The following is a 144179-nucleotide window of genomic DNA, read 5'->3' as shown; positions in this document are numbered from 1 at the left end:
CATGTGACCTGCGCCACGGCTCGAGCTGTATCTGCGAATAGCGCAGAAGCTTCAGCCATCGCGCTAGCTGTTAAAACTAAGGACGCTCTGGGACAGTTGCCGATAACTTTTGCAGATTCCCAAGTAGCATATAGGCTCTTCCTTAGCTGGAGGCTACCACACAGCACCACTCGCCTATTATGATTGAACCTAACGCAGAACCACATGATCATCTGGTGCCCGGGTCACGCAGGACTCGAGGGCAATGAGAGAGCGGGCAGTGCAGCTCGTGCTTTTGTCAACCGAACGGCCGACCACTATGACGAAAACCCCTTCTTACCAGGAGACATCCTTGAGCACCAAAGGCGCGAGCGGCAAAAGTACAGTCCACCACACCCTAAGCTATCCAGGCTCGACTCCTATGACTAGCGCCCAATACAGGCGCACACATATGAAAACCTATATTTGAAACAAGCCATTCACCCCTCGCTGTGCAGCGTTCGCTGTCCGAAGTGCGGAGGCCGGCCAACTCTCGCCCACATTACGTGGGATTCCCAGAACAGGCCACCCAAAATTAATGCACCGCAAATAGCCGGCAGATTTTCTGGAAGGGGCCCCTCGGAAATTCGTTTATCAGCGAGGATCGGAAAATGTAACTAGCGCTCCTCGACGAGGCACGGTGGACCGCTGAAGCCAGTGGAGCCCGGGACTAGGGTCTCCACTCACTCGCTTTCTACATCTGTTTTGTAATAAATGTTTAGTCATATAGGGCTGCCAAGTCCACGTAGAACTCCAGATGACGTATGTGGAAGACTGTGCGCTTGCCCTGACAGCGATGGTGGGACTGTTGCTTCAACGTGGACATGTCTTCGGTTGTACGGAGTCACACTAAATATCGAGCCCACGAGAAGCTGCTGCCGCCGAAGTTATGGTTTCTTGAAGGTGGCCAGCCATGGCATCAAACTGCCACTCCCGGGGTGCTTGCCGCAAAGGTTGACTGGTCTCGGCAAAACGTGACCATAGGAGACCCTTCCGCAACCACTTCTGCGTCTTCTGCGTAGGTCGCAGACATAAATGATGAGACACGCTCTTGGTGCGCAAACTAGCTTATGTATATTTCAATCCATTTTTATTTGGTATCTAGGATATCTGTTAAGTGCTGGTAGCGCCATCGCTAACTGAACCTCATCAAATCAACATTGCCGAAAGGCACATTATGTGGGGTGCGCTCCAGACGGGAAAATTTATCATAATTAGAACATCACACACAGAGAGAATACAGACTGCGTCCACTGAGAAACTGAAAGACTGGCAGCCACGATAGCGGCCACGCTATCGTGGCTGTGATAGCGGCCACGCCTGACTGTGATAGCGGCCACGCCTGACTCATGCAAACAAGTAGCCATGCGGAATATGGTGCATAGGTGCACTCATTGCAGCTGCAGTGAAATATACTGTTCGCCACCTGCGTAAGGTACGCAAGCTGCTTTAGCATGTATTGGTAGCTCGGCCGACAAAAGCGCAAATATGAGCAACATTCCGGTGCACAGAACGTTTGCTGCAATTTGGCTTGCCTGAACAGAGCCTATATGTCGTGATCTTATGTCAATGTGCTTGTGCACTGTAATCGCGCCCTGCGCGAAGCATCTCGCATATTCGTGCGTGATGCCATTACGTTGGACAACGACATAGTGTGCATAATCTCTCATGTTTACCGTACTCTTACAAGGAACATTGGTGTATAGATATAAGGATACTTTGGTATAGTCTCCCATCACCTGAGGACAGCGAGTTCATAGTAGGGCTGTGAAAACTGCACAGTATGTATACCGCACACTCTACGAATGACACCACCTCCTGTAGCACATCGTCGTCACCTCACTTTCCGTTCTTCCTGTGGTTGTGGAGTAAAGGCATGATCCCACGGTCGTCTACGCTACCCTTTGCTGTCATTTAACTTCTCTCTCTCTATCTTTCTCTGGAAGATACACCCAAGGATGTTCGTGGCACTGGGAATAGAAAAATGCAGTGTAGAGGAACCATGCAGTGCCACTAGAACGGCCTCAGCAAGTCCTGAATAGCGTTCGCGAATTCAGGCGAAAAGGCGTGCAGTGGGTTCAAGCCTTTTAGTCAACGCTGCTTTACACCCCGAGCGTTCACGTCACGCTATCGCATGCACCCGAAATTCTTCACAAATTGCACCGTTTGTGTCCGTTGTATTGAAACGTATGTTCTGGACATAATAATTATAGGCTTAAGAAATAACTAGGTGTTATGTTTAACATGCTCCATACATAAGCATTACTTTCAGTATTTATTGACAGCAGAAGTATGGCTAGGCGGATGCAAGTATCCTCGAAATTTTCACTAAAACCTAGAAGGCTTATCTTAGCGCTAGAACGGCGCTAACTTTCAACAGCGCCATAATATACAGGATTAAAGCAAAAAAACATTCATTTTTCCAAGCTCGTCAATGAACACGTGAACCAACACAACAGACAACAAAAACAAAAATAACAACAGAAGGACCTTTAGTTTGCGCTTGCGATTTAGAATCATGTCAGACGCAAAAATTCTCTGTCCTTTGTTAATAACGCATTGAATAAGCTGATGCACGCATCGTGATAGAAGGCTACAAGCCAACATGCTACAAAGTTATTCTGTGCCTCGGCGATATGTTTTTTTTTTTTTGCAATATAGCTCAATGCCTTACCTCTGATTTCAATGTGCGCTAATTTATTATTGTATGCCGATGACACTGCTTTGATAAATACAGGTAGGCATATAAAAAAAAAAAACAACAAAGAAAAATAGAGCGATCTAATATTTTTAAATGGTTTACTGCGGATAAATGGACAATAAATATTGAAGAAAACCAAATAAACTTTTTTTAATTCACGTAGCAGAACCGTCAGTAGTGATACTACTGACGGAGATCGCAGGGAGAGACTTTGGTCCTGCAGTGGACACAAAGTAGGCTGATGATGGGGATGGTGCATTGTGATACTACCTCATTTTTCATAAATCAATGTCCACTCCAACGCACTGACTCATATACCTATCTCGGTCGGCGTTATTTCAGACAACCACTTAAATTCGTAATGCCCCATAGAATCTCTTTGCTCGAAGCTAGCATGTGGCTGTTATGCTCTTCTCCAGGCGCGAGAATATTTTCAGACAAGCCGTCTCCGCATTTTGTATTTTTCATTCATTCAATCTCATTTAATGTACTGCATTGAGTCATGGACATGGACTTTCACAAGGTGCCTAGAACCTATTCGACGACTGGAAAAACTAGCCATCTGAATCATTAATTTCTTTCAGCAAAATGAAACAAGTAAGCCTATTTTTGCCAAATTACAAAAAAAAAGCCGTTTGATTCTTTACGCTAAATAAATATGGTCAAACGCGTTAATAGCATAATAGCGGGCAATCACCCATTTATTGTATTCATATTACGTATGCTAGCTTTTTCAACACGCAGTGAGGCTATCGGTGGCTTTAATATACCACCGACAAGAAATAAATATGGCCAAAGGTTAGTGGAATTCATCGGCACAAAGATATGGAACAACACACCATTTGAGGTAAATGAAAACTAAAATGTATCCCATTGGGTAAAAAAAGCTATATCCAGCAAACGTCAGCGGAACGTATCTGTAGATTTCCATCCATGTAAGCGACCAATGATATGTTCTTGTATATAAATATCTTCCTGATGTTAATTTGAAACGAGATTTGGTTCCGCAGTAACTTTACTAACCAAGTCTACCTTTCAGTTTATACTGTTTCTTTTAAATTCTGTTTTCGTGGTATTTGTCTGGTCCATTAATGTGTCATTAACAAGCTTACTGCAAATTACATATGTGTAAAGAACCCCACTACTAGCCTTTGGCCATGGAGACATACAGTGTTTGCACATACTTTGTATTAACTTTTTCAAATTGAAAACTAAATTTAATCTTTTCAACTCATTCATACTTTGGCCTAGGAGAGCCACATTGTGAATAGCGATGCGCATTTCCTATGGCAAACTGCTACAGAATGCTGTGTGGCTGCCCTTCATTAGATAGCGGCTTTGTATATGTTAGCGTAGTCTTTCTTTTAAGCATCTCCCCGTTTGATCAGCTCTACAGCCAATTTCGATTTGGTAAATGGCTCGTGTATGCAACTGACATGCCTTGCTCTGTTCGCTCTCACAGTCTATCATTTCTAGTGATCACGGTGTTATCATCCTGAAAAGCCTGGGTAAAATTTCCGGCTCTAAATATAGTACTTTGAGATTACCGCGATGTGCTACTTTCGTGATACTGTACGACCGACAGTGAATATCGGCAACGGCATATCATTTTTTTCGGGTGCCTTAGTGCAAGCTGTGAATGAAGACTGATTGTATTTTGATAGAATTGGCCTGGGCAGTCCTCCCGTCACCAATACTATGGTGACAATAGGGCAGCCAGATTTACTTAGGGGTTTTATTATTGGTCGTACCCAATGAGGGTAATGCTACTAGGTAGCCGTACTAAGTAGCCATATTCAAATAGCATCGATGACTTGAGTATCAGCAAGCCTAGCCTTAACACTCGCGTCAACTGATGTATATGTATATGTCCAACAACACTGGTATTACGGATGAACCTGTACATATGTCGGCTTCTTGAACATAATGCTGCATATAAACTTGACGACAGTCGACCCAAGGTAAAAAATATAATAGCTCTAAGAAGTGTCCGCTGCTTATACGAGTAAATTTCTTGAAGCTCTGCTCACCCCTTTCATATCTGTACTCACGTACGGCGCAGAGTGAGTTTTCAGGTGGGTTCGACTAGTGGAGGTCTTCAGCATCAAGGGTGAACGCCGAGAAGTCGGCTTTTAAATTCCACTACTACCGAGGAGCAAGGACAATCCTGTTCACCTTGGCTGCAAAAAGTGATCATCAGATGCCACTGACTCCAAAAGACCTGGCAGGTCGATGGAAATCAGGTGTCGCCAGGTTCCCATTTCGGATATGTTGGTCCTCAGAGGGCAATCAACCTTGTACGCTATGGCTGAAGATAAAGCCGCTAAGCACAACTCATTCACCTCTTCGTCAGCTATTGTCTGAAATATTTCCTGAAACTAAGTTCGATGTAATTTAGGTCCACTTTCTTGAGGGCATTACTCCGGTGAAGCTTTGCTATGCCTGCCTCTCTGAGTATAAAATACGGGGGACCAAAACCTGCAACGATGGTTCATAGAAAATTCTTCTCCAGCTGGACCAAAGATCACCAAAACAGGCATGTTGTGAAATGCTGGCTGTCATTCGAAAATGCTTCAAGCACTACGCTGTTTCTCAAGGCACCGTGGTTACCCACAGTGGCGCTGCTAGCTACGATGTCGCGGGTTTGACTGCCGGCCACATGTGGGGGCCTGTGCACCTTGCATGGCGCCTAAAGAACCCCAGGCGGTCAAAAATAATCAAGCACCCATTGCCGCATGCCTCCTAGTCTTGTCGTGGTTTTGTTAAGTCGAATCCAAAATTTTGCCTCTGTATTTACTTTCACGTTTCGCGGTGTACTTGGAGTTAGAAGTGCCACATTGCACGAATAACAAGATGGGGAACCCAAGTGCCATGTCATGCGCCAACAATGAACATAACTGCACACCGCGCTTACAGCAGAAGTGTCTTACGATTTTCACAGTAGAGATAATCAACTCAGCTCTCTCTTGGGTAATTTCCGGTTATTAGCATTTTGACGAAACTGATGCGTAACGTTCAGCCCCTGATGCGGCCTGCGGCCTCGTATCGCCAGGCTCCTTTTATCCGCGATTCAATTACGCGTAGGACCCAGTGACTATCTTCGCCGACAATGCCAATATATTGCCGCTGAGCAGTTTTTACAAGATTAGGGCGGTCTGTCGCTACCTAACGTCCCGTCACAGCTGCGAAAAATCTTATTAGTGTTCGCCACCCATGGCAGTGGTTGAAGCCGTACAGCACACTCTATCACGGTTAATTCAATTCCAACATTTTTCGACAGCTCCTAAATTGTGCCTGGCAACAACGACATTAATCACTCCAGGTGCGCAATATAATGGGCGGATCACCGCCTATAATTGGCAAGTACGCAGCTTGCCCGTTCACTTTTGCAAGAATTTGTATAAAACTAAAACTGTGGAAAGCTTATTAACTGCCCAAGAAATTTATCGGCTAGTCACAAGTAGGCTACGACAACAAACCTTGAAGAAAGTAGAATTCATGGGACAAACACAACTGCTTCGTTTCCGGCGTATGTTAAACCATGTAACTGCACGAGAAATTACTCACAGTAAAAAGACAAAAAAAAAAGAAGCACTTTACTCCGGCATAGTGTTTTGACATCGTGGCTAACAATACCATCTCGATCTCTAGCCCACGGGGCAAGTTTCGATCCAGAACATAAAAGCCAGCATAAACTACAATACAAGCCAGAAAGAGAACATGTGGGTATAAATATGATATTTTATTCCAGATTTTTGCACCGGCAAGTGATAGAGAACGCTGACGGTATAGATTATCAGTTTTCGGTACGTTCATTTGATTCTGTTTTGTCTTTGTGCGGTATCTGTTATACCGAAATACTGATGATTGATTTAGCGTCTTCGTGGTCAGTATTTTGTGGATGAGGATAAGTATTCGCTAGTTTGGAGGAGTGTATTTCACTCTTGAAAAAAAGCTGTGCTGCTGCCGAACCCCTCAGCGGCAGATTCTCTGTGCACGTGCCTGAACTTTCGTCAAGGGGTCCAACGCGCAGGGCCTATGAGAACGTCTGATGAGCGTAAAAAATTGTAGATATAAATGAAACGTAGCGTGTGAGGATGTAAATGTTTGTGCGCCTTGAGTAAGATGTACTCTTAATGAATAATCTTTTAGTTATTTCTTCAGTGTGTCGTGCCCAGTGCAGGGAAAGGGTCGACCAATTTTTCTACTGGTATATGACTGCTTAGTTGCACGGGTTAGGGGCGCTTATATAGTTAGAGGGAAATACTACGCACTCGGTTTTCTTGGAGTTTAAAATAAGTTTATTAGATTCAATCGGCACCTCATTTTCGAAAATGTTTTTTGCTCCTTGTACAGAACGTCTTCGACTTATTGCAGCTGTACGGTCTACGTATAAAGTAAGATGACGAAATATAAGAGAGAAGCGCATTGGGCCCGGTACCAACAATTGTGGAACTCCCGCTTCACCATTCTCTAGAGAAAATGTTTTGTTTCTTGTTACCACATTTTCTTTACGGTTTATTAAATACCTGAATAAACATTCAAGTGTTTTACCTCTAAATACGTAATGTTGTAGTCTACACAATAGTATGGTGCGGTCTATCGAGGCAAACACTCTCCTTGTATCTAAGAATACGCCAAATGCTGGGTTTATAACTTTTATTGAGAAGATTGCGGTAGTTGTGAACGAGTAATCACTTCTGAAAGCGTGTTGTGCGTTTCGAATTATGTAATATTTCTCAGGATAGTTTATCGCGGGCTTTCTTATAAGTTTTTCGAACACTGTAATAATTATACATAAGGAAATCAGCATTGTACCTCAGCTTTCCAGTTTATTTTGGTTACCGGGCTTGTGTGTGCTACCGCTCTTCCGATATCGGGCCAGTACTCGATACAAAGGAAAGCTAGTATCCAATAGAGATGATTAATTGATTAATTTTGCAAGCACTGCACACAAGATGTCAATGATCTTTTTAGGAAGCTTACAGGCACACCATCGTGACCAATACGCTTATTCGACTACATATGCTTTAAATTATGTGCCCTTCTTGTTTCTAAGAAAACAAGAGGGCTAATTGGAGGACGAGCTACAACTCAAAGAAATTCTGCATGACGAGCACGTTGGTAGCAAAGTTTAGTGTTGCCTATATTACCAAGGAGTCATTAAAGGACTAAGTAAAATATGTGCCAGTAACGCGTGATACGTTATTACCTAGTAGATTTTTAAGCAAGTAGAGCAGTATAGTGCTTCACGTGAATATACGCACTTTCAAACAACAACCATTAATGGCTTGACTTATCCGAAGCAGGAGGGTATATTCAAGCTTTTCGTATGTATCGAAAGGGAGTTATGGGCGTGAATACTGGCTAGAAATGTGATATTACCGACGTGTCCATTCCAACAGTGTTTAAAATCTCAGTCACCTCATGTATCATCTCACGTTGGCGTCGATGAGTCATTAGTGTTGGTATAAGTTACCACCGGTACATTAAACAAGTTGCAGCTTGCAATTATTTTGCCTCATACGCAAGCACTCTAGAAAATCTTCCACCCTTATTACGATCACTATGCGCAAGAAACCAGCAACATGCATTCTTAGTCAATACAAATTAAAGCTACGCATAGAACACCGAAAGTAAATCGAAATTGCAGCTAATATAAATGGTACACTGCAAATGGTCTTTTCCATATGCAGCTGGCATTTAAACGGCCCCATGCGTTGCAGAGTAGGGCCGCTTCAAGAATGGCCCCCATAATGCCAAATTCTTATGCGGTAATTTGCATCAAGCCTTTTCTGTTTACTAAGGAGCTGAATATAACGCAGCCCAACGAAACATTCTTCATGAAGCTTATTATTATCAATTATTATTAGACTTATTATGAACAGGTGCCGTCCAGGTCATTATGAGCGCGGTTTCGTACAAGCAGCGTAGAGCCGCGTTATAGGAAACTCACATCAAACAAACATGACTCCAGCGAAAATTGAACCCCTGCACATCACTTGACAACCAAGCACTCTAACCGCTGCACCACGTCAACGCGTTTCCACACAGGAATCGCATAGCTATTTGCAGAAATATTTGTGCTTCCGACACTGTTGTTTTATCTCGATTGTTCACCGTCTCCGATGGTATGTGGTGTTCGTACAATTGTTGTGGTACTTACCTTACTGAAAATATTAAAGACGCATACCTATATGAGCAGCAGTATACGAGTGCCGCTTTGGCGAGCTGTCATGTGAGTCGGAAAGGCTAAAAAAGAAGCATGGATTACCGAGCACGAGAGCTGCGCAAAAATAAAAACTACTTTGCCAGGTGAATGTTATCCTTCAGTGTCTTGCTCTTCGTGCGCTATGCTGCGGATTCTTCGCTGCAGTCACTCTTTAACTTGGCTTTGTCTGAGAAACTTTGAACCGCGTTTTCAATGCTTAGGTCATGATTCGCCGCCAACATGTACACCTGCATTTATCGATAACTGCCCAGGCTGCCAAATTTTCCTTCGGCACATTGCCTTGACGTTAATGGAATAGGGCTGCGCTATCCTGAAATATCGAATAAGGCGGGCGCGAGATTAGCGTCATGTCTACGTTCGTTGAACCGACGAATAATGCTGTTAGCTTCCGCTGGCCTGTCTGTAAGACACACCTATAGAACTTTTCTGAGTATGACTACGTGAGAAGGAAAATTCTCTCGAAACGCATGCTTTATGCCGTTCTGTAGCAGTGAGTGGCTCGGTGGTTAATTTGAAGCAACAAGTAAACGGTGTTGGTGAGCCTACCGGCACTGCGTTTCAAATATCGGTCTGCTTTGAAAGGGTTGGACCCTCCCCTCCGACTGCCAAGCGCATGTGACGTGGCGCCTCGCTAGCGTGCCTGCTGTGACGTCGAGGTTAAAAGAAGGCAGAGAGAAAAGAAATTGATGCCAGGTTAAAAATTCGTATTGAGAGACTTAGATTCCAGAAACTGCGCTAGATTATGAGGGATGTAATGAAAAGATCCGCAGTAATTTTGACCTCCTGGGGTTATTTTACGCGCTTCCAAAAAGTGACAGAAGCGTCTTCGCATTCTGTTTCCGTCGGCACGCGACAAGCGCGGCCGAAACGCCAAAGCCACTGAGCTACCGCGGCGAATGTGGATCGAAATAAACAATGAATGAGCTGTTTGGAAGTGTCGTGCTGAAGCTGAGAACGGCTACGTTCCTAGCATTGCAAATCGATGGTTCCGACGTAAAATGAAGCTAGAATTAATGCGAATTTGCCCGTTGTGTCTTGTGCTACATTTATATCACCGCCACCGACACCGCCACAATGAACACTTTCTGCTGTCTGAAATGCAAGTATTTTTCCGTGCGCAAGACGAGTAGTATTCATCTTCAAATTTCTTTTATTTACGTCAATATAAAAAAATATCTCTGTGTCCAGTATATTAAAGGGCACGCTCTATCGTGCTGTTCGTCAGAGAAAGTAAGGTGCGCCGGGAAGTGGTTGCACGCAGGTGAAATGGTTTGCACGCGCCATACCTCATTATTTCGACGCAGAGATTGAATTGAGACTTAGGTATGGTGTACATTAGTTGAGTGCCTCCGCCTTCGACATATCTTCTGCCATACTGTATATATATATATATATATACCCCCTGAAGTGTGCTTTATCTGAATGTCCAATTTATCAGCCCACGCAATCTGAAAGCATGCTGTACATTTATACAGACATGTCTGCACACATGTCCACAGAATAGATGGTTCAATGGAGGATAATTATCCGCTTGCTCTACAAATACAATACAATTTACCATAGTTTCGTTGTGCGCTTTTAAGCCATAGTAAAATATTATGTACTAAGCTCTGAAAGTAAAATAAAAGAACTGCAACAGGAAATACAAAAGCAGATGGGCAGTGTTTCTCCCTGCAGCTTTTTAAAATTTGAAACAAGACTAACGCAGCAACTTCATGCGGTTGTGACAAAAAAATGGACCTCACAGTTCTCCTTCTTTTCGTTCATTGGAATAGTTTTTTTAAACTAAAATTACATAAAGTAGCACGTATATATCAAGAAGAGAACACTCACACGTCCTAACGCTTACTATAAAATATTTCCCCTGATGCTTCAATCAAGTGCACTATAAGTAGGTTATCTGTGGAAAAATATACACATCTATGTAATCGCATCTTTAAAAAAAATTGTTACGCATGGCTAGTATGACAAAATGTAAAGAAAGTCCTGCGTGAAGCTATATTTATTTCACTTAGGGAACTCTGCTGGGAGCCAAGCAAGTTAAAAATTATTTGCCCTGCGAACCATGTTTTGCACCAACGTAGCAGTGTTTGGGTGAACGCAGCGAGACCTAAGTGATGTTTTTGACGTATGCATCGCCCATGGGAGAAAAAAATGTTTTTAAATAGTGTATTTAAATTTGACATAACTGGCTTCACCATCACCATCACTTAAGATATTCTTCATATATGTTCATAATTCTTCATCTTGTTGACAACTGGATCTCTAGGCGATCACAGTACCTGGAAGTTAAATGAAATTCCACTTTATATTAGATAACGCCAGAAACTGTTTCACATCGGCCCTGTTAGGACTAGGATTTGTTTAATAGTTGTTTCGGCCAATATGACAATGATCTTGCACCGAAATAGGTCTCAAGTTTTACCATAAACTTCTGAGCATGCGAGATACCGATCGAAGATCTCTTATGTGACTGCCCTCATTGCGGTGTTACTAGAAAAATAATCTTGACTGCGCTTACTTGTACCTTACTTGAAACATTGTCCAGAGTGTGCTCAACACTCTTGCGTTGCCCTCCTATTTGACATACGTGCTGTTTCTATAGTGCGATGCGTCGTATTGATGTACACGCATCCTGTTACGTTTTTGTTTTAAAGCTCGACTGTCCTGTTTTCGGTCATTCCCTTTATACCCTTTCTCCAGCACAGAGTAAGTCGCTTGTATTTGCACGAGGCATAACCCTGCCAGTCTTCCTGTTTTTCTTCCTCCTTCCTCTTAGAGCACCTCTCGACGTTATAAACTAGGTGTAGATTATTTATTACAGAAACCAGATCTTACCACATCACGCACTTCACGTGCGCATACCATATAGGAAATTATGAACAACATGCGAGCATGACCAAACTTTGAAGTTACAGCATTGTAGTTTAAATTTCACTGGCGTTCAAATGTACTGAGTTTAAATGTACTGAGCGCACGCGTACTGTTATCAAAGGTCACGGCAATAGAGACCAACAGGCGTAATGGTCTGAGCAAGCAACTGACGCCGGAAAAATGCGTTCATTTTCCTTTTCCACGTTATGCACGAACACACTCCACATAAATTGGCCTCTTCGAAATCAACTTAATGTGTTTGTGCTTATGATTTCACAGTCGTATTTCTTCACACTTGCAGGTGATAACTGATGGTGTCACATTGTCAGCTGGCATTCGGGCGCTCTTGCGTCCATTCACACTCAGCTAAACTCAGTGATTGCTCACTCTCGAGAAATCAGCACAAATGAGTGAGAGGGCTCTTGATTGTGTGTGGTGGTATTACAGCCCCTGTAACGACTTCAATGTCATCCGCATGCGGTATAATTTGCAAACACTTGCCTCTTCCGAGCCCCGCCACACTTATGTAATGGTAAAAGGTCACCTTTTTCTTCGTGCACTTCATCATAAGCATATCATCTTTGCGAACAGCAATGGACAGCCATTCATGGCATTGTTTTTGCTTACCGGTGTTGGGGTCCACTTAATAGTTGCACTGGAGAGCCAGCAGTTCTATTTTCTTAAGTGGTCTTGTTTTTAGCGTCGCCATCTATCGCCTTAATCCTATTCAGAAAAAGCTTCAGTTAGGCAGTGAGGCGAAAATTAAAGGAAAACTGCAGAAATTTGATACGCACGCGCTCTTGAGAAATTTTTTATTAAAGACTACTGTAGGTCTAGTTGGTACCGCATAGCCGAGAATGAACACTACATGGTTTCACAAAAGGCTTCTTGACTTATTTTCTTTGGGGTTTTCACAGTATTTAGCTATGCAGCGGTGCTCTTCTACAATAACTAGACGACGCAAGTACTGAAAACCACAGATTTTTCAGACTGCAAAAAAACTTCAATGTGCTACGCTCTACTTGAAATGGTGCCGTCGAAATTTTGCCAGTGGCACCCAACTTTGTCCTTTCTACTAGCAACAAGCCTCATCTCTAAGACATGCTGTGGCCAATGTCGCTCCTAGCACAAACATACACTTCGGAGCTGCTGCTTCGTCAGAGTTAAATTACTATTTATGTGCCGTGCTAGCAGCGCTCTAAATCAGGAGTTTGAATTCTGAAGAACTCAACGCATTGAACAGGCAAGCGAGAAATCTAAGCGAATTCACACACAACAGCGATGAAAGTGCATAAGGTACTAGAAAATTGTTCAACACAAAACCGTCGCTCGAAAAACTTCAACTACAAAATGCAATGAATTCATTTCTCAAAGTGCACAAAAGCGATTAAAAATGCAAGATATAGTTCGAACGCCGCTGGGGATGAGTAGTGGCGCTATAAAATTCAAGCACTAATCAGGTCAGGTCACCTGGCTACGCAAGAAAAAGGTATCGCAAGCAATAATGGAATTGGAGAAAACCGAAACGGAACAAGCTTACAGTTACAGCTAGTTCAGACGCCTAAACGTGAATGTGCGTGTCGCATTCAGACGTTGAGATGTTTACATCACCGAGATTCGTTATCTTCTGGCTGATAATAATACACTGTCAGAAATTAAGCGTTTACTAAGCTTAGCGTACGGTAAGCAAAAACCAAACACGGAAGACAGTTTGGCTAGTTGGTGCTTACTGCAGACTCGTAGTAAAAAAATTCATTTGAAGTCTTGTGTTCTGTCGTCCGTGCTTCTCGCCGTCGTCCGATGTCTTTTTTTTTGTGCTAGTTAATGATGCTTCAAGTGGGCCAACCGAATTCTGCGCCGTACTACAGCACGCGCTCCTGCTCATGCAGCTCAAATAGTGGCCTGTCGCCACTGGTCACCCTTGTGTGACGTTGTCCCACTCACACGAGTTGTCCAAGTTGAACTGGCTTGCGGCAGTTTCTTGTAGTGAAATCAAACACCGCGAGATCACTGATAGCGTTCATCGACACGCACAGATGAATGTACAACACGAATGCAGTCGCGTAACGTCGTCCGTAAAAAGAAATGACGACCATTGGTAGCGAAGTCAATCGACTCTACCACCGGCTCACGCCATCTTTTTGCTACTTCCCGGTCATCGCAGTCTTTCCTCCTCTCCACCAACCCAAGATCAGCCGAAATAACGCCCCCCGTCTAATTTCCTAGAATAATTAATAGAGGGAGCTCTGTGCTGCAATAGTTCACAGTGGAGGAATAGAAGTAGGAAGCTTACCAGCAAGTATGCGTCATGTAGGGTGAGCAAGGCAGCAACAAAGAACGTCGAGCGAAATTTCAGAGAGGCTGAAATAATCTCATGGGTGGCGGTGATGGAAAATAAACCAGCCATGAGTAACTAAAGAGGAAAAAACGAAATCAGGAAAGAAACAATTTCGTGCAAAATCAATAACTTCACCTGTTTGTGTGTTAGCGTTAAGTTTTGTTTAGTTTAGAGCGCATCTCAAGAGGAAACGTGGCTGACTTTGTTTCGCAAGAACGTCACATCCGGAAGCTGGGCTGTAATGCGTCGAAACGACTGCCAATGAGAGATCAATATATACATGGTTATAACATGTTCCCTGGTTTTGCGAAGCGCAGATACTTTGAAAATGGGGCGGTAGTTTAACGGCCCGTTTATAACATGATTTGGTAACTGGAACTATCCTTCTGACTTTAGATTCCTTTTCTAAGTTTCCAAGATTCCTTTAATGCAAGAACAACCATATTCAGTATACCGCAAAAATGTGTTAATTATTTCGAAATTTGATGTCATTTTATCAAACCCTCTCGATGATGACAATGGTGGCAAAAAGGCAGAACCAAGGCGACAAGGGCGGCATGGTAACCTTGAGACGGGGATGATGGCGACGATGGCGCATATCGATGACACTGAAGAGGACTCTACGGCATGAAGACGGCGGTGGCCTATTAAGAAGGTTGAGGATTGCGGCAAGACAACAGGGATTCGACGAAGACCAGAATGACATCGCAGTAAAACTCCGTCAATCTGAAGGTGGTGAACTAGATCCAGCGCAAGAGAGGTCCCTACCAAAAAGTCAATGGAAGAGAAAAAGAATGATCCACGTTAAACGACACTGACATTGATCTTAGAGTACACCTTGCTGCTATTCGTAAATAAGCTTGAATGGGAAATCTAACCTGTTCATTTCGCTCCTGTCCTTTCCCTCAATGAGCCTGGCTTTTTCAACTTACCAATGCCCTATTCCCTCGGTGCAAGCGAAGGGGAGCACCTTCTTTGTGAATAATAATAAACATACTCGTCCCACGTAACTTGAGCCAAACGTTAAAAATATGCAAATGCCATGTAGCTGGACAGTACCAATGTAATTTTTTTTGCCGTTGCTTGGAGGCATTGGTGGTACTTTTTCTTTACGTCTAATTAGACAATTAGTTTCGGAGGAAATATCCCATTTTTCCCATTTTTAATGTGAAGAAATCCAAGAAGACCTCTGTACGCTGCCCCATGTGCACATCATAGAAGAGCACGCGTTCAAAATTGCCTTTCACTCCGACAACGGACTCTTCCTTTTCTTATCGTATGAATTCACGCCCTCTTTCACCACATTTCACTTTTGTGACAGCAATGTTACGTACCGTGGGCAATTTCTCGTTCATCGCCCTGATCCTTCTAATGCTTCTCATAATGCCTCTTGGAAGGTGTCATCAGGAACCAGAGCTATGTCCTAACGATTTTACCAACAATTTTTCACACTCAGAAATACACACACATGCGCACAAGCACAGACGCACGCACACAAACAGGGACATAAGAAAACTGGCAAATGAATGCTGACGTGGAAACGCTCACCCATACTTTGGCATCCTAAAAGGTGGCAATTATTGCAGTTCATGACCGTAATAGACGTAAAAGTAAATTTTTGTTCTACCTTTGAAATGTTTCCCTTCTTTTATTGTGTTGCTGCTTATTTGGATTATTTCGTACATCGCCATCTGATCCTACACTATTTTCGTCATTCACTGATTGCGCCGTGGGAGGGATGCTACACGCAAGCACACTGGCATCTTGGCGCATGCCCGCGCGTCTGCCTTATAGACGAATCCACTTTAGCCGAATTTCCTCTGCTCCGCCTAATGTACAATCACGTATTTCGCGATTTTCCTCTGCCGCCGCATAAACTGCGCCACTCTTGTATGTGCGAGTGCCTTTGCTCCTCCCACGCCTCGACATCGTCAACGCTCGCACACCCTCTCCAAGTGCGCGAATCCGAAAAGAAAAAAAAAATGTGCGTATACCCTTCCTCCACTCGCTGCTGCAGCCTTCTTACCCCAAGTTCGTACCGCCTGGAGATCACGTGCACATGGTGATTTTTTCCTCCAGCCCTCCCTCTCTTTATGGCGAGCACCAAATAAACAACCCGAACGAACGCCGGCATCGTTTTGAAGCTGCCATCCCTTCCTCCCTCTGTGGGTGGTGCAGTTTGTTCGGCATGCGGACTCCTGCCACCCTGGAGTCTTTTCGATTCCTTCTCCTCTCGCAATCGCTTGCGCCTCTCGACTCCGAGCAGCGAGCCGTTACAGCCGGCGGCAGGACTCATCGCTATGCCGGTTCCGTGAAACCGGCCCTAGACTCGGCTCCGTGGGCTCTGTTCGTAGTGTGCGCCGGCGACGTCGACGAGAGAGGGAGGCCTTTGCGAACACAACAGGTGACGCCTTTTTGCACCCTTCAATCACAGGGCAGGAGTTTCCGCGAGACACGGAACGAAGGGGCGCGACTCCTCAAATAGGATCTTCAGGGCGATAACATTGAAAATTCACAAATGTCAATAGCTCAGGTTAAAAAAAAAAGCATCTGGCATACAAAACATTGCAGTAGTTATAGACGCTAATGTTTTGTTTGTATATTTGACGGCAATATTACAAAGTTTAAAAAGCGCGTCTCTGGTTAATTTTAACGTGCTTCTTAATTCATTTCAGGAAAGACTAGAGGGCTACTACTTTTTTTAGGCGTCTGAAATATTACGAATTCCTGTTTTCTTGTTCGTGTGCCGTACTATCGCTCCGAAAATGGTTGTCCTCCAATGTTACTAAACGATCATGTGACTTAACGGTCATGTTGATGAATAAGAAGTCTGAGACCTTACGTTTTTAGGAAAATAAATGTTGTTTCTTTTCTTTTTTTGTATTACACGTACTGATTGCTTCTCACAACCATGGGTGAGGAAGGTTAGTAAAGAAAACGAAAATTTCAGGTATGATACATAGTTCCAACAGCCAAGTAAGTAAAAAACCTAAAGTCGTCAATACACTAATCACCTTCAACTTCAAAACAAAATATAACCTTTAACGCCATCCGCGATCAGTGCTCCTTAAAAAGTACCTTAGAATGGACGTTAGAGTATATTTAACAGAAGGATAGCCTGAATTGAGTTTTGTTTCTTTGTAGCGAAACACGGAGGTATGGAGTGGGATTCACTCGAATATGGAATAGTACCATTGCCCCTATTCTTGAACACAAAACCTGTAGCGAAAACAAAGAAGCTTTTCTATTCAAGTTTTGTTCGTATCAGGGGATCCATGGTCCGAAGCGACTGCTTTTCACTACCCGATCGTAATTCCAGATTCGGTAAATACATACAGTTTTTGATGCACATGAAAAACTCGATCGTGTGCTTTCATTGTCAGTTTTCCTTCAAAACGAAGAAGCGTTTCTGTCTTCAAGTATAGTTTGCTGAAAATGTCGCCTATATTTCAGTTGTCCTTAACAATATGTTGCTCATAATGCGCGAATGCGCGCCGACTCCTGGGTCTCGAGCTGACGGCTCCGGCGCTGCAGCTGTTTACGCGCCTTGTAAGCAGTCTTCAGTGTTTCGTCCCTCGTAACAATATATCCTCCAGAATACCTTGCCTAAATATGAGCTACAAGCGAAAAAGATGCAGTAGGTTCGCAAACTGAGTAGGTTGATCCATATTTATTTTGTGGCGTCTCCAGCGCCAACGGAGACGGGTACAATAGAAATAAGCCTTCAGATGTTCAATTTTAGTATTTATAAATATATATTTTTGCCAACGGAACTCCGCAGGCATAGTTGACAACCACCCGCGATCGCTGAAGCCTTTTGACAACTACGCGTTGGATAATTGAAACATTGTCGAGTGGAGTGCCTTTTAAAGCACTCATGCAACGCTCCAAAAGTCTTATGAGCATGATCTGAATAACATGATAACATGATACAATAACAATAACATGATATTAGCAGTCCAGCTATAACAAGGGTGCATCTTTGAAGGCTAAAAAAGATTGGTTGTGCGATCGCGCCAGCAAGCAAAAGGCATGCTTTCTTTCTCTGCGCACACAGCGCCCAGAGAATTTGGGAAGCGTTGCGTTGTTGTACTTGAGTTCCACCTTTGTAGGGGCACATAATAAATTGTGTCGACCCAACACCACCCTGTCTCTAGTGTGAGACCATTCCTTTCTGTCTGATGTTAAATAATTGGTCAGCTCTGAAGGAAGCGATGTGAACAGACGAGCAGAAGACAAAGAACGAAAAATCACTGGCCGAAAGATGCCAAGTAACAAACAAGGGAGAAGGCAGACGTTATGCTTCCGAGTAGTTGAAGTATTGCCCCTCTGTACCTTCACCCTCGTATTTTTCTAATGTAAATATATTCTTTTTTTTTGTGTGTGATGAGCCAGCTTTCCCGATAAAGGGTTTTGTTGAGCAGTAGACGTCGTCAAGCGGTAAAGCTAAGTGCTATTGTGTTAATTTTGCTGGTCAGGTGCCCACTCAATGACAACATCAATTTATAGACCTCTCGCTAAAGGTTAACAATGGACTTGCATGCTGGAGCTATTAATCTCTATAGCAAGGATCTTACCCAATTTTAAAGTCATTAATTATAATACTAAGGTTTCTGTCATACCGACGGCGGTGCCAGAATCATGTCAGAATCAACACAGGGCACACCAGTGCATTTTTTTCAGCTTTACAGATGTAGAAAAGGCAGGGTATTCAAAATTTATTCTGACGCGGCATGTGGCTAGAGGAATTAAGGTGAGGAGGACGAATGATCTGTAGCGAAGCGATTCCCAAGGACACGCACAGTGTAGAGGATGTTGCGGTCCGCTATACCGCAATCGATGTTCTTTTTCTAGCCACAGAAAGCAATATAAATCGTTTAGCAGAGTGTAACACACCAGAGTCGAGGTGATTCTAGAAAGTAAGTACATTGCATTAAAAACAGACGATCCTCATTGGCTAACTTCGCTACAAGTATAAAATAGCTGTATTTGTCTCGCGCAAATGTCAAGTGACAGATTCCGCTACACAGTGCACAATACTTCTTTGTGATCTCGTCATTACAAAAACTGGTGCCGCATGGCTAGACGAGCTGCTCACAAAGGATGTTACAAAGGACAGAGGCTAGCGAGAAAAAGACAGCAGACAAGGTAGGATTTTTGAATGCATAATGTAACCACGCAAACGACAACGGGTGAAGAACGAAACACACTGGACAAGCGGGGAACTTCTACTCAGACTTACTATAGGAAAGCCGCACGTTTATACATGTATCATAATCACACTTGATAACCATCGGACCATCATCACTCGACATTGGCATGCACGCGTGAGTGGCACAAATTTCGACATAAATAATTTAACTCTTTTTCACTCAGTGGTACTGAAGAGCTGCTTACGCAGCTGTCAAATTGCATTTTTACGCAGTATGCTTCATAATTTTCTCGGCTCAGTTGTAGCGAAAACATCTTCAAGACTTTTGTATCGCGGAACCTAGGCATGCAATTACGACAGTGGCGACCATTGCTGGCTGATCCATTGCTAGATGCCTAGGTTCAGCGATACAAAAGTGCGGTGGAGCGTGTGGAGCTTCTCCGGGGTGCTCCGGAGGCAGCCAGCGATACGGTACGGTAAAACTACCGGATGGCAGGTCTTCAACCAACCGTTGATGCGCTCTTATTCTTTATTCCTGGGAATGACTGAAGATACTTTGCAGTAACCGAACCGATCACTTTGTCAGGGAAGCTGCTCTATAAGCTGGCTGTCTGTCCGGATGGGTTCTTCTCCGCATTAGGTATCCCCGATTTTTTTTTTTTTTCGGAATTAGTGCATGCAGGCAGTTGCGACTGCCCATTGTCAAGTCTCTACTGCCCTGGTTCTAATCCAATTAGCTCTTTTTTCCCTCGGGCTTTTACTTCAGCACGTACGTTGCTCTATCATCTTACAATAAGTCATTTTTTTGCCGGTGCCAGTCATTTTCTAGTCGCAGTTGCATGTGGTGGGAAAGTAACATTTATCATGAATTGTTACCAACTAATCCAAACCAGTATGGTTCATTTTTGATGCTTACTACGGCAACATCAGCACGGTTTAGTGCATTAGCCGATCATGTGTCAGTCTAAGTGAAAGAGACAGCTCTTTTTGAAAGACAGACACAAGCGTTAATAACCCTTTCACTGAGCAGATACTAAAAAACTTGGCCTATAATATTTCTCTTGCTTTATTTGTTCTTCATGATGCATAAATACATGCTAAATGAAATATCGAAACGCTATCCCAAAGACTAAGCGGGATGATGTAGGCCAGCACTGTTACTGAGTGGCCAGTTCAAGGTAATGTATCGTCCAACACAGGTATTTCGTACTTATTTCTGAAATCTTCATACCGTACGGATGAAGGAGCGTACACAACAGGACAAGGAGGTGAGAACACACGGAAGTGTTACACTCGCTGCACTCGCAACTACTTTATTCCAGAATGAACGCTTCGTACTTATATACCCGCGCACCCTCGGGCGTAAAAGCTAGGCAACATAACTAACACAGCGTGCTCTGTTCATTCCAACCCTATCATATCTATTTTTATTATTAACAAAGTTATTCTACTGCTCTTCCAAAACGACGGTCTCACGATGGCTTAGTAGAACAGATCGTTTTCAGACAAAAAATTTTTTTCATTGGTTAATGTGGAAAGCTTCCATTTTCCCCTGGTCAGCTGATGCCTATTGCTAGAAATAACGGCAACGTCACTGAAAATCGGCAAGCATCCACATTTTGATAAATGGCCTTAAATGTGGGAATGAATTCTTTCACCTAATGATGTCTTGCGTTCGAAAAGTCTCGCGTTCACTTACCAACCCGTTTGGAAAATGTATTCATTTTCACACGTTAGGGGCCAACAATAAAACAAGGGACGATCTACACTCAACAAACGGCAATCTATGCTTAACCGTGCGCTCAAATCAATTCAGTGTTTTTCATAATGAAGCTCTACGATCCAGCCCGTAACATATTCTACCGAGCTCGCAGGGTGCCGAGTAAAAAAGCTACTTCTAGATCGCACCTGCTACCCGAGTATTTTTTTTTTTTATGTAGAATCTTGTAGAATTATGTAGAAATTGACACATTTCCTTTCCTGCTGTCATTTTAATGTGCTCCCTCTCATATCCATTGCGTACATCACGAACCAACCTACAGGTTTATCTGAACAGCACACGTTTTTTTCGTATCCTACATTATTTAGCCTTATCACTTGTTTGATGAAAGTTTACTTTATTTTCACCGCGCAAAACTTATTCAAGGCCCCACCGCAGACATTAAAAATCTAAGGTATCTTTCACGTAATTTAGGTGTCCTTAGTTGTAGCTGATTTTTTTTTAATGAAAGCCAGCAGGGAACTATATTATAGAGTTGTGCTAATGACGAAGAGGAGCACGAAACTTCCTTGTACTCTTCAAGCAGACAAGCGCACTGCACACTGCTGGTCATTTATTTTGTGTACCAATGACCCGCATTTTCTTCTTTCTTTTTTCAATGTGTCGCGGCGCTTGACCCCAAGAACATGAAACTTGTAGTTTTTCATGCTATGTGCCTTTCGTGATCTCCGATTCTTATCGCTCACTTAACTGTTGGCTCTTTGCGTGAAGGGGGCAGTCGTGAGGCCTAGAGCTGCTCGGGCGTGCTTCTCTGTCCGGAGGCAACCAACGCCCTGTAGTCCGCAGCCGACATGCCCGGATCTTCTTACGCGCACCAGCTTCTTACGGCGCATGTAGTGCGCGATAATCAGAGGCGAGAGTCGGAAGGTGGATCTCGAATGACGATGATGCCGCGTCCACGCCGGCAACGCGAACACGAGCATATGACGAGCAGCTCAAGCTGGTAGTCTCCGCAAACCCCGCGGCGTAGGAGGCTAGATAGGTACACTCAAAGGCCTAAATACTGCAAAGAATGCTTCGCATTGGAAGCGTGCAGGGTTTTCCAATACTCACTGGGCGTAGCAACCAGCTTTATTGTCGGAAAACAGATAAATAGCGATAAATATCTACATATCTATATTATTATGCTTGAAAGCAAACCTAGATGGCTTCTCAGTGCATCGACGCAGGCAATCCAATTGTGGATACGGTGGTGAAACGGCGTCAGAAGCTGGGTAATTGGGCGTTACACTCGGTTCGCACGGGAAAGTGTCTTAGAAAGGCACGTTGATGGGCGGCTGCTCGTGGTAGCTCGGTAAGATATCATTTGACAAAAAGATTCCGTGTATATTTCTTTCTAGTTAGCTAGCTCAATAATGAACAGAACTTCTAATCCACCTGCACCTCGACAATACTGTCGTTCACATATGTAACAAAGAAAACATTCTTTTACTTTTTGTATCTGCTCCTCCTTCGCTATCTACATTTACTTGGCAGCTCTGACTGAAGTGTGTAGCAAAGCTCAGTGTCTTCGAAATAGTGGCAACAACTTGATTTGGGCGCGTTGGTTCATTTTATGTAAAACTTGAAGCAGCGCGAAGAAGACAAACACAACAAACGAAAACACACACAACAGGACGAGTGCTCGTCCTGTTGTGTGTGTTTTCGTTTGTTGTCTTCGTTTTCTTCGCGCTGCTTCACGTTTTACTGTAAATAGTGGTTGCGAGCACGCAAACACAGTGCAGTGCGCAAGTCCTATTCATAGTTTTGTTGTCATAGCCTCTCGAATTTATTATTCTCTGGAACTTTATGAGCGCGGCTAATTTTTTCTTCAGCCAGACACCCCATATCGAGGAACGGAACAGCAGCTGCTGACCACGGAAGGAGCGCAATATGCGTGTATATCCTATCGGCTAAATATTGTTACGGTGAAGGGAACGAAGAAGTTGGATTGGACTAGACGAAGACGAAGTCTGGCAGTTGCCTGAACGCCATATACGCCAGTTGTAAATATACGTTATTTTACACCCGTGGGCCTGCTTTCTTCCTGCAACATTTTGGTGGAAGGTGCGGGGTACAATCACGGAATTTCGCAGCGGACGTCATCTACCTGCCGCCACAATGGCAAATCAACCGACACAAGTGACAACGCCTCAGCAGCCCGTGCCAATGGTCATCCTCACTCATCCGCGGGACCCAGGGACATTTTGTGGCACGGAAAACGCCGACGTCGAAGACTGGCTTACGATGTACGAACGAGTGTGCGACAACAACAGGTGGGATTCGACAATGATGCTAGCAAACATGATATTTTACCTAAGAGGAACTGCGAGGCAATGGTACGATACACACGAAGCTTACCTAACGAGCTGGGATGTCTGCAAAGAAAAAATGCGAGACTTGTGTGGCAGACCTGTCGCTCGTCAGCTGGCGGCAAAAAAATAACTTGCGTGTCGCGCTCAAACGTCCACAGTATCCTATGTCGTCTACATACAGGATGAGCTGGCCCTCTGTCGCAAGGCTGATAACAACATGCCAGAGGAAGACAAGATTGGTCACATATTGAAAGGTATTGCAGACGATGCCTTCAAGCTCCTGATGTGCAAGGATTGTGCCACTGTGGATGCAATTATAAAAGAGTGCCGGCGCTTCGAACAAGCGAAGGGCCGCCGCGTCGCTCAAACTTTCGAACGATTGCCCAATACCGCCGCGACATCTTCTTGCGAAGACCTGCCGCGCTTCGTTCAGCCCACAGGACCGGAAGAAATCACGCGCATCGTTCGCCGTGAGCCTGCGGCTCCAGTTCGTTCTGACTGCCGGAAAGCGTGCCCGCTATCTCCCTTATACAAGCGGTCGTTCGGGAGGAAATAGCAAGTTTGGGCATTCCATCTCTTTGCTCGGTCCGCCATGCAAACATCCACCAGATTTCTCCGGCCGCTCGCTCCCAGACGCAAAGCTTTCCGCCCCCTCGTCGCAATTCAGCTGACTGGCGCACAGCGGATGATAAACCTATCTGTTTTAATTGTTCCGGTATTGGACACATCACCCGTCATTGCCGCAACCATTGGTCGTTGCCTCCTCGGTGGTCGTCTCCGAATCACTACCGCCAAGTACCAGATAATCGTACTTTCTCGCCCTATACGCCGACTAGGAACATCAACGCCGACAGTGCTCCACCAAGATCCAGCCACTCCCCGTCCAAGGTCATAGGTCCCGTTCGCCTCTCGTTCACCGCTCTTCGTCCCCTTCTGCAACCGGTCGCTTCGCTTCGGGAAACTAGGCGGTGCAGATCCCGGAGGTGAAGCTGCAACTCCGACCCGGCCCACAAATCCTCTGTTGACCCTGCCTACATGTGGAAACCCACTGGACACTGAAGTTCATGGCGTTCCTGTTAGATCTCTCGTTGACACAGGAGCGCAGCTTTCAGCTAGGAGCGCTGCTCTGTGCCGAAGGCTCAAAAAGGTTCTGACACCCGCCGTACCGTGCATTGTGCGAGTCGCCGATGGGAGTACTTCACCTGTCCTTGGAATGTGCACAGCACGTGTGACCATTGGGGGCCATTATGCCTTTGTTCTATTTATCGTCCTTGAACACTGCCCACACGACCTAATTCTCGGCCTCGACTTCCTTTCGAAACACTCTAACCAAATTGACTGCTCCGCAGGTGTTGTACAGTTGGATCTGCCGCTTCCTGCCGACGCAACAACTTGTGTTTCACACCGCTTATGTTCTGCTGAGTTTGCAAGGCTGTCTCCACAGGCGGCTACAAATGTCCTCCTGACGCCCTGTCCTCCCGTACCTGATGGCGAGTACGTGGTGCCGCCGCTTACTGACGTGGTTTTGTCGCGCAATATTGCCCTACCGAGCACCTTAATCCGAATCCGCGAAAACTGCGCTCGCGTGCCCATCCTCAATTTTGGATTTTCGTCGCATGTGCTGCCACACGGTATCGCCATAGCGCATATCACTCCTTTGAAAGAATTTCAGATTTCTTTTTTGACCTATGAATCCTTCCTCAGTACGAACGGACCTTTGTCACCCACTCCTTCGTACTCGACGCCTGCGGACGATGTTTCTAAGATGATCGTCGCTGACCTTCCATCCGAGCAAACAACCGCTCTTCGTCACCTTCTGTCATCTTTTCGGGACATCTTTGATTTGGACTACCGTCCACTTGGCCACACATCTGTTGTCACGCATCGTATCAACACCGGTGACGCCAGCCCCATTCATAGGTGGCCATATCGTGTCTCCGCAACACAAAGGGCCATCATACAGAAAGAAGTAGACAGGATGATGGACAAGGACATGATTGGACCTTCCAGCAGCCCGTGGGCATCACCGGTTGTCTCAGTAAAGAAAAAAGACAACTCGTGGCGCTTCTGCGTTGACTACCGTCACCTCAAAAGGATAACAAAGAAGGATGTTTATCCCCTGCGACGCATTGATGATGCTCTTGACTGCCTTCACGGATCCCAATACTTTTCATCAATTGACCTCCGCTCCCGCTATTGGCAGATTAGCGTCGATGAGATGGACCGCGAGAAAACCGCCTTCGTCACACCGGACGGTCTATACCAATTTAAAGTCATGCCGCTTGGATCATGCAATGCGCCAGCTACATTCGAGTGCATGATGGACTCTCTGTTGCGCGGCTTGAAATGGTCTACATGCCTCGGTTACCTCGACGATGTGATTGTGTTTTCGCCGAACTTTGAGAGCCACCTGCGGCGCCTCACAACCATACTCTCCGTGTTTCGCAGGGCTGGCCTTCTGCTAAACTCCTCCAAGTGGCATTTCGGTCGCTGTGAAATTAACATGCTAGGCCATCTCGTAAACGCCGCCGGAATCCAACCTGATCCAAAGAAAGTTCGCGCCGTGAGAAATTTTCCTGTCCCTTGTTCAACAAACAATGTCCGTAGTTTTCTGGGCTTATGCTTTTATTTCCGGCGATTCGTGAAAAATTTTGCCGACATAGCTCACCCTCTCACTGACCTTCTTAAGAAAGACGTATCTTTCTCTTGGGGACCTCTGCAGGAGAAAGCCTTTTCTACCCTGATTGAGCGGCTAACAACTTCCCCAATTCTGTCACACTTTGACCTTTCTGCGCCCACTGAAGTACGAACTGACGCGAGTGGTCATGGCATCGGAGCTGTCCTCGCTCAGCGTCAACAGGGCCAAGACCGTGTCATCGCTTACGCTAGCCGCCTTCTTTCCACGCCCGAGAGAAATTACTCCATTACTGAGAGAGATTGTCCCGCGCTCGTATGGGTGGTCGCGAAATTCCGGCCGTACCTTTTCGGTCGGAGCTTCTGCGTCGTAACCGATCATCACGCCCTCTGCTCGCTCTCCTCTTCGAAGGACCCAACTGGACGACTTGCACGTTGGGTATTGCGTCTACAGGAATATACATTTTCTATTATGTATAGGTCAGGGCGCCTGCATAAAGACGCTGACTGCCTGTCCCGCAATCCCGTGAATCAACCGGACGATGCCGATGCAGACTCGGACATCAGTGTTCTAACCATCTCCGGCTTTCTCCATATTGGCGACGAGCAGCGCAAAGATCCTGTATTCGAACACTTATGGTACGCCTAAGCTCCTCGCCCAATGACCCGTCCCTCCGCATGTTCACCTTGCGCGATGGAACTTTATACCGTCGTAGCGGTCGTCCTGACGGCCCGGAGCTTCTCCTAGTCGTTCCCAAGCACCTTCGACTAGCCGTGCTCCAGCAACTTCACGACGCTCCTACTGCTGGACATGTGGGAATCACTCGTATATACGACCACCTGCGGCGCCGCTTCTTCTGGCAGAGCATTTATCGCTCTGTGCGCCGTTATGTCGCTTCTTGCGACCTGTGTCAGCGCCGGAAGACGCCTGCTACGCCTCCCGCTGGTTTGCTTCAACCAATTGATATCCCCACAGAGCCTTTCTTTCGTGCAGCCTAGACTAGACTTCCTTGGCCCCTTTCCAATTTCTATCAAAGCAATAAATGGATTGCTGTAGCAACCGATTATGCCACGAGATATGCCATCGCGCGAGCGCTACCAACCAGCTGCGCTACAGATGTCGCAGACTTCTTGCTATACGACGTCATCCTGCACAACGGCGCCCCTCGCCAGTTGCTGACGGATCGCGGCCGCTACTTTTTATCGAAGGTCGTCGATGACCTGCTCCGCTCCTGCTCTACAGAACACCAGATTGCTACCGCGTACCACCCTTAAACGAACGGCCTCACCGAGCGACTCAACCGCACGCTAACTGAAATGCTGGCAATGTACGTTTCCGACGATCACCGTGACTGGGACGTCGCTTTACCATACATCACTTTCGCATACAACTCGTCCCGTCACGACACTGCCGGATTTTCACCATTTTACCTTTTGTATGGCCGCGACCCCACCTTGCCCTTTGACACGTTGCTACCTTCCGCAGTACAATCACCCAGCTCTGGTTACGCTCGCGATGCTATTGACTTAGCCGCCCAGGCCCGAGATGTCGCCCGTCATCGCCTCACAGTCTCGCAAGCTTCTCAAAAGCGACGCTACCACCTTCGGCACCGAGACTACCATCTTTCACCTGCTTCCCTTGTCCTTCTCTGGACGCCTTCACGTAGCGTCGGCTTGTCGGAAAAACTACTTTCCCGGTATTCTGGTCCGTACCAGATCTTACGCCAACTGTCCGACGTGACATACGAGATCACCCCAGTCGGTCAGCCTTCAGTGCATCGCAACGTCACCAGCGATGTTGTTCACGTCGCCAGGCTTAAACCCTATGTCCCCCCATTAACTGAGGCTCTATAACTTGCACCTGGACGGAGCTACTCCACCGGGAGGGTGATGTTACGGTGAAGGGAACGAAGAAGTTGGATTGGACTAGACGAAGAAGTCTGGCAGTTGCCTGAACGCCATAAACGCCAGTTGTAAATATACGTTATTTTACACTGCTTTCTTCCTGCAACAATATAAAGCTTTCCGTGAAGTACAGCCACAGTATATGAACGGTGTAGCTGATAATGTGCTTCCAGCGTGCGGTCCTGCCAGTCATACGCGAAGGTTATATCAAGAACGGCGCGTAGCAGGGGACAAATGAGGCAACATGTGATTGGACAAAACCACGCTCGCAGCAGCAGCCGCACCCGTATTGCTAGAAACAAAAAGAAAGCTACAGTTCGAGAATGTTGAGTGAGTCCTTCCTACGACTAAGTGCGCACATGATGAAAATTAGTCGTTATTTCTGAATTTGCCGCGCTCTTTGCCGTATAGGAGGATGACAACAGAGGTGGCAGGAGCGATGCCGTAGGTGCCCCAGGAGTTCATTGAAGCATGATACATGCACTTATATAACAATGTAACTATTTTCTGCGGAGACCCCGATTGCAGTTTAGTAGAATAAACAGCGCCTTTTGGCAAGCCGCATCACATTGAAGTATCCTGTCTTGCCGAAAAACGGCGCGTTTTCTTGCGCTACGTCATGGCTACGGATGACGTATAAAGCAAGGGCCCTATAATGTCGAACTATTCCAATGTGTTTTTATTCCAATCTCCTGACGTCAAATTTACGTAACCGCCAACGCGAGCATCGGGCGGTCACCCGCCGGGTTCTCTGAACAGACCAATCAAACGATCTCCTCATTCATAGGAGGTCAGTTTTGTTTGCTTGAAAAACGAATAACATTGCCTACACTGAGCGGCTTGTCTTATCTAATTGGCTCACAAGAGGAGAGGAGCACGCTCAAGTGGAGAGGGATTCGATAGGGCCGAGCCACTGCATTGAAAATCGATAACTGGATGAAGAGGGTGGTGACGGCGTCTGCGATTGGTCCGCTTTCCCTTACTTAGCTTGCGGTGGCTCGTCGACAATCGCGGTGACATGCAAAGGAAGCATAAGAATGACGCTAAAACGGATCCTCAGAAAAGGAGAGTTGGCAGAACGAGGTCGTAAACGGGCCGAAAGTGCTCGAAAATGTTACACGGCCAGGTAGAAAGTTTTATTACACGCAAATAAACCCATGCTCTTCGACAGGTGCGAGTAGCCAGTGCCTGAGCGATCGGCGGCAGCCATCTTTTATTCCTTTCGGAACAGGGCAGCCTGCGGCCATTCAGAAAAAAATTCAGTTTTGTTCGGCATATTAATGCATCTTTATCGCATACACGTCACTTTGACGCGGTGAGATTTTGCGGTTTTTTGACGTCGCGTGAGAGGCAGGTGAAGTGGGCGCAGCCCGAAAACTTTTGACCAATGGCCGAGTGCTAATGGCGAAGAGGCGTCGAATCAGAAATAACTATTTTTCTTTTGTTCGGTCAAATCATGCATAATCCATGTGTACACGTTATTCAGATGGGGAGCTATTGCGGTTTTCGTGACGTCGCGTGACAGACAGGTGAAAGGGGGGTGGTCCAAAAAGTTTTTGACCAATCGCAGAAGGCTTGATTGCAAAATTGGAATAGAAAAGTTTGGAATAGTTTTATGTTATAGCGCCCCAACTTTGTTTTCGTGAACACAATAAAATTGGTGGGCGCCTGTGGCATGGCGCGCCCACCTACAAGAGTTACAGCAAAACGTGACAAAAACATAAATTCTGCCACAGCTTGAGGGACATCTAGTAAAGGTGAAAGAAAAGAAGGAAAGGCTGGCATATATATCGTCAACAGGATGCAAGATTTCGATTCTCTGTGTAGTCCGCATTGAATGGGCGAAGGATAGATATATTTTTTTTTATTATTTACAATGCCTACAACGCCTAAACGGGCGTTATTGTAGGGGGAGTACAGAAAAACGGGAATGAGATTATTCCGTACATACTTACTTAAGAAAACGTTTCCAGACCCCACGGACACTGAAAGGTCAAGAACACTTTTCGTTACACGTCTGCAGAAAAATACAAGAATATGATACTATTATACATAATAATATGCTAACTGTGCAAGATATAAGAACAGACATCAAAAACCAAAGCGAAGAAAAAGACCAATTAGGTATATTTTGATGAAGGCTAGTTGTTTCATATTTAGAACTAAGGTTGAAAAGCACAAAAAAGACAAGGACACAAGGAAACAAATACCGCATGCAAGCGTTGTCTGTGGTATTTTTTTTCTCTGGTCCTTGTGTTATTCGCGCTGTTCAATCTCAGTTGCAAAAAGAACAAGCTGCCCCAAACGGATTGGTGACAAAACAGTGCATCAGAAGTTGAACACCAAACGCTGCAGGTGAGAAAGATGAGGGAGGATCAGTAAGATAGTGGTCTGGTAATTCCAGTCATGGTTTGTTTTCGGAAGGAAAGTATACTTAAAAATATTCACCCTGCACTTGTATTCCCAGATTTTCATTGAGTGATCGGTTCGACGAGTCACATAAGTTGGTGGCTTAATGTACATGTCCTTGTCAATACCGATTCTGCCCTGGAATATGTTATAAAAAAGACACAATCTGAGATATTTCCTCCTATTTTCAAGTGTTGGCCAACGCAGATGTTTCCGAATTACGGTAGTGCTTTTCCTGAAACCATAGTTGCCACACACGAAGCGGGCATCAAGTTTCTGCACGCGGTCAAACTTATTTATGTTTTGCTTTGTGTAAGGATCTCACACAGAACAGCCATATTCTAAAATTGGACAGCCATTAGTTAGGTATAATAGTTCTTGGAGTTCAAGAGGGGCTCGCCAGAAATCCCTTCTGATAAACTTGCGTGCACGGCTAGCTTTAGGTGATTAGTAGTGAACTTGTGTGTACCATGAAAGGTCATTGGCAAACCTAACTCCCAGATATTTATCATCTGAAAGCGCAGTCACGCGTTCACCGCGTAGAAAATTGCTATTCATTTGAGGATTTCTTTTTTTTCATGATCATGATTATTCTGCACTTGAGGGCACCAGGAAAAAAATGTAATCAAGATCCTTTTCCAGCAGCTTCTAATCTGCTTCAGAAAGGATACTGCGGTAAACACAGCATTCGTCTGCATACAACCTCATTGACCTGGACACATGTACTAGAAGATCATTGATATAGATTGAAAAGAGAAGTGGCCCTAATACAGACACTTGCGGGACATCTGATAACACTGGTGATTCTGATGTATTCGTCCCATCCATCACTACGCACTGCTGTCGTTCACTCAGACATGCCGTTAGCCATGTCAGCAACCTTGTCAGTATGTTAAGGGCACCTAACTTCTGTAATAAGAGATTATGTGATACAGAATCAAAGACTTTTCTAAAGTCTAAAAATATGCAATCAACTTGATTAGCACTCTTTAGCGATTCGACAACTTCGTGAGTAAATTCTATTACATATGTGTCGCATGAAAAACCACTTCTGAATCCATGTTGAGTCCTGCAAAAAAAATTATTGCTTTGAAGTCGATCAAAAAAGTTGGCGTATAATATATGCTCAAGAGTTTTGCAGATTACGCTTGTTAGAGAAATGGACCTGTAGTTACTGGTGTTAGCTTTATCTCCAGTTTTGCATACACGAACTACGTTTGCCCGCTTCCAGTCAGGGGTAGTTCACCTTGTTCAAGTGACTCTGTGAACAACTTTGTCGAGTAAGGCGAAACCGAAGAAGGACTGTTTTTGAAGACATGTTTGGAAACTTTGTCTGTGTCAGGGGCAGAAGTTCCTTTGACATTCTGTAGCAGTAAAGTAACGCCATGTTCTTTAAAGTTTATGTCATTCAATTGCGTAAAGTTGAAAGAATCTGCTACCTCTATAATCGTATCGATTTGTTTTGAGAACACTGACTGGAAGTTGGAATTAAAATGTTCTGCCTTTTTCGGGATTTCTAGCAAAATTCATTCCATCGATTATATCCGAAATTGTGTATTTTGTGCATTTTTTAGCTTGTATATATTTCCATCATTTTCGGGTTTCTTTTTACTTTTTCATAAAGGCTCTGCATGTACAGGTTTGTGCCCTCCTTGTTTCTTTAATAACAATCTTGTTTTGTTCTTTCAACTTGGAATGAAGTATTTGGCTCGGCGACGGACAGTACCTACAGAATAGACGACGTCTTTTTTTTTTATCAAACCCTGAAGTTTCTTGTTCATCCACCGCTTATGGCTTCGGCGCTTTGCCGAAATGATGTGGCTTGGGATGAAGGTCTGGGTTACCGACAACACTTTTGCTTTGAAAAAATTATATGCGGTGCTGGTATAAAAAGATGTCCAAAGCGACTGGAATTCCGGGTAAAATGCATGCAGCGCATGCGAAATGGAGCAATAGTCACCATGTTCTTACAAGAAAACTTTACGCGGTTGAAAAGTACAATGACGCGCTGCAGCAGGGGATAATTTTGCCAGAACCACTTCGTGGTCACATATGCCGGGAACTATGGTAGCTGAATACATATTATCACAATCGTTCGAGAACTGTAGATCTAGTACATTTGCACTGTTCGATCCTATTTTTGTTGGCGTGTGTACAAACTGAAACAGCGAATGAGCATCAATGATTTCACGGAAGGCGGTGTACAGGAAAGAGGTGGTGGTAAACTTCGGCAGCAAATCCCTTGATTGAACATTTGGAAGGTTTAAATGCTCTCCGAGGAGGAGATATGTTGCATCTAAGATTGGCAAGATATTATTAATTTCAAATATAGGCCCTTCGTTGCTCAGTCAAGGTGGTCTGTAAAACGCCACAGCAGCCAAAGACGAACCATCTTGTAGTGACACTTTGCACCAAACTGTTTCTCATGAGTCGCTGCTCACACTGATGTTAGTACCTTTGAGGCTGTCGTGAACTAGAACAAAGACGCCTCCTCCATGCATGTTGCGGTCTCTGCGATACACGTAGTACTAAGGGGGAAATATTTCGTAATCGCTCATTGAACTGTCTAAATAAGATTCCATTCCTATCACAAAGTGCGGTGAGGTCATTTCTAGCAATGAATGAAATTCGTTTATCTTATTTTAAGACTGCGGCAATTTACAATTATGCATACCAGATCATTCGTACTACTTGCTTTCTTCCTGAGCAATATTTTGGTGGCTCTTCAGATAATCCGGTCACTGAATTTGTTGCATAATCATACACGAACGTTTGTTTGTCCATTGTAAACTTGTTATACAGTAGATTAAATTGTCGTTCACGTCAATGCGCGAAGGACGCCAGCTGTTTCCTTTCAAATTGAATGCGTCGGAAAAAATTTTCACCTATACTGAGATCTTCATCTTTTAGTTTTGTGCAGGCGGCGAGTATGCGTTGCTTATATGTGAAAGATAACAACTTCACTATCATTGGTCGGAGGAGCGCAAGTACCCAGCCGATGACTGCTTTCTACAGAGACAGGATCAATCCGTAGGCCCAGTTTCTCAGAGCAAAAAGAAATAATATTTTGTTCCGAATCTGACCTAGTCTTCTGTTGCGCATCTTCGAGGCCATAGAAGATCAACTTATCTCGTCGAGACCTATTGTCAAGGTCGTCATGCAATGCCTGGTGTGTCATACATGTGGACGTTAGTTCATCGCTGCCAGCGACGAGGCTTTTAACATAATCTTTTAGTGGGAGTACAGACGTCACGCTCTCTTCAACGCACTTGATTTTCGCTGTTAGTTCAATTATCTTTTGTTCAAGGGTGTCTCGAATAGAATGAATTTCATTGAAAAGTTGAGACTGCTTTTGATGGGTTGTGGAGATAGTCAAAATTATGTCCAACATTTGTTTTTCTTGGTATGGTGTAAGAATCCCTGCTTCACCAGCTAGCAAAAACATTTTCTTGGCAAGGTACATTTCTTTTAGACGCTTCACTGTCATGCAAAACATTCGGTACACACGCAAAACATCTATAGTTGGATCCGGTGCCGACTTTTGATTGATTTTTTGTTAACCAATCGATATGAAAAACTAACCTGAAGAAAACTACGGCACAAGCGTCTAGCTGCCATGTCGGCGCTGGATTCCGAAGAGGTTTGCCAGAAGAGAGTGTCATGTAGCCTACAAACCTCCCGGGTTGGCCAGGTTTGCCAGTCGATGCATTTGGTGAGGAGCGTTGGCAGCGCTGTCGTGTCCGACTGTGGCCGGTCACAGGTAAGCCGGGCAGATTTCGTCGATGAGAAAAAAACGCTCTCCGGAAGGAAGCACGTTTCCTTGAAGAACAGAATGGAAGGAAGCCTTGAAGAACAGTAGTTATCTGCAGCAATTGAAGAAAAAGGTGGCGCAACGTCCAGATGCCATGTCGGCGCTAGATACCGAAGTGGTTTGCCAGAAGAGAGCATTATGTAGCCTACTAATCTCCAGAGTTGTCCAGGTTTGCCAGTCGATGCATTTGGTGAGGAGCGTTGGTAGCGCTGTCGTGTCCAACGATGGCCGGTCACATAGGTAAGCCGGGCAGATTTCTTCGATGGAAAAAAACGCTCTCCGGAAGGAAGCACGTTTACGAGACAGTGCCGTGAAGAACGGTAGTTATCTGCAACTGAATTAAAAGGCGGCGTAAGCGTACAGATGCCATCTCGGCGCTAGATACCGAAGTGGTTTGCAAGAAGAGAGCATCATGTAGCCTACTAACCTCCAAGGTTGCCCAAGTTTGCCAATCGATGCATTTGGTTAGGAGCGTTGGCAGCGCTGTCGTGTCCAACGGTGGCTGGTCTCACAGGTAAGCCGGGCAGATTTCGTCGATGGAAAAAACGCTCTTCAGAAGGAAGCACGTTTCCGAGACGATGTCTTGAAGAACGGTAGTTATCTGCAGCAACAGAATAAAAAGACGGCGTAAGCGTCCAGACGCCACGTCGGCGCCGGATGTTCAATACTCATTGATGCAGGAAGAGGGAAAAAAAGTCACCCAGTTGTCTAAGTACGCATAAGCATTGTGCCACTTACTCATCTCCACGCAACCCGGTGTCATTATCAATGTTATAGAACTTGACCCAACCAACCCTTATCAACCCTTATCAGTCGTTCCCTTATCATGTTCTATAGCGAACATAAGGAACTTTTAAGATAGAGTTCATTACGGCATTCGAACTCACGACCATTGTTGTTAATTAAGGTGACATTAATTAGCATACTTAATTAAGGCACTCGAACTCTCATCCTTTAGTGGGTGTCGAACCCGCGACCTTTGGTGCTATTTAAGCGAATCAGGGTTAATGTAGTGAAGCTGCTGCAAAACCACCACCATATTGGCTGAGGTGTGTGTGCAATGCTTTATTGATGGTTCGCATGCTTCTTTTGAGCTTGTTCTTTATTGAAACGTATGCTGTTTTGTGTATTCTATGGGGGGATTTGAATGATTGTAGGCACTGTTCGCCTAACTTTGCTGAGCTCTTGCAGCCTCTGCCTTAGCTGGGTGTGAGCCATTGCATTTTTCGCTTGCTCATGGGGGTATCATAATGTCCTAATATAAACAGGGAAGACAACGAAAAAGCAGACCAAATAATAAAAATGGCCTACAAGACAGCACTTAGATTACGTTGGAATGCTTCAAATGACCAGCTACTGGCACTTTGCCCACGCAACACGTTTGAAGAATTAGGTGAACAACAGCTAAACACAAGAAAATCACCTGCTCCACACTTCAACAGGTAGAGAAGTCTTAACCAAATTACGGTGTGGTGCAAATAATACAAAAACATTAAGAAACTAAAGAGGTACCCAACGCAAATGGAGATTGGTACACGGTATCCTTGATATAAAGAAACATGAATCCTACCCTGCGTCCTGAGAGAAGAAAGGCAAGGGCAGAATACATAGGTAAAATGACAAAATATATTAATACGGCGAGATTCACTGACTCTGCACCTTATCAGATGGATGCAAGGAGGGCGGTGACAGTGGTCACGGACCGTGAGAGAAAATTACAGCCTGCGCTTCAATGCATCGTGCCTCTGCAACAGAAGCAGAAGAGGTTGCAACTACCTTCGCCTAAAAAGGGAACTGTACGCGAAAAGCTCCGTTACAATAATCGCAGACTCACTGAAAACTTGCAGAAACTATCTAAGGGTTAAAATTGGAGCACAGGCACTCCGAGTATTTATCAAGACTGAATGGGACCACACTGTTGAATAGATCCAAACTGTGACCTGGGCACCGGGATACAAGGGCGTCACCGGAAACCTGCATGCGGACGAGACGCCTCGAGGTATTACAAACCACCGAGCCACTACGGACTCTGCAACAGAGGGCCCTACACCCTTAGATCCTGGCTGCGCCACAATTATGACATACTACAGCGACAAAAAAAAATTTATTCACCCCCGTGCGGCAAACTCAGCGCTTCGAAGGCAACCATGTTGCGAAGAATACAGATGAATGCCTAAATTAATCTGCACACTCTCCACATGATCTACCCAATGGCATATAGAAACATGTGCTCGTAGTGTGGAGCAGCACCAACGCTCTTTCACATGGTGTGGGAGTGTGCGGAACACGGAGAACAACACGAAACAAGCAACACATGCAACCAATGGGCGGCGCTGCTGTCTAGCCCGTCTCTGGAACATCAGCTGCGACTGATCCAACCAACTGAGCGGATGTCCCGTGCCGGTGAGGACTTGGAATAGGGGCACCACCCAACCGGACAAACTTCGTCTTTCACCCACGTAGCGACTCCGGAGAAGTGGGGCAGGAGCCTGTCTAGTTTCTGTCTATAATAAAGTTTTTCTACTACTACTAAGGTGGTATGAGCAATTGCTTAACGTGGTATGAGCCATTCATTTTCTTACGTGACGGACACACTTCTCGTTGGGTAGCAATAAAAATGTTTAGTAATTTAAAGATACAAAAAGAGCTCAGTAAGTATAGGATATAGACACAGATGGAAATAAACAGACAAACACAAGCGGTGTTTGTAAAGATATTGTCTATTAAGTTACAAATATACGCAACTATAAAAACCACCGAGACTTATAGGTACTGGCGGGCCAGTTGGTCATCCATAATTTTGGAGGAGCGGCGCATTCCAAATAAACAGCTTTAACACAAGCATGGATTGAGCAATATTTTTAACATGAGTGCAACACTGAGAACATGGTATTAAACACCGTCCAAAAAAGCGCATTCATCCTGTTTTACGGAGATGGAGGGCTAACTTACGCCATCTTACGCATGCGTGTTGATGTGAAACGCTTCCCCTATCTCCTGCGTACGCTATCTTCGCTTATCGTCCACTCCAGCAAGCGCAATAGCCGCTCAGTGTCGGGTAGATTGCATAGAGTACAATATTGCTTTCACGGTCTTCTGGTTCGACGATGAGTGATGTCGGTCATGTAAATATTTCTTCAATCAGAGGCTGGTTGCCAGGCTGTTTCAACGCAGCGCTGAGTGCGCGTCTCCGTAAACAGTACTGCGGACACTGGCCAAGAATAGGCAGTTTTAATACTGCGCCACGACTATACCTACACAGTACTCAAGCGCTTTGTGGAACGTAGGAGCGCGCGTCACGTGAGGGCTTTTAGTACTGGGAAACGCCTGCGTACGTAAGCGGGGCGAATGTTGTTAGACGGCGGGGGCGTCGGAGCACGTTGGCCGCGTCCGCCAGTACATCTAACCATCGGTCGGACTATAGGGGCTGTTCATCTCGCCAACGTGATGTAACCTGTGTGGGCGTTCACGCCATGTCGAACTCTATTTAGGCCTTTAAAGGTCTCTACATTTATTACAGATGCAATACACGAATCATACCTAGAAAATAAAAAACCGGATTGGCACGGTCATTTGCGACGAACTGCGCCAACAGGAAGTCGACCCTTTCGCGCCAACAGCGCACACTGAACACTTTCTCAAAAACAAAGTTCCTATGTTTCGCTAGGTGTTCCCGCCGTGCAGGATCCGGGAAGGGCTTCTGGGCGTTGACTTCACGTAGCAAAAGTACAGGCTTTCAAAAGTACAGGCTTTGGCTGCTTGCCTTGATAGTGCCATTTTGTGCAACTTTTGTCTCGCGCTCTTCCGAACAAACGACAACCACGAGAGCAGCACGCACGGCTCCCCACGTACACACGCGAGAATCGGATGTGTGCGCACGCAGCCGCCGCGTAAGCACCACGTACCGTACGTGTTGCGTTCTGCACATGCGCACTTTGCAGAACGTAGGGATCTTACGTACGCAACGCCGTTGCGTACGCAACCTGCGGAGCAACTTGTTCACCGCAGTGGTCAAATGCTTGGGCGTTGGACAATCCTATGCAGAAAACGTAAACGCATTGAGGAAAGACACGCTCAGCCGTGGCGTACAGAAAAGGGTTCCGTTTCTTCTAGACCAGGCTGATGGTATCATACACTTAAAATAGGGTCCAGCTAAGGAATTCGGGCGTGTGGGAAGGGTGTCCCGTTCCAATATTATAGTGTGCCCTGGGGTGCACACATACGTAGTTTCCTTGCAGTGCTCCCATTGAAAGCAAGCTGGCCTTCTTCATGCGCTAATCGCGCTGCTTCATACGCCTCCTCATTGCCGTTAATGGGAAAATGATTGTAGTCACTGTAATCCCCCTGGCGTCCCCTCTCAGCCAAATGGTGGATCGTTTCCTGCATTATTCAATATCCATTTTTCAGCTGAATAGAACACTATAAACAGAGGGCCAGAACAAACCTTGTCGTGTATCAGGAAGTACGAGGGGGAATCAGAAAGTCTCTGCGCCTATTTTTTATTAGCCAAATTAAGTAGCGGGCAGGTAATTACGAATATATGTACTATTCTACGAACCTTACATTAATTTTCCAAATCATCCCCACACCTGTGCAGACCATTTGTCCCATCGCAGCACTAAATCTGAGATGCCCCTGTGTTGTCAGCGACGCGTGCGGCCTACCCGTACGCTTGTTGTCATGCGAGTTTTCACGGCCTTTACATTTCACGACACAACATTTCACAACACCAGCACTTCACATTTCTCAAACCGAGACAACTTTCCCATGCGTGGGCTGCATTTCCCTGTGAATTTCGATAGGCGTTCATCCATTGGCCCATAGAGAATGAATCACAATTCGTTGCTCGAACGCCGGGGACGTGTGAAGCACAACCGCCAACTTCAACACAGACAGCGGCGCCGTGCCGCGGGGCTACCCGCAGATAAGGCTGGGCTAGTCCAAGGAACGTCCACCGCTGGGAATGGATATGTTGACATCGCATTTAGAGCCGTAATTTGTCTAAAAAATAGGGGCATAACATTCCGATTCACTTTCTTACAAAGGCCAGACTAGTCGATGTTTGAATGTCAGACTTTAACGTCACAGCTCGCGAACAATGTGAATAATCTTGCAGCCAGCAATCTAAATTTTAACTGCAGAAATTGCAGTGTTTAGCTATTTGAACAGGGAATGGCATAGGCGGAAGCAACTGGCAAACAAATTGAAAAAGTGTAGAATCAGCAGAAATCACCAACCTGATTGAGGTCTGTTGCGCAGTTTCGATTGACTTATTTGACGAGCTCATCTTTTTTAGTCATGCTCACAAGCGGCTTTATCAAATGGGAAATCTTTAAAAAGCTTGAGAACGATGCTTCCGTTATGGGCTCTCATTTAGTTTATTTTTTATTTTATTTTTCGTTTTGCACTGTGGGTGGGGAGAAGCTGGCTACCAGCCGTGCGCGTAGATATATTCTCAGCGCGTGTGAATAAAGGCTCGTTAGAAGTAAATTGCAACACCGTATCGGCTTGGGCTAGTCGGTACATATTCGACAGGGCGAAAAGACGAAAAAGGTGTGTGAGCACTGGCGTGTGTTCCCCTTCTTTGTCTTCTCACTCAGCTCCCCTGTCCACTCGTTAGAAGTTTGCGCTTCGTCGTTTCTCGTGCCATGTTTGCCTGCTTGAGTTGTTCTATTCAGTATGATCGCCCGGCATGCCCCTTGGTATATTCTATAAATATTTCATTCTGATCGCAATGGAAGGCTGACGTAAGGGCTGCGGTGCTGCCTTTCAGTTACATAATTTATATAATTTCTGAGCTTGTTCGCCATCAATGAAACACTGAGCGCTACAAAGGGCTACAATTTCTGAAGCCGCAGAAGTTTCCAAGTCGTCCGACCACGACTTCTGCTGGGACGATTACGGTTGCTGTAGAAATGTGGCTGAAATTACAGAGCTTTTTCTCGTATGTGATTATTGCTGCTAGTCCAGCGCTTTCAGTAATATTATATCCAGTATCATGACTGGCTTAAATTTTGTCTTACGAACAATTCTAGCATAAGATGTTTTTAGAAGCTGTGCCACAGCTTATGACCTACAGAATCACACTTGATAAGCATTCAAGCGATCAAAGCAGCTTGACCTTTGTATAAAACCCAGCAGGGTTATATTTCATTAATAGATGTCTTCATTAGTTGACGTAGCAGCCAATGCAGTAGAATTGTTCACTAATTAAATGTTTGCCCTAAAAGTGCACGGTGGTTTACACGTGCGTCTCATCAGCTCCGGTAAGAAACGGCTGCTGGAGATGACAAATCCCTACTTTTGTTTCTTGTCCTTTTTTATTCTTTTTTTCTAGTTTTTATTTTTGGGACGCTATGTACGGGGAGGAGTATATTCGGTTCCATGAGGCACCAACGAGCCGTTAAAGGCCTGTATGAAGCCAGGTGGTAAGGACTCGCGCTGAGCTGATGCCTCTCGGCAGAACGATATACATGCATGGCACGCCTATAAGGTAGAGAGTTGAACCAGAAGGAGAAAAAATAAAAGGAACAATCACGGCAGCTTCGCCCGAACATTGACACTGCAACTTTTAGCGTTGCACGTGAACCCCTCAGACATACTTTAAGTACGTGTGACATGGTGCAACGCGGCACGAAGTCAACTTCTTCACCGGGAATCTGACATTGATGTTGTCTTTGTGTGTGTGTGTGTGTGTGTGTGTGTGTGTCTGTGCGTGTGTGTGCGTGTGTGTGTGTGTGTGTGTGCGTGTGTGTGCGTGTGCGTGTGTGTGTGTGTGTGTGTGTGTGTGTGTGTGCGTGCGTGCGTGTGCGTGTGTGTGTGTGTGCGTGCGTGCGTGTGCGTGTGTGTGCGTGTGTGCGTGTGTGTGTCTATGTGTGTGTGTCGATTGTGAGGTTCACGTCGGCGGAAGCTGGACAAAGCACAGGTTCTAGTCTAATTGCTCGTTTTGTGCTTCGTTGCTACCCTGAGCCCCACTGCTGCAACGTTATCACCAACATCGCCTGGACGTGAGCGCTCGAGTGTTTAGAAATGAATAGATCGAAAGGACTCGCTGCGTTCTTGGTAGAATCACGAAAGTTGTAAAACAATGGACACGTCCGGACGAGGCCTAGCTGAAGTACTACGTTCATGAAGCGCCTTCCGTGATTTTCATGAAAGGCAAAACTGCAATGAGATTATATTTTTGTTGGCAACGGAGAATGCGTGCGGTGATAACACTGTGCCCCAATCCCTATTCTTATTACAACGCAAAAAAAAAAAAGCGCGAGGCAAGATGTTTCTGTTTATTGTCAGAAAATGCCCACAAGCGTGCACTGAGACTCGCTCAAAGCCTGTAACGCACGTGCAAACATAACGTGTGCACAGACAACTATCCACACTGAGCCTGTTGCTGCCAAGATTTTTCTATTAGCGAATTTCATAAATGTGGCGGCAAATAGAGCAAAAAAATGGTGCACCAGCCATTTTTTTAACAGACGTAGCCCGAGCGGCATTGTGTGTTTGTCAGTGTGTCAGATATATGGATATTTTGCTTTCAGGACATGTTCTTTTTAGGATTCTCATTGCGCTCTCCTTTCCTTCTCAGACTGGCCAATTATTATATGAACAGGCCAGCGACACTTCTTCCTTTTATCGTGAGCTAGAATATTCGCAACGCTCATTTTAACAAGCATTGCTTTCTTTCTTTTTCTTAACTACTGTATCATGGTCTTTTCTATCGCTCCGTTGGTGGTCTTTCGCATCATGTGGAATTTCATGCTTACCTTCAGAATCCCGTGCCATAGATTAGTACAGGAACAATGCCCTGCTTATACGTGCTTCAAAAAGATCGGTAATGGAAATAAAATTTCACACAAGGCACTGCCAGCATTGCCAATGGTTGAATGCGTCCCCTGACGCGGTTAGAATGATCTCTAAGAAAGTAGACTTGAAAATCAGCGCGCGGGAATGATGGCGGTGTCATTTCTCTGGTCTCACGTCGTAGCACCTAATACGCATGATGATTGGTGGATTCGTGGCATGCGATCAACTCCTCGGCCCATATTTTCACAAGCTCCAGAAGTATTGCACTTTAGTGACTACACCACGTCATGCGATCTAGTCTGTAAGAACAAGCGCTGAGGTACGCCTGAGGTACGCTTGCGATGAGTCCCAGAAAAAAATGCCATGGCAAAGGGACGACGAGTACATCTGGACGTGGGTCAGCGGGGTTGGCCGAGGTGTGTCCGCCCCTTCTCTCCTCCGTCAAGCCATGTTTTCAACGTGGCCGTACCCGTGACGCGCGCACATCGCTCAAGACAAACGTGGCCGCCCGAATCTCCCCTTCCCCCATTGCCCCCCCTCCGCAGTGGCGCTTGAGGGGCAGGGCTCTCATTGGTTCACCCTCTTGACCAATGGACACCCCGTGTTCCCGCCCTCGTAGAGGGGTGCGCTTTGTTTGAGGATGAAGGGCTCACAGAGCCTCCACGAGTCGCTAATGTAAAACTGGTACCCAGTTTGTCCGATATGTGCAGACTAATGACTCCGTCGCAGCGTGCACTGAAAGGACAGTTCGATCTTTGTTGATGGATTCAGGATTAAAGCATGATGCTAGTCTAGCCTGAAAAAAACACCTTGGTGAGGGCATTTCGAGACGACTTTGCTGCGCCTGACAGCCCTTGAGCGAGCACGCTCTACGTCCTCACGACTCTTCTTCGAAACCCAACCCGCATTTCAGTTCCTTATCAGCACGGCAGATTTTCGCGCCGAGGGCAGTAAGACGCTGTGCTGCGCCGATAAACCTGTCTCGTAGACGCCCACGCTAACGAGAACGCCTCTTAGGGAACCGACGTGATTCGCCGCGAGTTATTAGCGTACACTTGGCTCCTACGTCCCATTTGTGTGTGCACTTGTGGCTGAGGGGACGAGCCCGAGTCAAGCTGACTAGCCAATCACAGCCGTGCTTCCGAAACACCAGACAGATCGGCGGTAACAGGGCCACCTACGAATTTATGGGCGATGCACGTGATTTCTGTTGACTCACAAGCGTTGTGAAAAAGCTACTTAGTGTAGGACATTTTATTAAGTTCATCGATTTTCATGGCACATCACGCATTCTCAAGCTATATTTGCCCTACGAACCTCGCCGCTTGAGGAAATGGAAGCTAGCGCAACCAAGGCGTGGTCATTATTGCTGTGATTGTCACCACGAAAATGTGAACCTTCAGCGCTCCGCCCACAAGGGTATGTGCATGCTTGCAATCTTCTTTTTTTTTTTTTTCAAGTGAGTGATGTTGATAGGCATTGGTCGTTTTTATGCGGTAACAGCGGTTGTTGCCGAAACATTAAATCTTTACTTCCTTCCGTTTTTGTATCACCCTGCCTTTGCTGTATATCCAATAGTCTTTTTGCAGTAGCACTTACCACCACAAGGAGCAAGCTATACTGAACTGAATTGAATTGATAGGCGCTGGAAAAAGAATAGGCCTACACAATACTGCTATCAAATGGCTGTGAATAGTACTTGAATACTGTGACTCGCTTTGTACACACTCAGTTGTACATAATAATACTGACCGAGCAATGAATGCCATCAGATACCAAGTGAATATGTCAGCTGCTATTTGTTTAGAACATTGCGTTGGAATTTGTGTCTTTGCACTATCTATGGCTGTTTCGTGAGGAGAACATGCAAGATGCAGTTGGGTGTCCTGATCTTTTAATATTTCATTCACGTTGTTGTACTAACAACACTGTGGTCTTAACCTGGATTCCTCCGGTTAGCTTAAAATAGGAGCGCAGTTGATGTACCTGGCCATGGCAACAACTCCGCAATCAGAACAAAACATGCTTTTCAGTTAAGCAGAACATAAAAGTACATCATGGAATATAACGTAAACCTACTAGATTTGACAGGAAGCAAGTTAGGTTCCGGTGTGCCACAGAAAACTGAAATACCGATTCCTGACTAACTCAGTTTCAATGATTACCCGACGTTCTAGTATAGATACCAGATTTGTAATATTTGTTATCATATTTCTGTGTTTCAGTGTAATCCTGAAGCTTTATAATGAACGCGGTGCACTGGAACGCGTCAAAGCGCGCATATATAGGTTGCATAATTCTGAAGTTATACATAGTTATTACTCGTAAGACTTAATGTTTATAATCGTAAAAAGTAGTTCAGCACTCAATACTTCGTTACGACAATACGAGTTTTATAATACGCGACACACTCGCTTATGCAAGATAACAATCATACGAAACTTTACCCTTGTTTCCGTAGCACATGTTGATATTCCAAAGAAAATTTTTTAACGTATTATAATGTGGCCAGACTACCCATAAGCAAAACAATGTTGCAATTTCGCACAAATAATCCTACAGAACCCATGTGATTGGCTAAACCGGCGTTCATTTATTGTGTCAATTCATTTTATTAATGACAGTACTACTGACACCACTTGTGTATGTACTTGTTCAGCACACTGTTAGTTAAAAATATTGGTATGATATTAACATATCTATTAGCGGCATAGAGCCACTATAAATTGAGTTTTATTTTCCTGCTGCGTTGTGCTTTACGTACTGTTGCATCCTAAGGTCTGTGTCGTGCTTTTGTGCATGTGTTAATCCACAGGATGTTTCAAATAGGTAAAAATATTCTGCAGTTTTTATATCACCGATACTTAATCTGTAAACCACAAGCTTGCGTCCTAAGCGAACAATGCGATTTCAGGAGTAAGCGTGGCTTTATGCAAAGGTATAATACTGGAAAAGGTGCTATTCCTTTCTTGATGTGCAAACTTCCGTGTTTGACTGCATAGGCACTTATCTTTGGGATCATGCTTAAATAATGGTTATAAATGGCTGGCAATCGAAGCGCATTTTCGTATCATCGGGTCTTCTCTGAAGCTCTGTTCTAGGGCCTTTGTTTTCCTTTGTATTCATGAAGGTTACTAAAGAATTAATAAGTAAAATTCTGCTTTGTGGTGCCGATTGTGTAATCTAGCACGAATCAAAAATCTTTATGATACAAGCCTTCTGCGTCGCAACTTCAATGACATTTATCAGTGGATTAAAACCTGGATCATGCATTTAATCCTCCTAATGTTAACATGTATCACTTGTACCCAAATATCCTCCTGTTATAGCTACATACAGTTTAAATGAAACGCAACTTATGAGAGCATTTCAGTTTTAAATATCTATGTTTGCTTCGGATGTTACCCGGTACAAGTAGATTGAATATGTCTTCGCGAAGGGAATTAGGATATTGCACTTTATTAAACTCAAATTCATAAAACCGCCACGTAGTGGGAGAGGGATGCTTTATTATACTAACTTCATACCTTTATTGGAGCACAGGTGTGTGGTCCAGGACCCTCGGACGAGAAAGTTGCATGCTGTGTTTGAACGAGTATCTTTGAATAGCTGCCAAGTTTCTTTCAAACGACCTTTTCTCTCATGTTGTTACATCAATAAAAATTACTGAGCGATAAAATGCTTGTTGTGTACTAAACATACCTATAAAGATATGAATGCATTAAAAGTATACCACCTTCTGCATCCTAATATTGTGTTTTGCCTTCACCACCATGCCTCGAACGTCCGTCAAATGCAGTGCCGCACCAATGTGATTAAACAATCTTTTTTCCCGCATGTAATTTCTAAACGAAGCCATCTGCCTAAAGCAGTTACTGGCTGGGATTCTGAGAGCGTGCTGCGTGCATTCCTCCTTAAGTGCGCCTTGAATGTACAAGTGTATGTTATGTATGCGTGCTTTCCTTTGCTTTATCCTTGTTCTTTCTTATTTCCGATATGTATCATATTCTCACCTTCTAATAATGATTTCTTGGCGCTACAGGGAACTGTGAATGAACAAAATAAAATCATGAACATGAGCAGTGCAGCGCCTCTTCCTAAATAACTAGTCATATGTGAGCAGATATCTTTTACCTGTTTTTGACAGCACATAAGATCAAATGGTTCACTAGTTGCACACGTGAAAATTGGCACCAGGCTTGAAGACTGGAAATACGTTTGCGCTAAGTGTTCCGGTCATGAAAGGTAACGTACATCTGAAGCTAATCATGAGCTGTGAGCTTTCCTCTTCTGCTCAAGTTACGAACAAACCTGCCCAAATGCGTGCGCTTCTGCAGTCGCGTTTATCGCATCGCAGCTTTTCACATTAGAGATTGTCAATTCCTTCATTCTCTTGGTGAAAACTTCTCGGTGATTAGACTTCATGCATCTTTGTGCAACGCCCGGAAGTGTCCCCAGAAAGGCAGGACCAGTCTTTGTCACTCAGGGCTAATGGTGTGACCTTTCTTTGGTTTCTTTTATTTTGATGTTCTAACATTGAATTGCTTCCTAATAATCACTTCGCTCCCTTCTAAATTTTCACTGCATAGATATAAATGTATGCCTCGAAACAAGAGTTGTTGATGTAGTATCCCAAGTTTATTTTCCAGTGATAGCAGAACTGGGCATCCTGCGTCTAAATAATGTGGCGAATCGGGCTTGTTGGTGCATATTTGAAAAGGCGGCAACGCAAAAAGTCGTGGACGGTAGCAAAAGGACAAGGTCGAGCGCTGAACTTCCAACAGCTTTTTTACGAATGATTCACGAGTATATACGTGCTCTTCGAGCCAGGGGTTATCATCTGCGCATGCGTAAGTAGGATAGCTGTTTTCTGAGAGCGTGATGGAGGATATATCTATATACATACGCTGACACATCCCTCCCGAATTGCAGAAAGCCGTACAGATTTTGCGATTTCACGTGTCAGACGCACTTTACCCTGCTTGATAGGGGAAGTGTTTTCAAGGCTGCAAGGACTATACAGCCACCGAAGTTGCCCAAATCGGGCTCTATTTTCTTGAAATATTCCTCATCTATTGAGAATGACCGCCCGCCAAGAAATGGCATGAAATATAACATTGTCATCGCATAGCTCTTAACTTAGATCTCGTCAGACTAAAATATCAATTTTGAATGATCGAAGCAAGCTGCTGTAATGTAAGAAGCTCGGACACAAGGAAAGAATGGACAAAGAAAGCACGTAGATGAGAAGCGCGAGTGTTGGACGCTTTTTCAGTGTCGCGTTCATCCTTTCCTTGTGTCCTAGCGTCTTACAGCCCAGTAGCACGCTGCGATCATTCAACATGAACAACTAACTAGCACCAACCTTAGCTCTTCATAGAATGCGAAACAATATCATGGCTCAAACCGGAAAGTTATTTAAATTTAAAAGCGCGTAGAGTGCTCGTGTGATGCCACTACAGGGCTTATACGGCCCGTCAGACCTTTTCAAGGTGCCAGAAATTTTGGCGCAACCACTTGTGTAGCATTCGCCTTTGTCAGCCACCCACGTCCGAACAGTTTGAGGGCAACGCTATAAGCCTGCAATCACTACCAGTGCGCCATCCTTCAGGTGAACCTACTAATCTTTAAAAGAAATTGAATGACGCCCCGCTTAACTGGACTCAAATAGGCTGATGCGGACGGTAAAGTGGGTTTATTTTCTCGACGCTCATGACACCAGCACACATGACTGCTTGTGAAGTGGAGTGCGAGATTTGAAAACCTAACGAGTCTCTTAACAGGCTCTTTATATATCAAGAGATTTGAGACTCTTGCGGAAATCCGAGCAAGTCGCAGACCTAGCAGAAGCCCAGCATTCATTTTCACGTACTAAGAACACCAAATAATTACCTACATAACTAAATACGATTGCGACCACTGAATGTTCTAAACGTGGGCACAAAATCCGAACATAATGAGCAATAAAGACGTCACATAAAAAGGTGCGAGACAGGAGCCTATACAAGCGCCTTTTCTCTGCCAAAATGTTCAGTAATCTCAAGTACCGAACGTCGAAGAGAAATAAAGCTTGAAATGGTCGAGAAAGCTTGTTAGCGGTAGGACCTACTTCATTCTGGAAGCCAACTCTGCCAAGGTTGTCACTGGCGTCATTGCGACATTGAAGTAGCCTCTTATGTGGTAAAGAGTAAAACAAATTCCTAATGTCTAGAGAGAAGGCATAGAAGCATACATGTGCCTTGTCCTTTCAAGATTCTATCACTTCGTTAAAGCTGCTGATTATAAAAGTATCATGACAGCCTGAGCTTTGGTGGTAAAAACCGATTGAGCGACCGATTCCTGCCAGCCGCCATTGTCTGATATAATCATGACGCATTAGTTTTGCAGAAACTCGCAAGCTGGAGAGAAGTAATAATTAAAGGGAAAACGAGACATCCACCCGAACGTAGCTAAGTGCTACAAAGGAAACCCATACGGGTTCCTCGGAAGAAAAGCTTCGTAGTTGAAGAAACATTCGTCCTGGACCGGGACTCGAACCCGGGACCACCGCCTTTCCGGGGCAGCCACTCCACCATCTGAGCTAACCCGGCGGCTAGCAGATGTTCGAATCCCGGTATAGGGTGAATTTTCTTCAACTTCAAACCTTTTCTTTCAATGAATTCGTATGGGTTTCCTTTGTAGCACTTAGCTACGTTTGGGTGAATGCCTCATTTTCCCTTTACTGATATAATCATATGGAACAAACATTCTTCGTGTGCTTTCACAGAAAAAGAAACACTTGTATACAGAGCGTGCTATTCTTATCTAAGTCCCCACACGAGACTTCTAGATTAAAGCTCTTGCACAGTCTGCGTGCTTTTTTTTCTTTAACTTCAGAACTGCACTAAAGCAGCGCGACTGATTCAATGACACACAGAGAAGCGAATTCCAGAGAACAAGCGCAGTTCTTAACTCCCTCAAAGCATACGTTCTGCCACTTAACAAACGCAAAGCTTATGGATTCCAATGCATTTGTTTTGTACACTCCTTTTTTTCAGGCAGAGTGAAGATGCATCATGTTTTACAAGACAGAACTCAGAACGTATAGTAAGCGTAACAGTTCAGATTTTATCTATACTGTTGGGTGCAGCATTTCTTTCAAGCACGTTCACTTAAAAGATACATCGGTCAGCGTAGGTGTCAGGGGTGCTACTACCTGTACTGTTTCCCGTGGATGCAAGTTCTGACGCTCACTTCTTTGGTTAAATGGCGACCTTCTGTCCTTGGTTAAGAACCCTGCATACGCCATCAGGAATGTAGACGTTCCCGAATTCGTGCAGGAGGCTTCGAGTAACTGGAGGCTTCATCGGAAGCCAGGCCCAAAGCTGCGGCAGTTTGCTGCTAGAGCCACTCTGTCGTGCTGTCCAGAATTCGGGAGAATTCAGATACGGGCTCCCTTCTCTAAGTATGGACAGCTGGGCTAGTTGGTTATGATTAGCATTATGAAACATAGTTCCAGCGCACATTTGGACAAGGACGAGGAGAGAAAGACAACACGAACGCCGGACTTCAGCTGAATTTTATTCATGGAAAACAGGGCTTTATGTACACAGGGGGAGGGGGTCGGGGACTGCTAGTGCGCAGGACCACTCGAAAATATTTCCTTGACCTCTACCCCAGTGTGATGTACTTGAATATAGAAGGCCTCGTTGTAAGCTCGGGCTGGCCTCAGCAACTTTGACTTGAAAACTTTGGACATTCTTTTTCTGTGATCTTCTCCTGTGAAGGCATGAACTTGTCAAACAGCATTAGCACTTCACGTGGAGACAGTCCGTTTCGGGTATAGAGAAGGAGCGAACAACAGTAGCAGATACGACGGCCTCAAGAGAGATGACAATGTTTAGTTTGGCACTCAGACTATTAATAGTGCCCGAAGGAGTAGATACACAGTTCAAAAGAATAGACTTTTGGGCTGATTACTACTGCATAACTATCGTAAACGGCTTGCGGAGGATGACAAAGGGACAAAGGCGATGAAGAAACCGCGCTACGAACAACTGATTGTTTGTTGCATGCCGTCACTACATATATACCATCGTAAAAAATAAATCACTTTCCTATATCGCAGTAGCAGCCTACAACCAATGCTTAAGCTGAAAAGTCATTTAAGTGGCGACCTCATGTACACTTCAGCGCAAACAACACGCAAACGTAAGAAAAAGGGACGGGACACAGCGCTAACAACTGAGGGTTAATTTCACGTGATTTAAATCAAACATATCACTCCACAACAGAGGAGAAAACATAAAGAAAATGTTCACAAAACCAGGGGTGCCTATAACGTAAAGCTATTCCAAGCTGTTCTATTCTGATTTTGCAACCAGCCCTCCACGATTGCTCAAAAACTTTTCGGGCCATCCCCACTTCGCATGTATGTCACACGACGTCACCAAAACCGCGAAAACGCCCCATCTGATGTGATATGTGGGCACTAATTATGCATGAATAGATCGAGCAAAAGAAAAATAATTATTCCAGATTCGATGCCTTTTTTGCCATTGGCCGACTGCTATTGGCCAAAAGCTTTCGGGCTGCGCCCACTTCGCCTGTCAGTCATGTGACCTCACAAAATAGCCAAAAGTTACTGCGTCAAAGTGACGTGTACTTGTTAAAGACGCATGAATACGCCGAAGAAAACTGAATTTTTTTTTTTCTGAATAGCCGGAGTATAGATTTATTTGCGCATAATAAAGCTTTTTGCGTGGCAGTGTAACATTATGGAGCACTTTCGGAAATTATAGGACATCGCTTTGCCAACTATTCTCTGCTGAGGATCTGTTTTAGCGGCGGTTTTAACCTTCCGTTGCACGCCGTCGTGATCTTCAATCAGCCACCGCTAGCTAAGTAAGCTCCTCATCCGGTTACCTACTTTGAGTGCGCTAGCTCGGCCCCATCGCAACCCTCTGCACTTGAGCGTGCTCTTCCTCTTGTCAGCCAATCCAGATAAGAAAAACCGTTCAAAGTAGGCAATGCTGTTAGCTTCGAACGCAAAAAAAAGTGGCCTCCTATAAATAATCAGAGCGTTTCATTGGGCTGTTGAGAAAACGCTGTTGGTCACCGCTGGATGCTTGCGTCGGCGGTTACGAAAATTTGACGTCAGAAATTTGGAATACAACTCGATTAACATAGTTTTACGTTATAGGGCCCCAGGTCAACCGGGCCATTTCAAGTGAGACAGTCGGCTAACGTGAAAAGAAGTGTCCTTCTTCTTCCAATAAAGCAACCGACGCTGCTAATGTTAATCTCCATCGCTTCTATAGTGTTTCCCTGGTAAGATAGTCAGAGTTTCTGGCCAGCGAACGAATATCGCCAAGCAGAGGCTTGCATACGCAGCGCGCACAATGCGCAGCAAGGCGACCCGACAAAGTAAGTTTGCTTTACTCATGCACTTTCTTGTTGAGGCACCTGTCCGTCGGACCGACGAACTATTTCCCACAGGACAGAGGCACGTAGTACACTATGCTCTCTTCACAAGATACGAACTGATTTCTGTGCTTCTTGTCACACCCACGTGACATGCGCAGAGACCAGACAAATTCAATTGGGCAGAGAACGCGACGTCAACCAGTTCACGTTTCCCGATATATGTAGAGCAAGGCAATAATTTTCTTCCTTTCTTTGGTTACTTGGACAGTTGCATTGCGGTTGTCGTTCCTGAACTTTAACAGCATACTGCCAGCCGCAGCAGACAATACATGTATCGGGTAACCAGCATCCGTTAAGCGGGAAACATGGCTTTGAAAGTGCCTGTGAATAGGTTGCGTGTAAAACTTCACTAAGGCTTTCTTGAGGCACAAACTGGTGATGCCCTGTTTTGCTAACATTGCATGAGCTCATCAGTAAGCAAGGATGCGTTTCTTGCCTCTCAGCTCGTAGCCCGAAGACACTTGTTTCTTAGCAAAATGAAGGGCTAGATCTAGTAACCTAATAGTCCCATTAAGGGATGCTTGAAACATTACAGTAAGAAACATGAGTCATTATTTAAAATCAGAACAAACAGAAGACATGGCAGAAGCAGGCAAAGCAATTCCACAGTTCAATAAAAACATGTAGTTATCGGCATATCCAAATATTCTTACTACCCCTAGCACTTCCAACGGAGAGCGCACATCCTTGACTTGGTGAGAAAGAAATAAATCGCTGAAACAAGGTGCAATGCAAGAGCCAGTGCAAATGGCTGTCTACGGTATAAAGGTTGAGTCGCTTCAAGAAGCGAATGGCGATTTACGATAAAATTTAAGTTCTATGAACCGACACGAAAGGAGGCGTATTTAGCTTTGGACTCTCACAATTCTATCAGCGTTAATAGCGTTTTCCACACACTCGAGGAGTTGAGTTCGCGAGATGGAAAAAGAATTCTTGATGTCCAAACAAAAGGCAGGAAAGCTGCTACCAGTGTTGTGCACTGTGTTGCACTGTGTGTGCACTGCGTTGTGCACTGAGCCCGCTGTGCACTGTGTTTTAGCGACCCAGTTCGCGTTGATGCGAGGGGCAGTACAAAGGTCAATTCCCTCGCTGCCGCGGCCACGCTGCCTCACTGCAGTGTTTCGACAGCGAGTTTCCGTGGACATCGAGTGAGATGTGTTCATGTCTGCTTGTGCGCGCGTGGCACCATGCCCGTTAATTTAGTTAGTATGCCTAGGGCTTTAAGTGTATACGGCCGATCAAACTACTATCCTTACTTCGTATAGCAGCGGAAGTACATCTCTCTTGGTTGGGTGCGAAGTAAAACAAGAACACGCAAGGACAGGTCTAGACTTCGGTACGTCGAGTGGGAGAACACTAACGAGACTCTAGGAAGCGACCACTTCATACTCAGCATCGCAGTACACGCAGGAAACTTCCCAAGAAGAAAGACACGCTTCACCAAAATCCCGGACTCGGCTTAGTTCCGGAGTGAAAGAGAAATGCAGGAAGCCAAAGGTCATAAGCGATCTGGAGGGCTTGCTTAAAGAGCTGCAGGAATCGGTGGCCAAACACTGCAACGAGATTGCACTTACCACGGGCAATCGGGCAGTGGCGCCGCGCCTCTTACACATATGGCAAGCGCGCCACAGTCTGTTGAAAAGATGGCGAAGGCAGCGGCACAACCGTAAGGAAAAATTCACACCGCGAAGCTCATGGATGAGGCACAGCGTTGCGCAGAGCAACTTGCACGACAGAACTGGGATCAGTTCTGTAACCTTCCAAGGAACGCTGGACACTGCGAAGATGTGGGCCATAATCAGACATCTACTAGATCCAATCCATAGCAATAGAGAAAGCGAGCACACGATGAGCCGAGTAATACACAACTTCGGAGGCGCAGAGGATGAGCTATTCTGTGCCCTGCAAAGTAGATACATTGGCAAGCCGATACTCGGTGCACAGCGTGCGGCTGACTACTCCGGATTGGCAAACAGCGAGCTCGACCGGGACATAACGCGTTCCGAGCTGACGCGAGCGATCGCACGACTCACTCGAAGCACCACTCCGTGCAAGAACGGAATCACCAACAAGTTGCTACGTAACGCGGACGATGCAGCCGTCCAGGCAATACTTGAGCTATTCGATATACACTGGAGTAGAGGTACCCTGCCCAGGTATTTAAGCATGCTTAGATTGCGCTCATACCAAATCCGGGAAAAACGCCCTGCCTGGAGGACCTAAGAGCCATTTCGCTCGCTTGTTGCCTCGGCAAACTGATGGAACACGTGATATTAGACAGGCTACATATCGCATATCGCATATAGACAGGCATATCGAAGAACATCAACTGATTCCAAACACGATGTCCTGAATACAGCAACGTGCTGCCCGAAAACAATTCTTGGACTAGACCTAAAGGGGACTTTGACAACAGGGGACACAAAGCCATACTAGCGAATCTCAGTGACTCGAATTGCGGCCGAAGAACTTACAACTACTTGAGGGCTTTCCTCACAGATCGTACAACCACAATAGGACTAGGAAATATAAGATCATAGCGATTAGACACACCTCATAGAGGGACGTCACAAGGAGCAGTGCTGTCGCCGATACTTTTCAACGTGGCCATGATGAAACTCCCAGTTCAACTTGAGAAAATACCGGGGATCAGACATGCCTTGTATGCAGAAGTGATCACGATATGGATGGCCGGATGTTCCATAGAAGAACAAGAGGCATTGCAGGAGGCAGTGCACGGCGTAACATGATACGCTCAGACACGCATGCTGCAATGCGCGCTGGAGAAGTCAGAGCTCCTCATAATCGAGAAGCGCCCCAGAGGACGATCAACAACCCAGGCATCAACCACCCACCTGCGACTAGGTCCTAGAGAAAGCCCCGAGATGGACAGATTTCGTGTACTCGGCTTACACTTACAAAAGGACGGGGGTAGAGGATACGCCATACAGAAGTTACAATACATGACCACGCAGGTCTTGCGCATGATGCAACGAATTACCAGCAGGAAGATGGGTCTCAAGGAACAGGACCTAATCCAACTAGTGCAGGATCCGGTTGTCAGCCGCATTGCGTACTCGGCGTCACATTTAAATTTCAGCAATGTGGGAGTGGAGGTACTCAACCGGCTGATACTCAAGGTGTATAAGTAAGCCCTCGGACTGCGCCCCGGAACGGCTACTTTTCGCCTCGAGGAGACAGGGGTGCACAACGATGCACGGAAAATTATAGAGGCCCACCTGGTAAACCAGAAGGAAAGGGTACAACGCAAGACAGCGGGACACTGCGTCTTTAAAAGTATTGGATGTTCCGTTCGGAAGACCAGCTCACTGATAAAGCTCCGAACACGAATACAAGAAACCATGCACGTCTCACCAATGCCCAGAAACATGCACCCGAACTTCGACATTGCATGGCGACATGCCCGAGCACAAGCGCTCGCGAGGAAGTATGAGAACCACCTCAATGTCCTATAGGCAGACGCAGCCAGCTCATCAAGAAGCACTACATTTGTCACTCTCGTGTAGTCGACAATCACGGGGCCGAAATAAAAGCGCCGTTGGTTTCCAGACCGAGCGCTGCGGAGGCAAGGGAACTAACTATAGCGTTAGCCATCACGATGAGACCGCACTGGGAGTGCGTCATAGTTCTGGAGGACTCTTAGACCGCATGCAGAAATTTTTCCAGTGCCGCATATCGCATTCTGATTGGGGCGCACCAGCTCCCGCCATACATACAAGTCGTGTGGATGCCGGGCATAAGTCCTTACGCGGCAATGAGCAGGCACACGCCGACGCCCGAGCGCATGCACACCCGAAGCCGCAAGAGGGTCACGCCCAGCAGTTCCACCCTCGCCCATACTGTTAACCTACACGCACATCCTACAACACCATCGCCTTTCACAAAGATCACTACCGCCGCCTCATAATGCTCTGATGCAAGAGGAAGCCGTAATATGGCGAAAACTCCAAACAAACACTTATCCTCACTTGAGCCTCTACCATGCCATGCTCCTAACGCTGTATTCCTATAAATGCCCACACTGCAATCAATGCGCCACGCTTTACTACATGGTATGGGCTTGCGCAAGCACACCACAGCTCACATCCATAACACACCCCGCCACAAGGCAGGAGGCAGCGCTGTCCAGCTAAGACTCGGCGGACCAGCTCAACCTTGTCAACCGAGCGAGAAGGGCAGCCAAGGCCGCTGGACTCCTGGACTGAGGGGACCACCCACTGCAGAACTATCTACGCTCATATGGTCTTTTCTATAAAGTTTACCATCTCTCTGTCTCTCTCTCCACGAAATGGGGGAAAGGGTTAGTTACCGCCTTACCACGGGCACGTAGCTCGATATTTATTTATTTATTTAGTACATACTGCAGACCTTTCGGTCCAAGCAGATGGGCAATAGAACGTATACAAACAAAATAGAACAAATTAAGAACAAACAAGTACAAATTTATACAAATTTTAGTGACACTGTGTCTGTAAACTGTCGTTCCAGTCTGATACTGTTCTGGAAAAAAAAGAAAATTTAAACGAGTCAGTTCGAGCATAATAGGGTGTTAGTGAATCCGGATGATGCTGTCTTGTTTGCCGTGTTAGTGCAGGCGTTATATAAGTAGATGGTTTAATTTCAAGCCTGTTGTTGAGAAGAAGGGAAAGGAATTCAAGTCTTAGCAGCTTTCGGCGCGATTCAAGAGTAGGTATGGAGTTTTCTGTCATAATTTTGGAGGGAGAGTCCAGTCTTGCGAATTTATTAAATATAAACCTGACTGCCTTTCTTTGTATTTTTTCAAGACGCTCGATATTTGATTTAGTGTAAGGATCATGATATACATGCATACTCTAACTTTGGTCGAATAAATGTAAAATAACACAGTAATTTCACATTAGGAGGGGCATTTTTCAGTTTGTGTCTTAGGAAACAGAGTTTGCGGAAAGCAGAAGAACAAATATCATTAATGTGCATGTTCCATGACAATGTGGAAGTCAAAGTAACACCTAAGTATTTGTAAGTTTCACGCAGAGCTGAAGAACCTAGCGTATAAGAAAAAGTTAGTGGACTTTTTTTACGAGTAACACGAAGAAATACGGATTTATCAGCGTTAATAAACATACCCCATTCATTACACCAATTTAATATGTTATTTAAATTCTTTTCAAGGACAGTCTGATCATTCTGACAAGTTATGTCACTATACAAAATACAATCATCGGCAAACAGTCTAATTTGCACACCAGGAGTTATGGTTTTAACAATGTCATTTATATAAATTAAAAACAGTAAAGGCCCCAAGACACTACCTTGGGGCACCCCTGATGTGACTGGAAGAGTGGCCGAGCTATGTTCACCTATTGTAACGTACTGAGTGCGTTTGCTCAGGTAAGCAATAATCCAGTTTATGAAAATGTCAGGTATGCCAATAATTCTAAGTTTGAAGATTAATTTGTCGGGCGGAACCTTATCGAAGGCTTTTCTGAAATCTAAAAATATTACATCTATTTGGCCATTATTGTCTAGAGATAAAGCAAATGAATGAATCACTGATACCAATTGCGTTACAGTCGAATAACCCTTTCTGAAGCCATGCTGAAACTCTGTGAGCACATCGTTTTCAGCTAAGAATTCTTTTATGTAGTTTGCCACGATGTGCTCCAAGAGCTTGCAGCATTGTGATGTCAGAGAAATGGGACGATAATTTTGTAATCTTAGTCGATCTCCTTTTTTAAATATTGGAACAACTCGGGCCACTCTCCATTCATCGGGCAGTTGTGCCGACAGCACAGACGCAGAAAAAATTCGTACAAGAAAGCTGGCAATAAGTTCAGGATAACGTTTTAGAAAGATGTTTGGTATTTCGTCAGGGCCACAAGAAGCTTTGGTTTTTAGGTTTACCAACATGTTGACAATTCCAGCATAAGAAATAGAATCCACATCGAATACCTGTTTCACTGGAAGCATAGTAATGCAATCATCTGACACTGCAAAGACACTTTGAAAATACTCATTAAAATGTTGTGCTATGTCTTCGTCACTAGTTATTGATGTGCCCTCAACTATTATTTGTGAAATCGGTTTCTTTCTTTCCTTCATATGGTTCCAAAATTTTGTAGGATCATTTTTAATAAAGTTGGGCAGAGAGTTGTTATAATAGTAACTCTTTGCAGCAGTCACCTTCTGTTGAAGAAAGTTCTGCGCCTCTTTTATTTTAATAGGATTACCATGCTTTCTTTTTAACCTTTTTACCTTGCGTTTAATATGAATAACATCGCGTGTCACCCAAGGTGTGTGTTTGCGAACTTTCTTTTTTTTACTAGGGATGAATTGGTTCATGCAAAAGGGGCACATAATTTTGAATCTATTCCACAGAGAACAGGCATCAGTGCTGATAAAATCAACAAGACAGTTTTCCATGTGCTCAATGATGGACACATCATCGGCATGAGAATAATCTTTGTAGCTAAGCACTGAGGAATAGTTTTGCGTCATCTGTAGAACTGGTAAGGCAATGCTCACTAGCCGGTGATCGGAAAGTCCTTCTTCAATACAAACAAAATATTCCACAAAATCCTGGCTAAGAACTACCAAATCGAGAATGGAACTACAAATGCCCTGTATGCGTGTCGGCTCGCGAACCACCTGTTTCAAGTTATAACGCAGCATAATATTGAAGATAATGTTGGCGTGCTTGCTGAACGCGTTTCCAGTATTAAGGCGCTCCCAGTCGATGTTCGGTAAATTAAAGTCACCTGCCAATATAATCTTATTCTTTCTGTGCCTGTTCATTTCATCATCTAATTTTGTAAGTATTCGGGAGTAGTATCCGGTGGTCTGTATATGGCGTAAACGATAAAGCTGTGACCCCAAGAACTTATCTTGACGCGCAAACATTCAATCTCAGAGAGATCTTCCAAGAGATGGGCAGAAATGCCATTTTTGATCAGGACGGCAACACCACCACCCCTGGTGCGCCTGTCTTTTCGGTACACTGTATAGGAAGGAGGAAATATATCGTCACTTATTTCATCATGTAGCCAAGTCTCAGTTAAGACAGTAATATGAGGATCATGTTTCAGTAATAAAATTTCCAATGCATCAGCTTTATTTTTATTACTGCGGACATTGACATTAATCAATCTGAGCTGCTTATGTGGTCCTTGGGGAGCGCGTCAATCCTGCGAGATTGTGGAATGGTTTGGCTCGTTTGCTGTGGGAGTCCGAAGGGAGCTTTGAGGAATTTGTACGCGTCTGTTTAGGCATTCATCCCAATAAAAAGTATCCCTGCCAATCTTAAGCTTATCATGGATCAATGAAACATTTTTAAGCAGCCGGTCTTCTTTACAACTGTCCCAGAGGAGTTTTCTTTTTTTCAGTGTGGAAGGGGAATAATCGTTCTGTATGTAGATGTCAGACCCTTTAAGTTTCTTGCAGTTTGCAAAAATTGCTTTCTTTTCACTGTAATCCTGAAGGTAAATTATTACCGGTCGGTTTCCTTTGTTTTTTCCTAGCCTATGTATTCGACCAATCGACTCACATTTCACACCCAGCTTGTCTTGGAATACTTCCTTGACGATCTTTTCCTTCATCATAGATTCGGTTTCGTCGGCTAACTCCTTTATCCCGTAAATAATCACATTGGAACGCCTGCTGTGGTCCTCCAAACTAGTCAATTTTTTTGTCTGAAAAGTCATCACTTTCTCTAAGGATTTCAGCGTGGTTTCTACCTGACCGGTCTGAACTAGGGTTGCAGAAGAGTCAGGGAGTTTAGTTCGCACGTCCTCCAGAGTACGTTGTAAGCTGGCAAGTACACTATTTATGTTGCATAACTGCACTTTCATTTCAGTTACATCTGTGAGGATAGCTTTTTGGCCTTCAAGCAGTTGGTCATACAGTTCCTTTTGTGTCGGTCCAGGATTTGTTTCTATATCGCCACAAAGAAGTAACTTGCACACCTGTAAACACTCGTAAGCAAAGCTAATACACTGTTTGGGGCACGGTAGGACCACAATGCAACGATGGTCACTGCTAATTCTGCTAAATGTCACAGAGGGACCAACCTGCACAACGAAGAGCAGGTGCCTGGTCAGCATCGGTGCAGTGCCGGGTCCGCCGTGCCCACTGAAGTTCAAGCACCAGAGCGGTTCTTTTATACAGGCGGCTGTCGATGACGTCACGCTGCGCTGACCAAAAGGTGTCGCTAGAAGCTCAGGACCATCAGAAGTTGACGGTGCGAAATGTTCGTTGGTTTGCACGTACTCGCTCCTATCGATGCTGATACGGTGATCCACGTAGTGCGCGTGGCTAGTCGTTGATACGGCGGTGTTTCCCAGCAAAACCTGCACAACGAAGAGCAGGTGCCTGGTCAGCATCGTTGCAGTGCCGGGTCCGCCGTGCCCACTGAAGTTCAAGCAGCAGAGCGGTTCTTTTATACAGGCGGCTGTCGATGACGTTACGCTGCGCTGACCAAAAGGTGTCGCTAGAAGCTCAGGACCATCAGAAGTTGACGGTGCGAAATGTTCATTGCTTTGCACGTACTCGCTCCTATCGATGCTGATACGGTGATCCACGTAGTGCGCGTGGCTAGTCGTTGATACGGCGGTGGTTCCCAGCAAAACCTGCACAACGAAGAGCAGGTGCCTGGTCAGCATCGTTGCAGTGCCGGGTCCGCCGTGCCCACTGAAGTTCAAGCAGCAGAGCGGTTCTTTTATACAGGCGGCTGTCGATGACGTCACGCTGCGCTGACCAAAAGGTGTCGCTAGAAGCTCAGGACCATCAGAAGTTGACGGTGCGAAATGTTCGTTGGTTTGCACGTACTCGCTCCTATCGATGCTGATAGGGTGATCCACGTAGTACGCGTGGCTAGTCGTTGATACGGCGGTGGTTCCCAGCAAAACCTGCACAACGAAGAGCAGGTGCCTGGTCAGCATCGTTGCAGTGCCGGGTCCGCCGTGCCCACTGAAGTTCAAGCAGCAGAGCGGTTCTTTTATACAGGCGGCTGTCGATGACGTCACGCTGCGCTGACCAAAAGGTGTCGCTAGAAGCTCAGGACCATCAGAAGTTGACGGTGCGAAATGTTCGTTGGTTTGCACGTACTCGCTCCTATCGATGCTGATACGGTGATCCACGTAGTGCGCGTGGCTAGTCGTTGATACGGCGGCGGTTCCCAGCAAAACCTGCACAACGAAGAGCAGGTACCTGGTCAGCATCGTTGCAGTGCCGGGTCCGCCGTGCCCATATTGTCGAAGGTAGAGTGCGTACAGTTTTAGGAGGTGCGGTTAATCATCGGTTGGGATTTTTCTGAGGCTTGTGGCCTCTTCCGCGCTTAAGGAATTGTCGGCGAGGTGTATTTTTCGCGTGTCAAACGCTGGTGTTCCAACATTCGCGGGAGCGTTTCGGCACAGGCAAGGCGTGTGAGCCATAACGGATTTCAGCGAGCAGCAGAGACACGTTATCCACATGACAACGAACTTTCTCGCCACCCGCAGCAGCCTAGCATTCGTTTCGAGGAAGATGCTGTGAACCGCGACCCTCCCATGTGCTAAAACTGCGGTTCCACCGGCCATATAGCTCGGTATTGTCGCCAAGGCCGTCAATCACGAAGGACACCACCGATGTTCTCGCCACCCAGAACCCGTACTTCATATGACTTGCGGACGGCCGATTTGCTTCCAATGGACCACTTCTCACACGCGACCAGACGCAGCGATTCGCCAGCATCTGAGCGGAGTTTGACGCCACCAAATAACCGTCCCCGTCGCTCTCCGTCCCCTCGGCGCCGTTCTTCGTCACCGCCGCCGGGAAACTAGCATCCGCGGCCAATGAAGGTGTGGTCGCCGGATGGTCTTTGCAAGAAATACCTCTGCCTGTTGTGATGTTCATAAACAAAGTGAATGTCTCGATTGACGGAATACTGACCATGGCGTTAGTTGAAACTGGGGCGACTGTGTCTGTGATGAGCCTCGCTTTCAAAAACCGTCTAGGCCACAAAGTTATCTTTTCTTGGAACGACGGTATTACCTTTCGTGGAGTAGGCGGCGAGTGGCTTCAACCCCTTTGTGTTTGTGCTGTGAGTGTTTTGTTGGCTGGGAAAGTGTTTGTGTCGGAATTCCTTGTTCTTTCTCGTTGTTCGCACGATGTTATTCTTGGTATAGATTTTCTTGAACAGTGCGGAGCTTCCGTGGGCTGTGGTTGTGGCGAAATATCATTGAACAAGTTATTTATATCAGCACAGTCCGAACAAAGCTCGGGTTGTGAAGACAGGGACACAGACACTCTCAGTGTTCTTGATGAAGTGATTGCACCATCGTGGTGCCTGACGCCCGTTCGTGTCTCTGCAACTACTGTTGATGCTGATTGTGTTGACCTTGTAGTTAGGCCTCTCTGCATAAACTGTGCTAAAAAAGATATACTTGTGCCCTGCTCTGTCGTGTGCATGACGAAGGAGTCGCCACATTGTGGCCGCTGAACTGTTCCGCCATGCCGGTTGTCCTTCCTCGCGGTATGAAAATCGCTCTCTTCGATAAAGCCGCATGTAGCTCAATAGCGGCACTAATTACGGACGCTCCTACAGCTTGCCCTCCTTGCGATAATCGCCATTCTGAAGAGCTAATGCTCGGCATGATCAGCAAGGCTCTCGGCATATCGGATCGGCAAGCACTAGTACAGGTCCTTGCGAGACATGGGGCTGCATTGGACTTCACGCATGGAGATGCACCCCTTCACTTACCGTCGTCCCGCGCTCGTCAAAGAATAGATACCGGCTCAGCACACCCCATCCGCGGGAAGCCCTACCGAGTGTCCTCCTCCGAGCGCAATGTTATTGCAGAGCAAGTCAAGGAAATGATGAACAAAGGTGTCGTTCAAGAGTCGTGTAGTCCATGGGCAGCCCCAGTAATCCTGGTGCGAAAAAAAGGTGGCTCCTGGAGATTCTGCGTGGACTACAGACATCTAAACGCAGCGACAAAGAAGGATGTATATCCACTACCGCGAATCGATGACGTCATTGATTGCTTACGCGCTCCTTCTTACTTCTCAACACTTGATTTGCGATCGGGGTATTGGCAAATACCCATGGACCCTGCCGACAAGGAAAAGACCGCTTTCGTGACTCCAGATGGCCTACTCAAATTTAATGTTATGCCTTATGGCCTTTGCAATGCTCCTCCCACCTTTGAAAGATTCATGGACACAGTACTACGTGGCCTAAAGTGGGAGAAATGAATGTGTTACCTCCATGATGTTGTAATCTTTGGCCGCACGTTTGAAGAACATAACAAACGCCTCAGCCTCGTTCTCGACTGCATTGAGAAAGCTGGACTGGTTCTAAACTCACAAAAGTGTCGGTTCGGCGAACGTCAAACACTGGTCCTGGGACACTCAGTCGACAAGGACGGCGTCAGACCCAATCCTCGTAAGATAAAGCGGTGAGCTCCTTCAAGCCGCCGCAGCCAGCACGAGAACTCCGCTCATTCATTGGCCTATGTTCGTATTTTCGTCGTTTTGTTCCCCGGTTTGCCGACATGGTTTACCCGTTGACAAGGATTTTGCGACAAAATGCATCCTTCAATTGGACACCAGAGTGTGACGCATCATTCTCTCAACTGAAGTTTATACTAACGTCAGCACCCCTCTTGCGTCACTTCGATCCATCTTGCCCGACTGAAGTTCACACTGATGCTAGTGGAATCGTGCTTGTACAACGTCACAGTGGCGCAGAACATGTCGCATATGCCAGCCGTTGCCTGAGCAAATCTGAACACAACTATACGGTTACGGAACAGGAATGCCTGGCAGCCGTTTTCGCCATACAAAAGTTTCGGTGTTATCTTTACGGTAGACCATTCAAGATTATCACCGACCGCCAATCTTTATGCTGGCTGGTTGGTTTGCGTGATCCCTCTCTTCGCCTGGCACGTTGGGCGCTGCGCCTCCAGGAATACGACTTTGTGGTATCGTACAAGAGTGGCCGTCGTCACGCTGACGCAGACTGCATCTCTCGGATTCCTCTTGCGACTACCGACTGCGATGCTGAGAATTTCGACGACTGTCTCGTTGCTGTTACTTCTACGTTCCCTGACGCGGCAGACTTTCAGCGAGAACAACGGAATGATGTTACCCTCGATCTGCTTTTTGTCGCCGCCCGTACTTCTAAAGGCAGCGGTCGCTTTACTGTCCGAGATAAATTGATCTACGAAACTAATTACTCCGAGCAGGGAGCGCGTTTTCTGCTTGTTGTCCCCGAGAGTCTCCGCTCCACCGTTCTACGCGCCATGCATGACGATGTGACATCCGGCCATTTCGGCGTCGTACGAACGCTACACCGCACCCAGGAGCGCTTTTACTGGCCCAAGATGTACGAATCAACAAAGCGTTATGTCGCTAGTTGCGAAACGTGCCAGCGTCACAAGCGACCGACCACAGCCGCCCCGGGTCCCCTTCGGCCATTGACACCGCCCAAGACGCCGTTCGAGCAAGTAGGCATTGACCTTTTTGGTCCATTCCCGTTATCTAACAACAAGAACCATTAAATAATTGTCTGCGTAGACCATCTTACACGGTATGCAGAAACTGCAGCCGTACCGTCTTCTACCGTTGCTTGCGTGGCGGTCTTCCTGCTGCGTTCCGTGGTCCTTCGTCATGGCCCACCACGTGTCATCATCAGCGACCGTGGTCGCCAATGCACTGCTGATGTCATTGAAGAGTTACTTCGTTTGTGCACTTCACAGTTCCGTCATTCCACGCCGTATCATCCACAGACCAGTGGCCTCGTTGAAAGGACGAACAGAACGCTGACTAACATGTTTGCCATGTACGTCTCCTCCAATCATAAGAACTGGGACAACGTGCTTCCATTCATCACTTACGCATACAACACGGCGAAACACGAAACCAGGAACTATAGCCCATATCATCTCCTGTATGCAAGGTTACCGCGAAGCCCTCTGGACACTTTCTTACCCTTCGTACTGCACAGTGAAGATTCTGTATCGAAGACTTTGTGTCTCGCCGAAGAAGCCCATCGAATAGCTCGTCTTCGTACTCTGGCCTCGCAAAGTCGTTCGAAAGAGCGATACGACGACCGTCGCGTACAAGTATCGTTGGAAAAAGGTGACTTGGTCCTTCTTTCGACACCGCAACGCAAGCGTGGATTGTGCCAAAAGTTCTTGTCACAATATTCAGGCCCATTTGTAGTCGTGGACCGCCTGAGCGAGCTCACTTACGTCATAGCTCGCCTCCTGTGCAATGGTCGGCGATCATGCAGAACTCAGCTGACGCATATTGCTCGCCTGAAGCTTTTCTACCCTGCTTGTCCATCCTGACTCGCCCCACGGGCTTCGTCTGCTATCGGGGAAATGTAACGGATACGAAAGGCGCGGACAAGAGGAGAGAAGAGAAGACGAAGAGAACGAAGAGTTCGAGAGGCCGTGCTGCGCTACGATCACGCTACGATCATCATCCATCGCCTGTATATGAAACCATTTCTTCGGAACTCTTCGTAACAATATTATTACAAGTCATGTACATGGTAAAACGGTTAGCATCAACGAGAGTTCGGATACATGTTCAGGCTGCAGTGCATGGCTACTGATGATGCCCAGCGAACCCGCTTGGGCGCGCTAGCATCGTAGATGCTCGCGGACGCCAGGGCGTAGCCACGATCACTGCTATGCCACTAAAGCGCCACGTCGCAGGGAGATCTAGCAGGGTGATCCTCTCTGTGGCAGGGAGATCTCACCGTTTGCCAGCAAGACCGCCGTCGGACAGTACTCTGCGAACTGCAAACGGTGAGCTGCCGTGTCTCTAATGGGGATGCACGTTCAATGCCGGCACCTTGGACACCATAAGTTGCTCCAAGAAAATCAACGTAGCTCTGATTACGAATGAACTGTCTCTATTTGCCTCTGGAATACGCAACAATGGCACAAGTGATCGCTTACTTGAATTCCGATGGCGTTTGCATAGCTTATTCACTGGCAAATTGTATTTTGCTGTAACCCTGAACTGCCGTTGTCAGGAATCATTTTCTCGACCTTGACAAGAATGTACTGTATTTAGTCCTCGCCACTCTCGATTTATTTTGCTTTAAAGAGCTCTTACAGTGAGGCGATACTTTTAAAACAGTACCGCAACACAATCGGCGGCATACGCGTGCAGCTGCTGCTGCAAAGCTCTCATGCACTTTTTTGCGCAAGACACTCCTAGCACGTTTTCAGAAGTATATTCGTCCTCGAGGATCGCAACCTCTTCACATTTCCTAATTCACACGGAGACAAAAAGAATGAAGTAGACCAAACTCGCTAAGGTTACACTTTCGTAAAAAATAAAAAGCAACCTGCTGCCTGCGGGCACCGCTTTCCTTTGGGAGACTAAAATTTGGGGCCCTATCTCACGCCGCTGAGGGCCGTTTTAAGGCGAAAGCCTTCTAGGCTCATGGTGATATTTGTGTCAGCAGACCTGACCGCCGGAGTGTCCGCCGAAGCGCCATCACCCCATATGAAGACAGAGTAAAGACAATTAAAGAATGAAAAATGTTCGACAGTGACATTTAGTGAATGATAACGTTATAATAGCGATTGGTACAGTTTTATAGCGATTAGTAATAACTAATAATGACTACTAATGACTTGTAAGGACAACTAATGACTCCAAAATGACCAATATGTCTAACGATGGCTTGTATTGACCACCATTGATTGGATATAACTAGAAATGTCTGGTAATGAGTAGTAATGACTAAACTGACTTCAAATGACTTGTAATGACTACTAATGGCTACGAAATTACCAATATGTCAAACGACGGCTTGTCATGACCACAATTGATTACAAATGAATAAAAATGCTTACTAGTGAGCAGTACTGAATAATGACCGAAATGAGTTGTAATGACTAGCAATTACTATGATACTCATTGGCCGGTGCATATCTAGCGACGGCTTGTAATGACCACAATTGATTACAAATGGCTAAAAATGTTCATCAGTGAGCAGTAACGACTAATAATGACTGAAATGACTTGTATTGACTACTAATGGCTCCGAAATGACCAATACGTCTAACGACGGCTTTTAATGACCACAATTGATTACGTATGACTAAAAATGCTTAGTAATGACCAGTAATGATCAATGACTTAAATTACTTGTACTGACTACTGATGACTAGGATATGACCAACATGTGTAACGACGACTTGTAATGACCAGAAATGATTACAAATGACTGAACATGCTTAGTAATGACCAATAGTGACTAATGACTGAAATGACTTGTACTGACTACGGATGACTAGGATATGACTAACATGTGTAACGACGGCTTGTAATGACCACAATTCATTACAGATGACTAAATATGCTTAGTAATGAGCAGTAATGAGTAATAATAACTGAAATGAGTTGTTATGACTAGTAAGGACTACGAAATGGCCAATATGTCTAACGATAACTTGTAATGACGGCCATCATTAGAAATGACTAAAATGCTTACTAATTACAAGTAATGACTAATAATGACTTAAATGACTTGTAATGACTACTAATGACTTCAATCCGACCAACATGTCTAACGATGGCTTGTAATGCCCGCAATTGATTACAAATGACTAAAAATGTTTAGTAGTGAGCAGTAATGACTAACAGAAAGAAGAGAAAGAGAAGAGGCAAAGAAAAGGAGGCGAATGATAAAAGTAGGAAGAGTAGGCGTTCGCCGGTCACCTGTTAGGAGAGATATTAAGAGACCCTGTAATTTTTGCACTTATAAATGTATGGCCACCCCACTTATAGGTGCTGTCGGACAGGACATTTTTATATGGAGAACGAAGGAACTAGTCGAGTTGCTTATTAAATTAAAAGCCAATGACGGCTCAGTGTCAATATATTTGAAGAAATTGGCGTACCGTAAATGACCGCGACGGAACGAACGATAGGTTAGTTTCCAGCATTCGAGCCACTGCTTTTTCTTGGACGTCCTTAATTTATTTTCTCGAAAATGTGAATTCGCAAGCCCGTATAACAGGTGTTGCCAAATAAGATTATTTCTTTGTTCCCTTAACTGCGCTCTTGACTGACCCTTTGTGATTTGGAATCTGAAAGCGAGCATCTCAGTTCTTGTCATTTTTCTTCATGACCAATGTTAAAACAAAAACAAATTGGCACACTCAATAGTAGTTGACGTCTCCGCAATGCGAAGTATTCGCGGTTTGTAGAGAATGCTGGTAAGCATAATGTAGCTCTTGGGAAGCGAAAGTGTACGTAGATATATGCTGTAGTGCTTATAATAAGGCTAAATGTTGCTAATGCTAAGATAATAGATTGAAAGTAAACACCCGGTGGCCCCTAACCAGCTGCCCCAGTGTCCGGTACTCAGTAGCCCCGGCGATGCATACCCAGTCGGCCTTGCGGCCCATACTGCACTACCACCAGAATCCGCCCAAGAAGACGGCGAGATACCGTGCCCGCTAAGGGGAGGTTCTGTAGAAGAATGCTTCGCTTGAAAACGATACCCAGTCACTTTCGCCAGTAACTGCATCAAGGTCAAATGGCAAACAGAGCAACAGATATGTGTTTCTGCTAGTAAACTGCACGTCACTTTGATGATGGAGGCCCCTACAATGCACCGTATAGATATCTATAGCGACCACGTAACGCAGAGAACTTTCTTTCGGTGAAACTTCAGAACTGTTAATTCGCGGTAACTGAAAAGTAACTGAGCTGTAAAATAACAAGAGAAACATTGTGATGATTATTAATGACATCACAGTGTGATGTGACAGCCTTGTGGTTCTTCTGATGGGGTGCAGACAACACGGCACCTCTCGCATATCACACATTGTACTGCTTTCAAGTAAATCTTAAAATTGCATGGCCACCATTTCCGCTGCACAGTTCTTTATCGGAGGCACGGCACTGGTGCGCTATCCCTTTCATGAGTTCAGCGTATTGAACATGCATACACCGCAGGAAATGGAGAGGGCGAGCATAAATCACAAAGTGGTTCTTCTGAGCGGCAAACTGTGGCCACACCTCTCTTTGTCGCCACGGGAACGTCAGCTACTTGGAGTGAACCGGATACCCGTACCAAGGGTAGCAACACAAGGAACGTTGCGAATTCCCAGCCGGTTTTCTTCCTCCTCCACTCTGAATGCTTATACGAGCATGGTCAACAATTAGCCATGCATTTCAACAGCGCTCCTGACTCCTGATAAAGACAAGCTTCTCATATGCAGCTGCGACTACTGAGCAATAAAAAGTGGAGAAAAGCAAAGCCTTCCATTGGTCCATTGCCACGACGCCCAAGACGCTGTTAGGGAGAAACAAGCGCTCTTCGCGGTTTTATGGCCGGTTTCCATTCTTTTCGCAATTGTTTGAGGCACGGTTCTACCGCTAGCGCACGTGGTGTACGTAACTGAAGGGCGTGGTGAAATATGTCTTGGTTCAAAAACAGTCCAGTCCCCAGTTCAAACAGCGCTCACGGAAGATTACTACAGTAGAGCGCTTTCGTTCGATTAATTTCTTGCCCAAAACAATGCGTAATAAATTGTCTCGAATACATGCCTCATTTAGCTTCACGTAGCACAACCTCGAAGTAGAAAATGCAGGCCACACATGGAGAAACCAATTTTAAAAGCGAGAATTAAGCTTCAGCACCCGACTCGATCATAAAAAGCTTCAGCACCCGACTCGTGTCCTGGCTTCCTCAAAGGCTACCTCTATTCATGAGACTTGTAGAAGTACGTGCAGAAACTAACTTCGTGTTTGAAGCTGTATTGAATAAATCCACGCACTTGCATCTGTGTTTACATCAAAACTCAAGTTAAGTGCCTAGTGACACGTGTACTTGTTTACGTTTCTCTGGAGAACGCTTTTCACCGGTTAACAAACGTTAATTCTTATCGCTCATCGCAGGTATCGGAAGTATCTCGAATGTTATCACTGTTTCTATCCGTTGTCCGTTCTCACCAAAGCTTGTGTAATCAGATTGTATGCGCGACAATTGTGTAGTACTTTCTGGGAGACATGAGGGCACCATGAATTACTGTAGAACCTTCGAGGACTCATGTATAAAAGCCAACGCGCTTCACCCGCAGGTCAGATTTCGGCGATCGCCGACTGTGTTCGCTGCTGTCTTCGTGCAATGAGTGTAACCTTTTTATGGGCACAGGTTCGTCCAATAAAAAGGTAAGTTAATCACAGCCTTGCTGCTGTGTTTTTTTCACCGTAACTACTACGTGGCATTTGCAGACACAGTAGCCAAACTGTGACTAACTTAACTTATTATTGGGCGAACCTCTGCCCAGAAAAGCAAGATGTCACGTAGTAATGAAGGTGAAAAAAAAAACAGCAGCAAAACTGTGAGTACGCTAACTTGTTATTGGGTGAACCTGTGCGCACAAAAGCAACATCTAATGTAGCAGAGAAGGCGAAAAAAACAGCAGCAAAACTGTGAGTGCGTTAACTTGTTATTGGCGAACCTGTGCTCAAAAATGCCACGTCGCATTCAAGGTGAAAAAACAGCAGCAAGACTGTGAGTATGTAACTATTTTATTGGGTGAACCTGTACTCACAAAAGCAACATGTCACTTAGCAGCAAAGGTGAAAAGAACAGCAGCAAAACTGTCAGTACATTAACTCGTTGCTGGGCGAACCTGTGTTCACAAAAGCCTCATGTCACGTAGCAGCGAAGGTGAAAAAAAACAGCAACAAAACTGTGAGTATGTTAACTTGTTATCGGGCGAACCTGTGCCCACAAAAGGAACATGTCAGTTAAAATTGAGGCTGAAAAAAACAGCCGCATAATTCTGAGTACATTAACTAGGTATTCAGCGAACCTGCGCTCACAAAAGCAACATGTCACGTAGCAGTGAACGGGAAAAAACAGCAGCAAAAATTTGTTAACGTTAGCTTGTAACTGAGCGAACCAGTGCGCACAAAAGCTAGATGTCATGTACTAGTGAATGTGAAAAAAAAACAGCAGCAAGACTGTGAGTACGTTAACTTGTTATCGGAAGAACCTGTGCCCACGACAGCAACGTGTCACATAGCAGCGAAGGTGAAACGGACAGCAGCAAACTCTGAGTACGTCAACTTATTATTGGGAGTACCTCTGCTCACAAAAGCAACATGTAACGTAGCAGTGGAGGCGAAAAAATCGGGAACGAAACTGTGAGCATGTTAACTTGTTTTTGGGCGAACCTGTGCTGACAAAAGTAACATGTCAATTACCAGTGAAGGTGAAAAGAACAGCAGCAAGGCTGTCAGTACGTTAACTTGCTACTGGGCGAACCTGTGCTCACAAAGCAACATGTCCCGTAGCAATGAAGGGGAAGAAAACAGCAGCAGAACTGTGAGTACGTTAACTTGTTATGGGCGAACCTGTGCTCACAAAAGCAAGATGTACAAGATGCAAGATGAACCTGTGCCCACAAAAGCAGTGGACATGTCAGTCGGCCACGAGTCGACACCATGACAAACCAGTTCCTGCTTTTAGCGTAGATCCTACTCAGCTTGACTGGACCGGCACGCAACTACCCGATGGAACAACACGTGTCAACACTACCAGACTTTACGGAGTCTGCATGCCAAGACTGCCGCATTGCGTCGACGCTTGGACGGCACCGCCCTCAATTTCCACGGCCACAACCTATAAAGAAGCTCGTCGTACGCTGATCACTTCAGTGGGCATGCCAACGGGCATGTCAGTGGGCCACCGCTCAACGTGATCTTGGATTGTAGCGCGAAGTGAACTCGGACACAGAAAGGAGCAGACAGGACGAGCGCTAACTCTCAACTAAATTTTTATTAGAACGAAGAACATATACATATATATATATATATATATATATATATATATATATATATATATATGGGTGATTGCAAAAGCCACAGCATAAGAACGTGACAAGGTAAAAAACATCAGTTAAACATATCAGGAGGTGTGGAAGTCAAAGAAGGAAACAGAAAAAAAGATTACTTCAGATTAGTACACGTATTGTGAAGGTACTGAAATTCGCACTCTAACAGAGACAAAGATGCATGGTGTTAGCCATGCATCTTTGTCTATGTTTTGGTCTGGATTAGGTCTGGATCGCCTCGCGTCGGGAGGTAAATATTCCAACGGTCTGCACTTCGACATATTTTTTAGTGCTAAGACACATAAACCGGAAGTTCCTTTCCGAGCCATTATTTCTGAAAAAGGAACGTGGCAGTACACTGTACCAACATTTTTGCATAATGTGCTGTCTTGAGTTCGTCTTAATGACCCCTTCCTGATAAGACATTCCGAAGAGATTGTAGCCTTCCTAACAGAAAATAATCCAGGTAAATGCTCGGCGATCAGTGTTGATGTAAAAGGTCTTTTTTATTCGCTTCCGCAAACGGAACTAATGTGTAGTGTTAAAGAAGCAGTGACGCTCAACAATGGTAAGTTCTGGTTTACGCAGGACTGTGGCATGCCCGTGGAATCCTTTTTAGAACTTTTGTTGTTTTACATAGAGAATACCGTTGTAAAATCGGGTAGTTCTATGTGTGTACAGAAATCGGGAGTTTGCATTGGTTCAAAAGTTGCGCCATTTTTGAGTTATACTTATCTAAGTCGCGTCAATAGAAAACTACAAGACAATCTTAAGGAATTGGCGGTGCATGCGTTTAGATACGTAGATGACTACGTGGTGCTTTGTTCTCGCGATAACTACCCCAAGAAAGCTACGGATGTTTTAAACGTTTTTAGGGAATGTGGTGGGGGTCCAGGTTTCACGCTTGAGCTTATCCAGAGCAACAAATTACAGTTTTTAGATCTGCGCTTAACGTTCCTGGATGAGCATGTCTGTTGGCACTATTCGTCTAAGGCTAGGAAGCCACTGCCTGAATTTTCTTCCTGTCATTCTAAACTTGTTAAAGAGGGGATAGCCCATTCAACCCTTAGGTCTGCCATTACTAAATGATGTCCGCATAATATGCAACAAAGCTTTTCACAACAGATAGAAAGGCTTGGAAAGGCTAGTTATCCCGTGTATTTATTATCTCTGACCTACGAAAAACTTTTAAAATGGGTAAAAAGCCCCGGTAAAAGAGAAGAATAACAGAAAAAAGAAAAAAAAATTTGCTGTGGTACCCTATGTACATAGATTATCCCATGGTTTACGTAACGTGGCCAATAGGTATGACGCCAATACAGTTTTCTCGGCCCCCCGCAAGTTGTCTAACATGCGCCCTATGATAAATAGGAAACTTGCACAGGGCGGCAAAAAAAAAAAAGATGATTGCGGCGTTACACATGTCCCCTTTAGTGCCTTGTAACACAGGTATAGTTTATCAGATTCCATTCAAGTGCGGGGAAACATACATTGGACAAAGCGGCAGGTGCATCTATATTAGACTAAAAGAACACAAACATTCACTAAACAACCCTAATGCATCACATTTAGCGTCACATTGTTTCAATTGTGGTTGTAAACCTTTCTTTGATGACACAAAAATTATTTCCAGACACATACTCCAGACTTACCAGACTTCCAGATAACCGATGGTCATTAAGGGTTACGGACTGGATCCGAAGGGAAGGGAAGCGTAGCAGGGGGTCCACGTCCTCCACGTCCACTTTCGGCTATCCCGCTTGCGGAAGAAGGTATTCATTATCCGTATATTATTCTGTTGCGCAAATTCTACTAATAACTCTCCCCTGCTATTCCTAGTGCCTGTGCCATATTGCCCCCCTGCCTTGCCTCCAGCATGTTTCTTGCCTACCTTGGCATTAAAGTCGCCCATTAGTATAGTGTATTTTGTTTTCACTATACCCATCGCCGATTCCACGTCTTCATAGAAGCTTTCGACTTCCTGGTCATCATGACTTGATGTAGGGGCGTAGACCTGTGCAACCTTCATTTTGTACCTCTTATTAAGTTTCACAAGACCTGCCACCCTCTCGTTAATGCTATAGAGTTCCTGTATGTTACCAGCTTCATTCTTATTAATCAGGAATCGGACTCCTAGTTCTCGTTTCTCCGCTAAGCCCCGGTAGCACAGGACGTGCCCGCTTTTTAGCACTGTATATGCTTCTTTTGGCCGCCTAACTTCCCTGAGCCCTACTATATCCCATTTACTGCCCTCTAATTGCTCCAATAGCACTGCTAGACTCGCCTCACTAGGTTAAGTTCTAGCGTTAAACGTTGCCAGGTTCATATTCCAATGGCGGCCTGTCCGGAGCCAGTGATTCTTAGCACCCTCTGCTGCGTCGGAGGTCTTACCACCGCCGTGGTCAGTTTCTTCGCAGCTGCTGGGGACTGAGAGCCGGGGTTTGATTGTTGTGTTCATATACAAGGTTGTGGCCAAGTACTGCACTAGGGTGGCCAATCCTGCTCTGGAGAGGGAGTGCATTACCGGTTATGGTCACCGGGATCAGGCCACACTCCAGGCCTGTTTTTGCAATTTTATCAACACGCGGATTTTTTTTAATCCGGTGGAAAATCGCCGGCACCGGAATTCGAACCACGGACCTCTTGCACGCGAGGCGGGTGTTCTACCTCTACGCCACCGCTGCCTCTCTACGCCTCCGCTGCCAAACGCGTTCATTCCATTCAAAGAAGGTGTGCGAGTTCTTGTGCAGAACAAATGTGTTCAAAGCCTTATTTTCCCGAGCACAATTCACACATGGAATGACCTACCTGCCTATGTGGTTGAGTGTTCGACGGTGTCTTCTTTCTTGAGCGCATTCCGCAATAGCTAACGATGCTTCAGATTGTTGTGGCATTGTGTTTGTACTTCACGTTGTACGTCCTACATAGGTTTTTCTAACGCCGCATTTGGTCGACCAAATCTACATCGTATTCTTATATATTTTATTGCTATGTACCCCCCTCCTGCCTAAAACCTGACATCCAGACTGGCAGCACGCAATAATTAAAGAAATAAAATAAATATCGTGTAGTAGTGAAAGTGGAATAATCACACCGACAAATCCTTGACTACATTTACTTATTAGTGGGCGAACCTATGCCCACAATAGCAAGATGTGACGTAGTAGAGAAGGTGAAAAAAACAGCAGCAATATAGTGAGTGCATTAACTTGTTATTGGGCGAAGCTGGGCCCACAAAAGCAAAATGTCACGTAGTACTGAAGGTAAAGCTGAAGGTAAAATAAAGCACAGCAGCAAACTGAGTAGGTTATTTTTTTATTTATTTATTTATTTATTTATTTATTTATTTATTTATTTATTTATTTATTTATTTATTTATTTTACCCTCCGGGTTTGCACATTACAGAGGGGAGGGGCATATTAGAGACGAAAACTGGAAAAAACAACCGGTACAATCACTATAAGAAGCGCGAACAATCACCAGCTTAATACAAAAATTAAATGAAACGAAGTTGAAACGTTAACTCGTTATTGGACGAACCTGTGCCGACAAAAGCAAGATGTCACGTAGTAGTGAAAGTTAAAGAAACAGCAGCAAAACTGTGAGTACGTTACCTTCTCATTGGGAGAACCTGGGCCCACAAAAGCAAAGTACACTCAAAATGCAACGATAGCGGCGAGCAGAGTCGGCGAACATCGATATCTGATCTGCAGGTGAAGCGCGTTGGCTTTTGTACATGAGTCATCGAAGGTTCCAGAGTAATCGCTGGTACCCCCGTGTCTTCCAGAAAGTATTGCACCTTTATTGTAGTGCATTCAATCACATTACGCAAGCTTGGGTGACAACAGACAACGGGTGTTACCATCGATAACATTCCAGAAACATCCAATACAAGCAGGCGCGTCCTGCGCTGAACGATAACGTTTAAAATTTGTTAGCCGGTGAAAAGCGGCCACTCGAGAAAGAAAGGAAATTATATAGGGATTTACCTGCCAAAACCACTTTCTGATTATGAGGCACGCCGTGTTGGAGGTCCCCGGAAATTTTGACCACCTGGGATTCTTTAACGTGCACCTAAATCCAAGTACACGGGTGTTTTCGCATTTCGCCCCCATCGAAATGCGGCCGGCGTGGTCGGGATTTGGCTGCAGGTGCTGCCACGCATAGCCCCAAGACGAGTCCCTAGCCGGGAGAAATATATCAAGTATTTTTGTGATGTTGAGCTCGCAAGACCACCACACAAGAATGATGCATTAGATGAAGCATAATTTCTCTGTGCAGCGACATAGCTTAGACTGTCGCATAACATTGAAGCACGCCTATATACCTTAGGATGCCCGAGAAATCGCCGTATGTTCTTACTTCAAAAATGTTCGCTTTAGAAGCGATACTACTGCCGCCTCGAAGCCGAGCTGTCGGACATTACACGAACGTTTTTCCCGTAATGTGCACCAACCAGACGGCGACTCCACAAGCCCGTCGCCACAAATATGGAATCGCTAGCACAGCTCAGTCCTCGCTAAGATAAAGATGGACGCTATGCCTCAATTTTTCTCATCAGCAGAAAACTGCTCGCTCTCGCAGTTGGACTGCACATTAACGCAACATTACCCCTGCACGAGGTGCGGCTGGGAACTGCGCAGATGTCCCCCCTCGCGAAGACTTGCGGCCTCGCTCCGCCCCTGGCCCAGCACGCCTCATTTGCGCTTCTTGTTGGGCCTTGCCGCCGCTGTTTCGGTTGCTGCTGCAATCGCTGCTGGCGTGAACATCGTCCACTAGTCGCAGTGCTAATTCCGGTTCTTGTCTCCAACACCAGTGGTCACCGAAAACGCCCATAGGCGGGCTCTTCGGCCTTCCTTATCGACAGAAACGCCCCAAGGGCCGCTGCTGCACTCCTCTGGTAGGATCTCTTGATGGGCGTCCGCATTTCGTGCACGGGGAATATGAAATACATAAGTTAGCATTCGAAAGAAGTATAACTCGGAGAAACTGTTCTGGCATTCAAGTTAAAAACAAATGGTCTCTATCTCATGAAGTGCAATTTACAATAAAGAGCAATGTTTGGTGTACGATGTGAAGAACTGCACGGGAAGAGTGCCGTGAACACTATATAGAAGAATGTATGGGTTTTCTGCTCTAGTTCTAGCTGTATGGGCGAGATGCAGAAAAAGCTGCTATGCTAATTTAGGCGTTTCTTACAGACAAGGTGCGCAGTAGTTCTAAACCATCCGCTGTGTTATAGTGAACGGTAACTTTGCAAAATGAAATTCCAGAAATCAACCGTTTTTATCTGTATAACTGATCCTTTCCTTGCATCCAGGCAATATCTACAGGCGCAATTGAAGCTTTAAGTATAAATCACTAGAGAATTCACACACAATTTCATTCTTCAAAGCAATTTTTACATGCATTTTTACGCCGAAGCATCTCCGAGTGGAATCAGCTGCCAGAAGCAGCTACCGCTATCGCGTCTACATCGCTCTTTAAGAGTTTTTTTTTAATAACGTGCTTAACGTAACTTCATTGTTCTCTTAAATTTTTCCTTAACTTGTTCTTCTGTTCTGGCTTGCTTTTTACTTTTAGATCTTGAATTTATACTTCTATGTTTTTTTTTCTTAGTCATTTAATCCATCTGTGCATTTTCGCATAAATCTATTGATTTTTCATGCTCCCTATTTTTATCGAGTAAACTGCTTGTTTTTCAATTTTGCTTGGTAATATGCCCTCCCCTCTGGAATGTACAAATCCTGGGGGTACAATAAATTAAAATATATAAATAAATGTCTTCCATAATAACAACTTTGCAACACATTGACGAACGCTGGTTAACCTTTTGAACATTTGAGTTGCTTTGTAAGCTCTGCTCTATTCTATGTTGAGCCAAATGTTGGGTTTTTCTATAGGTTACCTCAGTTACACAGAAATGAAACAAAATCTATTTTGCTTCTTTGTCTCATTTTGTGTTTCATTTGTGTAACACATTTTACAACGACGCTGTTATTGCAACTATTAGGCCGTGTGCGTGCAAACGCGTATAAGCGTATACACTGGTGCTCCTGTGTTATTATACTACAGTGTACGTATATCTATCTGAGATACCGATTTTCACAACTTGCATAAGAATTGCAGGGGGTGAAGATGAAACGCCAGGAGGTCGCTCTGGGTTTGTGCCCGAGGTCCAAGAAAGGTAGCGTCTTGTTGGCCGCCTAATGCTTGGGAAGGGGAGAGTCTTCCCAAGCAATCAATGCGCTAGCACTTGGCGAACGAACGATCACAGGCATATCCTAGAGTGCAGACGCATTAAAAGTGGCACGGCGAGGCCGATAAAGCACGTAGTTTTTTTTTTATTCTCCCTTAGCAATTAATTTCACTGTTGTGCCCTTAGCACAGAAGCATTATCGAAGCGACTGGTTACTAAGAACACATGAAACAGAGAGACAAAGAACTTTATTAACAAGGACCTGAGAAGCCCTGCTCTAGGGCAGAGCTGCGGACCGCTCACACGTGGAGAATGGTAAGCCGAGCCCCACCCCCGCATCGTGGGCTCCCTGGGCAGCCCAAGTTTGCCGTGAAAATGCTGTGCTCTGGATGGCAGAGCTCCATTCTTCTTCCGTGATACGATTGGGTCCCTGTAACGAGGGGCATCGCCAGAGCATGTGTGCTAGATTGCTAACAGCCACAGAGTCAGGGCAAATAGAGATAAAAGCATCTGGAGGGACCTATGAAAAAGGGCCAGATTCAAATAGGACTTAGTCTGCAGCATGCGTAAATTGGAAGCCAGAGGCCTAGGAAGTTTGCAAGGAAGAGCACATGAAAACAAAAATAAATATATAAGAAAGCAGAAACACTAACTACTGTAAAGTCGTAAGAAATGTTCACAGGTAAAAACAAAAACACGATGGAACAACAACGAACCGATTAGGTGAAAATAAGGAGAGTGAACTGATCAAGTTGGTATAGACGTCCGCACGCCAAGTTTCATCCTAGACGCCAGCGGTCGTTTCTCTTCTGACGGAATGATTTCTCCTCCCCTGGGTGTCAAGGTCGCGCCCGCGCTTAGTTCGCGCTGCACCCGAAACGTCTCTTGTTTGCGACTGCGCATAGGCGGATGACTGGAAATTATTAATATGTTGCTAACTATCACGACAGCAATGTAAACACGAAAGCGTTGATGCCAGCTGTGAAATTCTGCTAATTCACAAGAAAAAAGCAGACGGCATACATCGAGAACTGCTGTGCGCTCAACGAAATAAAAAACTGGCAAACGAAGCGATCTCGTTCATTGATCACTCGTGAGTGTATGACGGTTTTTACATGTGATCCACATGAATTTTATCATTACTGGTTATATAATCCTTTTATACAAATAAAAACTTTCAGTTGTTCGACCAGCGCTTGTCCTCTCTTCTTTCTCATGTTTCGTTTTTGTGTCCGCTGCCCAAGAATGGAAACCACTTCTGTTGCATGCGCTAGCAGTGGCCGAAGTTCACGCGGGCCGAGATATTGAATATGACCGGAGATCATTCCTGCATCACCACTGCACCGATCGCTCGAGTTACTGGACGATACATGCCCACGTCTTGGTCGCGCCGGCATTGCTAAAGCTGAAATGATTACTAATACTTTAAACTTCCGTCACTTCAGAACTGTTAAAAAAATGGCCAAGCTATTTGTATTGCTGCCTCTATTATATATTGTAGCTGACATACAAGTTAAAGTTCTGTGCGCTTGTTGTATTTCTGGTATGCGGCGATATATTTTGTTTATTTCCGCACAGTGCCGATGGAAGTCCGTTGTCGCCAACAGAGACAAAACAGATTTGTAGCAAGCATATTGTGGAAAACTACTAAAATGACTTTAGCTAACACGCATTGTGCGTGCCGACGATTTTGACGGCAGCACGTATGATGTCGTTTTCAATTACCTGCTCAGTGTCACTTAAATGGCTATGCAAACGCCGCCCATTCACCGCATTGCAGCCACGAAAATAATCGTCAAACGTACCGATCTTGTTAAAAGCAAATAGAAGCGTGTGCATCGTCATTCGAATAAAACGTCCACGCACACACACGTAGGCACACACCGCGCGTGGTATGAAACGTGCCCAAACACGCGTAGTGCAAGAGGCAATCGAGGCTAGTTGAATTTTGCCCCGCGTGTGGCGCTCTCACGCCTGCGCGACAGCTCCGCTACCCGGTGCCGTTCTTGTATATTGATTCATGTATTCGCCTTATCTAGAGCTAAATTTTCAACATGAATTAAATATAGTAACCACCAGTTACTTTTTCTTCAAGTGCTCTTGAAAAGTTGCTTGTGTGCATCGTTTATCTGCAGTGAACACAGAAAGGCAGTTCCCCTCTTGAGGAGTTCTTGTAAAGAACGAGCTTCGTAAAGTGGCAAAGAAAGGCAGGGGCCAGTGCATAATTTCTTATTTATTTCCTTTCTTAAATTTTATTTTAGCGTACTGCAGGCCAAGCAGGAGGGATATCATAGCCGTAAGTTTGAAAAGTGAAGAGGCTATACAACAATAAGGACAAAGACCTACCTCAAATTCAACCCTAGCCAAATTAGGAAAAAAAAGGACACAAATCCAGAACGCAAAAGTAAAAAGTGCAAAAGTACAAGTAGGCTTACAAATTGGTAACAAAAAAAAAGATGAAGTTTTCTATCACAAAAGAACTTCACGAAGCAAGAACACATTACAACTCAATGGACATTATCTTGCAAAATAATATGTTTCAGTTCAGTGGGGAAGTGATTTCATTTGAAAGCAGTTAGTAGTAATTTGTTCTATTCTTTCACAGTATTGGGGGAAAAAGTGCAGCTTGCTGAATGCAATTCGGAAGGGTTAACGCAATTTTTGCCGGAAAAAGTTTATGGCGGAAGAGAAGGTGACTTATTTTCCGGCATAATTGTAACGCTGGAATCTGCTTTGTGTACTTGCATGAGCAAAGAAGGAGAATCTGGCCTTCCATATTTACCGTATAAATACGTATGAATACGTTCCAATATTTCAGTGTCCTTCTTTTTGAAGCGATCCCAGAGTACCGACGCATATTCTAACTTGTACCTTATACATGCATTATATACTAATAGCATTGTATTCACGGGGCATTTTTAAGCTTTCTTTTGAGAAAACATAACATTTGAAAAGCAGCAGTACAAATGTCTGTGATAAGTATGAACCACGATAGATTTTTCGTAAGGGTAACTCCTAAGTACTTGTACTTATCAACTTCGCAAATCGCACTCCTGGCGCGGTGATTCGTGAATACTCTGGGACTTTCATTTCTTGAGAGTTTTTTTTCATTGTGTAGCGCCATACTCCACTCTGCACACCATTCATCAATTGCCTGGAGAGTTGGTTGTAGAAAATAATGGTCATCCGTGCACAAAATCTCTATACAGACAACAGAGTCATCTGCAAATAATCCGATTAAAACATCATCTGGTAACACATCTACTAGGTCATTTATACAAATTAAAAATGACAATGGTCCCAGTACGCTTCCTTGGGGAACTCCGGAGGTAACTGATAGCATGCTGGATGAATAATTTTCGGCTTGAACAAATTGTTGTCTGTCTTCAAGATACGCAGCAATCAATCCTACGATGTTGAACGGGAGACCAATATACTGCAACTGAAACAATAATTTATCATGAGGCACCTTGTCAAAGGCCCCAAAACAAAACATCAACCTGGCCAAACATGTCAATAATACTAAAAAATTCATGAACTGCTGAGACTAACTGCGGACATACCTTTTCTAAAGCCATGCTAGTAAATGCAGATTATCTTACGTTCAACAAGGAATTTCTGCAGGTAAGCTAAAATCAACATCATCATAAGCAGCAGCAGCAGCCTATTTTATGTCCACTGCAGGACGAAGGCCTCTCCCTGCGATTTCCAATTATTCCTGTCCTGCTCCAACCAATTCCATCTGGCGCCGGCGCATTTCTTCGCTCCGCCTGGTTTTCTGCGGTTCTCGACTGCAGTTTCCTTCTCTTCGTAACTATTCTGTAACCCTAATGGTCCATAGGTTATAAAACCTCCGCATTACATGACCTGCTCAGCTCCATTTTTTTGCTCGTAATGTCCATTAGAATGTCGGCATTAGAACCGCTCTCTTTCTGTCTCTTCACGTTATGCCTAGCATTCTCCATTCCATCGCTCATTGCGTGTTCCTTGACTTGGTCTCAAGCTTTTTTTTCAATCTCCATGTCGCTGCCTCATATGTCAGCATCGGTAAAATGCACTGATTGTATACACCCTCATTTCCAATCATATTGGTAAGTTTCCAGTCAGGAGCTGGCAATGTCGGCCTTATGCGATCCAACCCATTTTTATTCTTCTATGAATTTCCTTCTCACGATCAAGGTTCCCTGTGATTAGTTGACCCATGGAAATGTATTCTTTCACAGATTCTAGAGGCTGACAGGCAATCCTGAACTTTTCTTTCCTTGCCCATATATTCATCATTACCTTTATCTTCTCCATATTGTCACGTGGTGGTGACGTTGACGAACATAGTAGCAATACTGTGAAAGACAAAACCAACTTTTATTGGACGAACCTGTGCCCACAAGGACAGGTTACACTTATAGCACAACGATACGTCCAACACGGTCGGCGATCGTCGAAAATCTGATCAGCGGGTCAAGCGCGTCGGCGTTTATAAAGCAGTAGTCGAATGTTCCAGACTAATTGTTTGGACCCGCGTCCCTTCCACAAAGTTCTACACCATTCGCGTCAGGCGATGAAATTAGATAACACAAGGTCCGATGACAACAGACAGCGGATAGAAGCATCGAGAACTTTCCAGAAACTTCGGACACATGCAGGCGCGTCCCGCGCTGTGCGATAACATTTGTTAGGTGGTGAGAAGTGGTCGCCCGATAAAGATAAAGAAGTACACGTCTCATTACCCCCCTCTTAAAAAGCATCGTCCCGACGTTACAAATATAAGAGAGCGAAACACAATAGCACGCTTATTAAACAAAAGAGACAAAACAACGAAAAGAAACGAAGTCCAAAGGTCAGTTACGCGAAGTACCAAAGTTGATTAACACTGGTAGCACGGCTTGAGTCGCACAACGTGGACTATTTCAGGCAGTGAGCGGCGCCGCTGTGATAGCGAAATGCCGTCAGGCACGACCTCATAGTCCAGTGCGCCAATACGTCGGGTGATCTTGTACGGTCCGAAATACCGACGCAAAAGCTTCTCGCTCAGTCCTCGTCGGCGTATAGGGGTCCAAACCTAAACACGGTCACCAGGCTGGTACTCGACGAAGCGTCGTCGGAAGTTGTACTATCGGCTGTCGGTACGCTGCTGGTTCTTGATCTGTAGTCGGCCGAGCTGTCGGGCTTCTTCGGCGCACTGGAGATAGGTCGCGACGGCAAGATTCTCTTCGTCGGTGACGTACGGCAGCATGGCGTCAAGCGTCGTCGTCGGGTTCCTGCCGTAAACCAGCTTAAACGGCGCGATCTGTGTTGTTTCTTGCACCACCGTGTTGTAAGCAAAGATTACGTACGGCAGGACCGCGTCCCACGTCTTGTCCTCGACGTCGACGTACATGGCTAACATGTCGGCGAGGGTCTTGTTCAGGCACTCCGTGAGACCATTCGTCTGCGGGTGGTAGGCAGTTGTCCTCCTGTGGCTTGTATGGCTGTACTGCAGAATGGCTTGGGTGAGCTCTGCTGTAAACGCTGTTCCTCTGTCGGTGATGAGGACTTCTGGGGCACCATGTCGCAGGAGAATGCTCTCGACGAAAACTTTCACCACTTCGCCTGCGCTGCCTTTCGGTAGAGCTTTAGTTTCAGCGAAGCGGGTGAGATTGTCCGTCGCCGCGACGATCCACTTGTTTCCGAATGTTGACGCTGGAAACAGTCCCAACAGATCCATCCCGATCTGCTGTAATGATCGGCAAGGAGGTTTGATCGGCTGTAGTAATCCTGCTGGCCTGGTCGGTGGAGTCTTGCGTCGCGGTCAGTCTCGGCATGTCTTGACGTAACGGGCGACGTTGGCGGTCAGACGCGGCCAGTAATACCTTTCATGTATCCTAGACAGTGTTCGGAAGGCTCCGAGGTGCCCAGCCGTTTGATCGTCATGTAGGGCGTACAGTACTTCTGGACGCAGCGCTGACGGAACAACAAGAAGGTAGCTCGCGCGGACTGGTGAGAAGTTCTTCTTTACGAGCAGGTTGTTTTGTAATGTGAACGAAGACAATCCGCGCCTAAATGCCCTAGGTACTACGTCGGTGTTCCCTTCCAAATACTCGACGAGGTTTTTTAGCTCCAGGTCTGCTCGTTGTTGCTTAGTGAAGTCTTCTGCGCTTATTAATCCGAGGAAGGCGTCGTCATCCTCGTCGTCTTCCGGCGGGGGATCGATGGGGGCGCGTGATAGGCAGTCGGCGTCTCAGTGTTTTCGTCCCGACTTGTAGATTACAGTGACGTCATATTCTTGTAGTTTGAGAATCCACCTCGCCAGCCATCCTGAAGGGTCCTTTAAGTTAGCTAGCCAACACAACGTGTGATGGTCGCTCACGACTTTGAATGGCCTGCCATATAGGTAAGGGCGGAATTTTCCTGTACCCAAAATGATGGCGAGGCATTCCTTTTCAGTCGTAGAATAATTGCCTTCCGCTTTTGACAGCGACCGGCTAGCATAAGATATCAACCGTTCATGTCCGTCTTTCTTCCGGACTAGGGCGGCACCGAGGCCAAGGCTACTGGCGTCAGTGTGGATTTCGTAATCGGCGTCTTCGAAGAAAAATGCAAGTTCCGGCGGTGACTGCATGCGTCGCTTTAGTACTTGAAATGCGTCGGCCTGCGCCGTTTCCCACTTGAACTCTACATCAGATTTGGTTAGATGCTCAGCGATGCGGGAAAATTCCTTGACAAAGTACCTGTAGTAGGCACACATGCCAAGGAATCTAAGCATTGCCTTCTTGTCGATAGGCTGCGGGAACTTTGCGATGGCAGCTGTTTTATGTGGGTCGGGGCGTACTCCTGATTTGCTGATGACGTGGCCTAGGAACAGAAGCTCATCGTAAGCGAAGCGGCACTTTTCTGGCTTCAGAGTGAGCCCCGATGATTTGATGGCCTCTAGTACTATCGCAAGCCGCCTAAGGTGATCGTAGAAATTTCCGGCGAAGACGACGATGTCATCCAAGTAAACAAGACAGGTCTGCCACTTCAATCCTGCTAACACCGTGTTCATGACGCGCTGGAACGTTGCAGGTGCCGAGCACAGTCCGAATGGTATGACCTTGAATTCCTAGAGACCGTCTGGCGTGATGAAGGTAGTCTTTTCGCGATCTCTCTCGTGGACTTCTATTTGCCAGTAGCCAGACTTGAGGTCAGTCGACGAGAAGTATTTAGCGTTGCAGAGCCGATTCAATGCGTCGTCTATCCGTGGAAGGGGGTATACGTCTTTCTTCGTGATCTTGTTCAGTCGGCGATAATGGACGCAGAAACGTAGGGTTCCGTCCTTTTTCTTCACCAGGACAGCAGGAGATGCCCAGGGGCTTTTCGACGGCTGGATGAGGTCATCGCGGAGCATTTCGTCGACTTGTTGCCTAATAGCTTCACGTTCTAGAGTCGAAACTTGGTAAGGGCTCTGGCGCAGTGGTTGAGCGCACTCTTCAGTTATTATGCGACGCTTTGCAACTGGTGTTTACCGAATCCTCGATGGCGTCAAAAAGCAGTCTTTGTATCGTCGGCGCAGACTTCTGAGCTGTTGCTGCTTAATCACGGGGAAACTTGGATTTATGTCGAAGTCTGGCTCGGCAACTAAAGTCTTCGGGGTAGATGCGACAGAATCCTAGAGGACAAACACATTACTGGTTTCCAGAATTTCGTCGATGTACGCGATCGTAGGGCCCTTGTTGATGTGTTTAAACTCCTGGCTAAAACGTGCAGTCGAGCAATCCCTCTTGCGACGCTAATTTCACGATCGAGCAGTAGATGTTGGTCACCCTCCATGAAGCCTTCTACGTAGGCAGGAGTTTTGGTGCCGACGGAAATGACAATGCTGGAGCGAGGCGGGATGCTGACTTGACTTTCGAGCACACTCAAGGTGTGATGACGACGAGACCTCTCCTGCGGTATCGCTTGGTCTTCCGACAGCGTTATCGATTTCGACTTCAGGTCGATGATTGCGCCGTGTTGGTTCAGGAAGTCCATGCCGAGAATGACGTCTCGTGAACACGGTTGGAGGATAACGAAGGTGGCAGGGCAAGTCCGCTCGTGAATGGAAATTCTTGCCGTGCACATTCCAGTCGGCGTAATGAGGTGTCCTCCAGCGGTCCGAATTTGAGGGCCTTCCGATGCAGTTTTAATTTTCTTCAACTGGGCGGCAATGTGTCCACTCATGACGGAGTAACCAGCCCCTGTGTCGACTAAAGCGGTGACTGCGTGGCCGTCGAGAAGCACGTCGAGGTCGGTGCTTTGTTTTGCATTACAGTTTGGTTTTGGCGTCGGATCACAGCTGCGCCGTGTTGACCTGTGGCTGGTATATGACGTCATCAGGTCGTCTTTCGTCGTCGTATTCTTTGCCTCCACACTTCATCGGGACGACGACGTGTCGTTGTGTCGTCGAGGTAGTTTCTTCGGCGTCTTCGTCGGCGGCGGAGGATCTTCGTCAGTTCGACGAACAGCAACCGCACCTCCATCGGTTGCTGCTTTTAGTTTTCCGGATATGGGCTCGCTGACCGGCCCCGCGCTGGGCCAGTGTATGGACGGCGCAGCGGCGACAGGTAGCGGCCTGGTGACGGCGAACAGAACGGTCGTCGAGGGCTCCACTGAGTAGCGGCCAGGTAGTTGGCGATGTCGCGAGGGCGTTCACCTTCCATCGAGCGCTGTGCGTTGGCGCCGCAGTGGTAGCTGAGCGGGCGGTGGTCAGGAGTACGCCAAACGTCTGTCTTCCTCGGGTAGCGGCGCTGGGCAGCAGGTGGGCTGCGCTGGCGGCGGCGGCGGTGGTCGACGGAATCGCGGCGTTACAAGGCCCTGGCGCGGTCACGGAGGAGGACCTTGACGGCGTGCGACGGCGGCGCAGGTCATCGCTTCTGGCTGGGGATGTGGTAACTGAGGTTGCAGCTCAGGAACTCCTAGCGATCGCTGAACCTCATCTTTCACGATGTCAGCGATTGAAGCTACTTGAGGCTGCGACGAAGGCAAGACCTTGCGCAGTTCTTCGCGCAAAATGGCCCTGATGGTCTCTTGGAGATCAACGGAGCCCAGCGCTTGGATGGCGCACTGAGCCAGGAGCACTTGGCGGTTTATTGCCTAGTGCGCATTTCTAAAGTTTTCTCAATCGTCGTAGCCTCTGTCAGGAACTCAGCTACGGTCTTCGGTGGGTTTCGGATTAGTCCGGCGAAAAGTTCTTCCTTTCCGCCTCGCATCAAGAAACGTGCTTTTTTTCTCTTCGAACATTTCTGGGTCGGCATGCCGGAAAAGACAGGTAATCTCTTCTGTGAAGATGGCAATTGTCTCATTGGGTAGTTGGCCTCGGGTTTCCAGCAGAACTTCGGCCCTTTCTCTTCGGACAGCGCTTGTGAACGTCCTCAGGAAGTTACTGCGGAACAGGTCCCTTGTTGCAAGGGTGGACTCCCGGTTCTCGAACCAAGTCCTCGCGGCATCTTCCAAGGAGAAGTACACATGTCGTAGCTTATCCCCAGATGTCCAGTTGCTAAAGGTCGAGATCATTTCGAAGGTGTCGATCCAGGTTTCCGGATCCTCTGACGTAGCTCCACGGAAGGTAGGCGACCCCCTGGGTTGTTGAAGTACGACGGGTGACACCGGGGCTGCCATTGTGGTTTTCTTGGACACAATCGTTTTGGTCTTCTGAGGTAGAAGTCCGTGATCCGGGGGCAGGTGTTGTAGACGACGGTTTGCTCGATGGTCCGGGACTACGTTGGTGCTCTCTTTGCCGTCCGGGCTTGGATCACGGCTTGTCGGGGGCGTCCGCTACATGGACGAAAAGCACCTGCACCAGATGTCTCGTGGTGGTGACGTTGAAGAACACAGTAGCAATACTGTGAAAGACAAAACTAACTTTTATTGAGCGAACCTGTGCCCACAAGGACAGGCTACACTTATACTACAACGATAGCGTCGAACACGGTCGGCGATCGTCGAAAATCTGATCAGCGGGTCAAGCGCGTCGGCTTTTATACAGCAGTTGTCGAATGTCCCAGACAAATCGTTGGGACCCGCGCGCCTTCCACAAAGTTCTACCCCATTCGCGTCAGGCGATGAAATCAGACAACACAAGGTGCGGCGACAACAGACAGTAGATAGAAGCATCGATAAGTTTCGAGAAACTTCGGATACATGCAGGCGCGTCCCGCACTGTGCGATAACATTTGTAGGCGGTGAGAAGTGGCTGCCCTATAAAGATAAAGAAGTACACGTGTCAATATTATCTACAACCCCACTGTCACACTTTCTAGATCCTCAAAGATTCGTTGTAACTCGACTGCAGTGCGGCTGAAAAGAACAATGTCATCGGCAAACCGAACATTGCTGATATATTCGCCGTCGATCCTTACTCCTAAGCCTTCCCAGTTTAATAGCTTGAATACTTTTTCCAAACACGGAGTGAATAGCATTGGAGAGATTGTGTCTCTCTGTATGACCCCTTTCTTTATAGGTATCTTCCTACTTTTCTTGTATAGAAATAAGGTAGCTGTGGATCCACTGTAGATATTTTTCAAGAAAGTTACGTAAGCGGTCTGTACTCATTGATTGCGTAATGACTCTATGACTGCTGGTATCTCTACAGAATCAAATGTATCTTCGTAATCTATGAAGGCCATATATAGATGCCTATCGTACTCTGCCCATTTTTCGATTGCCTGGTCAATTACATGGATGTGGTTCATCGTGGAGTATCCCTTCCTGAAGCCAACGTATTCCCTTGGTTAACTGAAGTCCAGTGTTGTACTTATTCTATTAGAGATTATTTTGCAGAAAATTTTACATAATACTGGGAGTAAGCTAATGGGCCCATAATTTTTCAATTCTTTCACGTCTCCGTTGTTGTGGGTTAGCATAATTCTTGTATTCTTCCAGTTTTCTGGCATCCTTGCAGTCGATGGACACTTCGTATAAAGAGCCGCCAGTTTCCCAAGCATTATGTCTCCTCTATCTTTCATTAAATCGACTGTTATTCCATCTTCTCCTGCCGCTCTTCCTCGTTTCATGTGCTGTAAGGCCCTTCCAACCTCGTCGCTAGTTATACCAGGAGTTTCTGTATACTGTTCATTAGTGCTTCTAATGGAGGTATCCTGACTCCTCTGGGTACTGTACAGCTCAGTATAGAATTCTACTGCTGCTTTTACTATACCTTCGAGATTGCTGATCAAATTGCCCTGCTTATCTTTCAGTGCATACATCTTGGTTTGTCCTATGCCGAGTTTCCTTTTTACTGAATTCAAGCTGCGTCAGTTTTTTACGGCTTCTTTAGTCTTTCTCCCGTTATAGTTTCGAATACCGCTTATTTTCCCCTTGTTGATCACTTTTGACAGTCCCACGAATTCTTCCATTCTTTCTCGTTTCTGTATTAGGTCCTTTGTTACTTGGGAGAGCTTGCCTACTGGTTGCCTTCCTGCTTTGCCTCCTACTTCAATTGCTACCACTGAAGCCAGCCTAGTTACGGTTTTATTCATTACCTCTATGTCAGCGTCATCTATCTGCTCTAAGGCTGCATATTTCTTTGCAAGTACCAGCCTGAATTTGTCTACTTTTACCCTTACTCCTTCTAGGTTAACCTGTTTCTTCTTGACCAATTTTGCTATTTCTCTCTTCAAATTGAGGTGAATCCTAGCCCTTACTAACCTATGATCGCTGCAATTTACCCTACCTATCCCATCTATATCCTGCCCTTTGCTGGGGTCCGCAGATGGTATGAAATCAATTTCATTTCTTGTTTCGCCATTAGGGCTTTTCCACGTCCACTTGCTGTTCTAGAAATGGTACAACGCAACATACAATGGAAGAAACAAGCCGAGCCAGCCAGATAAAGGAACAGAGCGCTGACTTCTAACTGGTTTATTCGTAAGTTGTACGAAATATATGCCTACAAGAAAGCATCAGGACAAGTCGTCACAACACTTCACAAAACGTCACACCAATAGAAGGCTACACCATCAAGAGTCACAGAACGCGCAATTCTGTCATGCACGGTTAAATTGATCAAGAAATCTTGCTTCCTGTGGAGATAGGCACAAAGATGGCGCGCTAACGCACGTGCTGCCAGCCCTTGCTATGAGATCAGCTTCAATGATCTCCCGCGTAAGTTGTGATCGGTGCTTTTTAGCACTTCACACCAATAAAAATTCGGTTTATATCCACAGTCGTGACAGTGAATTCATAAGTGTCCCTCTATAGCCTGGTGCACATTTTAATCATGTTATTTTAGCCTTTCATTAAGGCTGCGACACGTTTCACCTATATATCTCTTCCCCCAGGATAGTGGAATTGAATAAACGACTCCAAGAAAGCAAGACTTTAGAAAATCAAATTATAGGGTTTTACGTGCCAAAACCACTTTCTGATTATGAGGCACGCCGTAGTGGAGCACTCCCGAAATTTCGACCACCTGGGGTTCTTTAACGTGCACCTAAATTTAAGTACACGGGTGTTTCCGCATTTCGCCCCCATTGAAATGCGGCCGCCGTGGCCGGGATTCGATCCCGTGACCTCGTGCTCCACAGCCTAACACCATAGCCACTGAGCAACCACGGCGGGTAACAAAGCAAGACTGAAAACGCTTCTTGTGCATAGTCGATCAGACAGTAGTGCATGGATGAAATGCGTTTACGACAGTACAGAGCCTGCGTAGCGTACCCGGCGCGCAAAACACTACTCCCACGTCACCCTTGCGGCCAATCTTTTTTTAATCTGAGAGATGTTATGCAAATATGGTATGACTACCGGCCTCTTGTGATCATTATTTCGTTGTTGGGCTTCCGTGTCACTGTCCTTCTTTAGCTGCTTTAACAGCTTTTCAGATATGGGCCGACAGTGGTGTGGCTGCACAAAAGTCGATAAACTTCACCTGCAAAGCTGCGCTGCATGGTATGATGACAGGATTTCCTGAGGGCATTTGTAATACAAAAATTAGTGATGCTTCGCTTAACCAGCTTAGAATGGGCTGAGTTACGTGATAAAATAGGTTTTCCGCTTCTTGGTTCGTACATCCAGCATACATGGTCACGTGAACGAAGTAAATTAAGGTCTAAAAATTGTAAGCTGTTGTCAGTGAGCATCTCATGGGTGAACACAAGCGGATGAAAGCAGCTGTTCAAATTTTTTCACCATTTCGTCTGATGTGGGCTGGAAAGCAGCGTTCTCGCAATCTACAAAGACACCAAAATTATGTACAAATGGCATACTTTGACGACACTTCGTTTATCTAGCATGCTCAATAGCAGCCGGTCATGGTGAGCAAGGTAGATGTCACTTTGGACAAGGGCTAGGCATGAGCCAATGCTTACACCATTGTGTTGAATGTAGGTCCGATCATTAAAAGATACAAAAGTAAATTTTAGGTAAAACGATGAAAGTTCATTGACGCTGCTGTTATGAACACGAGTGCGATTCTGGAAAGCTATTGCACCAAAGGAATCAATGGTGTCCTCAACATACTGCAACAACTTGTGCGGTGACGAATAATATAAACCCTCTTATGTCTCCTGAAAAAGCTTGTAAGCCCTTGTTAATCTCTTTGAAGAAGTTTCTCAAAGCGTCCGATTTCCTTGTTAAAATAGGGTCGTCAACAGTAAGCAAGTTCAGTTTCTCTTGTAGAAACAGTGCGACGGATTTGTGCCACGTCCCTCTTTCTGTCACAATGACCCGCAAGGGGCAGTCAATTTTATGTGCCTTGGCCGTGACAAACATGTCAAGGCTCAGTTTCTTGCACTCATCGACTGTTTTGGGCAGTTTTTCGAAACCGAACGCGTTGGTCAGCTTTTTTGCTTCGGATTTAACTTTGGGCAACGAAATGGCAACCAGCGGTCGAAAGACAGAATCGACGGCTGTGGTAGCTTTCGTGAGGAACAAAGAATTAGGCAAAATCGCAAATCCAGCTTCTTTGCCTGAAAGCAAAAGAGCAAGGGAATGCTCTTTAAAGTACCTCACAACGTTCTTGATTGAAAGCTTCTTGCTTGGCGGCTTGAAGCGCGAAATCACATCGACACCCTCAGGCACACACCTGTCCCCTTCGACCTCGGGATCCTCTCGGGCTACTTGCCTGACGTAGGTGATCAGCTCGTGCAGTCAATTGGCAGGTTCCGTGGCAAACTTGGGCCCAAGGCTCAACACACGCCTAACCTGTTAGGGAATCACAACATCGCCCACTCTTTGCAAGGGGTTGCTCGTTGCTGTCGCCTTCTTCGGTGTCATAGCACGCAGGTGGAAGAGCATATGTTGTCAGAGGTACTCTGCTGATCTGTCGATCATAGCGAAGAGTTCGCGCCACTTCTTCGCTTTAAGAACGCCTTCAGTGTTTTGTAGCTTGAGGTACAAGGCTTCTCTGTAGAAGCGACCCTGGCGTAGCTATTCAGCGCGAAGAATCTTGCACACCCTTTCCCATGACCAACGGAGGGTGTGAAGCCTGCTAGCAGGGATTTAACGTCGGGTGGAAGTATCTTGACTCGGATACAGTACACGAAATACCACGCACCACATACGGCGAGGGCTATTAGGTTAGCAATTAAATATGTCTTGAAGAAGAAGGGAGGCAGGAGCCCGATGTACAAGAAATAAGGTTCACTAGAGTTGAGGATTGGGCGACTTGGTATTGCATCCTAGAACTGGTATTGCATTCTAGAACTGGAAAGAGAAGCATCACTAATCTTTGTCTTACAATCACGCTCAGGAAATCCTGTCATCATACCATGCAGCGCGGCTTTGCAGGTCAAGTTGATCAACTTTTTTGTGCCGGCTACCCAGCCACACTACCGTCGGCCATATCTGAAAAGCTATTAAAGCAGCTAAAGAAGGACAGTGACACGGAAGCCCAACAAAGAAATAATGATCACAAGAGGCCGGTAGTCATACCATATTTGCATAACGTCTCTCACAGATTAAAAATGATTGGCCGCAAGGGTAACGTGGAAGTAGTGTTTTCTGCGCCGGTTACGCTACGCAGGCTCTGTACTGTCGTAAATGCCTTCCATCCGTGCACTACTGTCTGTTCGACTATGCACAAGAAGCGTTTTCAGTCTTGCTTTCTTGGAGTCGTTTATTCAATTCCACTATCCTGCGGGATGACATATATAGGTCAAACTGGTCGCTGCCTTAATGAAAGGCTAAAAGAACATGATTACAATGTGTACCGGGCTATACAGGGACACTTAGGAATTCACTGTCGCGACTGTGGATATAAACCGAATTTTTATCTGTGGGAACTGCTAAAAAAGCACCGATCACAACTTACGCGGGAGATCATTGAAGCTTGTCTCATAGCAAGGGCTGGCAGCACGTGCGTTAGCACACCATCTTTGTGCCTATCTCCACAGGAAGCAAGATTTCTTGATCAATTTAGCCCTGCATGACAGAATTGCGCGTTCTGTGACTCAGGATGGTGTAGCCTTCCATCGGTGTGACGTTTTGTGAAGTGTTGTGACGACTTGTCCTCATGCTTTCTTACAGGCATATATTGAGTGCAACTTGCCAATACACCAATTGGAATCAGCGCTCTGTTCCTTTATCTGGCCAGCTCAGCTTGTTTTTTCCATTGTACGTTGCGCTGTACCAGTTCTAGAATGCAATACCAACTCGCCCAATCTTCAAATCTAGGGTACATTCTTTTGCTACGCTCCCTGAAAAAGGTTTTCATCATTCGAAGCTTATTCTTTTCTGCGAATTTTACCAGCATCTCTCCTCTAGCGTTGCTAGAATCGATGGTGTAGTTTCTAATTGCTTGTTCCCCAGCGTGATTTTTCCACACTTTTCCATCGAAGTCGCCCATTACTACAGTATACTGTTTCCACCTTTTTTTATCGCTAATTCATCATCTTCATAAACTGATCTACTTCATCATCACCGTAACTGGGTGTTGGAGCGTAGGCTTCTACTACCGATAATCTATACCTCTTTTTATATTTGATTACGACTTACAACGACAGAAAGCTGAGCTAGTTGGTAAGAATTCATTATGCAAAAAAGAGGTGAGGCGTGCAGACAGGACACAAGAGTAGACAAGTGGACAACACGAACGCCGTGTTGTCCACTCCTCTACTCTTGTCTCCTGTCTGCACGCCTCACCTCTTTTTTGCATATTGATTACGACTACTGCTAGCCTCTCATTATTGCTGTAGAATATTGAATTCGTCAATGTTGTCCGCTTTGTCCTTATGGATTAGGCATCCTACCCCGTATTGTTTCTTATCTGGGAGACCTCTATAGCAGAGGACATGGCCGTTATTCCGCAATGTATAAGCCTCACGAGTTCTTCTAATCTCAATAAGGCCGATAATATCCCAAGCAATGTCCAATAGTTCCTCAAAGGGTCCTGATAAGCTAGCCTCACTCGACAGAGTTCAGCTGTTAAAGGTTGACAGAGTCAATTTCCACTGACGGCCTGCCTAATCCCACTTACCATAACATGCTCTAACTTATAATGATATGCTACAACAGCTTACAGCTTTTACTGATGATATAAACTGGGTGATAGTTAGTAACCAGCAGACGACTCCCTTTTTTATGTATTGGTAGAATGGTTGCGTTTCGCCAATCATATTGTATATCGTATCAGCTCAGTGGTAAATTTAAAATATCCGTAAGAAATCCAGAAATCTGCTCAGCATAGCGCCATAAGAATAAGTTAGGAATGCCATCTGGTCCACTAGCCTTCCTTGCAGTGATATTCAAAACCATCGCCAGAGAGCCCTCGCGTGTGATTACAATTTCATGTGCACAATCAAACGCGGGTGCGCTTTGCTCAGTTTCATCCAGCTCCGAAAATACACCTTGAAAGTAGACATTAAACTTTTCCGCTATACTACAAGGGTCCGTCAATGTGCTTTGATCAACCTTTATTTTCGATAGTTATGCTCCAGCTCGGCCAAAAATTTGCCCGAATTTGGAAGGGTCGCTTTTAATAAAATTTTCCAAACTGTTCTCAAAAACGTTCTGTTTAGCTCACTCATTCCAAGTCAATAAATTATTCTTAAGGTTATTAAAACGCACTGTTCCTGTTTGAGCTTTCTTCCTCAGTCAATTTATCGTGCGCTAACAATGAATTATCTCTATGATAATTCATGCATTTGAATGATGTTTGCACACACTTCTCGATAATATAATGTTTTCGACAGAGTATGGGACAGTACTACGAAACATCTACTTTGCGCTTTCAACAGTACAGATTGGACCGCAAAGGTTTTGGCCTAAGTAGTCTATTATTGCCACATCATCTACTCGATCAAAATCCTTGACTACGTTTTTTACAAAAAATTCTTTCTGGCTATCAAGCGCTCTAGCCCACGTGAAAAAAAAAATTAATTCATTGTCAGAGCTTCCGGACTCAACTGTCGCGTGTGCACCACCGAAGACTTCACTAACGAACATAAGGTCAAGAATAGAATTCTCTCTTGTGTCCACTTTCACTAGTTGTTTGGGGCTAACAGAAAGAATAATGTCGAGTTCAGTTTTCAGAAGCGGCGCACCCGTAACTGAGTATATTGCAATTAATGTTTTGCAGATGAAACTCACCTGTGATTATTCAGTTTCGGCCTTGCCGATTTACAAGTTCATTATATAGTTGAATGATGTTCTCATCGTTAGCATCAGTACATCAAAAACTCTGACAAGAAAAGTGTTATTCCTGATGATAACACTCTCAGGAATAAGCTTTCGTGTTTGTGGATTTGGTTAAAAACGTCTACTTGAATTCCCCTTTTATTTGCGATCACTGCTGCACCGCCGCCACGAGCCCTCTGTCCCTTCCATACAATTGAAAAGTTGTAGGAGCTATTTCGTCATCGCCTAATCTGCTCATTCAACCAGGTTTCGGTGATTACGCAACGATGACGTACATACAGCAGCAAAATATTTTCAAGCTTATCTTTTTTTATTTACGATGCTGCGAGCGTTCAGAGACAGCAAGGGTAATTGGCGAGGCTAGAACTGTTAGCTTGAATAAGATAATCTGTTGTAATTCGGCACTTCATTTCGAGCGTTCAACGTGTCATCCCACAGGAGGATTTTATCGCCTATTCGGAGCTTACCAGTAGCGTAGCCAGAAATTTCGTTCGGGGGGGGCTCACTTTGCAGCTCGGCCTCCTCCTTACAGAATTAGTCGAGGGATCTATATATATATATATATATATATATATTATATATATATATATAATATATATAATAAATAATAATAATCATAATAATAATAATAAAATAATAATATATATATATAATCTGTCATTCAACAACCTTGTTTACATTTTCGTACATACCCAACGACCAGGGGAAAATCTCAATGACGCTGTCCTTTGTTAGAATGCATTGCGCAGGAGCAGCTGTCACCGCTCGTGTATTGCGAGCAATTGCTCCGACATTATAGTCGCAACAGAGAGCACATGTAAAAAAGCAGGAGTTCTGCAAAGTATACGAGGGCGAGTCAAATGAAAGTGAGCCAATGCGAATATATGATAAACGGGGTACTTTATTTAAAAGTAGTCACCATGAGTATTTAGACACTTGTCCTACTAACGAGTCGCGTAATTCCCGTCTCATAAAACTCCTTGGATTGCTGCCTCAAAAATCTGTAAATGACTACACGTCATCTTCCGACACGAATCTGGTTCCCTTGAGCAGTCTTTTTCAAATTTTACCAAATGTGGAAGACGCAAGGCAACAGGTCTGGGCTGCATGAGGAATGTTGCAACGTTTCCCACTTGAACTTTGCCAGTTTTGTATTAACCACATCAGCGACGTAGGAATGGGCAATGTTGTGAAGCAAGATGTTCCCAATGCTCAATTTTCCACGTCGTTTGTTCTTGATTGCGACACGCAGCCGATCCGACCTTTCACAATATCTGAAACGATTTAGAGTCTCTCCAGGTTTAGAAAATTCTATCAATAATGGCCCCTAACTATCTAAAAAGAAGTCAACACTTCTTTCCGGCAGAAATGACGGCCTTTGTTTTCCTTGGGAGTGGTGAATTCAAATGCTTCCACTGTAAGCTTTGCCGTAGTGTTTCAGGCTAGTAGTAGCGGCACCATGAGTCATCCCCGGTCACAATTGCGGACAAAATGTCGTCACCCTCATCTGGGGTTCTTTGACGTGCACTTAAATCTAAGTACACGGGTGTTTTCGCATTTCGCCTCCATCGACATGCAGCCGCCGTGACCGGGATTCGATCCCGCGACCTCCTGCTCAGCAGCCCAACACCATAGCCACTGAGCAACCACGGCCTTTTCAATTGTGTTGGGGATGATTGCACGGTGGCTTTGGCCCGGCCATGGATTGTCTTTGTAACTTTCATGTCCTTCTTTGAACAGTTTGCAACAATGCTTCACAGTGGCCAATGAAACGCAATGTTCAACCCATACAGCAGCCATATGGCGAATAATTTCTTTTTGGGAAACATCTTCATTTGTCAAAAACCTCACGACACCAAGCTGTTCTACTTTTGGAGTGTCCATTATGTCACGCAACTCTGTTCAAGCCAGTGTATGAGAACATTAAAGAACATTTAACCTCACCTCTGCATGTCACTTGTAAATGAGATGCGTATGTGCTACGCGCATGCCTCGAAAATAATGAACCGAACCATTATTGCGCGGGGCGGCTTGTCTCACTTTCATTTGACTCGCCTTCGTACATTAGAAATGCGAAGATACATGGAATATACAAATGTGAAGATACGGCGTGATACAGGGCAAAAATTCGCACTGGAAACAAAGTTCGCTGCGCATATACATAAAACCTCGCAACAAGATGTTTAAATATACGTATAAGTCTCCAATAAATCAACGTACCTAAGAAAAAGTCACTAAATATAATGCATCAAACAAGGCAAATAAACAGGTTGCGCAACCACAGATTCACAGATCACAGCCACCACCCCCCCTCCCTCCACTCCCAAAATGTATCGCGTGCGACAGAAGGCGGCGCGCTTCCTCCCCGCTATTCTCCCTTGCGCACACAAGCGAACGCGTTCCAATCCGTCGAGTCCCCGCAGTGCTGGCGGCGAGCGACTATGCATTGTTTCTTTTTATCGCCTGCTAGCCAGAAAGCGTCCAAAACTCTGCCAGGTGAAATTGCAGTCGGCCAGAGAAAAACGAACGCGCATCCAAGTGCGCCGCGCGGTTGTCGATGCAGCACGAGAAAAACGCATGCGCTCTGGCTGGATCGGCAGCTCGCGGGTTGCACGAACAAAAAAAAAAAAAAAGATGAGAAAGAGGCCTAATGTATCCTCGCGAATAAAAGTCTAAGTAGAAAAATAAATAACAACTTAGTTACAATGGTAGCTTTAGTGTCTTGACATGGATGCTTTGGCGCAGGTGAAAAAAAATTCATATTCTTTTCTGGGACCTGATGGAACAAATGAACCACCACAACGCTTTGTCTCATCGGACCTCGCTGCGTGCTTTGTCAACTTGTATCCCGTTGTACGACTTTAGAAAGGTCGATGCACCTTTGGCGTCAAATGTTTACAACAGCATTAAACCCACAAAGTTCCGGAATCGAACATCTAAAGCATGACTTTGGAAATGTCAATGCACCTTTCGCATCAAAATGTTATGAGAACTTTATACCCACAAAGTTTCAGAATTGATATCCAAGCGCTCCGTAGATTCCGCGGCCTCCACGAGATGCCGAGACCAGCCCGCTCGCCATCAAAACGCCCTTGAAGTTTTGTGCTCGGTGGGGCTCCTTGCGTTACGATATGTGACTCCCGATGCATGGGCGTTTCCGCGAAATCCAGCCCAATTCCGCAATGTTCGCGCTAAAATGTCTTTTCGAGCGTCAATTCAGGACATTCTAGACAAAATCGAGCATCATTTCCGGCGCCGAGAGTTGTTTTTGTCGGCGGCGCATGACAGCACGAAAAAATTTCGGGGGGGGCTCAAGCCCCATAAGCCCCCCCCCCCCCCCCCCTGGCTACGCCCCTGGAGCTTACTGCATGCAAGCTATACCTTTTTCTTGGCAGCTCTTTCGCATTTAGCACTGGCCCAAAGCGGCCTGCATTTCCTTAACGTGTCTGCGCAGTAATCGTGCTGAATGTAATTATGCGTACATTCATACTGTGGAGGAGAGATGAATCGGTTGTGTAGTGAAGGATGATGAAATGTGCGGTGAAAAAGGCTCAAATGAAAAGACTTACTGGACAGATTTTGAAGCAGACCGCGACACAGACACACTGGCAGAAAACTTACAGAAAAGCACTCAGGACAATGGTTTCCTGTCTGCGTTTTGGAACATTGTGTCTTTGTACCCATTCGCTTCAACATCGGTTCAATTGTACTTTAACCAATGAGCCCCACTCGCCATCTTCTTGAAAAGCCTTACGGCGTGATGCGAGTGAAAGTCTTTATACGTTATACTTCATATCAGAAACACTTGCAGTTTGAGCGCACTCATACATCATTAAATGCGTCAATATTCTGGACCATTTTGGGTATGTGAATTATATTGTCGGGAAAAGTGCCCTAGAGTGAGGCGGCACATTCATGCGTCGAACAGATTAGCTTGGAACTGGGGTTAAACAGCGCGAAAAAGACGAGGACACAAAGAAACAAATACCACAGACAAGCGCTGACTGCCAACTGGAAGCTTATTTGAAATTCACCGGACATTTATACCTTTTTCAGCATAGGCATGCGCACATCAGTCGCGAAAACATCTGCAAATCAACAACATTGTAATTTTTCTTCCAATAATGTGATTTCTTTTCCCGACAAGAGAAAAGAAATCACATTTGTGATTTCTTTCTATAGTGTTGCGTTGCGAAGCACGAGGTCGCGGGGTCGAATCTCGGCCCCGCGGTTGCTGCACTTCGATGGCGGCGAAATGCGAAAACACCAGTGTGCTTAGATTTAGGTGCACGTTAAAGAACGCCAGGTGGCTGAAATTATTCCGTAGTCCCCCACTACAGCGTACCTCATAATGAGATCGTGGTTTTGGCACGCAAAACCCCATAATTTAATTTTAACAGCAGCACACGCTATGTACACTTATGCAGTGAAACAACTCAATGCCCTTTGAGAGGACAAATCACAACGGGCCATCCTCGACTATTAATTGAGGCCTTTGGCCGATCAGCCACAACAAGGCATTACAACGCGCAGATAGACATAATTATGTTCGTAAGACGCTACACCCTATCCTAGAAATTTCTTCTTAAGTCTTCATCTGCGACGGCTGCTTAAGTTTTGTCAATCGACTTACGCTTACTATTGGCGGAATTACTGAAGTTCGCACCTGTGCTGCCATTTCATATAAGGATTTTTTCGACTACAGCGCTCGTCTTTGAAGCGGGGGGCATCACAAGCTTGATGATCTTACGAAGAGCTTTAGCTTTGTGAATGTGCTGTTTTTGTCAGATTTTTCTTGCGCCAAAATTTGTTCGTAAGTTCGCATGGTGATTTCCGCCCACGTTCGTAGCAATCGTCATCTGAATAATGTATCACTGGCCTGCAGGTGCGCGTTTCCTTCTTTGCCCTACGTTTGATGTGACGGTTATACTATATGATGCATTACCAATTGTGATGATCGAACGAGTAGGTACATTTACTTCTCTATTCTTAAGCCTTTGGTAAAACAAAATCCGTTATATTACAGAGTGCGGTCTTCAGAGCCATAGAGATAGCTTTCAAAGAAAATGCAAAGTTAGTCATTGATTAGCTCAGAGCTCTATGCGCTCTATCTTACGTCCCACGGCTATTTCTAAGCTCCTATGACAGCGCTTACGCTGAAGTAATGAGGATTATAATTCAGCAGGAGATTTTAATGCCGTGCTGACCGCAGCAGCATACGCGAGTGTCCGCCCATCAAAGTGAAATTGGAGGAACGCGTTTGCCAAAGCTGCACGGTGGTTCTGACTGCTCCGAAACCATGTAAGGCTGCGTTGTCGTTGCTAGAGCGAGTTGGACACAGGACAAGCCGAGTCGAATGCAGAAGTGGAAATGAGTTTATTCATGGCTGTACAGGTACAGGACGCGTTGCATAGGTGGCGCCAGTTCTCGGTTATATTTCAGAGACGCCACATAGGTGGCAGGAGAAGATGAAGCGATGCGCATATACAACAAATCCACGTTTCACTCGCTTACGCTCGTCCACAATAACGCAAAACAAACGTCGTATGTCCAAGCTCGCGTCGAACGGCTGGCGTAGCAATCATACCACTGCTGTCCTACGATCTAATGAATACATTGTTGCGCAAAAGGAAAATAAAGACTTGGGTAGGAAGAGTACGAAGCGACAGAGCGCTCAATCTGTCGTTTCGTACTCTTCCTTCCCAAGTCATTATTTTCCTTGTTTGGCGCAACAATATATTCATTAGGTCCCAACCAACTCGCCCAGCAACAAGTTCTACTCATCATCCTACGATCGTCTGCATCGTCGTTGTCGTGGCGCAGTCATCACAGACACGCACGTTCACCAATCCACGCACACAACTACCCAATTTGCAGGAACGCGTTGGTCTTCACGGTGTCATTTTGCTGATCTACAAACAGTCCTGCATAGCCACGCACCCACAGAAGGCTTCGCATACGGTAGACTCCCACACTGCGTGGGATCTGCACAATTTGTCTTTCTGCTACTTGCTTGAAATAAAGATGACCAACTTCGGTGTTCCGACAGCAGCCTAGCAATCATTCCCAACAAAGAACTAAGGCGGAATGAGCGAATCCTGCGCTCTTGCCTGACCCCTCCCCCTCCCCCCATAACGCTGGTAGCGTAGGCGTTGCCGCAAAATTCAAGAGGGAAAAACTACAGCAGAACTCATCCCGCAATGGCTGCCGATGGTAATGCAAACGCGATCGAGAAATGTAGCGACAAATCTTAAACCTTAAGTCAAGAGGTGTTAACAGCGCGAACTAAAACATATATACAAACAACGAGACACACAGTGACAAGCGCTATCCCAGTGCGTGTCAACTTTGTGTGTATAGGTCGGTTTTGAACGTGGGTTAACTCAATCTGCGAATTGGGCAAAGCCAATTTTTTGGCTGTGGGTCATGGTGTCTGTCTGACGCCTTGCCTAAGTGTAGGATTTCATAGTGCGAGCCACAGAAGGTCCAGCGCCAGGAGCATAGCGGCATCAGTTGGTCACAGGAGTTTCCTGGCCAATGGATTTTCATCATAATCATGATGAAGAGAGGAGCTTCAGGCTGCATCCGTCTTCATGTTAGCGGGACTGATGCTTCCTTTGAAACAGATTTCTTTTGTTGTCGAAGACGACGTCCCACTGACTTTGAGAGCATCTGTCGCTGAACAGCTGGATATACTCTACAGAATTTCCTCAGGGGAGCAACCAGAGCTCTATGAACCCGTGAAATGCTATGAACATATTTTCGGTGGTTTGGGAAAGCTGAAAGGTTAATAAGCGGAAAATGATACATCCAGCCGAACGTAGCTAAGTGGTACAAAGGAAACCTCCTCGAATGAAAAGCTTCGCAGTTGAAAAATTCGTCCCAGCCCGGGACTCGAACCTGGAACACCGCCTCTCCGGGGCGGCGGCTCTACCATCTGAGCTAACCAGGCGGCTAGCAGATGGCACGTGAAGTCAAATTCATCAAAGCCTCAGAAGCAAAAGCAAGAGTTTGACGTAATAGCTTTCCGGAAACCCGCAAGGTGGACAGAAGTAATTAATAAAGGGAAAATCAAACATCCATTCAAATGTAGCTAAGTGCTACAAAGGAAACCCGTACAGGTTCCTGGAAAGAAAAGCTTTGCAGTTGAAGAAAAAGTCTCCTGGTCCGGGACTCGAACCCGGGACTACCGCCTTTCCGGGGCAGCCGCTCTACCATGTCAGCTAACCAGGCGGCAAGCAGAGGGCAGGCGAAGTCGAATTTATTAACAACTCAGAAGGAAGGGCAAGACTTTGGCGTAACAGTTCTGTGGAAACCCGCTAGGTGGAGAGAAGTAACTAATAAATGGGAAATGAGATCCACCCAAATGAATCCCGTTATTTTTTCTTTATTTTTCCCTTTATTAATTAGTTCTCTCAACCTTGCAGGTTTTCGCAGAACTAGTTCGTTAAAGCTGAAGCGTATCATCTACCATATGAAGCTTAAGTCAGGTTCCCAGGGTGCGACTACGCCGGCAGGAAGGATTCCACTAGCACTTCAGGAAAAAGTTAAGAAACTAGATCGCATGGAAGCCGAGCAGGTAGTGCAGGAAGTGACGGAGCCAGCTACATGGTCGTGGTGACGAAGAATTAGAAAGTACGCATCTCTCTAGACCCCACGGAATTGAACAAAGCGCTAGTAAGGGAGTACTACCCTACGCCTACTTTAGAAGACGTTGTACCCTCTCTAGCGGGAGCCTAGTACTTCTCGACGCTAGCTGCTGCTTGGGGCTTCTGGCAGATAACGCTCGGTGAAGAAAGCTCTAAAATTTGCACAATGAGTACCGCTTATGGCTGGTATAGATTTCTGCGCATGCCATTCGGAATAGCATCCACGCCAGAGATTTTTCAGCGTGCTATACACAGAGTAAGGCCTCGAAGGCGCTGCCTTAGTGATGGACCACTTTCTCACCTGGGGCAGGACAAATGAAGAGCATGACATTTACCTTGTTAACATGCTACAGCGATGCTAGGAATACAACTTGAAGTTAAATCGCAAAAAAATGTCGTTTTTTGCAGAAATCGGTCAAATACCTCGGACATACTTTCACGTGTGATGGGTTACGCCTGGATTCGGAGCGGCTAGCAGACATTCTTAAGGTTGGAGCGCCAAACAACAAGAAAGAACTGCAAACGTTCCTATGTATGGTTACCTTTGTCTCCCGTTTCATTCCACATATGACAGAAATCACAACTCCGCTGCGCGAACATTAAAAAAAATGAGCCAGCGTGAGTCTGGGAAGACCAATATAAGACTAGTTTCAAAGCTCTGCGTGAGGCACTGTCAAAAGCTCCAGTTTTGGCGTACTACCTCAAAGACCAGCCTATCTAGCTATCGGTAGACGCCAGTCAAAACGGAATCGGCGCTGTGATCATTAAAGACGGTCACCCGCTGGCATACTCATCGCGCTGTTTCTCTGAAAAACGCAACAGAGATACGCGCAGATAGAAAAAGAAATGCTGGCGATCGTTCACGGTTGCGAAAAATTCCAAGACTTCTTGTTTGGACAACCGGAGGTCACAGTGGAGTCTGATCACAAACAACTAGAGATGATTTTTAACATACCATTGTGTCAGAGCCCACTTCGCCTTCAGCGCATGTGCCTTAACCTGCATCGATATCACCTAACAGGGAAATACATGCCAGGAAAACATATTTTTACTGCCGACGCGTTATCCCGCTTTCCCAGTTCTATAGTCTTGAGCGAATACGGAGAACACTTTCCCCAGGTCAACGCAATCGTTAATCTTCCAGTTTCAGACAAGCGCCTGAACCACGTTTTGCAAGAAACGGTGGAAGACCCGACCACGCAGCAGCTTCGCCAATATGCAAGCACAAGTTGGCCCGACATCATGTCATTCCGGAGCTGCGCTGCTACTGGGACCTCCGAGATTAACTACACACGGAACATGGCATGGCTCTACGCAGCATCCGCATCGTTATCCCTGCCAAGATGCGCGCTGAAATTCTTGTTTGCATGCTGTGCACGTGGGAGCAAGAAAGATGAACGCACGCGCACATGTCGCACTTTTCTGGCCATGCATCAATGGCGAAATAGAAGAAACTGCACGACGCTGTCAATTATGCGAGCGGTATAAACCTAGAAATACCCTTATGCCGTTGCATAGCACTGAAATGCAATCTTTACCGTGGGAAGTCATTGGCGCAGAGCTTTGCTACCACAACGGTAATGAGTACTTGGTTGTCGTTGACTTGTACTCCTTTTTCTTTGAAAACACAATCTTCGTCCGCGAGCAAAGTGGTTTCTGCTTTTACGGATACTCTTGCTATGGGCGGTTTCCCAAATGGACTCTGCACCGACAATGGCTCACCGTTCAGCAGCCAACGGTTTCAAGACTTCTTCCGTAAGATTGGATCAAATCATGTTCGATGAAGTCCATATCATCCCCGCTCAAATAAAATCGCCGAGCGAGCAGTGCAGGAGGCAAAAAAATTAATAAAGAAGTGTCCTTTCGTTCAGTTTACTTTTGTGCCGCATTACTCGCGTGGTGGAACTCTCCGCGTGACCAGGGCTTAAAGTCTCCTTTGCAGCGGCTCATGGGGCGACTGACCAGGACGTTTCTACCTGTTTCGGCTACCCACCTGCAGCCTCAGACGGTGCACCCAAAAGACGTCCAACAGCGGTTTCTGGACATCCGCCGTGTGCAATGCACCTTCTACAACAGAGGTTCCAAGCCTCTACCATAGCTACCACTGGTTGCCATGGTCACGGTGTATAATGAGCCCACAAGAACGTGTTCGCCCGCTACAGTCCTCCAGAAAGCTGACAGCCCACGCTCGTACGTGCTCGGAAGTGATGATTGTCGTCAATACAGTGTACACGAGAAAACATCAGACCATCGCACACACCGATCGTGCAAGATTCGGTAGCACCTGTCCCCTTAGATGCTGTGACCACTCGACCAGCGCAATCGAATCAGCAACCAGTGCGAAGAAGCGAACGGGAGCGTCATCCACCAAAAAGATACCCAAAGCCACAACTCTATTGAAGTTTGTGAACTGGCCCAGCCCAAAAAGAAAAAGAAAAGCAGATGTCACGTAGGGGTGACGTTGTGCACAGTCATGCACACGCGCAAGCATAGCGTTGTACGCCCGCTTGCACGGTGGTTATATAATCTTGGCTTCACTGGAATAAAGCGTCTTCCCATACCCGCACCCGGAGTAGTGAAGGTGAAAAATGCAGCAAAACTGGGTATGACGAAACTAACGTTTTATTGGGAGAATTGTGCCCTCAGTAGCAGGCTACAGTCAAAGAACGGCGACAGCGGCGAACACAGTCGGTGATCGTCGAAAATCTGATCAGCGGGTCAAGCACGTCGGCTTTTATACATAAGTCATCGAAGGTTCCAGAGTAATCGCTGGTGCCCGCGTGTCTTCTAGAACGTTCTATACCTTCATGTCGCGCATACATAAAGTGAGATTGCACTAGGTTCGGTGACAGCAGACAGCAAACAAAAACATCGACAACATTTGAGAAACTTCCCATACGTGCGGGAGCATGCCCCGCTGAGCGATAACATTTGTTAGAAGGTGAAAAGCGATCGCCCGAAAAAAAACAAAGTGGCAGTATAGTATGAGACCTATTGAAGATATAATTCCCCGTTGGAGGGCCAAAAGTCAGTTGAAATATGTAACGCTTGTGGTACCTTCCTTATTAAGGTTTGCGAGGTTCTCTATTATGTACTGACGAAGGAAATAGTTCTCCGTTTGTATGGTTAAACAACCCTGGATCGAAGCGTAGTGAGGCCCAAAGTGCTTCAATTTTCCTTTTCTAGGCACAATAAGCTGCGCTGTAGTGCCTTGTGTATAATTTAGGCATTGCAATAGGCGCTGTAAAAAACTGCTTTATGGTTTCATTTGAAAGTTCTAGTAAAATAATGGGTTTCGCGAACAATGCTTGCCTTCTTTTAACGACAGTCGGTTACTACAGTTGCCTGAGGGGTGTCCCATTGTTGTCGATAAAGGCTACTGAGGGCCACCATGAAACATTTCATCGCTTGCAATTGATTGGCTCTCAATCTTAACCACGAAACGTTTCTTTCAGGTGATTGTGATTTCAGGTATTTGTGAATTAATCATGTAAGTGCTCTACATATTGAGCCGTCGTGTTAGCAACCATGAACCATTCATTCGATGGGGCCTGTTTCAGGGAGTGGTCATCATCATCATCATCATCATGTTTTTGTCCACTGCAGGACGAAGGCCTCTCCCTGCGATCTCCAATTCTCCCTGTCCAGCGCCAGTCGATTCCAACTAGCGCCCACGAATGTCCTAATTTCATCGCAACACCTACTCTTCTGCCGTCCTCGACTGCGTTTCTCTTCTCTTGGTACCCATTCTATAACCCTAATGGTCCAACAATTATCTAACAGGCGCATTACATGACCTGGCCAGCTCCAATTCTTTCTTTTTATGTCAGAATATCCTCTATACCCATTTGCTCTCTCATCCCAACCGCTCTCTTTCTGTCTCTTAACGTTATACCTAGCAATCTTTGTTCCATCGCTCTTTGCGCGGTCCTTAAATCGTTCTCAATCTTCTCTGTCAGTCTCTAAGTATCTGCCCCATATGTCAGCACTGGTAAAAATGCAGTGATTCTACGCCTTCCTTTTCAATGATAATTGTAAGCTTACAGTCAGGAGCTGGCAATGTCTGCCGTGTGCGATACAACTGATTTTTATAGTTCTATGAATTTCCTTCTCACGACCAGGGTTCCCTGTGATTAATTCGCCTAGGTAGACGCACTCCTGCACAGACTAGAGGCTGACTGGCGATATTTACCTGATGTTGCCTTGCCAGGCTATTCATCATTATCTTTGTCTTCTGCATGGTAATCTTCAACCCCTCTCTTACTCTCTCTCTGTTGAGGTCCTCAATCGTTTGTTGTAACTCGTCTGCATTGTTGCTGAATACAGTAATGTCATCGGCAAACCGAAGGGCACGTGAAATCTTCGAAGCTCCCTTGATAGCAAGACATGGCCCATCTGGATGCCTCAAAGAATCGTCAGTGTGTCTTTTCAAAAAAGAGCTTGCTTTCTTGGGTAGGGAGTGTTCCATGGTCACGCGGTTATGATCTGGCTTCGGCATGCGCATAGTTTGAAGAGGCAGCTTGTTCGATTTCAATAAACCAGTTAGTCTGCGTTCGTCCTGTCTTCTTCTACCTCGGTGTGGCCCCCCCCAGCGCAGTTTAATTTCACAAAATAATGCCTTACCAACTAGCCTCCCAACACACTCTCCTCGTAGTACACTTGATTTTCAAATGAAGCAAACAGCGCAGAGAAAGGACAGGCTAATAACTTGGACGGAATTTTAAACTTTTTATGTAGAAAAGGGGCATTCGCGATGCTCTCCTGTATATCTTTGCAGTAATTAATGTTTAAAAACCCTCATTTTGCCTAAATTATGCCTGCAAAGACTATGCCGTTGTCACATCACACACACACACAAAACTGATTTTTGGTGCTTTCAAAAGTTATCAATTGGAATTACAGCTTAACTATGGCTGGCCTACCAAGATCTCCTTGTGGACCCTGGATTCATTAGGAGGCCCCCTTTTTCTGGTAGCCGGAAAGGCTTGATTTTCAACGTCGAATATTTTGTTGCAATCTCCTACTGACAACCGGGACTCTCTTGCAGAAAGTCGGTTGGTGACATCCCGGGTAAAGAACTTCCTTCTTCGTCCCACCTCACGGATATATGTAGCTGCTTACAAAGAGATTGGAGGGCTCGATGGTTTCTATTATTCTGCACGAATTAAAACAAGATGTCAACAGAGCAAAATAGATTGTGCATTAAAATTATTATTCTTTTAATATAGATAAATGCACCTAGGAGACATTCATTAAGGGAGCACTGACCGAAACACTTTGCGTCCCACTTTCATGCTTTTTTAGGTAGTTGCCGACCCCAAAATTATGACACGTAGCCTCAATTCCATGAGCACCACAAATAACTACTACGTCCCATTTAAGGCAGCTTCCTTAAAATGTGCTCCAAGTGCAGCAATATTTTATACGTGAAGCACGAGACTATTCACACCATTGAAACCATAGCTGGCATTCATGCTGTGTCACAAAGAGTTCAAGCATGAGACTGTTGGTTCTGTGCAGTAGTTGATGGTAATATTTATTTATTTATTTATTTTTCTATTTCATTAAAATGCTCCTAAAGACCCTCTGGAAGGGAGTATTATATGGGGGGGGGGGGGAGTCACGCGAACATACTCTTTTAACAATTCGTTTAAATAATGCAAAAAACGCGACAATATACACAAACACTGCTCTGTGTAGTAAAACCAAAGTTAGGATAAAACCAAAACAGCGCATTCTTTCAAGAAATTAGAAAATTGAAGCACCTATAGTTCAGCATACATCAAGGGGACTGAAAAGAGAATAATTGGAAACAAGAGCAGACGGATAGCAAATGTACCAAAGGAACACAATGTAGAAAAGAACTAAAGAATGTACATTTTCACATTGCAAAGAAATTTCGCGTTCTCATATACGTGCGCAGCTTTTGCTGAAATTTATCGGGGTGAGCTTCAGTAGCAATGTGTGATGGTGGGTTATTCGAGTCAGGTATCGTTCTGGGTATAAATGATTACGCGTAAAGAGACGAGTGGCACACCGGGTGTTTGACCTTAAAAGGGTGGTCTCGGCGAGGGAAGATGACAGACGATGACTAAAAGAAGTCATCATTCAAACGCTCGTGATGATAAAGTTTATGAAAGAGCGATAGGCGTGCGTGTTTCCGCCGTAGTAATAGGGAATCCAATTTGGCACGTTCTTTTTTTTTTATGATGTGACACTGGATACGGGGAATATTCTGCAAAGACAAAAACGAGCGGTGCGGCTTTGCAAGGATTCAAGGTTATGTGCGAGGTATTCCTGGTTCAGATCCCAGATGGCACATGCATATTCAATTTTAGTTATGAATAAATTAGTATACGCGAGATTTTTTTTTGTGTGTGTAAAGGCGCTGGTCGGAGTCAGTTCCAAATGTGTGGTTAGCAGATGCAAGAGTGACGTTGATGTGATGATTCCATGTTAGATTAGATTGAAAATTGACTCCTAGTTATGTATACGTGGTGGTAAGCTCAACTGTATTATTATCAAGAGAGGATGGCGTCGGACTGTGAGACGGGGAGCGTGTAAATGGCATGCAATAAATTTAGTTCAATTTAGGATGTTTTCACATTCTGAACACCATGTATTCAATGTGTGTAGGACTGATTGCAGTGCTTCGTGATCAGCGTCAGTAGAAACATTACGGTAGATAACGTGATCATAGGTGAACAGTCGTGCTCGGGAGGACATGCAATTAAGCAAGTCATCAATATAGGCTCAAAAAAGCAAAGGGCCAAGCCCACTCTCTCGTGGAACTCCGGACGTAATTAGAATAAAGGAGGAGTTGTAGTTATTAATACTTGGGAACCGAGTTCTATATAATAAAAAAATATTTTATTCATGCCGTTACTTCTGCGTGAATGTAAGAAATTTAAATTTTAGTAGTAGCCTGTGGTGAAATACACGGTCAAAAGCTTTTGAAAAATCTACGAAGATGGCTTGAATTTTGTTGCCAGCATCAATCGATGAAAGCAAGTCATTAGTAAATACTGCTAGCTGCCCATCACATGAATATCCATTACGAAAGGCGTGCTGATATTTCAAGGATTATGTTATCTTTTTTCTTGGTATGTTATGATTTCCAAATGTATGACATATTCAAGTAGTTTGCAGACGGTACTAGTTAGCGAAATGGGCCGGTATATAAGTGGTGATGAGATCGCCGCCAGATGTAAAAATTGATATGACCCCGGATTCCAAGAGAAGGGAAGCGTAGCAGGGGGCGGCAGACAGCTAGGAGGGCGGATGAGATTAAGAAGTTTGCAGGAACAACATGGCCACATTTAGCACATGACCGTGTTAGTTGGAGAAGTATGGGACATGCCTTTGCCCTGCAGTGGGCGTAGCCAGGCTGATGATGATGGCTGTCCTCCACTCATTAGGAATTTGGCCCGATGACAAAGTTCGCAAAAGAAGAGCGCACAAGATCCACAAAATGCCTTGTGGTGTACTTTTGAATAACTTCTTGTATCCAACATGATTAGATGCAGGTGATACCTTACGATTATTAAGTAACGATGTGATACCGAACTCGCTGACAATTATCTGCGACATGGCGATAGCTGGAAGTGTGCCTATATTTGAGCGGGAATTGAAGTGCTCGCGGGTGAATACAGGCGAGAGTGTGTCGTTTTATACCTGTGCACAACTTGACTCTGGTACAGTGGTGCCTGTGGGATTAGTAAGTGTTACATCACGATGATTGCTTGGGTTTATTACTTGCCAAAATTTACGAGAGCTGTTAGTCAGCATAGATGATAGGCCTTGGCTCAAAAAGTGACGCCGAGTAGTTTTAAGCAGAGCCTGGCATTTCATGCTTGTATTTAAGCCACGATGATGAGAGATTGCAGTTGCTGGCTTGCCTGTACAAACGCTTTTTTTTGTTGTCGTTTAGGCACCGCAGTTTCTGATTAAACCATGGTGTAGAACTGTTACTCCTAATTATTATGATCGGTATGTACTTACTGATGAGGTCAGTAAACAGCTTTTTCAACGCAGTCCAGTTATCGTCAGCTTTATGGGACAGGTAGTCAAAGCAAAACTGATCTGCGAAAAGAGGTAATTCGGAGTTTATTCCATCAAAGTTAGCTCTGTCATTGCATTTGATTTTCTTAGTTATGGTTTTTCTACTGACAGGTCGACAAACTATGTTACCAGTGATCACGTTATGATCGGAGAAACCCTCTGAATTGCTTATTTTGCTGCAAATATCAGAAACATCAGTGAGAATGAGCTCGAGAATACTGGAGCAAGGGCCAGTGTAGCGAGTTGAGATAATGAAAAAGCTAAACATGACTGAAGAAATGAGTTAGATCTTATTTCACTCGCCACGACAGATAGCATTGCCCATTTAATGCATGGGTAAAAAAAGTCACCAAATATTAATGCATAACAATTTGGAAATCGGTTACACAGTTCACTAAAAATGCGAAAGAACTCTTCAGCAAAAATACTGCTCATGTCTGGGATGCAATAAAAAACACCAATATGTATGTCATTACTACTTCCTCTTACAGCTCCCACACGCACTGAAGAATGGTAGTAATCGTAATGGGTAAATATAATAATTCTCTTCATATTGCCAACAAAACACCACTCTCTGCGATTCGCCCTGTGGCAGCGAAAAATATTGAACGCGGCCTTTGTAAGAAAAATGTCGTCGGTACATTGTAATCCACGTTTCCGTGAGCCCAATTACTGATGCGGAAGACGAGTTGGAAGAGTGAGGAATGTGGGACGGTTTTCGAGAGGATACTTCTTATATTTGTTTAGAGGAGACACAGTGAATTATCACGACTATGCTTACCGAACAGTGGCAGAGAAGGATTAATATAATGACCTTCTCACTAAAAGTAATCAAACTGACCCTTCCAATTGCGCGCTTTTGTCTTTAAATGCAGGAAGATTCTCTCCACTTTTATCCTGTCGAGTACTGCTTGACATATGTTTGCTCAGCATGGTTATTCTGTATGCGTATGGGTTAGTTGTGTCTGGCAAAAGAGACCGCCACATGGAGTTTTGGTGACATGAATAGATTTCTGCTTCACGTCTGAAGCCACATTACACGTGGTGTATGTTTTGAGTTGTCACACTAAAAATCAATGTCTTAATTATTAATACTTCCGTATTATTAAACAAGAGAATTGAGGCTGAGTGAGTGGAAAGAGTGAAGAAAGGTGCTCTGAAAGAAAGATTGGTATGCTCGTAGCAACAAAAATGGAAAAATATACAGACTGCATATGCAGACTTCCCACTAATCTGTGACAATTTACTACAAGCGACAAGCTATATCAATAGTCACATGGGTTAGGGCAACACAGAAACCATTCAGTAAAACTTGAACGAACGTCAACTTAAGGTTAAGGTATCTTACTTAAAGAATTTTTAAATAATTCATACGCATTCAACCAAAACAATACACGCAAAAGTGATTTAAATTTCAACAAGACTTTCGGATAGGTTTTTTACATTACACACACGAGCACTGAAATGAGTCACACTGTACTAAAGTTCTTACGAAGATTCAATTTTGATGAAATGTTGCACATGTATGCTTATGAGCTGCTGAGGATTTTCTTTTACTGCATTGTGGCTTCCCTTGAAACAGTATCATAAACTTCTGCTCTTTACTGGCATCATTGTAGAACAACAGAGGCCTCAGCTGTATGCGGCCGTGACCTTCGGTGACCGCACTTACTTGCTGCCCGCCGTCCATATTATTTGCATTGACTTAATGCCTGGACACACTTTCATAAGCTAAATGTGAGACCATTAGCAGCTTTTTCTTAACATTTGCAAGGCCTACATACGGTGTCGAGGCGAGTTTCGTGCGAAATTTTTGTGATTTCGCTTATTTTTTGCCTGCAGTTGCAGCCTGGAAGTGTTATTAACACGATCACCTTTTAATACAGTGATAGTTATGAATGTAGTGACGCAACTGCATGTAGAGTCGGTAACCCAATTACGCAGCTCCTGTCGTAGCCTGAAACCCAGTGCCGTATTCACGTCGCAAAGAAGCGAAAGCAAAAGAAATGCTGCTATCAAACCTACGAAAAACGTGCAATTTGAAACAGGCTCCCTTGATAGCTGCACGGACGTGAAAATCCGACGCATTCAAATAGTGAAATATTATTTACAGCAAAGTAGGAACCCTTCAATTATATATTAAAATCACTTAACCAACCGTAATAAAGCGACGTTGTTGCTGCCGTGCTTGCAAACATGACCTGAAAAGTACTCGAAATGCATTATGACTTAAGCAAGCGAACCCATGAGACGAGCAGCACGAATAAACATCGCCTGGCTTGCCAGGCCTTTGGGAGAAACATTAGCGGAACATTTTCGATAAGCAGCCAGAAAAGTCGCGAACTGCGACGAAACCTTTAATTTGTAGCTAAAAAAGTTTCCACGGTGCGACAAACCAACAATTGTGAATTTTTGACACGAAAATAATGATTAAAGAAAGCTAAAGAAACTGCATTTTCCTGCTTCACTGATGGCAAACAAAAATATTGTGTGACAATTTACCATAATGACCAGCTGACTTTCTTGGACAATTTTCGCCTCCCACTTTCGTGCTTTCTTATAGCCGAAATAGTGTCGCCAGTTTCAGTACAATAAACTCGCTCCACGCCGTCCTTGCACCACGGTAGCTTCACTTCAAACGTTCCCGCGCGAACTGTACGGCGTCACTCACTTCTCTCCCTGGTACGCTGTCACATAGCCGCATAGACATCAACACCTGCAATGTCATGGCTACCATGACGCGTATTCTGTTGTTGCAGTTCTTTCTAGCGCCAGGAACCGTGTCTTGCAGAATTCTCTGGAGAGGTAACCGCCGCTGGGTTTGATATTAGTAGACCACTTATTCCTTCCGTCGTACAAGGGACACAAACGCTTTTCTTTTAATATTGGTTCATTCCTGTTACTCCGAGGAAGCTGCTTGGGCCTCTTGAATTATCCGTCTCTGAGAGGCACGGACTGCCCGAAACGTTGATTTCAGCCAACGAGCATTGCATATAAAGCATCTGGGGCAGTCCTAGACAGCCCGGGACAAGTCTAGCTAATAAAGGCCCGCTGATGATGTGACTGCTATGACATATTTTAAGCTCATGAATACTTCCTAAGCTTGCAAGGCACAAAAGCATGGCCTTCCTGATTTGGCGCTTGGAGCTGCTCTTTCGAGGGGGCCTACCAGGGTGAGTGCGATTCGGACACTACCGATACCCATTATCACCGTTAAAAGTAACCAAGTCGCCAAGCACAATTTTGGCTCCCCAATGGCCTCTAAAAGTCGCCAATTTTGCGAGAAATCGCCAAACCTGGAAACCCTGACCTCCGCCACCACTGCCCAAAGTTTCAAAATCGGCACAAAAAGCGCTAAACGGCTCTGCGGCACATGGCGCCACCTGCGCTAGTGGCGCTTGAATAATGCTCTCTACTCTTTCGTCATGCTTGTATGTTTTCACTTTAAAATAACTTCAGCAAACACCAACGTTTCTTGAGCTACATATTTATTTTCCGACTTGCTCCGTATGCACACATTAAATTTCACCCCCTCTCCCTCCCCCCCTTGTGGGCTCCAAGTCGCAGCACGCCAATAATGTGGCGTTAGATTTGAAGTGGCGGACGCGCACGTTTGTAAACGTGCGTAGGAAATCAATGCAGGATGGGTTTCCACGCGCTCCATTCGGGGAACACATGCAGGTCCTGATTACGCTACAACGGGCCTTAGATGCCCTGTCAACGCCACTATCCCCTCCCCTTTCTGAAGCATGTCGGCAACTTCCGTGCATACAAAATTGATCGTGTCGCCCCCACCCCCGTCGCTCAATGTTTTTCCATGACTCCCCGCAAAAGCATTGCACAAATTGCAGCGCTTACCTTTTATTAACGTCTTCCTTCGTCCGGGTAGCGCTGCCCACCCCTAGGAACATCTTCAGTTACCAACTCACCCAGCTTGCTGTTTTAATCCAGAGGGAAGCTAGATAGAATGGTAAAGAGGAGGGGGGTGAGGAGGCAGAGAATGGGTAGAACCAACGCAATCGCGAAGCGAGTAATACCCTTGCCACTCTTCGCTCGCAGTTCCCACACGATATGTGTGGGGGGGGGGGGGAGGTAAAGTGATGACACGACAGCGGTAAAGTTCAAGGCACGGTATGGTATGTTCCTGCTATTTCTTAAAATTAAACACCATGCAAATATGTCCACTGGACAATTCATTCAGGGCGTGCAGAAACAGAGCCGCAGTAAAGTGCACCGTAGGGTCTAGCTGATACTACTGAAGCGGTAACACGTCAAATCAACACTTCTGTGCCCACCGCGTTAGCCTTGCGGCCATGTCATAGCTCGAGGTCACTGATTTTATCCCAACCGCGGCAGCCACGTATCGACGGGTGCGGGGAAAAAAACGCTGTGCACTTAGATGTGGGCACACGGTAAAGAACAACGCGGTGTCGAAATTAATCCTGCATTCCGCTACTATGGAGTCCTTCAGAATCGAATTGCAATTTTGGCACGTACAGTCCCATAATTCACTTTACTACTTCTGCCCCGATGCGACGTGCCATGTGAGGCAATGAATATGCTCAACTCTCTCAAAGGCTGTCAAGTATGGCGCACAGCAACGCCTCAAGCAAACACCTCCTTCTTTGTGTTCCGTGTACTACGGAGACAAGGAGCAGTGGTCCCGCAAGGTAATCTTTAACATCAACTCACCACCTTCGTGTTGGACTAAACTTTAGATAAATTAAACATTCGTGGTAAACATCACCGCTAATTATCGTCAATGAAAGCAAACAGCACAGAAACCTTCGCTTACATCTATATCGAAAAATATGCTTCACGCGATGACTACGATGCCATGATCGCAAGTTACTTATAGACATCTCTTCAAAAAAGTCGGACAGCAGGCCACCGAAAGTGCGTGAAACTTGAATGAACGAAAGAATGAATTAATGAATGAATTTATTTCTCCTGTTTTATTTCTCCTGTTTACTACAGAAAGGAAGCAGAAGATAAAGGCCACGTGGCCTGACAGGGGCTTCTGCTCCCATGACAATTCGGCACGATGGCCGTACGCAGCAACATGTATCATACAGACATACAGAAATCAACTGGATTGTTGCGAGACAGAATATTATTTTCGTGAAAAAGGACATGTCTGCAAGAAATATGAGAAGCCGACAGGATACTCAAAGTACGATTCATTTTGTTTCAGACCAACTACAAATTGAAAGCAAAAGAAACAAAAGACTGACAATTTATACTGCGGTTCTAATCAAACGAACTCGATATTGTTCAGAATGAGAAAATTTTTGTATGATTTATGCGAATATTCCATAATTTCCTCTTCAAGTTCCCATAGGCGATTTAAATGTGAAGCTGCCTGGTAACCGACTAGTTGTTTTCTGTAATTGGTTTTTATTTTTGGTGTTCTCACGTTATGTTGTCGAAGGCTGTAGTGCGTATTGGTGGGTACATTCAAGATGTACTGTGATTTGTTTTGCTTAATGTATTGCAGCAACATGTAATAGTACACGTGGTTTGCCTTTAACATAGAATGTTTTATTAAAAAAATGTTGTGGTTCTAAAGTTTTGTACAAGGCCATAATATCCGTCGAAAGCACGTAAGACTTTTTTGCAGCACTATCAATTTATTAGAATTTTTTTGCGAAGTAGTGCTCGAAATTAATATGCAGCAGGCTAATCTAGAATAATCAAAGAGTGCGTAGTACAATCAACTTTTCCACCTTCGAGCAACCAGAGTACTCAGTCTGTATAAGCAACCAACAGTTCTGCTTAGTTCCATAGCAAGTTTCTCGATGTGCGTGTTCCTGGCCAAATCCTTTTGGAACCACGCTCGGAGAAATTTTCGACATTTTACCGGCTCTATCAGCCTATCTTCCAAAAGAATAGTCGCAGTGCAGTTACGTGGTTTATTAGTAGGGGCAAATATCATATTGACACGTGTACTCATCTTTATCGGGCGACCACATTTCGCCGCTTAACAACTGTAATCGCGCAGCGCGGAACGCGCCTGCAGTTTCTGGAAAGTTATCGATACTACCCGGCTTTCTGTTGTCGCCGAACCTTGTGTTATCTGGTTTCATCGCGTAACGCGAATGGTGTAGAACTTCGTGGAAGGCACGCGGGTCCGAACGATTAGTCTGGAACATTCGGCGACTGCTCTATAAAAGCCGACGCGCTTGACCCGCTGATCAGATTTTCGACGATCGCCGAGCGTGTTCGCCGCTATCGTTGTGCTATAAGTGTAGCCTGTTTTGTGGGCACAGGTTCGGCCAATAAAAGTTTGTTTTGTCGTTCACAGTATTGCTACTGTGTTATTCAACGTCACCACCACGTGACATCTGGTGGAGGTGCTTTTCGTTCATGTACCGGACGCCCCGACAAGCCGTGATCCAAGCCCGGACAGCAAAAAGAACACCAACGTAGTCCCGGAGCATCGAGCAAGCCGCCGTCTTCAACAGCTGCCCCCGGAGCACGGACTTCTACCTGAGAAGACCAAGAAGATTGTGGACAAGGCAACCCCAGCAACCCCAATGGCAGCCCCAGCGTCCCCCATCGTGCTGCAGCAGCCCAGGGAACCTCCAACGTTCCGCGGATCAACATTCGAGGACCCGGAAACCTGGCTCGAAACGTATGAGAGGGTCGCTAAGTTTAACAGTTGGGACAGCGACGACAAGCTGCGGCATGTCTATTTCGCATTGGAAGACGCCGCCAGAACGTGGTTCGAGAATCGGGAAGCCACCTTAACGACGTGGGACCTTTTCCGAAGCGGCTTCTTGCACACGTTTACAAGCGTCGTGCGAAAAGAGCGAGCCCAAGCTCTACTAGAAACCAGAGTGCAGCTGCCAAACGAGACGATCGCGATCTTCACGGAGGAGATGGCCCGTCTTTTCCGGCACGCCGACCCGGAAATGTCGGAGGAGAAAAAAGTTCGCTTCCTGATGCGCGGCGTCAAGCAAGACCTTTTCGCCGGACTTATTCGTAACCCACCGAAGACTGTGGCTGAGTTTGCTGCAGAGGCATCGACGATCGAGAAAACTCTGGAGATGCGCACCCGGCAATATAACCGCCAGGGGCACACGCCGCAGTATGCCATCCAAGGACTGGGTTCGGACGACCTTCAAGAGACCAACAGGGCCATTGTGCGCGAAGAACTGCGCAACGTCCTGCCTTCATCGCAGCCTCAAGTAGCTTCGATCGCTGACATCGTAAAAGATGAGGTTCAGTGATCGCTTGGGGTTCCTGAGGTGCAACCTCAATTACCGCAGCCCCAGCCAGAAGCGATGACCTACGCCGCCGTGGCACGCCGTCAAGGTCTCCCTCCGCGACCACGCCAGGGCCCTGCAACGACGCAATTCCGTCATCCGCCGCCGCCGCCGCCAGCACGCCCACCCGTCGCCCAGCGCACCTACGCGAGGAAGACGGACATTTGGCGAGCCCCCGACCACCGTCCGCTCTGCTATGATTGCGGAGAAGCCGGCCATGTGTATCGCCGATGCCCATACCGGGAGATGGGACTGCGAGGTTTCGCCGTCAATGCTCCGCGCCCGCAGCGAGGTGAACGCCCTCGCGATATCGCCGTCTACCTCGCCGCTACCCAGTGAAGCTCTCGACGACCGTCGCGTTCGCCATCACCAGGCCGCTACCTGTCGCCGCAGCGCCGACCATACACTGGCCCAGCCCGGGGCCGGTCAGCGAGCCCGTATCCGGAAAACTAAAAGCAGCAACCGATGGAGGTGCGGTTGCTGTTCGTCGAATTGACGAAGATTCTCCGCCACCGACGAAGACGAAGAAACCATCTCCACGACCTAATAACGACACGCCGCCGTCCCGACGAAGTCAGGAAGCCAAGACTACACCGACGAAAGACGACTTGACGACGCGACGTTCCAGCTTCAGTTCAACACGACGCAGCCGTGATCCGACGCCGAGACCTAACTGTAACGCAAGACAAAGAACCACCGACCTCGACGTGCTTCTCGACGGCCACGCAGTCACCGCCTTAGTAGACACAGGAGCCGATTGCTCCGTCATGAGTGGACCCATCGCCGCCCAGTTGAGGAAAGTTAAGACTGCATGGGAAGGCCCTCAAATTCGCACCGCTGGAGGACACCTGATTACGCCGACTGGGATCTGCACGGCAAGAATTACCGTTCATTACCGGACTTACCCTGCCACCTCCGTTGTCCTCCAACAGTGTTCACGAGACGTCATTCTCGGCATGGACTTCCTGAACCAACATGGCGCAGTCATCGACCTGAAGTCGAAATCGATAACGCTGTCACAAGATCAAGCGATACCGCCGGAGAGCTGTCGTAGTCACCACGCCTTGAGTGTGCTGGAAGATCAAGTGAGCATCCCGCCGCGCGCCAGCATTATGATTTCCGTCGGCACTGAAACACCCGCTGATGTAGAAGGCGTCATCGAGGGCGACCAACATCGACTGCTCGACCGTGAAATTTGCGTCGCAAGAGGGATCGCTCGACTCCACGGAGGGCAAGTGGAAGTTATGCTAACCAACTTCAGCCAAGAGTTCAAGCACATCAACAAGGGCACGACAATCGCATACATCGAGGAAATTGTGGAAACTAGCAATGCCTTTGTCCTCTCGGATTCAGCCGCATCTACCCCGATGAGCATTGTCCCCGAACCAGACTTCGACGTGAATCCAAGTCTTCCTATGAGTAAGCAGCAACAGATCAGAAGTCTTCTCCGACGATACAAAGACTGCTTTTCGACGTCATCGAGGATTCGACAAAGACCAGTTGCAAAGCATCGCATAATAACCGAAGAGAGCGCTCGACCACTCCGCCAGAGCCCTTACCGAGTTTCGACGCGAGAACGTGAAGCTATTAGGCAACAAGTCGACGAAATGCTGCGCGACGACATCATCCAGCCGTCGAAAAGCCCGTGGGCCTCTCCTGTAGTCCTGGTAAAGAAAAAGGACGGAACCCTACGCTTCTGCGTCGATTATCGTCGACTGAACAAGATCACGAAGAAGGATGTGTACCCCCTTCCACGGATAGGCGACGCATTGGATCGGCTCTGCAACGCTAAATACTTCTCGTCGATGGACCTCAAGTCTGGCTACTGGCAAATAGAAGTCGACGAGAGAGATCGCGAAAAGACTGCCTTCATCACGCCAGACGGCCTCTACGAGTTCAAGGTCATGCCATTCGGACTGTGCTCGGCGCCTGCAACGTTTCAGCGCGTCATGGACACGGTGTTAGCCGGACTGAAGTGGCAGACGTGCCTTGTTTACCTGGATGACGTCGTTGTCTTCGCCGGAAATTTCGACGATCACCTTAGGCGGCTTGCGAGAGTGTTAGAAGCCATCAAGTCATCAGGACTCACACTGAAGCCGGAAAAGTGCCGCTTCGCTTACGATGAGCTTTTGTTCCTAGGCCACGTGATCAGCAAATCAGGAGTACGCCCCGACCCACAGAAGACAGCTGCCATCGCAAAGTTCCCGCAGCCAACCGACAAGAAGGCAGTGCGCAGATTCCTTGGCATGTGTGCCTACTATAGGCGCTTTGTCAAGGACTTCTCACGCATCGCGGAGCCGCCAACACATTTAACCAAATGTGATGTCGCGTTCAAGTGGGAAACGCCGCAGGCCAAGGCATTTCAAGAACTCAAACGACGCATGCAGTCGCCGCCGGTACTTGCACACTTCGACGAGGACGCCGATACCGAAATCCACACTCACGCCAGTAGCCTAGGCCTCGGTGCCGTCCTAGTCCAGAGGAAAGAAGGACTTGAAAGGGTGATATCGTATGCTAGCCGGTCGCTGTCAAAAGCGGAAAGCAACTATTCTACGACTGAAAAGGAATGCCTCGCCATCATTTGGGCTATAGCTAAATTCCGCCCTTACCTCTATGGCAGGCCATTCAAAGTCGTCAGTGCTAGCTAACTTAAAGGACCCTTCAGGACGGCTGGCGCGGTGGAGCCTCAGACTACAAGAATATGACGTCACGGTAATATACAAGTCCGGAAGAAAACACTCCGACGCCCACTGCTTATCGCGCGCCCCCATCGATCCCCCGCCGCAAGACGACGAGGACGACGACGCCTTCCTTGGGATAATGAGCGCGGAAGACTTCACTAAACAGCAACGAGCAGACCCGGAGCTAAAAGGCCTCGTCGAGTATTTGGAAGGAAACACCGACGTTGTTCCTAGGGCATTTAAGCGCGGGTTGTCGTCGTTCACGCTACAAAACAACCTGCTCGTAAAGAAGAACTTCTCACCAGTCCGCGCCAGCTACCTTCTTGTTGTACCGTCAGCGCTGCGTCCAGAAATACTGCACACCCTACAGGACGATCCAACCTCTGGGCACCTCGGATTCTCCCGGACGCTGTCGAGAATACAGGAAAGGTATTACTGGCCGCGTCTGACCGCCGACGTCGCCCGTTACGTCAAGACATGCCCGAGACTGTCAACGACGCAAGACACCACTGACAAGGCCAGCAGGATTACTACAGCCGATCGAACCTCCTCGCCGACCATTCCAGCAGATTGGGATGGATTTGTTGGGGCCGTTTCCGATATCAACATCCGGGAATAAGTGGATCGTCGTGGTGACGGACTATCTCACCCACTTTGCTGAAACTAAAGCTCTACCAACCGGCAGCGCAGCCGAAGTGGCGAAATTTTTCGTCGAGAACATCCTGCTGCGACATGGTGCCCCAGAAGTCATCATCACCGACAGAGGAACAGCTTTTACAGCAGAGCTCGTCCAAGCCATTCTGCAGTACAGCCAGACAAGCCACAGGAGGACAACTGCCTACCATCCGCAGACGAATGGTCTCACGGAGCGCCTGAACAAGACCCTCGCCGACATGCTAGCAATGTACGTCGACGTCGAACACCAGACGTGGGACGCGATCCTGCCGTACGTAACCTTTGCGTACAACACGGCGGTGAAGAAACAACACAGATCACGCCGTTTAAGCTGGTTTACGGCAGGAACCCGACGACGACGATTGACGCCATGCTGCCGCACGTAACTGACGAAGAGAATGTTGACGTCGCTAGCTATCTCCAGCGCGCCGAAGAAGCCCGACAGCTCGCCCGCCTGCGAATCAAGAGCCAGCAGAGGACCGGCAGCCGACACTACAACCTCCGACGACGCTTCGTCGAGTACCAGCCTGGCGACCGTGTTTGGGTCTGGACCCCGATACGCCGACGAGGACTCAGTGAGAAACTACTCCGACGCTATTTCGGACCCTACAAGGTCATCCGACGTATTGGCGCTCTGGACTATGAGGTCGTGCCAGACGGCATTTCGCATTCACAGCGGCGCCGCGCACGATCTGAAGTGGTCCACGTGGTGCGCCTTAAACCCTTTTACGGACGCTGACGAACTTCGTTATTTTTGTTCTTTTCTTTGCTACGAGTGCTTTTGTTTATTAACTTCGTTTGTTTGCAGCATCGGGTCGATGCTTTTTTAAGAGGGGGGTATTGACACGTGTACTTATCTTTAACTGTAATCGCGCAGCGCGGAACGCGCCTGCAGTTTCTGGAAAGTTATCGATACTACCCGGCTTTCTGTTGTCGCCGAACCTTGTGTTATCTGATTTCATCGCGTAACGCGAATGGTGTAGAACTTTGTGGAAGGCACGCGGTCCGAACGATTAGTCTGGAACATTCGGCGACTGCTCTATAAAAGCCGACGCGCTTGACCCGCTGATCAGATTTTCGACGATCGCCGAGTGTGTTCGCCGCTATCGTTGTGCTATAAGTGTAGCCTGTTTCGTGCCAGCAAGAGTGTAGCCTGTTTCGTAGCCAGCAAGAGAGTTGCTTCAGGTAATTGTTAACATTCAATTCGAGCTCTGTTATATTAGTAGCTTTAAAGAATATGTTAGCGTCATCTGCATACATAACTAATTCGGGAGACTCGGGGATATCATATAGATCATTAATATGTATTATAAACAGAAGAGGTCCAAGTATTGATCCTTGTGGAACACCCCTTATGATTTCCGCGTAAGATGAAACATCATTATTTATACTGGCATATTGATAGTGATTGATTAAGTAATGTGGTAAAAGTTCCAATACGACACCTCGTACACAGCACTGTTCCAATTTGCTAATTAATAAACTGTAGCATACTGAATCAAAGGCCTCCTAAAGTTTACAAATAAACCTAATGTATACATCCTACTTTCAATATTTATTATTATATTATTTTTGGTATTAAAAAGAGCTGCTTCACAAGATTTTTTTTTTTGGAATCCATACTGCATGTCACTGATTACATCATATTTACTGAAAGATGTTGGTAGTCTAACATTCAGGGCACTCTCAAACACCTGTGATAGAACAGGTAATACAGATATCAGCCTGAAATTTGTCATTAAATGTTTATCACCTCCTCTGTAAATAGGGCACAGACGTGCTGTTTTTCGACAATCAGGAAATATATCGCTTTCAAACATTCTGCTTATGATGTCAACAGGTGCAATTATATCCGCAATATATTTCATTGGTACTGGTTTCACATCGTCATACCCAGTAGAGACGTTGTTTCTTTTTACTTTAAACAGCAGCTGCACAACTGCAACTGCACAACTGCAGCTGCACAAGGTGTAACAGGTGTAAGTATCACCGAGTTAGTAAGACTGAATTTATTCGCTATAGATGTGGCCATGGGCGCCCCCCTCTCAGGATGCTGGGTACTGGAGACGAAATATTCATTCAGAGCAGCTGCTGCTTCTCTGCCTGTCAACACGCCAGTGGCTGTCTTTATGTTTATTTCCGTGTTCTGTCTTTTCGTAGATGTTAAGTCTCTAACTTCATTCCAAACATTCCTAGGGTCATTGTTTATTTTAGCAAATAACCTTTCATAGTACCTAATTTTCGCTTGCTTTATTTCACGGTTGACTATATTTCTCTATTTTTTTTTTTTGAAATCAGTCAAAAATTGCGCACTCCTGCATTTTACGAGCAAGGGATGCATTTTATTTTTTCTTGTTATCATTTTTAGCAAAGCAGCATTTATTCAGGGTTTTCGTATTTTCTTACTCCTCTGATTGCACAATTTCAACGGAAACGCTTGGTCGCAGCACGTAATCATTTTATGAAAGAACAATTGGTAGGCTGCATTTGGATCTTGTTTTTCAGATACACATGACCAGTCTGTTGATAGGATGAGAGCACAGAAATTTTCCAATGCACTTGCATGGAAACTACGAATCCGGGCTTTTTGTCCTCCTTCCTCTCGTTTATGCGCGTAAGGAACGAAACGAAATACAGGCAGACGATCACTTATCTCAGCAGATTACAGTCCCGCAAGGCAGTCAGTTGGATGTACATTGGTTATGCATATATCAAGCAAGGTAGCCGCTTGCACCGTTAGCCTCGTGGGTTACGTTGGTGCACATGAACGAGTTGATTAGACCAGCAAACTGTCTGGATGGTATGTCGTCCGACAATATATTCATATTTACGTCAGCCATTATGAAAAGGGGGAGGATGAATGGCTCAGAAAATGTAGTACCTGTTCTAGGAAATCAAAGAACGTCAGTTTGTTTCCCGTAGGTGGGCGATATATAACCACAACTGTGACATATTCTAAGCGTAGAATTACGCATTCTACATCATTCGTTACAAGTGAAAATTCTGGAATCACTTCATGTACAAGGCACTGTTTAACATAGACAGCCACGCCACCACATCTGCACTTTGTTCTTACTAACCCGTGGTGTGTGTAATTTTCGCAGTACGGGGGGGGGGGGGGGTTATAGTCAAGTAAAACTCTTGCTTGGGGTAGTTGGTTCATGTTTGAATTAGTAAAGGCAAGGCGCAGAAGACCAGGGCTCAAGAAGAAGAACACAAACAACAGGATCGGCGTCACTCGAGACTGGCAAGCTGAGACGGCGATCAGGTTGACGCACAAAATGGCAGGGTCGGTGCGAAAGCTTTGTTGAAAGAAAGGGCCCAATGTAGAAGAAATATGCTCAAGTAAAACTCTTGCTTGAACTAGTTAGTTTATGCTTGAATTAGTAATGGTAAGGCGCAGAAGACCAGGACTCAAGAGGAAGAACAGAAACGATGGCACCGGCGCCACTCGAGAGTGGCAAGCTGAGACGGCGATCAGGTTGACGCACAACATGGCAGGGTCGGTGCGAAAGCTTTGTTGAAAGAAAAGGCCCAATGTAGAAGAAATATGCTCAAGTAAAACTCTTGCTTGGGCTAGTTGGTTTGCTTTGCTAAGAAAAGCATTCCTCTTGGTTCTGCGGACAAACCGAACAATCTTTCCTTCGTCATGTCGAGTAGTGGGCGCTCGGTGGCAGATGTCGATATCAGCCTCTGAGAGCTCTTCCTTAATCCTCTCGCCAATTTGCCTCACAACGACTAGTGGTTCGCCTTCAAGTGGAATGCCCTTTATCTCAATGTTATTTGAACGTTCATATTGTTCCAGTTCCTCAATTCTGCATGATAGCTTGGCATTCTCAGCACGAAGATCCTGGTTTGGTTTTAGAACCTGCTGTATTTCTGCTTTCAGCTCCGTGACCTCTTGAGAGTTATCTTTTATGCTTCTCAAGTCTGCCCTTGAGCTCCCACCTCGAATACTCAATGGCCTTAACCTCTTTCGACATTGCACAAGAAAAGTGAACGTCAATGCAATAACAACACCAGTAACAAGAATCAAACAAGTACAAGAAAGCTGATAGGTTCGGCAGCAGTGCGCAGACTCTATGACTTATTGGCTAAATAAGGATATACCGCTCACCTGCAAAATCAAAGGCAGTATTTAGGTACGGCTCCGTAGTGCACTGCTGCCGAGCTGAGGCAGGTGATCGCTCCGTTGATGGTTTTATGCTGTGGTTTGGCGCTCCTCCGACCCTTGCGCAACCGCAGAAGAGTAGCTCCGGCCACGTGATTCCGATCATTGTTGTGGTGTAGACACACGCGGCACTGCAGATGTCAGAAGGGGCGATAGCACGTTGGTCGAGTCCGGTTGCGGGCTGCAAAAGCAGAGGAAATATTTGGGTATGCCTCCGTAGTGCACTGCTGCCGAACTGAGACAGGTGCTCGCTCCGTTGATGGTTTTATGCTGTTTTATGCATATGATATTATCGAAATTCTAGCGGAAGCATCGGTTCCTGTAATGTTAAATCTAGAATAATTTAGCATAGCCTAGCCAGGCACTTTCCGGGCCTTTTGCGATGCCTCCCAAATCGTGTTGGATAATGAATGAATGAATAATTGAATGAATGAATGCCCACAACGGCGAAAGCGCCATTGAGTGATAGCCGACTTACAAAATAGTGCCCGCCCGCTTCCGCACATAGCCGTACCTGTACCACTCACTAGAAGATATGGCTGGAAAACAAAGGTGATCGCCACTCTTACATGGGCTGCAACAAGTCTGGCCTGCAATCAAGATATACGATGGTGCGCTGTCTTGCTTTTGTTTGGCCCCGCTTTTAGCGCCATTCATTTTTCCAAGTCATGTACCAGCTAGGACATCGACATAAATTATATAAATGCATTAATTCGTGAAAGAAATTTTAGTTTTTATTGCGATAGCAAATATATGGACAGTCCAAGCGCATTTCCGCCGTTAGCTTGGCCGTCGCCGTGAGGTTCTGCATAAAGTCCAAGCGCGATTACGCCGTCGCCTCGCCCCCTACGGTGTATGCGCGAGTGAAGGGTTGCGAGGGGAACTAACGATGGCGGCTCAATCTTGCCCGCTCGAAAGAGACAAAAGTGGGCAGGAAGTGTACCGTCTCCCGTCGTGCGCAAAGCAGCCGACGTTGCGAGGTACCGGGGCGAGGGCAGAGGGGGCGGGCGGCGTTCTCCTCCGGCTGCAACTGCGCATGTGGCAGCTGCGCGTGGTTGCCCGACCGCATCTTGAGAGCGATCTGCATTAAGGGGACAGTCTAGGTGATTCGGCGGCTCTTATCTTTGTGCGTGCAATGTTTTCTCGGCGCTTCCTTTTCGCTTAAGTGATAAACAGCACGAATGTCACGTCGCTCGCAGCTCCTGCCGCGTTTCCTCACGTCAGCGTAATGACAGCGAGTTTCCGCGGTCATCGAGTCGGATGTGTTAATGTTGGCTTGTTCGCACGTGACTGTGTGCTTGTTAATTGAGTTAGTGTGCCTATGTTTACAAGTTTATACAGCCACTAAAACTACTACTTCGTATAGCTGTCCGCTAACTGCTGTCGCAATTCATACTTCGCTGTCGGGCGAAACTGCGACTTTTTATTATCATCATTTTTAAATATAGCAAAAGGATGACATCATAATTTGATGCGGAATGGCTGCACGCCTTAGTAATGAAAAACTTTTGTCAGAAGTTAAGCAAATTGTTGTTTCGGCAACCCACAAACGTCCATCCGCGTTATTAAAGCATTGCTACGAGTTGTTACTGTTAATTGTGGCGATAAATGGGACAAATGCCTAACACCTGGGACACGGCGTGCCGAATCGTCACGCTCGTCAACATGAAAAGGCTTTTACGTCGGGTGTGTGCGACGGAATTATCCGTGGCATGTGCAAATCCTACACCCCTCTTTACGACGCTCAACCCCTCTATGCCAAGGAGTGGCTTCCTTTCCGTGCACCTCTCTGTGGGTAGCCCCAACGTGTCTTGACAACGCCCTCTACCAGGGCGCAGCCCAGAATGAGGAGGCTCGGTTGGCGGGGGGTATACGAAAGCCAGCGAGCCGCCACGTGTGGTCGCATCTCCTCTGCCCTTGCGTGTAGGTGCACGCACGCTGAACGCTTTTATTTTTCCTTGGGGTGCACCGCTCAGCCGTAAGGATGTATTAAACTTCTAGCATTTGTTCTCCCTCTCCGATGGTCAACTCGACGTAGCGTCGCCGAAGGTAGTAGTGTCGGCTATCCGTCCTCTGCTGGTCCTTGATCCGCAGGCGCGCGAGCTGTCGGGCTTCTTCGGCGCGCAGGAGATAGCTAGCGACGTCAGCATTCTCTTCGTCAGTGACATGCGGCAGCATGGTGTCGAGAGTAGTCGTTTGATTCCTGTCGTAAACCAGCTTGAACGGCGTCATCTGTGCTGTTTCTTGCACCGCCGTGTTGTAAGCGAAGGTTACGTACGGCAGAAGGGCATCCCAGGTCTTGTCTTCAACGTCGACGTACATTGGTAGCATGTCGGCGAGGGGCTTGTTCAGGCGCACCGGGAGACCATTCGTCTGCGGTTGGTAGGCAGTCGTCCTCCTGTGCCTTGTCTGACTGTATTGCAGGATGGCTTGGGTGAGCACCGCTGTAAAGGCCGTTCCTCTGTCGGTGATGAGGACTTCTGGGGCGCCATGTCACAGCAGGATGTTTTCGACAAAGTATTTCGCCACTTCTTCTGCGCTACCTTTCGGCAATGCTTTAGTTTCAGCGAAACGGGTGTGAGAGTCCGTAGCCACGACGATCCACTTATTCCCGGATGTTGACGTCAGAAACGGTCCCAACAAATCCATCCCGATCTGAGAAATGGTCGGCCAGGAGGTACCATCGGATGTAGTATTCCTCCTGGCCTTGTCGGTGGTGTCTTGCGTCGTTGACAGTCTCGGCATGTCTTCACGTATGGGCGACGTCGGCGGTCAGATGCGGCCAGTAATACCTTTCCTGTATCCTCGACAGCGTCCGAGCGAATCTGAGGTGCCGAGCGGTTGGATCGTCATCTAAGGCGTGGTGTACTTCTGGATGCAGCGCTGACAGACCAAAAAGAAGGTAGCTGGCGCGGACTGGCGAGAAGTTCTTCTTCACGAGCAGGTTATTTTGTAGCCTGAACGAAGTCAATCTGCGCTTAAATGCCCTAGGGACAACGTCGGTGTTCCCTTCCAAATGGTCGACGAGGCATTTTAGCTCCGGGTCTGCTCGTTGCTGTTTAGTGAAGGCTTCGGCGCTTATTATTCCGAGCAAGGCGTCATCGTACTCGTCGTCTAGCGGTGGGGGATCGATGGGGACGCGTGATAGGCAGTCGGCGTCTGAGTGTTTTCGTCGGGACTTGTAGATTACCATGGCGTCATATTCTTGCAGTCTGAGGTTCCACCGCACCAGCCGTCCTGAAGGGTGCTTTAAGCTAGCTAGCCAACACAACGCGTAATGGTCGCTGACCACTTTGAATGGCCTCCCATATAGGTAAGGGTGGAATTTTGCTGTAGCCCAAATTATGGCGAGGCATTCCTTTTCAGTCGTAGAATAATTGCCTTCCGCTTTTGACAGCGACCGGCTAGCATAAGCTATCACCCGTTCAAGTCCGTCTTTCTCCTGGATTAGGACAGCACCGAGGCCTAGGCTACTGGCGTCAGTGTGGATTTCGGCATCGGCGTCTTCGTCGAAGTGTGCAAGCACCGGCAACGACTGCATGCGCCGTTTGAGTTCTTGAAACGCGTCGGTCTGTGGCGTGAACTCGACATCACATTTGGTTAGATGCATTAGCGGCTCCTATGCGGGAAGAGCCCTTGACAAAGCGCCTATAGTAGAGGCACATGCCAAGGAATCTACGCACTGCCTTTTTGTCGGTGGCAGCGGGAACTTTGTGATGGCAGCAGTCTTCTGCGGGTCGGGGCGTACTCCAGATTTGCTGATGACGTGGCCTAGAAACAGAAGCTCATCGTAAGCGAAGCGGCACTTTTCCGGCTTCAGAGTGAGCCCTGATGATTTCATGTCCTGTAATACTGTCGCAAGCCACCTAACCGGATCGTCGAAATTTACGGCGAAGACAATGACGTCATCCAAGTTAACAAGACACGTCTGCCACTCCAATCCTGCTAACACCGTGTCCATGACGCGCTGAAACGTTGCAGGCGCCAAGCATAGTCCGAAAGGCATGACTTTGAACTCGTAGAGGCCGTCTGGCGTGATGAAGGCGGTCTTTTCGCGATCTCTCTCGTCGACTTCTATTTGCCAGTAGCCAGACTTGAGGTCCATCGACGAGAAGTATTTAGCGTTGCAGAGCCGATTCAATGCGTCGTCTATCCGTGGAAGGGGGTATACGTCTTTCTTCATGATCTTGTTCAGTCGGCGATAATGGACGCAGAAACGTAGGGTTCCGTCCTTTTTCTTCACCTGGACAACAGGAGATGCCCAGGGGCTTTTCGACGGCTGGACGATGTCGTCGCGGAGCATTTCGTCGACTTGTTGCCTAATAGCTTCACGTTCTCGCATCGAAACTTGGTAAGGGCCTGGCGCAGTGGTTGAGCGCACTCTTCGGTTATTAGGCGATGCTTTGCAGCTGGTGTGTGTCGAATCCTCGATGACTTCGAAAAGCAGCTTTGTATCCCCAGAGAAGACTTCTGAGTTGTTGCTCGTAGTGAAACCTGAATTTACGTCGAGCTCTGGTTAGGGAACTATGGTCGCCGGGGTAGATGGGCCAGAATCCGAGAGGACAAACGCCTCGCCGGTTTCCAGAAGAGAGATCGTCTTGCGACGCAAATTTCACGGTCTTGCAGTAGGTGTTGATCACCCTCAATGACGCCTTCTACGTCGGCAGATGTTTTGGCGCCGACAGAAACGACAATGCTGGAGCGGGGCGTGATACTGACTTGACTTTCGAGCACGCTCAAGGCATGATGGCTACGAGAGCTCTCAGGCGGTATCGCTTGATCTTCCGACAGGGTTATCGACTTCGACTTCAGGTCGATGACTGCGCCGTGTTAGCTTAAGACGTCCATGCCTAGAATGGCGTCGCGTGAACATTGTTGGAGGATAACTAAGGTGGCAGGGTGAGTCCGGTCATGAACGGTTATTCTTCCTGTGCAGATTGCAGTCGGCATGATGAGTTTTCCTCCAGCGGTCCGAATTTTAGGGCCTTCCCAAGCAGTCTTAACTTTCTTCAACTGGGCAGCGATGTGTCCACTCATGACGGAGTAATCAGCCCCTGTGTCCACTAAGGCGGTAACTGCGTGGCCGTCGAAGAGCACGTCGACCTTGGTGGTTCTTTGTCTGGCGTTGCAGTTAGGTCTTGGCGTCGGATCACGGCTGCGTCGTGTTGAACTGAAGTTGGAACGTCGCGTCGTCAAGTCGCCTTTCGTCGATGTAGTCTTGGCTTCCTGCCTTCGTCGGGACGACGGCGTGTCGTTATTATGTCGTCAAGATGGACTCTTCGTCATCTTCGGCGGTGGCGGAGGATATGGGCTTTCAGAGCGGCCCCTGGTTGGGCAAGTGTATGGTCGGCGCTGCGGCGACAGGTAGCGGCCTGGTGATGGCGAACGGGACGGTCGTCGAGGGCTCCACTGAGTGGTGGCGAGGTAGTCGGCGATATCGCGAGGTCGTTAGCCAAGCTGTGGTCTCGGCGCGTTAACGGCGAATCCTAGGAGTCCCATCACCTGGTATGGGCATGGACGGTAGATGTGCCCGGCTTCTCTGCAGTGGTAGCAAAGCGGACGGTGGTCGGGGGCGCACCAAACGTCAGTCTTCCTTGGAATGCTGCGTGGGGTGACGGCTTGGCGTGCTGGCGGCAGGGGTGGTGGAGGAGGACGGAACTGTGTCGTCACTGGGCCCTGCCGTGGGTGCGGATGGGGAACGTGATCGCGGGCTACAGCGACGTATGTCATCGCTTGTGGCTGAGGCAACGGCGATTCAGGGGCTACTCCGACTTGTTGGAGTTCCTCACGGACGGCGTCGGAAATTGAACCCACTTGAGGCTGTGATGACGGGAGCAGCTTCTGTAGCTTCTCCCGCACGACTGCTCGGACGGTCTTGCGCAGATCGTCGGTGCCAAGTGACTTAACTCCGGCGTAGTTTGTCGAGTTCGTGCGCCGGTTGAATTGCCGGTTCCGCAGTTTCAGTAGTCTTCTCGATGCTGTTGGCCTAACGAAGAAACTCGTCGACGGTCTTCGGTGTGCTCCGTACCATTCCGGCGAAAAGTTCCTCCGTTACACCACGCGTCAGTAAGCGGACTTTCTTCTCCTCGGACATTTCCGGGTCGGCGTGGCGGAATAGGCGGCTCATCTCTTCTGTAAAGATCGCGGTGGTCTCATTAGGCAGCTGCACTCGGGTTTCTAGTAGTCTTTGGGCTCGTTCTCGGCATCCGACGCTTGTGAATGTCTGCAGGAAGCAGCTTCGGAACAGGTCCCACGTCGTTAGGCGGCTTCTCGGTTGTCGAACTACGCCTTGGCGGCGTCTTCCATTGCGAAAAAGACATGTCGAAGTTTGTCGTCACAGTTCCAGCTGTTAAATGCAGCAACCCTTTCATACGTCCCAAGCCAGGTTTCCGGATCCTCGAATGTTGAACCGCGGAACGTCGGAAGCTCCCTGGGCTGCTGCAGCACGATCGGGGAGGCTGGGGCTGCCATTGGGGTTGGCTGGGCGGCGATCTTCCTGGTCGTCTCAGGCAAAAGTCCGTGCTCCGCGGGAAGTCCTTGCAGCCTGCGGCTACCTCGCTGGTTTTTGGCGACGTTGGTGGTGTCTTCCGCGTGCGCGCTTGGGTGACAGCTTTGGGGGGGGGGGGGGGGGGGGAGGGGGCGCCCGGTACATGAACGCAAAGCACCTCCACCAGATGTCACGTGGTAGTGACGGTTGAGGACACAGCAAGAAAACTGTGAATGGCAAAACTAACTTTGTTGGGCGAACCTGTGCCCAGAAAAACGGGCTACACTCAATCGTCAACGAGAATGGCGAACAGAGTGGGCGATCGTCGAAAATCTGATCAGTGAGTCAAAAACGCGTCGGCTTTTATAGATCAGTCGTCGAATGTTCTAGAGTAATCGTTGAGACCCGCGTGCCTTCGCCAAAGTTCTATGCCATTCGCGTCGCACATGCATGCAATCAGATTACACAAGGTTCGGCGACAACAGACAGTGGATAGAGGCGTCGATAACATAATAGAAACTTCCGATACATGTAGATGGGTCCTGCACTGAGCGATCACATCTCTTAGACGGTAAAAGCGCTCACCCGTAAAAGATAAACGAGTTCACGTGTCAATACTAAGAACATAGAGAGGGGTTGCAAACGCTAGTCATTTAGGCAAAAGTATTGATCTGAGCCTTAAGCTGCTAGAAAGTTCCTTATTTCCTGTGCATAATAATGTCGTGTAAGAAACAAATAAGTGTGGCTCGCGGCCTTGGCACTGCTGGAAGTATTTTGCCTTAGGTTAAAATGTGTTAAAGCGATCTTTAACAAATTTATGAATCCTTATTTATGTTTTCGTGGGGTCGAGTTACTTATGCGGATCGAGTGCTACTCCGTCCACAGAACCAACAGTAATTTTGTCTATGACACTACATGCTGTAACCGCAGATGCGCCATTCCAGCAGCGACACTGCTGACATTCACATATGCTGTCAGTATGCTGAGCGCGAGCACCAAACACGGAGAAAGGAAAAGGACTTAGAGGGAGCGTCACGTGACCCCCTTGAAGCCTACCCATAAATATATGAAGGCAAGGCTAATAAAAAATAGGTCCTCACCAAGTGATGCGAAAGCGGTAAAGGAGAAGTGCAAATGAGGAGCCCGTCGGCATAATGCCTCTCTGCAGTGGCAACACGATGTGTCGCTACAATGCTTCGGTGCTCATCGTATTCACGTCGGCATTCATCGTGAGATATATACTGGCGCAATTTGTACCTCCGGTGCGGTCGCCACCCCTTTGGAACTATCGTATACTTTCCCCGACGTATGGTATATTTCGTGTATCCCAGTTATAAAATTTAACAACGGGCACAGAACCCGGCAGCATGATTACGCTTGTGGACCGGTGAAGCTCGAAATTTGCGTAGTGGCAGTTATCGTGACAATAAAGTCACGTTTAATGCATCTTCATTATTAGCTTCACAAAGTTCCAAGCAGCACGAAAAAGGGCAGACAAAAGCCAGAGAAAGCAGACCAGACAAGCACTTGTTCGGTCTGCTTTCTTTGCCCTTTGAGTTTTCTCACGCTCCTTCGAACTTTTAAAGCGAAGCTTTCTGCGGCTCACAGATTTGTCCGTGCGCGCCAAAAACGCACTGCAGGTAAGCCAACTTACGCATCTGCGTAGAATGCTAGTTTACATTCGCAGCACCGCGCCAGCGTCGAATGGCCGGCCGGCCAGTGCCTGATAACGGCGCGAAGTGACGAGCTAAGCAAGAGTAGCGCATGCATGAAAACTTCACTGGAAGCGCAAGTTACGCCTGCTAGGCATGATACCGCACCTGTCGCGATTAACGGAGCTTCCCTGTTTATGGGCAGACAGCAAGTGCGCGTAACACGGGCTCGTCTTAGGATCTGGAAAAAAAAATCAGAGCCCCTTTCTTAAAGAAAGATGGCTGAACGCCACGCTACCCAGACGAAGTGTATACATCTGCACTCCATTACGCACGTCACGCAACGCATTCCCGGCCGTCACCATGGGCAGGCCGCGGGTGCAGCGCACGGCAGAAGAGGCTGCCGTACGCGAACGTAAGCGCGAGGGCGATCGTGCCCGTAAGGCCGATCCAGTGTATAGGAAGCGACGTGCAGAAGCAATGTGGGGGCTGCTTGTGCAGTCGAGATGCCTACTGCTCTTGTGATCCTTGGCGTGTACAAGAGAACGAACACGTCTCGTTGTGATGCGGAAACGTTCCTGGCAGAAACGATGAAGACCTTAAAGCCGCATAGTACGCCGATCCTCCTGTGCGGTGATTTTAACATCGATGTGGCGAAAGAGCATGGCAGATGGATCGATAGTTTCATGCTAGGTCGCTACTCATTGAAACTGAAAGCGCTACAGAAACCCACGACTCAACACTGTTCCTACATTGATCTCATGTTTGTGAGCTGACTGTGTCACGTTACGATGGGAGAGCCTCTGACCGCCTACAACAGCGATCGCAAGGCAGTGGCAGTGTAGAGTAGTCCGTGAAAGTGTGAGTGTAATCAAAGGCTAAATGATATAAGACAAAGGCTATGCAACTTAACCAACTCTCTCATCATTCAACGTCAACGTTCAAAAAATACGATCCTCAACAAGCAATCAAATCCCACATGAATAGCATCGGGTCGCTCAGCATTTCTTGGGTTCGTTGCGCGGATAGTTGGCTTTCGACTTTAACATTGATTCTGTTTGCATTGAAGGAAGGTATCGCGTTCAACAATCTTTCTTTAAAAAAAAGGGCTTTGATTTCTGAAATATGAATGCATGCGAACTCTCCCCACATTTTTTACGTTGCCACACCATTCCATTATTAAACAGTTTGAATTTAACGTTAGCGCAATTGCGGGGATTATACGAAATAGCGTAACCATTCAGCAAACGAACTTTGCGGAAAGCGAGTTTTAGCATATAGCGTGATTGCATTCTTGATGTCTCGGGGCGCTCTTCTATCGCGCTTTACAATTCAGAAAAATGGTTACACATAAATAGTTTTATCTATTGCCCAAGCATCACGTGAGCGTGCGAAAAGTTTGGCAACCAGCGCAATGACAGCCGCTGGCCTTTCTACTGTGTACTTTCCATGCCTCCCGATGAGTGAATAAATTGTAGCAAGCCGTCGTACCTGGCGCCAGACCTTACCGATAGGTGACGCTGCCACCACAGAAGTTTCTTTTCTTAGGCCTCGAAGCGTTTGGAGTGGGAAGTTATTTCAAAAACTCCACAAAGTTACTCATAATCTGAAGTTGAAACCATCTAAGTGAAAGCCATTCGCACAGTCATTGATTACGCACGTAGCGAATTATACAGATACAGATATAACCATACTTGAAATTTATAGACCTCTCTTCGAAAATGCAAACATCAAACATTTTCGTAAACGAACTAGATGCGTTTCTACTGTCTTTGCCTTCAACCTCACTCTTTTGTCTGGCAGGCGATGTTAACATGAACACTTTATCTCTGTCGCGCCCGATTGTTCGTGATTACTTAAATGTATTAGCTAAATCTGGGGTTCTTCCGACTATCTGTTATTGTAGAAGAGAAGAGTACCTTGGAACCAAGCAAGTGACGTCATGCATCGATCACATGAACGTTAGAGATCCGTTTTATCGTGTTGATTCGGTTATAATCAAGCCCAAACTGGCTGAGCACTACCTTGGGGGCTGCCATAATTATTTTCCCATGCTTAAAAAAGTATTATCCGAACTCTTCTAGGTATCAATCCTCGATATAGCCAAATTCGATAGTTTAGTTAATGCCTTTGACTGGAATGTACTTATGGAAGGGGCAACCATACAAAATGTTTACACTAATTTTATTAATGTTCTTGACACATTTAAATACAGGGCATAAAAACCACAAAAATTAAAAAAACGCAATACTAATTTGCCTCGGCTTACACCGGGAATGCGTAAGGCGATAAAAGAGAAAGATTTTGGGGGAAATGTAACAACTCGCCTAACAAAATAGCTCTGAGGAATTTATACAAAGTTCATAGAAATAGGGCAACTGCGTTAGTTTGGTCTGAGAAGCGCTCATATTACAGTAAATCATTTTACGAAAATAGGCAGAACCATAGAAAAATGTGATCGACGAATAATCAAATATTCGGTTGCCATCCTCCGGGCTGATTGGCCCAATCAGCCCACGTTTCTGGCAAACATTTCGATAATTTGGAACCTGCCGCTACTAACTTCAATGTTCACTTCGCTAAAGCGTCGTCGATCACTCAGCCAGCTCACATACAGGGTTCTGAGAATATTATCAGTTCAGAGTCCTCTGCATTCCTTCCCTTCTTGACTGTTTGCGATCTGCGTAGCATATTACTCAGCTTTAAACAATAGAAGGCACCTTGTTTAGATGACCTATCTAGGTACGAGCTGCAACTTAACTTTCCCGTTCTCTAAAATGTACTTTTATTTATACTGAATGGTTATATTGAACTCGGCTTTCCTCCAGATGAGCTAAAAATTGCAGTTGTTACACCATTACACAAAAACGGCTCTTTTAAACAGGTTCACAACTGCAGGCCGATTTCAATTTTACCAGCAATTAGTCAAACTCTCGAAAAACACCTATGGAGTAATGACTGGCTTCTTGAAAAAGCAATTTATTGTCCACCTCTCAATTCGGCTTCGTTCCTGGGAAGCGGACTCTAGTACTCTTTGAACAATTAGGTGATTCAATCTTCTCTGCTATCGATACCAACGAGGTAGTAATGGCTCTTTTCCTGTATGCAAGCAAAGCTTTTGACTCTGTAGTGCGCACATTACTTTTGCGCAAACTACATCTCTTGGCATTCCGGGGGCCTCTCAACCGATTATTAACTCACTATTTTTTTAATCGTTCACAGGTAGTCAATATAGGGGACCACGTTAATTAGAAGGTTTTCCTAAAACGTGGTGTCCCGCAAGGATCCGTGTTATCTCCACTACTATTTAACCTTTATTTAAATGATCTGTCTAAAGCTACATACCAATGTGAAATGTTTCACTACGCAGATGACACTCATCTTGCCACACACTCTGTTTCTTTTTTCATCAATTGCAATGCTACAATGTGACATTGTGTCTGTCATGGACTTGCTTTCCAGAAACTATATCACTATTAGCAAACAAAAAACAAATCTGGTTTGTTTCTACAATCCACATAGACGAATTGATCCCACTCTCCCAATCTTTATTTATGGTTCACGATGTACCAATTGTCAATGCTCTCCTCTCCTACCATCGCCGAATGCGAAATACATGGGAATTATCTTCGACTCCGATATAACATGGAATGGTCACCTATCTATTTCTGTATTAAACTCCGAGCGTTATCATGAACAGTGTACAATAGCCGCGTCAATAGCCCTTTTTCTGTGCGCAAGATAATCATTCATGCCATTGGTTAAATTATGCTGAGATACGGTGTAACAGTATTTTATCACTATTCTTTCACATGGTGCTCAAAAATAAACTGTATATTAAGATCACTGATACTAAATGTGGCCTATAATGTTAACATTCCCAGTGGTACTAGCTTGTTTTCTGCATTATTTTTATACTGTTATTTTCCATCATCTCTGGAATAGTGATTATCTGTTTTCTGTTGGGCCCACAAGACCACTCAGGCCTTGCCATGTTTTCTACACAGCGTTGTTATACGCGATTTGGACATTTTGTGCGAAATTATTATGTTCCTCATACATTTAATCCCATGCCCACGGAAATGTTTTTGCATTTCATCGAAAGGTGCTCTGGAATTGTATATAAGGGAAAACTCATATCAGACAATGATGTCTGTTCTTTTTCAGTATTTCTTCACGTAGCACTGAACCCCAATTCGCTGCCTTTCTTTCTCTTTTTTCTTTTTCTTTCTCCTCACTCCTGTAGTTTATGGCGTCGCTGAAACTGACTGCCGGGTACAGCCCGAAAAGCCTCATTGATATGGGTTGACCCGTTTTGTATCTGGTGCTTTTACGACAAATAAAGCATTTATTATTCTTATATGACAGCAGTGCCAAATTCACACAAAAAAGTGTGGCCCGGAATCGAAGCCACGTAGCCACGCTATTTACTTAAACCACGCAAACCCGGTAACACTAAAACTGGAAAATAACAGTCGTACGCTAACCACCCTAACCATTAGTGGTGGATTAGCTTCCCCGCATGAGCATTTAAAGCCCGCTATTACGCTAAACACGTTAAAGTAAAGCTGCCAACAAACTGCAGAACAAGTGGAAGTCAACGAACAAAGAGGAAGGGAGCTCATATAACACGCAGATCGACCCTGTAATGTGCAACTTCTGGATGCTCATACAACATTGCTCCAAAATGGTACCAAGTACTGCTTTGAGCCGCGTTTATCCTCGAGGGATAAATTAGCTACATTTCAATCTATTTATGAGCGTGTTCCTGAAGATGAGCCTCATTGGTGTGTTATATTGTCACGTGGTGGTGACGTTGGAGAACACAGTAGCAATACTGTGAAAGACAAAACTAACTTTTATTGGGCGAACCTGTGCCCACAAAAACAGGTTACACTTATAACACAACGATAGCGGCGAACACGGTCGGCGATCGTCGAAAATTTGATCAGTGGGTCAAGCGCGTCCGCTTTTATACATCAGTCGTCGAATATTCCAGACTAAGCGCTGGGACCTGCGTGCCTTCTACAAAGTTCTACATTATTCGCGTCGCCCACACATGCGATCACATTACACAAGGTTCGGTCACAGACAGCCGATGGAAGCATCGATAACATTCCAGAAACTTCCGATACATGCAGGCGCGTCCTGCGCTGTACGATAACATTTGTTAGGTGGTGAAACGTGTCGCCCGATAAATACAAACAAGTACACGTGTCAATATATTGCGTGGACGTTCAGAACTCAGTAGGGAGTTCTAGATTTTGCGTGCCCAAAGTTAGGGAGCGCAAACCACCAAGCTTACAAAAGAACGCTAGAGAAGTACAAAAGAACGCAAAGCGCCTACGATAGAGTTTGGTTCACTTCGTGTGCGAAGTGGGGTAGGTACCTTATTTCTAAATCTGCCTGATGTTCCTTTAAAACGACTTTCGTGACCTTTGTAGACAGGCTTGTTAGCATCGCGTTGAGCGTTAAGGTAGCGGACAGAAAAGGTGGTCGGAAACATGGAAAAGAACTTAGATACTAGAGAAAGCTATTTACTTATAAGAAGAAAAAGATATTCGGTGTTAATAAACATGAATGGCCTAAAATTGCACATATTTTTCAATGCCAAAAGCTCATAAACCTGAAGTCCTGCTTGGAAGCATGTGTCTCAGAAGGGTACATGGCAGAACGTTGTCTGAGGTTTCATACAAAAGCACCTGGCGTAGCCGATATATAAAGAAGCTTTCTTTCTGAGGATGAGGTTAAATTTTTGGGATCTGGTGCATTATTTCTGTCAAAATAACTCTAAGACTTGAAGTGGCATAAGTACAGATGGCGAAGATCTGTACTACTCAATGGCGCAAAAGGAGTTGCTGATCGCCGTGCAGCGTACTCAAGAAACCAACGGGCAGGAGTGTACAGAGAGAGCCAGAATGACTGTATAATGCCTTGCGGAACGATATAACTGAAGTCGGCCTTCGAAGGCTTCCCGTGGAATGTGGTGGCGCTTTTACAAACTGACGCTGCAGATATATGCTAAGCTTGATGTCCCGTGAGTGTGCGTTGCCGTTGTGCATTTGAAGGAGTCGAACGCGTTTTGTCATTTTTCGCCGATGTTCTTTGACCTCTGACCTGCAGTACCGACGTCTGCGTTTTGACGACACAAATAGATCATGTTATATTGCTTGTGGTTAGGTGTCGCATTAGCTAACTACTGTGCCTTCCTCCTTGAAATGGCCGATAGCCCTACATACAACAATTACCGAAGCTATCATGTTTGGAGCTTATGTGCAAGTCGTAGTTAACGAACTGTCGGATGCAATTTACTTAGAAAAATTCGATTAGTTCAATAAGGCACTTGTGTTTGGTGGAGGGCCGAGAAGAATTAGAATGTATGCTGCACTTCCGCACACGTCCGTGCGCGAGTAACGTACGTCGCCCTTGGTGGTGGTACTTGTCTAACGATGGCAACAGCTTCGCTGTACAACCACTTTCACAAGGTGCAACGAACACTCATTCTTTTCTTCTGCCTGTTTGCAAAACCTGCTTCGATGAACTTTGCTCAGATGCCTTAACTTTTCAGTGCATGAATGGCAATAATAATTGCTCCATTCATACGCTTAAACTATCAAGTGTAAAACCCTTTTTTTTTATGAAAATGGTTATGCCCTGTATGCTGACTGCATGTTTCCTGAACGTCACATGAGGAAACGTCCTCATGTATCCTAGACGTTGAAATTTGGCTAATGCTTTTAGGTTTCCATCATGTCTCTCACCTTTATGAATCGCTAATGTGGCCTTATGATAAAATCTTGTATATTGTATGTGTATATATATATGTATATATATTTAACAATGTCCTGATAGGCCTCGTATGAGGCATTGGGTAAGGGGGGCGTTACAGTAGGATCAAACGTGTATATAGGGCACATAACAAAACGTAATGGACATACATTATTAATAGACAGTGGAAAAATCTATAGACATCTTATACAAGTATTAAAGCATTGTACAATATAACAGGGTCCGGAATGTACATATTAGAAAAAAAGAAACGATGCAGTTCCTTCAATAAACAATGAAAAAAAATGTAGCCACTCCAGTACAAATACTAGACAATACTAAACAATACAAGAATAATAAGCGAACTGATGAGCTCATAAAAAAGACAGCACATAACTGGAAAAAGAAGAAAAAGCATCATGCACTTTATTGAAGTTAGGCGGTGGAGTATGAATTGATGAGCTGGCGGAATTTATCGGGATTAGGTTCGGAGACGCTGAAATCAGGAAGAGCGTTCCACAATCGAATGGTACGTGGAAGCGCCGACCAGTTGAATCCACGTGTGTTCCCGTAGATGCATGTGAAGCTGAGGTGATTATATAATCTGCGAGATGTGAAAGGTGCCACTTCAAGCTGTAAAGAAGATTTCCTATCCACATGAACGTACTTGTGAAATAGTGATATGAGTGCATATGATGAGTTCCTTATGCGAATGTTATATTTATGCACACAGTGCACGTTTTAAAGTTGTGCGTTGGTTTTATTACAAGGGTTTTGTTCCCTACATGATGCAGCATACTGACTGGAACTCTGCTAGAGCGCAGAAATTCAAACAAAATTATATGATGACAAATTAGTGAGTCTTCGTAGAATATCTAAGTATATTAGAACAGTTTTAGTACCACTCCTTCCTTTCTCATTGCAGTGTTGCTGTTGTTCTAGATACGTTTTTCTCACAAATACAATGTGCCATGCTTTGATGGAAAGGTGTTATGTTGGATAAGTGGCTCCACATTTAAAAGAAAGTTTTCACTATACTTCGCAAAGGTTTCTCTGAAACTACAATTAGTTTATTGGTCTATCGGCATGCTACTTCAACATGCGACGTCTGCTCACGGCACATCTCTCGAATGTCGTGCTTGATTGAGATCTCACAGGGCACCTGAAAAACAAAACAAAACAAAAGCAAAAGATTTTCTCTAGTGCAATATATTTCATATAGGCATGAAGACTTTGGCCTCTATGCACAGAGCTAAGAAACGCGCGGCACTCAAAATCAAGTTCATAAACAAAACATCTGGGTAACACAGAAACCTTAAACGTATTGTTGTATGAGACAAACTGCGCTGTTGCTGTCGGCCAGCCCCGTTACGTATGAACTGCGCACAAATTATATTGAACATTATTGCAGCATTTATTGTTAATCCATTAATATAGGAATAGGCAACTCGCCTATAAACCTTCGTCTACTACCTCCTGGCATCAAGGTTACCAAATTCCGGGTCCTCACTGAGCAAGAACTTGCCAATGTTTACCACGAAAGGTTGCTTACATCACTGGCCTCCCATTGCAACACACTGCTGTCTATGCAATAAGGTGCTATGGTGAGAACTCATTCGTCTGCACATTCTAATACCAAAGTGAAATACGTTATAATATCCTCTGCGGTTTTCACCTTTCTTAGATATTTCTATAATTGTCAGTTGCGGGCTGCGTATTTGAATACTACTGAACCATTAGCAAAAGAATTTACCACACTCAGCATACCACAGAAGGTGGCAGGCAAACATGCTGTGTATGTGTGCGTACAACAAGCTGAATGGCAGCGGCATCTACATCACAAACATGAAAAGACGTTGTTCAGGTGGCGAGTTGTTTAAAGTTTAAACAAATTAAACACGCCATCAATAAACTTCTCCTGAACACGTTATTTCAATCTGATGCTTTCGAAACGCGAAAATTAGTAAATATGTGGTGTTTTTTCTAGGAAACACTTTTATACTTTATCACCTGATTGTCGTACGTCAAAGTGAGGGAGAGCATCTACATATGTAATAAGCAATCAGTTTTCATCAATGCAGCATCTTTTAGTAGTTTTCAGTTGCGTTGATATCCTGCAACCACATGCTGCTATCATATTCAGCAGCAGCGTGTATCAGGCTGTCGTGAGGCCGGCAAATCAGTGAGGCTGGCTTAGTATACAATCAATGCTTTGCAAACAGCCACTGCCAGCAATCAGCGCACTGTAGTATCTGCACTGCAAGCGCAGGTATTGGAAGCGCAAATGTCATTGTACGTCAATCTCGGTAATCACGCCATGCCGTAATTTGTGCACTCTCGATAGTGCGCTGCGTAGCACCAGCCAACACGACTTAGCTTGCCTGACAATATTATTCTGTACATTTTGTGTTGCTGAAAAGTACAACGGCATGATTGCCTAGCACAGTGTGCAGCTTCGTATCCATAAGAACCCAGAAAAAACCTCAACAAATGAGACAGCAATCACAGTAACAACTAGGGTGGTTGTTTCGGCTAGTTGGTAATTCATGATAAAAAATGACGCACAGCGCGTATCTCAACAGATAGTAATCGTAATGTTCGTTCTTTTTTTTTCTCTAGTGACCATGTTCTTAGTACATTTCTCTAGTGACCATGTTCTTAGAACACCCCTTGCGACAGCCTTTCAAGGTCTGTGCATGCCTCCTCTTGTATATATACACGCGATGTGGCAGCGCAATAAAATATTGTTGGAAGTCAGCGCTGTGTATGTCGTCTCTCGCCGTCCTTGTCCTTCGCGCTGTACGCCCTTTTTTATCACAGTAACAAGCCACGCTAAACAAACAAGAAAGCTGTCCCAGAAAGGAAAACCCTCTAAAACATTTTTCTGACAATATTTTTTTTAGCTTTGAGGCACAAGCGTCCATATTTGCATATCTGATACAAAATTGAGGAAGTATGCATAGCACTTGCTCATCTAGAACAGCAATAAATATTAGATGCCTGCACCTGTCTCAACAGCCATGCACACACGACGCAGTAGCAGACCACAGCAGTCCGGCGCGTTTTCATCCGAGCTTCTCAATAGGCTGCTGCTAAAGGCATGCGCTGCTTCCCCTAAAAGAGCAGTAGGGCTTTCCTTAGTAAGAAAATCTTGGAATTTTAGCCCTCCGAAATTGCATACTAAATAACTACTGGCCCTGTACAAGTGTTAGTTCAGCTTTGTGGAGAGAGAGATAGAGAGACAGAGAACTATTTAATTAAAGGCAGACGTATTAGCGGGCGTAAAAACATCTCTGGCATGCTACTCAGCATGAGGAAGGGAATTGGGGAGAGAAAGACAGACGGAGAGAGGCGCAAAAGAAATGATAAATTTAAAATATGGGCACTGAGTTTTCTGAATGGCAGTCTTTCAGTGTATGCACCGCCCTACAGCTTTGGGAAATGTGTTACAGCAGACAAACTATTACGCAGGGTGCCAGACAAAGCAACCTATTGTGCAGTGCAGAACATGCCATGAGCTCTCAATTTAATTCTGATCCCCCCGTCAAAACCAGCATGGATTGGAAACCAAATTGGCCAGTCACACGTGCAACTTCCATCACAACAAACAACCACTGCGTCCATGCCTTCAGCTGAGTCTGGGACTTGAAACTGTTAGCCTTGAAGCTGCCACCACTGCAGCAACAATCAAGAATACATTGGGATTAACCAGACATAGTAAGAC

General features: G+C 45.9%; 1 long non-coding RNA gene across 1 annotated transcript; it reads right to left on the bottom strand.

The window, feature by feature from the left end:
* Positions 1–77453: 77453 nt before the first annotated feature.
* Positions 77454–125558, bottom strand: LOC129384516 (uncharacterized). The gene is made up of 3 exons (XR_008612230.1): positions 125495–125558; positions 114612–114711; positions 77454–77905 (listed from the first exon to the last, which is right to left on the bottom strand). It is a non-coding gene; the product is annotated as an uncharacterized lncRNA (long non-coding RNA).
* Between the last annotated feature and the right edge of the window lie 18621 nt (positions 125559–144179).

This window comes from Dermacentor andersoni, chromosome 5 (genome assembly GCF_023375885.2).
Source record: "Dermacentor andersoni chromosome 5, qqDerAnde1_hic_scaffold, whole genome shotgun sequence".
In the NCBI taxonomy this organism is placed as follows: domain Eukaryota; kingdom Metazoa; phylum Arthropoda; class Arachnida; order Ixodida; family Ixodidae; genus Dermacentor; species Dermacentor andersoni.
Note: the sequence above shows the minus strand (reverse complement) of the source record. Positions and strands in the feature narration are given on the sequence as shown.